The sequence below is a fragment of the Anabrus simplex genome, chromosome 11 (genome assembly GCF_040414725.1).
Source record: "Anabrus simplex isolate iqAnaSimp1 chromosome 11, ASM4041472v1, whole genome shotgun sequence".
NCBI classification, from domain to species: domain Eukaryota; kingdom Metazoa; phylum Arthropoda; class Insecta; order Orthoptera; family Tettigoniidae; genus Anabrus; species Anabrus simplex.
The window spans coordinates 65,871,573-66,015,751 of NC_090275.1; the positions used below are offsets into that span (position 1 = coordinate 65,871,573).

At 38.5% G+C, this 144,179-nt stretch overlaps 1 protein-coding gene across 1 annotated transcript; it reads left to right on the forward strand.

Annotated features, from left to right (window-relative positions):
- Positions 1–4,942: 4,942 nt before the first annotated feature.
- Dop2R (dopamine D2-like receptor) lies at positions 4,943–117,348 on the forward strand. The gene is made up of 8 exons (XM_067155380.2): positions 4,943–5,051; positions 25,643–25,895; positions 83,948–84,139; positions 88,051–88,169; positions 95,074–95,239; positions 98,484–98,733; positions 105,108–105,427; positions 116,503–117,348. The coding sequence occupies exons 1-7, from the start codon at positions 4,993–4,995 to the stop codon at positions 105,320–105,322; spliced, it is 1,254 nt and encodes a 417-aa protein (XP_067011481.2). The 5' UTR covers positions 4,943–4,992; the 3' UTR covers positions 105,323–105,427; positions 116,503–117,348.
- The last annotated feature ends 26,831 nt before the right edge of the window (positions 117,349–144,179 follow it).

Genomic DNA, 144,179 nt, shown 5'->3' on the forward strand with positions numbered 1-144,179 from the left:
TGAGTTGATGGTTATGGAACTCTTTCTGCCATTACATTCTGTACGTTAAAACAAGTAAAATAAAGTAAGAATTTTGCAAATAAACTGCAATAAGTATGCATTCAAGATAACCAATATTACGGAAATTGTAGATATCGTCAAGTGGTGACATGGCTAAAACGGTAATGATGATCAGCTTCTCGACTGTACGATTTCATAGCCTTCTTGACTTGAACAGTTTGTAGACTAGAGAGTACAAAGCGTAACGTGCGGGTTTATTAGAAGGAATTCGTCCAATCCTCGAATATCTTTCACGCAGAGTACGCCTTCCGCTTCGTTCATGTACTGTGCCCCGCCCAGAATTTCTAGTCACATGGGAATATACAGTATGTTCGGCTTCATTATTTTACCGCTAAGAGTGATATCTAAATGGTTATTACACGGTTAGAAATTTGAGGATGAAAATATTTTTGGAATTAGTTTCAGTTATTGGTGACGTCATGGTCAGAGTTGGGAGCGCCTCTTATTTTGTGTTGAAGTCTAGATGATCGCGACTGAGCTCGATAACCGCACTCTCTTAAGTGCGGCCGGTATCCAGCATTCGCTAGATAGTGGGTTCGAACCCCACTGTCGTCAGCCGATATTATTGTTTTCCGTTGTTTCCCAGTTTCAGACTAGGCAAATGCTGGGGCTGCACGGCTACATTCTTCCCACTCCTACCCCTTCCCTATCCCATCGTTGCCATGAAACCTACCTGTGCCGGTGTGACGTAGAGCAACAGGTAAAACAAAATTACAAATTTTACTTCGTGCTTAGGTTTGTTTGTTTTCTTGTTTTGTTGGTCGTTCGGTTGGTTCTCTGTTTTCAATTGTTAGTTTCTCTCTCTCTCTCTCTTCCAATGAGCAAGTGGTTGTATGGATAGGGTCGCGCAGATTTAAGCTTGCATTCGGGAGATAGCGGGCTCGAACCCCGTTGTCGGCGGTCGAGAAGATGGTTTTACGTAGTTTCCCTATTAAGGCCACGGCCGTTTCCTTCCAACTCCTAACCCTTTCCTATCCCATCATCACCATAAGACCTATCTGTGTCGGTGCGACGTAAAGTATATTGTTGTTTCTTTCTTCCTTTCTTTTTGTTTATTTGTTAAATGTCTATGTTTACTACTTGCTTGTCTATTTTCATTTATTTATTTCTTCCCTCCTTTTCTCTTTCTTTCCTTCTTTCTTTTTCTTTACTCTCCGATTTGAATTATTAGTTGTCTTTATACGCCATATCAGTAGTCGAAGCAAATAAAAGATAAAAATCAGTTGTAAGCAGTAACAGATAGACCTAACACTAGCAACCCACATTATTAGTAAACTAGGGGACCCGTGCGAGAAATCTCGCAGGTTCATAAAGTATGTAGTGGAGTAGCCCCCTGGTGAACTAAGGAACACACAAATAAGTACAATATTAGGCAGTCTTACTTACCACTTAATGTAATCTTTGATATTTTTTTTTTACATTAATGGTATCCACTTGAACGGAAGCAAATACAAGTGTATTATTATACTGACGAATGTTCCGAATAATTACAGCACATTATAATGACATAAAACAGGCGTTCCAGCAGCTACAATGTTAAGTGGACGGCAATGATGGCGCGTATTTTCCTACAGCAACAGTATTTGCAAATCGCACACTTCGTACAAATATTTAAACCCACTTTTTAAAAAAAAATTGTCGATATTTATGAAATGAGAGTGCAGTTCGTCACTGCTAATGTCTATTCTCTTTCTTTTCAATGCTCATTTGTCACGATCCATTACTGGTGAGCGCCGCAAGGGGGATCTATACTACTGAAATAATATATATGATGATATATTCTTCATCCACGTCTATTCTGTCGACTGCTCTGTTTAACTCATTAGTACTGGACAGGTAAATCGTAGTACAATTCGGCGAGCAGTAATTTAAGAGATGCTACACAGTCGTGATGAAAAGAGATGAGCGGTATGGGTATCAGAAACTGTAAGGGGTAGTCAAATGAAAACCGAACACACGCCATAACACACATTACGCGCGAAATCAATCAATCAATCAATCAATACTGATCTGCATTTAGGGCAGTCGCCCAAGTGGCAGATTTCCTATATGTTGTTTTCCTAGCCTTTTCTTAAATGATTTCAAAGAAATTGTAAATTTATTAAACATCTCCCTTGGTAAGTTATTCCAATCCCTAACTTCCCTTCCGATAAATGAATATTTGCAATATTGGCAACATTGTTGTTACGTATCGATACTGCCATCACTGTGGTAGGAGAACTGCATAGTGACAACTCGCAGGTGCACGCAGTTGTTGGGTTATGTCTTTGATGGTGCGTGGACTGGTCTAGTGTGTTCTTCCAGCTGTAGAAATGGAGTCAAGCAAAGAAGAGCAGAAAAGTGTGGTTCGTTTTCTGGTGGCTGGGGATGACGGAGTACGCGAAACTCATCGTCACATGTCGGATGTGTATGGCGAACACTGCATGTCCATGACGAGTGTGCAAGAGTGGCATTCCGAGAAGGGCGCACATCACTGCAAGACGATGCGCGCCCACATCGAGCCATTACTTCTGATGTGATAGGGTGGATCGATGGTCTTATCCAGTAAAACCAACGAATCACAGAGGAAGAAAGACATTCGTGAACGTCGGCTTCATTCCACTGAGGGAGTGGAAGAGTGGGCGCAGTTGTGGATCCTCAGAAATCACCTCTACAAAACTGGGATTAACGCTTTTTGGTTATTCCTTTTGAATAAAACCATTTCATGGCAGGTAGCAGGTAGGGACCCTCTTCGGAGGCAGCCCTGCCCAGGGATTGCCGCCCCTGCCTATGTGAGTCCCAGAGCACACTGACCCGGTATGTAACATCTGGTAAGGGTCCCAGCTCAGGGTTACGAGCGAATACCTCAACGGAATCTACAGCGGAGAAGATGGACTTCGGAACGGTGGAGATTGCGGAAGAGGCAGCCCAGTACTCAGGGAATAGTATGAGTACACTATCCAACAGCAGTGTCTGTTTCCCAGGTGAGGGGCGGCTGCAAGGGCGTCTGTTCCCCATGTAAGGGGCGGCCTAGAACAAACTCTGGGGCTTACAACCTCAGTTTTAACTCTGAGGAGCAGGCTGTTCCTGCCCTCCCACCTAACTTTAACTTAAACCATGATGGAAAAGTCTTCAGGAAAAACTACTCCAGGTGGTACCCAGAAATGGAAATCTCCCACTGCCAAGAGCAGTGCAACCAGGCCGTCGGATTTTGGAGAGCCTGGAACATCATGTAGGGAAGGAAGAAGGCTGACCAGAAAGCATTAAGTTTCACGCGGTCCACAGTTGGCCAAATTCGGAAGCAAGAAGAAAGAAGAAAACCATTTCATGATCACGTTGTAGTGTATATTCGGTTTTCATTCGACTGCCCCTCACATTTTACACCCAATGTTAGCATAACCATATTATTCAATGTTTTATAAATAAATAATAGACCATCTACAAAAATAAAGAAAAGTGTTCATTAAGGAACATCGCAAGTAGTGTGGATTCATTATTGCAAGATATTGTTCAGTAAAGAGTGAATACAATACTTTATTCTTCAGTAGAGTGAAAAGCGAATTTATCTTCCCCGCTGGTATATCTCATTTGAATAATAAAACAATTCACATTAGCATACGCTCTCAAGACAGCATTTGTCTCCCACTGCTCTCCGCCGGACTCTCGCAGCCCTTGAAACGTAGTGGGAAGTTTGGAGCTGGGCACTTGGGTACAATTAAATGAGAATTTCCCCGGAGATAGCTCCTGTCTCGAATAGTGAATTATTTTCTTTGCCTCCAGTCTCGAGCGGAGGACCATTACAGGGTTTCAATTAATTTTCAGGAACATGCAAGCGACTTCGGTTATATAAAATGCAGGATAATTTTGAACGAGTAGAGAACGGCTCCAGATTGCTGATGGAACCCAGTCCAACGCACGAAGACCATTCAGAAGTTCAGTTTACCTGTTATTATAAAAATAGACAACATAGTTACATGAAAAACTTTCTTGGAACCCTATACATCAATGTTGGAGCTACCTTTCAACATAATCACCACCAGAACTGAGACACTTGACATATCGTGGGATCAAAATTTTGTATGTCGGCGCCGTAGAAGTCTGCCGCCTGGGAATGGAACCAGCGTGTGACATTCGTCACCAGCTCTTCGTCCGTGCGAAAATGAATTGGTTATTTATGACCAATAGATTCGTAGATACTAATTTATTTATTTATTTATTTATTTATTTATTTATTTATTTATTTATTTATTTATTTATTTATTTATTTATTTATTTATTTATTTATTTATTTATTTATTTATTTATTTATTTATTTATTTATTTATTTATTTATTTATTTATTTATTTATTTATTTATTTATTTATTTATTTATTTATTTATTTATTTATTTATTTATTTATTTATTTATTTATTTATTTATTTATTTATTTATTTATTTATTTATTTATTTATTTATTTATTTATTTATTTATTTATTTATTTATTTATTTATTTATTTATTTATTTATTTATTTATTTATTTATTTATTTATTTATTTATTTATTTATTTATTTATTTATTTATTTATTTATTTATTTATTTATTTATTTATTTATTTATTTATTTATTTATTTATTTATTTATTTATTTATTTATTTATTTATTTATTTATTTATTTATTTATTTATTTATTTATTTATTTATTTATTTATTTATTTATTTATTTATTTATTTATTTATTTATTTATTTATTTATTTATGAAACAGCGAGGTGCCGATTTACAGAATTGCAGGTAAAGTTCCAAGTAAAAAATAATCTGCAAAAGTATTCCTTAAAATTAATTCGATTACTTCCCAACTCTGTACTTAAGGATACTAAAATAGTACTACATATTATTGAAATTAAACCATTCTGTTTCAGGTGAATGGTACGTGGAGCCTGCCGAGTTTTGTGTGTGACTTCTACATCGCCATGGACGTTACATGCAGCACCTCATCCATCTTTAACTTAGTGGCCATCAGTATAGACAGGTAAGTCAAGAATGAAAAAGATGAATAACTAAAACTAGAAAGGAAGCTTGTAATTTTACGTGTATTTTGATATCGCGACTGATGCCCATCCACCACGACCTTCCACTCTTGATTAGCTTCCAATATATTGTTACACGTTTGAAAGAGTATAGTTTGAAATATTGGTTTTATCCCAAAATATCATTGAGCGTTTAGACCAAATTCTTCTCCTTCTTAGTGGCATGACTCATGTCTGACTCATGATCTCATACTTACTTAACTACTCGACGGTGTCCACCAGCAGTCGCCATTATGTTACGGCTTCTGCTTTCCGGATTGTCTCTCGAAGAAGTGCGTGGGTTGCGTCTTTGGTCTATCCATCTTCTGGGAGATCATCCACGCGGCCTGATACTGCTGGGGTTTATTTCCTGCATAACTAGTTTTTGAAGGCTATTTTCGTTTCTTGATATACAGTCGAAACCGGTTATAACGACTCAGAAGGGATCGCCAATTAGCGGTCGTTGTAGGCGAGAGTCGCACAATCCGGGCTTTTTTTAATTGCTAAAAGTGTCATATCTGCAAGTTATAGGCAGCACACCTACACGGCTAATTAACAGAGTAAGGTTAAAATTTTAAAAAACGTACGTGAGATAAGTATTGTATTTGCAATACAGTTTTTGAATAAAGTTTGAAAAACATAAGTGAAATAAGTATTGTGTTTGCAATACAGTTTTTGAATAAAGTTTGAAAAACATAAGTGAAATAAGTATTGTGTTTGCAATACAGTTTTTGAATAAAGTTAAAATTTTAAAGAACACAAGTGAAATAAGTATTGTATTTGCAATACAGTTTTTGAATAAAGTTAAAATTTTAAAGAACACAAGTGAAATAAGTATTGTGTTTGCAATACAGTTTTTGAATAAAGTTTGAAAAACATAAGTGAAATAAGTATTGTATTTACAATACAGTTTTTTGAAGTGGGACTGAGAGGAACTTTTCTTCTAATATTTACACAGTACGGTCAACAATAATATGTCAACAAAATATGAAATAATAAGTGAGGAAATAAGTAGCAACAGTGTATACTGATCAATAATATCGCCCAAGGTCTTGGCTAATAACAGTCTAGCTTAAGCCAGTAAGGAGGACGGACGTATCGTGTGGCGTGCACCTGCTGAGTGGAGTGGAGTAGGAGTGGGGAAGCGGTAGGATCAAGCGGTCGGCAAGGAGATAGATAGGATGAGTCGGGTAGACGTAGAGGCTATGAGGAAAGTAGTAAAAGAAGTAATACAGGAGGTATGTCCGTTTGAGCAATTAAAGAAGATGCTTCAAGAACAAGTCCAGGAGCAAGAAAAGACGAGACAGTGGATCCAGGATTATATGAAAAATACGAAGGCGATGATAGAAGGCAGCGAGAAAGAACTGGTGTCACTAAGAGAGAAAATAAAAAATATGGAAGAAGAGATGGTAAAACCTGAAGAAAGAAATTGAAGTCTGCAGACAGGAGCGTAAGAAGAAATCCATATTTGTTTACGGGGTGGAGGAAGAAAAGGCAGAATCTAAAGTGGACATTATTTACAAAGTGGTAGATGTCATACAAAAGAAAATGAAAATAAATTTCAGTGAGGTAGATATAGACAATGTGGAGAGAGTTGGCAAAGTGGGAGGGAACAGGCCCATAAAAGTGTCGCTGCTATCTTCATTGATGGCAGATATAGTGACAAGGAACGCTGGTAATCTACAGTGTGAGAACATTAGAATCAGGAGAGATTTCGGAAGAGAAGAGAGTAGGAATTTTAAAATTCTCAAGAAACATTTTGTGAAAGCAAAAATTCAGGGATTGAAAGCGTATATTAGTGGTCAGATGCTTGTGGTGAGCGACAGGAATTGGACCCGAAAGTGGACAACATCGAAACTGAAATTAATGGATGAGAGTTTGAGGCAAGAAGAAACTAGCAGGACTGAGAGTTCGAGGCAAAAGAGTTTGAGGCAAGAAGAAAAAAGTAGGGCTGAGAGCTCGAGACAAGAAGAAACTACCAGGGATGATGTGAGGCAAGAAGAAAAAAGCAGGGCTGAGAGTTCGAGGCAAGAAGAAACTACCAGGGCTGATGTACATACTGTAAAGGGAGGAACACTGAGTAGATGGGGTTCCTGGGAAGCGATCGTAAAAAGAGCTGAAGAAAAAGGAAATGCAAGGAGGATGGAAGTAGCCAGGAAATTAATGGACGAACTAGTTTCGGAGGTCTGCGCGAGGGAAGAAAGCAGGATGCAGGAAGAGATGATGGAAAAAGAATCACAGGGGAAGACAAGTGGACAGAATCGGAGCGAGAATAATGGTTTGAGGGAGGAAGCAGAAGTAAGAAGTGCCGTGATTAAAGGGAGAAGCTTGAGTTTGAAGGAGCTATGGGACAAAAAGGGAAAAATGGAAGAAGGAGTAAATACGAGAAGTAAAAAGTCAAGTAACAGTAGTAAGTAACATGGTTTGCCTATGGATGGATGATAAGAGAGGTAGCGTAGTTTATGGTGGTGTCTGTATGTGTATTGTAATTGTTGAAGTAAATGTGGCCTAGAAGGAGAGAGGTAGCGAAGTTCAGATGGTATTTACACAAGTAATGGTGCCTGTATGTGTAGTATAATTGTAATTGAAGTGATGGTGTCTTTAGGTAAAAGATGGATGGATTATGGATGGATGATAAGAGAGGTAGCGAAATTTGAGTTCGATGGATGGAAATGAGGAGAGGTAACGAAGTTTAAATGGTATTTATTCAAATGGTGGTGTGTATATATGTATATTGTAATTGTTGAAGTAAGTGTGGGCAGGAATAAGATGGATGGATTGTGGAGTTCGAGGGATGGATGATAAGAGAAGTAGCGAAGTTTAGATGATTGTAATGGTAAAATAAACGAGGACTGGAATTGAAGTGTTAAGTATGAATAGGTGATGATGATGATGGATCGATGTTAAGAAAGGTAGCGAAGTTTAAACGATGGCATTTATTGAAGTGAAAGTATCTTAATATGTATTATAAATGTAAAGTAATTGAAGACTGGAATTGAGTGTTAAGTATGAAATGTGATGATGGATGGTTGATAAGAGAGGCAGCGAAGTTTAAATGGTATTGGTAAGTGATTTATTAGTTAATGGTAGATCGGTAAGCAAAGTTGGTTGTACATGATTATTTGTGTTTTTAGATATAAGATGGCTAGACTGTGGAGTTAGATGGATGGATGATAGCGTATTGTATGATGGATGAAGGAGAAAGAGAGATAGCGAGGCGATAAGGTATTTTTTTAAAGTGTACTGTAATTGTATGGTATTTATTCAAGTTATGATATGACGACTGGATTTGAATGTGTTAAGAATGGAAGGTGATGATGAGGAATGGATGATAAGAGAGGTAGCGAAGTTTAAATGATATCGATGATAAGAGAGGTAGCGAAGTTTAGATGGTATTTATTCAAGTGATGGTGTCTGTATATATGGATGAAGGATAAGAGAGGTAACGAGGTGATAATGTGTTTTTAAGTGTATTGTAATTGTATGGTATTTATTCAAGTGTCTTTAGGTATAAGATGGATGAATTGTGGAGTTCGATAGATGGATGATAAGAGAGGTAGCGAAGTTTAGATGATGGATGGAAAGGAGGAGAGGTAACGAAGTTTAGATGGTATTTATCCAAGTGATGGTGTCTGTATGTGTATTCTAATTGTTGAAGTAAATGTGGCCTGGAATAAGATGGATGGTTTGTGGAGTTCGATAGATGGATGATAAGAGAAGTAGTGAAGTTTAGATGGAGAACTGGAATTGAAGTGTTAAGTATGAAAGGTGATGATGGATGGTTGATAAGAGAGGCAGCACAGTTTAAATGGTATTGGTAAGTGATTCATTAATTAATGGTAGATCGGTAAGCAAAGTTGGTTGTATATGATTATTTAAATTAGATTAAGCATGGTTGAATAAGACGAGCAGGAACAGATAAGTATTGCAGTGATAAAGTTGCAACGTGAGCAGAGTACGTAGTTGCAGAATGTGTGTGCAACGGAAGTATGGAATCAGCAACTCAGAGGGAGTCAAGTAGAGGAAATGTAGGAGGAATGGAATGTGCAAAGGTTTGCGTGTTTACTCAGCAGGGGCACGAAGGTCTGTGACATTCATAATACAGCTTAAATTGCATATTCTGGGAAAACAATAGAAATATTCAGGAGAGAAGTTGGACGTGACATAAAGAGGCCGAGGATGACTACCGTGGTGACCTTCATTTGGGGCGTCACGTTTCCGGAGTATCCTGGGGGATTCATACCATGTCCAAGAAGTATCATTATTTTACTAAATTGTTCTATTCATTTTCTGTTCATTCCGTACATTATTTTCTTTTCTTTTTCTGTACAGCACATAGAGTGTGAATTTTGGCTTAAGCTGGACATTGTTATTTTTTCTCTTTTAACGGATCATTGGGTATTGTTACTGTAGATCTGGAGAAAAATAATTAATCAATAAAAAAATCTTGGCTAAAAATGAGATGTTCTCTCTGGCCTTCCAAATTGTACCGTGGCTCAGATGGTTTAGGCGCTGGCCTTCTGACCCCAACTTGGCAGGTTCGATCCCGGGTCAGTTCGGTGGTATTTGAAGGTGCTCATATACGTCAGCCTTGTGTCGGTATATTTACTGCCACGTAAAATAACTCCTGCAGGACAAAATTCCGGCACATCAGCGTCTCCAAAGACCGTAAAAGTAGTTAGTGCGACGTAAAGCAATTAACATTATTATTATTATCATCGCTGATTGTGATACACTCTATTTCTTCGAGATGCCGACGTTTGTTTCACCATCCTCTAATCGCCATATTATATGTCTTTTTTTAATATTAAACACTTTTCCTATCTTGTGCTTCTTCACAGCAATGCTTGCCTTGACTATTTAACAGACAGACTGATTTGAAATCTACTGAAAACAAGAGCTTAAAAATAATCTTTACATTGTTGTCAGCAATCTCCAAATATTTCTTCTTCTTTCCGAACGTTTAGTCCCGCATTGGTGCAGGGTCCGCTTTTAAACATACCATCCTCCACTTCCTGCGACCAAGGGCGTTAGCTTCATTGATGCCCAGAAGACGCATGTCTTCCTTGAAGTAATCGAGCCATCGTTTCTTGAGACGACCTCGGGATCGGGAACTTCCAGGATCAAATTGGAGGGCTGTATGTATCATTGAGTCCGCAAGGCTTCGGGCGACATGAACATACCATCTAAGTCGTGCTTCCCGCATCTTCTCTGAGATAGTTGCCACTCCCAGTCGCCTTCCGACATCTTCATTTTTTGATGTGATCCAGTCTGGAAAGAACCAATGACCAATGTAACATTTCCAACTCCATACCATGTAGATCCTGCTCATGCTTCTTAGTTGTAGGATCTTCAAATACTTAACAAACAAACAAACAAACAAAAATATAAACATCGGACGTTTTATTAGATACTTTTCTCCGACAATGTGATGAAAATGCGTTGTTTTATCCGATATATCGTAATAAGCCATGCCGTTCTAAGCGATTTGTAAATTTACTGTCTATATTGGATTTAGACTGGACCTTTAGATTTTGTCGTTATAGCCAATACGTCATTAAAAGCGATCTCGCAATAAACGATTTCGACTGTATGTCCAAAGAAATGCAGGGTTTTCCGTCTAACAAAAGTGGAAAATCGATTTGAGATACCAAACTCTTCCATTATGGAGAATTTATATCTTTTCTCCATCCAAGATATGCGTAGCAACCTCCGCCAGCACCACATTTCAAATGCGTCAATGTGCTTTATTTTGTCCTTGGCCTTCACTGTCCATGATTCACAGCCATAGAAGAAGACTGATAAAACTAAGACACAAACCAGGCGTTTGTTTGTGTTTTTACCGATAGCTCGGTCACGCCGGATCGTTAGGAGCTTATCCACAGCAATTCTTCTTCTGATCTCTTTGTCAATGCTGCCAGTCTTGCTCAAATATCAAAATAATCAAATAATCAATACTGATCTCCGCTTAGGCCAGTCACACAGGGGGCATATTCCCTATCTGTTGTTTTCCTAGCCTTTTCTTAAATGATTTCAAAGAAATTAGAAGTTTACTGAACATCTCCCTTTCATTTTCTACCCGCTGCAACATTTCTGCAAGTGCTGCACTGCTTGTCAGTAGAATAGTATCATCACCAAAACTCAGACTCTGTACCATCCTTCCTACAACTAACACTTCACCAAGCCAGCTGCCCAGAGCCCCTCGCATGATGTATCCCCAGTATGTGTTGAACAACAAAATGGGCGACAGAATGCAATCTTCTCTCACTCCTTTTGACACTCTGAAGGTCTCTGATAAGCCACAGCCCAGTTTGACTTGAGCGGTGTTGTTTAAGCTTTTTGTGTTGTGTTTGAGTCATCAGTCCATAGACTGGTTTGATGCAGCTCTCCATGCCACCCTATCCTGTGCTAACCTTTTAATTTCTACGTAACTATTGCATCCTGCATCTGCTCTAATCTGCTTGTCATATTCATACCTTGGTCTACCCCTACCGTTCTTACCACCTACACTTCCTTCAAAAACCAACGGAACATGCTCTGGGTGTCTTAAGATGTGTCCTATCATTCTATCTCTTCTTCTCGTCAAATTTATCCAAATCGATCTCCTCTCACCAATTCGATTCAGTATTTCTTCATTCGTGATTCGATCTATCCATCTCACCTTCAGCATTCTTCTGTAACACCACATTTCAAAAGCTCCTATTCTCTTTCTTTCTGAGCTATTTATCGTCCATGTTTCACTTCCATACGATGCCACGCTCCACACGAAAGTCTTCAAAAACATCTTTCTAATTCCGATATCAATGTTTGAAATGAGCAAATTTCTTTTCTTAAGAAAGCTCTTCCTTGTTGTGCTGGTCTGCATTTTATGTCCTCCTTACTTCTGCCATCGTTAGTTATTTTACTACCCAAGTAACAATATTCATCTACTTCCTTTAAGGCTTCATTTCCTAATCTAATATTTCCTACATCACCTGCCTTCGTTCAACTGCACTCCATTACTTTTGTTTTGGACTTATTTATTTTCATCTTGTACTCCTTACCCAAGACTTCATCCATACCATTCAGCAACTTCTCGAGATCTTCTGCAGTCTCAGATAAAATAACAATATCATCGGAAAATCTCAAGGTTTTGATTTCCTCTGCTTGGACTGTGATTTCCTTTCCAAATTTCTCTTTGATTTCCTTTACTGCCTGTTCTATGTAAACATTGAAAAGGAGAGGGGACAAACTGCAGCCTTGCCTCACTCCTTTCTGAATTGCTGCTTCTTTTTCAAAGCCCTCGATTCTTATCACTGCAGACTGATTTTTATACAGATTGTAGATAATTCTCCGTTCTCAGTATCTGATCCCTATCATCTTCAGAATCATAAATAGCTTGGTCCAATCTACATTATCGAATGCCTTTTCTACATCTACGAATGCCATGTACGTGGGCTTGTCCTTCTTGATTCGACCCTCTAAGATCAGACGTAAAGTCAGGATTGCTTCACGTGTTTCTACATTTCTTCTGAAGCCAAATTGATCTTCTCCCAACTCAGCTTCAACTTGTTTTTCCATTCTTCTTTTTATCAAAGCGGAAAGATGAGGAGGAACGCACATTTTATGCAATACTCTGCTGAATTTTCTTGCTGTAATGCAGCTGTATTGATGGATAAAATCTGCATGGTTCCAATTAAACGATGTTGGTATCGATACTTCAGTTATTAGGAATCCCATGCAGATGGGAATGATATTGCTTTATCAGCACATTAATGTAATTTAACCCTCAAATTGACTTCTTTGTGTCATAAATACTATCGTGAGATCTAAAATGATACCACTTTGATACGGTCGTGAAAAATGCCTCGTTATAATTACCACAAATGTTTGCCCATTACCTCTTAATTTGCATGTTTTTCTATATAAAATAAAGGCAAATGTAATTCAAAACAGACCGACATAAAAATGAACTGAAATGTGATACAAAAATTATACAAATATACGATCACATGCCTCTCTCCATCACCAGGGATAAAATGTATTTAGAATTAATAATGGATCAACACTTGGGACAACCATATCGTCTTGTTGTGTAAGAAATTTGCTATTGTCGTTGGATTATCACATAGACTCAACCTGCTGCATCTGTCAGAGGAAAAATTACATTTTCTTAGTGGACACTAATATCATATATAATTAGTTACAACTACATTGAAAGATTCGATATCGTTAATGCTGAACCATTTATTCTGGCATTAGTGACGAATTACCATGATAAATAACGCTGAAATATGTACTTTCAACATTTATGTAATGTATTATCATACTCTGTCAATTGCCGAAATTTCCGTATAGTTATCCGTTTCTTTTGTAATAACGATAATATGAATATTTTTTAGCGTTGGTGTCTGTTTTTCTCTTTGTTTGTCTGTTTGTCTATAACTTGGAAACTACTGGATATATTTCTACCAAACTCCATATTTGGAATCCACCTGTCCTTGGGTAGGTTTTAGGGCCAATATTGTTTCTGAATCACTGAATTAATGAAGTTTCTTCCTCCCTCCCCCTTATGCACTTGCCAGTTCCCACCTGACTTACCTTACTACTGTTCTCATAAAAGCGAAGGTGGTACTCGAGCTATAGAAGTGCTGCAATATAGAAGCCATTCCGTAGAATGTATTTCTTACATCAATGAACACTAATATAACTCGTGTATGAAGTGACACATATTCTACCGCTTCCGGCAAGTGCCAAATCTTCTGCTCGTGTCTGTATGCGTAGAATTTTAAATAATCTCTCCCGACATAATTTAAGCGTCATTTATCCTGCAGTCGAAAATTCCCCCAATACTCATTACTATCCTGCCACAATATATCATACTCAAATTCCAAAAAATATGGCCTAACTGGAGTAGAAAATTTAAAATAACTTACGTGATGAAATTAAATCACTCAGAACATTATTTTCCTTTTCAAAGTCTGCTAAAGATTTACTATGGTTCGGAACAAATGCCATAAAACTAATCAAAATTTTTGTATTGATTATATTTTATCCTATATGTGTGTTCGATGAATATTGTACCATTCAAAGTGAATATCTCCATGTTATATGTGCACTGCTTTTTCATCTTAATTGTGAGTTAAGCAACATTGGGCGTGGTCAAGAGGTGGATGGGTTGCCATGGGTAAGGGAATGGAGGGAATGGAGGAGCGGAAAGGAACTGGCCACCCTACCGCACGTAAACTCCGGCTCAGGAACACCTCTGCGGAGGTTCGGACCTGCCTTCGGGCAGAATAACCCTTACCTTGCCCTTAATTTCAGCATTTGTTCGTCGGGGCCTATCATATAAATAAATAAATAGTCCGCCTCTGTGGTGTAGTGGTTAGCGTGATTAGCTGCCACCCCCGGAGGCCCGGGTTCGATTCCCGGCTCTGCCACGAAATTTGAAAAGTGGTATGAGGGCTGGAACGGGGTCCACTCAGCCTCGGGAGGTCAACTGAGTAGAGGTGGGTTCGATTCCCACCTCAGCCATCCTGGAAGTGGTTTTCCGTGGTTTCCCACTTCTCCTCCAGGCAAATGCCGGGATGGTACCTGACATAAGGCCACGGCCGCTTCCTTCCCTCTTCCTTGCCTTTCCCTTCCAATCTTCCCATCCCTCCACAATGCCCCTGTTCAGCATAGCAGGTGAGGCCGCCTGGGCGAGGTACTGGTAATTCTCCCCAGTTGTATCCCCGACCAAGAGTCTGAAGCTCCGGGGCACTGCTCTTGAGGCGGTAGAGGTGGGATCCCTCGCTGTGTCCGAGGGAAAAGCCGACCCTGGAGGGTAACAGATGATGATGATGATGATGATGATGATGATGATGTTGATGAATAAATAAATAAATAATGACAATAAAATTTAGAATATTCTGGATTTGGCTAATATACAGATAGATTTCGTAAATGTTCAACATTTATCCTCTTCTAATTCATGAACGATTTTGTCCTCAAAGTCTAGAAAGCTAGGAGCAAGCACTAAAGCTATGACTTATAGTCACACTAAAAATAAATACTAAATAAACCTCCACAGAAACTTAATTTCTAAATAAATTTCGGTACAAAAATCAAAATATAAACACGGCGTCGATGGGTCACAAAGTGTACCGCCCGAAATTTCCGGCTATATACGATAAAAACAGACAACTCTGCAGTGCGTTAACTTTTCGCATGCGTTGATCTTGAAATGCCAGAAAGGTACAGAGAATAGCCAACAACAGGGCGACACATAGAGGAAATGGTAGAGGTTCACAATTAGACTGGTATCGAAAAAGACCCCACAACTCCGTTCGAGGGTAAAGAATATGAATGTAAACTGTCGATATCTTTAACGGATCTGTAGGTATTTCAGGTAGACGTTCTTATTGGCTCATCTTGTATAACAGAGGCTTATATACATACATACATACATACATACATAATTAAATGTCCCATCAAATAATACCCGCGTTATGGGTACAATATATATAAATTATCAAAAGGATTAACAATCGTGTGCCACTACAATATGATATCTATAGAACTACAGTTAGTTCACTTTGTGAACTAGAGCCCTGAAGCAATCTCTACACGTAGCAGCCCCAATAGACGCCGCCTTAGATGTTTTAAGTCACGTGCACGCTCACCCCACTTTACATTGCTCAAGTTAAGAACTGCCTTACAAAAGAGAAACGCCCTGGGCAGATATTTTAAGAAGAGAACTGAAGATGACACGCTGAATTCCAGACGCTTCCTTACTCTGACCCCACTTCTCTCCTTCTCATCGTTCCTTTTCTCCATCTTGTCTACTCTGACAAAAAGGAATTCGATAAATTCCAATAATTTCCCTGACGGGCTTGCTCAACTATGTGCGTCGTAAGAATATTCAAGAGCGATATGTTGTAACCATGCTCCAGTCACTCCTTTGCTGCACAAAAGATGGTTTTATGTGGTTTTTGTAAGACTCCTTCTCAACGAACGTGGAACAGAAAACTTAAAGAATATCACCACATTCGTGAGTCAGAAAGTTATTCAAGTCCAACAACATTCTTTTGACTCTACCTTCGGCGAACAAATTATGCCTGCTAATAAATAAATCTCAGTGTTGGTATGTGGGTTTGTCTTTCTTTCACGTACGCATTATTTGCCCGATCGAGCTCAAATTTAGTAAACTTGTAGCTGATACCTTTGGTCAGCAAATAGTCTACTTAATACTTCGCTGTCTCTTAAGGGGATCATCCAGTGAAAGAAAATGTAAAGAAAGTCAAAGGAAAATGTACGCCTAGGACTTCTAAAAGTGAATACGTTGTCTAAACAGTTAATCCTATCAAAGAAAAAAGCATTCCAATTCCAATTGCGTGGTAAAATGGTATATACAATTTCTTCCTTAATTTTACAGTATTCCCAGAATAAAAATAGTTTCAAAATTCCCTTTGGGAAAATCAAATGATCATAAATATGCTTTTCAATAAAAGAAACTCAGATTGATAACGATTTATTCATATACACTTTGTATCGCTAATTTCATGACGCAAATGTCGCCTATATAGATATACTCCCTTACGTCGCTTTTAGGCTCCCTTACGTCGTCGATATACTTTCTTACGTCGTCTCTATGCTCCTACGTCTTCTATATGCTCTCTTACGTCGCCTTTTCTTCTCTATGCTCGTTGTATGTATGCTCTCCTACCTCGTCTATATAATTTCCTTCATCTTCTATATACTTTCTTACGTCATCTTTTGGCTCTCTTACGTTGTCTGTAGGCTCTCTTACGTCACATATATACTCTCTTACGTCGTCCGTAGGTTCTCTTACGTTGTCTGTAGGCTCTCTTACGTCACATATATACTCTCTTACGTCGTCTGTAGGCTCTCTTACGTTATCTATGTGCTATCTTACGTCGTCTGTAGGCTATTATTACGTCCTCTGTAGGCTCTCTTACGTCGTCTGTAGGCTCTCTTACGTCATGTACACACATATTCTCTTACGTTGTCTGTAGGTTCTCTTACGTCATCTATATACTCCCTTACGTCATCTATAGCTCTCTTACGTCGTATATATACTGTCTTACGACGTCAGTAGGCTATATTGCGTGCTCGACGTGCTGCCGAATAGTACACATGAAGTGTCAACATCTACAATACAATATACGTCCTACAACACAAAGTGAAAGAAGAAGCTTTCACGCTAAACAAAAACACAAAAATATGTTGAAATCAAGTATTATAATACATATTGACATTTGACGAAATCAAATACAGTAACATAAAACTAAAGGAAGCACGTCGCTAAAACAACAACTTGTCTACATTTATATACCGTATTTTATGGTAAATTCAGTCTTAGCATAAACTATAATCTTTGTGTATATATCGACGAAGTCCCGCAGTAAACACCGGACAACTACCTGATTTCTACATAAGTGTTCATATTACATCAAGAAATTCATACTATTATATACCACCAGTAGACGAACACAGCTGATCGTATAACATAGTCGCATATACAACACGCCGCAAGAATTAATCTGTACTTCAAAATGTTTTATTCATCTAGACATAAGTTTTAATGTGGAACAGCGGACACTTCACAATTCAAGAATATTGTATATTCAGCATATATCACCTGTGCACATAGTATTAGTGCAAAGTTTTAACTCTCATACCGATTAACGTAGACGAAGATAAGACGAAAAACATTTGATAATGTTTTTATCCATACTATGTGACACCTTTATAATTTAAGAAAACGTATTTTAACATGCATCATTCATGTACATATAGTAATGTTAACTTTTGAATTATTATATCAGTTATTGTAGACGATTATTTAAAGTAGAACAATTGTAATGACTATGTTTTCACCCATACCATGTGACATTCTTATTGTGATGTTTTAATTGTATGTTATGATTGTCAGCTGAAGATGACCTTCACAAGGTCGAAACCGGTACTGTAGAACAATAATATATAAATATATGTATTGATTAGGTGGAAGCTTCAAATCTTCATATTTGTGAATATAATCAATGCGGAAATGAAACTTACAGATTATCATATATTACTTCGTCTATAAGCTCTCTTACGTCGGTCGTCTATAGGCTCCCTTATGACTTCTATATGCTTTCTTACGCTCAGCTTCGTACATTTTAGACTTGTTTGAGTCTCCTTTAACCATCTTTATACATATTTCCCTTTGCAGTAGGTTTCGACTCCTTTAAAAAAGATCTATGTTTAAAATTCACATCTTCATATATAATTCGATTACCGAGTTTTTAATCGCAAATCAAATCATAACCTCAAATTTGTCATTTTTTACAGCCTTCTCTCTCCAGCACATCCATGTCAGTTATTCACTCATTAAATGTTACCTCAACCATTCGGATCAGACCTTTAGTTCCAAAATTATAATCCCAAAAAAGAGCGCATGATTTCGTAATATTAAGGTCGAATGTGAGTAGCCAAATTTTATAGATGCTTTTTTCACGTCAATAATGGAGGAACTTGCTGTTTAACTTGCCTCGTACATCTCTTCTGTGGGTCGCCTTTAACCAGTGCAGTATTCTAAACTTCCCGGTCAGATTTCCTTTTCCACACTCACAGTTTCGATAATTACCCCACCAGGCTGACACATGGCAACGGCTATTGGCTGAGCCCCACCACGGGATAGCCAATTAACCTCCTGGAGCAGTGATCTGTAACCAATTAAAAAAGTTTTAAACCAGCCAAGCGTAATAAACGAGCATGAAATGGTCTCTTTGAAGCAGCACAACGTATGATTCTACCGTCAATATTGTACAGCATTAAATAAATGGACGTAATTGGGTCCCTTAATGCAAAATGTCGATCTCTTTTCGTAACCAACGAAAGTAACATCACTGCAAATCTCTTGTGTATTTTCTAAAACGGAATATCTGTAAGGGGAATGGCTTTAATAAACAGATAACTTTATCTAATGCAGAATAAATTGCCCTAAATATAACGCACATAGTTTTTAGTAACTATACCTATGTTGTAAAAGAAGGAGACCAACCACAGAAATTCAGAGAATCGTAAAGAGTAGGAAAATACATTAGGTGGGGGTATTCAAATTTCTCTTCCCACTAACTTTGCCTGCCGAACTGAGTGGCAGAGATGGTTGACCCTTCTGACCCCACTTGGCAGGGTCGATCCTGGCTCAGTCCGGTGGTATTTGAAGGTGCTCAAATACCGTCAGCCTCATGTCGGTAGATTTACTGGCACGTAAAAACTTCTTCGGGACTAAATTCCGGCACCTCGGCGTCTCCGAAAACCGTAAAAGTAGATAGTGGGACGTAAAGCAAATAACATTATTACTGACTTGGCCCTGGCAAGCCGACCTAACTACTTGTGCTTCACTCAGGTATGACAAGTCTAATTGTTTGTTTTATTTTCTTCTACCAAGCCTTGTCATCCTTAATTACCTGACTTACAACTTAATCTTAGTCAAATGAATATTATGACACGATTTCCACAAGAAATAATTACCAAATATCTACACCTGGTGCCAAGAAATAGACACTGCCTTCCATTACACGGATGTAAGCACGCCTATCAAAAATTAAACATTACAGCTCTCTGTAAACTGCTACGTACCAGATAGTATGTCAAAATTCTTCTGAATAGAGAACACAGTAAATATCATTTGACAGAACAGTAAGCATGGATCCTGCACGACCTCGAACTTTAGATTAATTAACTGATTAATTATTTTATTTTAGGCATGGCATTTTTCGAATGCCTTCTCGAAGAGAGAGAATAAGAAACGTAAAAAAAGTTAAAATTCATTTTTTCAACATTTCCTGCCATCATCTCCCCTTAACTCCATTGCTTAATCTGCATTGCACCGTTTGATTATATTAAGTGGAACTGGAAAAATTGTCATGTTTATATCTCTGTATTTCTGAAATTGTTCCATATAGAACGTCGAAATTCTTAGAGATGATATTAACAATTGTTTAAAGTTTACTCTAATCTTTCTTATTCAGAACTATGCAGCAGAAACTTGGACGATAGCGGAGAATTGACGCTCTAGAAATATGGTTCTGTAGGAAATTACTCCAAATACACTGAACGAATGGATCAATCCTGAAATGGCTAGGCGTTACAACAACACTGTCAACCCTCATCAGCCAAAGACACCTCGGATACTTTGGTCATATTACTATGAGACCGGAGAAAATGGAAATAGAAATGGAAAAGTTCATTTTTGAAGTTAAAGTCGACATTCGAAGTTCCGGAATCGTGCAGTATTAATTTGGAGGGACCATATCAAGACACTGACCAAGAAGAGCCTACAGAAAGCCGGTCACTATGCTCAAAATATAGACTCTTGGAGGCAGACCATCAACAGAATTACAGCATGATTCCACTACACCGTTAAGTAGGGTTGGACGAAGGGAGAGAAGACGGAACCTAGGCTGAGTTCCCAGGGTTGCGGCATGAGTCATAGCAACTATTGTTTTTCCTAACCTTTGTACAGTGCTATCATACAATGGCCATAGTCCTGGAAAGCATGACACTCATAGTACGTGGATACAGCACGAGATGGCGGTGTATTAGACAGGCACCACGCACAGGGCGATGGGACTGTAGTATTGTGTCGGGCTTTGTACAGAATGGAGGTGCCAAGGCAAGAACAGTGTGTATACACCAAACTGACCGTTCGTCGGAAACGCAATGCCAAAGAATGCCATAGAGAGCTTGTGCAAACTGTGGGGAATAATGCCTTTCCGTACTGATCCATTGCGAAACGGGCGGCAGCATTTGAGCACAGATGTGAAACAAGCAGCGATGTGCAACGGTCTAGATGGTCCGAGCTGATGTGCCATATGCAGTAATTATCCAGTGCATGGATTTGGACAGAAAATGAACACTACAAGCCAAAACAATGTAATCCCTAGAGTCCGGACTTTCATGCATTAATGGGTTAGAATGCAAAGTTATTGAAGCGAGCAGCAAGAATAGTCTACCTTCACAACGATGATGCTATGGGGATTACATAAACATAGGGGTTCGGCCCGTCGGAACCCCTATAATTTATGTTACCCTTGCTGCATTATGAAAGAGCGGGTGGCCGACACTTTCTACTAACCAAATTAGTTTGCAATCTAACCTGTTACTGCATAAAAATCCGGGCTTTATATTCTTCATGATGACGTCAGACTGCATGCAGCGGTGGTTGTATGGAGGCTACTTCGGCACTGGGAGTGGGGAGTGCTGGAACACCCGTCATACTCAAGGGACTTGTCTCCGTGCGATTTTGACCTCATCTCCAAAGTGAAAAAGAGCATTGCGTGGGAGACATGAGACTGCAAAATTCACACATGGTGAGGCGACTGGTATCCGACATCTCCAGCATCATTGGCAACGTGTTATGGACAATCTAGGAGACCACATTGAGGGTTTACAATAAAGGTTACCGTACTGTACTCTCTGATAATAAACATTAGGTAGCACAAGGGTATCATGGTTGACATATTCCTCGCCTTGTATCTAACACCTGGTAAACCTTCTCGGCATTATTCATACATTCCACAGCGCCTTACACCGCCACTCCCATCTGTATATTTCCGTTTGTCTGGTAGATCCAGCACCGAGCTCGATAGCTGCAGTCGCTTGAGTGCGGCCAGTATCCAGTAATCGGGAGATAGTGGGTTTGAACCTCATTGTCGACAGCCCTGAAGATCGCTTTCCGTGGTTTCCCATTTTCACACCATAAAAATGCTGAGGCTGTACCTTAATGACACGGCCGCTTCCTTCCCATTCCTAGGCATTTCCTATCCCATCGTCGCCATAAGAATTATCTGTGTCGGTGCGACGTAAAGCAAATAGCAAAAAAGAGGTAGATCCAGCATTGATGCAGGAAAAAATAGATGCAATGACGTACGCCCCAACCCTCTGAAAAGAATAATCTGGGATCATCTGACAGCGTCAGACCTCAAATCTCTAGAACAGGGCCTCTCAGGGTGCATGCGCCTGGTGCATGCACTGTGCACGGTGCAAAAGACGACTCCGTGGCGCTCCAAATCCGAGCCGAGTTGAGCCGAGCATAGCCGAGTAGCGCAGAGACGAAGCGTTGGTCGGAGCCGAGTGGAACCGATGCACTGTGCACAGGAACTCTGCGCCACTGTTTGCACGCGTGAGATTTTAGGCGTTTGAGAGGCCCTGCTCTAGAATGTGTGATACCACTCGCCTTCAAGACTTGTCTATGAGCTGTAAAGAGAAACGTTCTCAATAGAAGACCTCCGACTGAAAAGACCCCTACCACGCCCCCCCCCCCCCCCCGGCCACATGAGGTGGAACCCCGCAGACAGAGACGGGAAAGAATTCAGAAATACCCTTAGAATTTTACTCTACTGAAGAAATGATAGACGATAACTGGACCGAACCAAACAAAAACATACGGAGTGCCCTAGCTCGGGTAGCAGTTATGGATTCCATCATAAGATGTGCACAAAAGCTAGCTTTCAATGAGACTTGTTCAAAATGCGCATGTAAACTCTGCTATAGTTGCTGCGAGCGATATCACTTCACAACCTGCCCAGAAAGGACGAATCCTTTGATGGATTCAGACAAAAAGAAATTAAAAACAAACATTTCATACACACTTGTGTGTTTTACCTTAATAAATAAATATATATCACGAAGATTTCATACTGATTAATATTTAGTAATATATTGGCTTCCATTTTTAACGATACAGAAATATGGAATCTCTAATAGTTTGATATATTCATATGCTGTACGTGTTAGTAAAATACGTTTGCTAAGCGCGAAATTCTGTTTGTATTGTCAAAATCAAAATTTCGGTATAAAGTATAATATGTAATTTTAAAATAGAACTGTTGATACATTTCTACAGTGCATACACAAGGATATTCTATGTCATCATCAGCTGTTACGAGACGCCCAGCTATTTTTCAGCAATTAATTATAACGCCATGGTTAATTTGGTGGCAAAAAGGTTATAATCATTAACTTTAGGACGTGGTCATTGATCATTCACTCTAGTTTCATTGAAACCTGTCTGGTCTAACATAAACAGTACCCTAGTAAGTACTCCCCATAGTCCTAAATGGCCTTATTCGCAATTAATAATAATTAGCCCCCAGATTTTTAGGCAATAATAGTTTAAAATGCAACCTGATTTGTTAAGTAGGAAGTGACATCCATCCCGCTGTTCCTTAATGTAGCGAGAGTAAAATAAGTTCTAGGGGTTCTGATATACCGTGCCTCTAACGTTCATGCAAATCTCATAGCATAACTGTTGTGCAGAATAGAGTATACTTTTTACTCGTTTCAGTAAGTTTGCGTTCTAACCTATTGTTGCCTAAAAATTTGGGCTCTAATAATAGTAATAATAATACAGATTCGTACATAATAAATACAATAAAAGAACAATATCTTACAGAACAAAGATCAGACACTATACCACGGTTATAAAATCAGAAGGACTTTACAGTTCAGAATGTCTGATACTGAATAAGAAAGGGGGAGTGGATGAGTTAGAGAAAAAAGAAAGAAAAGTCTTGAGAAAGATCTTAGGACCAGAAAAAGGTACGGATGTTACCTGGAGGAATAGGAGAAATGAAGACCTATGCAGACAAACACAGAAGATCACAGACACCATACGTAAGAGGAGACGGGAGTTTTATGGGCACCTCAAAAGAATGAATGAGAATCGACTAACAAAGAGAATCTTTAACTACATCATCAAATTAAAAGCAACTACCTACTAAATGGGTAGAAGAAACAAGAAAAGATACGGAGAAAGTTAGCATCAATCCAAAAGAAATCTTCATTGAAAAACGAAGTTAAAAGTCCAAGAACATGTGCTGAGAAGAGAGGAAGAGGAACCACAGCGAATTGATGAAGAAGTTCTGGGAGAAGAAGAAATGACTAGCCAGCAAGTCAGTTGTTTACCGTGGTCCAATGTAGGCCAAAATTGAAGAAATAATAATAGGAATAAATGCACTGTCTGTTATATCGATCTAATTTAATTCAAAATGGCCCAGATAATACATACACATTCACCCTCAATTATATTCAACCATTGCTGTATATTTACAAGACTCTTACAGAAGGACTCCAGCTGGGCAGTCTTTACCTGGACTAGCGACCTTCCGTAAATCTCGATTGGCAGCTCGCCTTACTTTCGCTTCCTCTTGCAAGTCCAATCACCCGCGCTCAGCAGCTGCATGCAGACAGACACGAACACCGCAACACATTACGACTGTTCCTTGGCTCGACACCAGAGAAAATCCACCTGTCACACAGTCGATACAGTAAATTCACGACGTCGCTCCACACAGTGAACTACTTAACACAAACAACTAAAAACAGCTGTCACATAACAGCAACAACCCAACAGTGTTAACCAGCACTACAATATTCCTCACAACAACGACAATTAACTTTGCTCCAGCTTTACTCACACCAATGTCCCACACTTAGTACTCCAATGCAGTACTCCGGTTAGTACACATCGATACCTTGACTCCGGAGGGCAACCAGCACTACTGCCGTCCAGCTCCCTTTAATAAACTGACTGTTCGCGGCTTGTCTCGTTTTCATATCCTGATGATGGAGTACTAGAATCTTCAGTGCTCGGCTACAGACGGAACATTCTCATTGCACCTTCGAGGAGAGAATAAGAGAACAATAAAAGACTGACCGTGGCTTGTACTCAGGCCGGCTGGGAGGTCCCGGGTCTATCTTAGTCATCCCTTCCAGAAAACACGGAAAGGGAATACAACAGGGCTAGCACATAAGAAGAAGAAGATTTCGAGGACAATCCAGAAATTAAGTCACCCTACTTTTTAAGAAAAACAACATAGTTAAATGAAAACCTTCATTGGCACTCGATACACCAATGTTGGAGAACTCTTTCGACATAATCACCGACAATTCAGACGCTTGTCATTTCGTGAGATCAACATTTGTATTCCGGTGTCGTTGAGGTCTGCTGCCTGGGAACGGAACGAGTGTGTGACATTCATCTTCACCTCTCCGTCCTTCTGAAAAAGCTGATAGGAGGACAGGAATTTCTTGAGGTGCAAGAAAAGATTAAAATCACTGGGAGAAAGATCAGGACTGTACGGTGGATGATCAAAACACCTCCCAGCCGAACTCCTGCAGAACAGTTGCTTAGCGCCGAGCATTGCCATGGATCAGCACAACACATGCACCGAGCATCCCACGCCTCTTGTTTTGAATGGCCCGTCGCGATTTCCGTAGAAACTTTATCACAGACCGAATCTCGCAGGCGGCGGGAGAAAGAATGCGAACCGCGATTTTGAGCCACTGCTATTGCGCTACTGACACCAGGCGGAACTTGTCTGGCCGGTATATGATTGCTATGTCATAGATCTGTCAGGCTTGCTCATATTTCCTGGGTAAATACGTTTACTTTGCAAGAACGGAAATAGGAAAATGTAATTGCTGGATGGCCTACATTATAATAATAATAATGAACTGAGTAGTTTAAGTGCAATCCAGTGTACATGACACGGTAATGAATGTATGCCCTATGTTCCAGGTATATCGCGGTAACGCAGCCCATCAAATACGCCAAACACAAGAATAACAGACGAGTGTGGCTTACTATAGCTCTGGTGTGGGTCATCTCGGCTGCTATCGGTAGCCCTATCGTGTTAGGCCTCAACAACACTCCAGATCGCCTGCCAGACCTCTGTCTCTTCTACAACAGTGATTTCATCATCTATTCGTCTCTCTCCTCTTTCTACATACCCTGTATCATCATGGTGTTCCTCTACTACAACATCTTCAAGGTAAGAATAACGTTGCTAACCGATTTCATATCCATTTAGCTCTTTCACGCCCAGGACGTTAAGAAGTAAAAATATCATTGAAAGACCATACTTGAATATTTTTTAATTTGTTTTATTATTAAAAGCAAATAACATTCAGCTATCCCTAGCTAGAGGTTGCCCAGCAGACAAGCATTCCGAACATCAATTATAATATATCTTAAAGTCAGATGGTAAATGCTATTTCTATGTCATCCTATTCATAAAGGTTCGAACCCCACTGCTGTCAGCCCTGAAGATGGTTTTCCGTTGTTTCCAATTTACACACCAGGCAAATGCTGGGGCTGTACCTTAATTAAGGCTACGGCCACTTCCTTCCCACTCCTAGCCCTTTCCTATCCCATGGTCGCCATAAGACCTATCTGTGTCGGTGCGACGTAAAACAAATTGAGAAAATCCACAGGCTGTTTTCAGTCATTTGACCGGGTCAGGAATGGAATGAATGAAGCCCCTTCTAGCGGCAAGGATGGGAATTGTGCCGGCTGCCGAGGCCTGTCACACTCCTCTGGGGTAATGATTAATGAAATGAAATGATATTGGAGAGTGTTGCTGGAATGAAAGATGACACGTAAAACCGGACTGCCCGGAGAAAAACCTGTCCCGCCTCCGCTTGGTCCAGCACAAATGTCACATTGAGTGACCGGAATTTCAACCACGGAACCCAGCAGTGAGAGGCCGGCGCGCTGCCGCCTGAGCCACGGAGGCAACGTAAAACAAATTGTACTTTTTTTTAAATATTTCTTATAACAGCAACCGAACAATTATCAGTTACCAAAGCCGCCACGTTCGTAAGTTGATTGTCTATCGTGAACAGCTTACAGAACTCCGTCTCGATTATTCGAAATCATTTGTATGGAGTTCATGTCATTTAATATGGTTAATTATAACCTATATTATTTTTAAGATTAACCTGATTTATCATATTTCATTTTTTTAATTTGCTATGTGTTATTCTGTGTAAGTTGGCAATCCTAGAATGTCCTAGGTCAGATTAAATAAATAAATAAATAAATTCCTCCAGCTCCAACTACTGTACTTCAGTAGATATTAACTTATATTTGGTTTTGTATTATACAATTGTGGGTACGTAGCCGTCGCATTGTTCTTTATGAACATCCTCTGGTTGAGTTTCGGAGCTCTCGGTTCTAACTGTAGGGTCAATTAAGAAACCATTAGTAGAGCCAGCTAGAATGGCCGTCATATCTATCTGCTTATAGGATCCACCGACCTAGTAGCAGCGTCTGCCCCATCGCCCCCCCCCCCCACCCCCTAACTTTTTGGAGAAAACATTACATTTCTATTCCGTTTTAGCCGGCTGAAACTGGGAATTATAGGAATGATTAAAAGAAAGCAAAATCGGGCGAGTTGGCCGTGCGGTTAGGGGCGCGCAGCTGTGAGCTTGCATCTGTGTCGGTGCGACGTAAAGCAAATAGCAAAAAGTAAAGAAAAAAGGAAGCAATTTGTGCAAGCCCTTTCGTCTTACCAGCGAATAGTTTCCTTCATTTTCTTTAATTATCAACTAAATTATTAACGGAAATACGCACAAAATAAATCGTTCGTCGCGGCTAGCCGATCTGTACAATGCTACAGCAAGTAGTGAAGACTTTGTATGTGCTTTGAGGAAGGGTAGCAATTAGTGTCGTGCAAAACACGCTTTATGCTCGGTTCATATTTGGCGAGTATGGCTATGACCGAGCCTCGCTTCTCACAGGCGAGGCGAGCTATGTTCGTTCGAACTTGCCCCTTTATACTCGCTTCTTCACGCGCTGTCTCAGGCACAAGGTGGACGTGCTGGCTTCCCCTCGTTCTTGTTTAGCCGTACTCTGTTGTTTGTCTCGCGCACCTTTATCTATGGAAACATTCGCTTTTGCCTCAATGGTGGACGTATGACTGAGCATGTAACTGTCAATAATTAAACTCGTATTTTTAGACTGTGATTCTACAATATACTGAACTCGGGCGGCCTCTTATATATATAGGTAAGCATTACTGGAAAATAATGTAGTAAATATAGCTCCTGTCGGAGAAATGGTTAATGAATTTCACATGCTACCACGTGTATTCCTCCTGCTTAAAAGCAGACTGCAACATCGTATAGAGGCTATTCCACGTCGTCGTTACTTCTTACTGTACCGTTGTTTGAAGCTGGGCAGCAAGACCGCTTTTTTCAGGCACCTCACTACTGCCTTTGTGGCGTTTATTGTGTTCGCAGATACTGGAGCATCTTTCATAAGAAATTTCGTTTCATCGAATACGTGCGCAAGTGCTGTATTTATGCAGTGAGCAGCACAAGGCACACGTCTATGTTTTTCGAAAGCTGTCTTTATGTTTGAACCCTGATCTGTAACAAAAGACATGTCTTCATAATCACACTGAGGAACGTTTAACTCGGACATTCTTTCGTGAGCTTCCTCAATTATACTTGCGCTTGTTTTCTTTGTATTTGGAAATTTTGTAGTAAAAACCACATTACTGATCAGCTTCCACTCTCTGTATATATATTGCGTAGTCAGCGCCAGATAATGGATATGGTTGTATTGGTCAGTCCACATATCAAGAGTAGCCGAGCAACATTTGTCGTGCACAGCAGAAATAATCAGCAGCATTATTTCGCTTCGTATATCATCTGCCTTTGTTTGGACGTTTCTACTGATGGTGGAAGGATGCGGTAACACATCAACAATATCTACTTTTCCAAAATTAGTACCGATATTAATCAGTTCTTGCCCTAATTCTTTAATGCCTTCTCCGGCAACAGTGTTAAACTGTCAGAAATCTTTGGCACACATGAAATCACACGCGCTAGTTATGGTTTGCTTTGTAATGCCGGGAAATACTTGGCGAGAAATGGTTAATGAATTTCACGTGCTACCACGTGAAATTTGCAAACATGTTTTTTAAATGAGTTGTACCGGGTTTATATGTTAACAGTGCATTGCACATTTCACATGAAACATACCCTGTCTGCTGACTATCTACAGTGACCACAAGCAGGAACTTCTTCCAAACATCAGAACTGAGCCCATCTCTCTTGATTAGTTTATATTCACTGCTTTGAATTTTAGTCATAACGCAGTCCGTCGATTCACGTGCCATGGTGTTCAGCTCAAAACAAAAGGGTAACTCAACCATTCCTTCGCCCTTTTATAGCTCCGAATTCCCGGGCTTTGCTGTATGTAAACAAGGGATTCCCTATATCTGGAAAAAACTACATTGCTTGCAACGTCAGTAAGGCAAGCAAGGACATCCTGCCTAGTCAGCAAGCTTCGCTCCAGACATGACCTGTCGAACGAATTGGAGCAAACTCGGGCATTTTAGCTTACATGCTCCACTCATGCGTGATACTGGTTGCATATGCAGCTAGGCACATGATGTTCTGTCTTGGTTACCCGTCTCAAGTTCGAACAATGCACGACACTAGTAGTAATGTCATGGACATTGAGGTATGATATGTCTGGCAGTCTCTTTAGTGTCTGTTATTTTATAGTGTGTAGGCAAATACTAAATTATTTTAATTGTATAATCACACCGTACTTCTTTTAATTGTAATACATGTGTAATATTGTTCCTTTGGTGAAAGTATAGTATAGTATTAAATTAAAATCTCAAAAAAAATTAGTATTATCGCATTTAAGTGGGTAAACTGTCAACCTTTACCTCCCTGCAGAAATGCTGAGAGAGCATCAAAAACTTACCATTTTGTAGGGGTTTTTTTAGTTTGGGTGTATATCCCCTCCCGGGATGTTGGGGTCTGCCCTTTGGGCCCCACGGGTAGGGCCGGGCGTGTCATCACTGGGAGGGCGGCTCCTTTTCTCACCAGGGATGATGACATGGCCGGACGGTAGTAGTAGGTCATTTCATTATTATTATTATTATTATTATTATTATTATTATTATTATTATTATTATTATTATTATTATTTATTTATTTATTTATTTATTTATTTTTGTGCATGTAATCTGGCATTGTGAACATATATCTGTGCTAAATGCCTGTAATGTTCAATAAATTACTATACTTTATCCCCACCCCCGACCCCATCCCTCCTCTGTCGGCTATATCCCACAAACCCAGGTCTTTACATCTTTACCCCCTCCCTGCCCCCTTCTAATTCCCAATCGCCGCTACTGCACGGACCGCAGATCCATGTTCTTCTTCGTGTACTTCATATTGACGATCCCTATAAGGCATCAGCAATTAAGATGCGAATACGGTGATGGCAGGCATTTGTAAGGACTTAACCATGTTTCAGAAATATAACCATTAATAGTTTGTAATGTTATTCTGTCCAGATTGAGCAAATGTGGGTGGTGTTTCTTCTATACTACCACACTTCAAGTGATGTGTCTCTCCACATAGGAGATGCATTCTGTACGAACTTGATTCTTATTAGTGCTGCAAGCTGCACATCTCCTTGTGGACCTTGTGGCTGGTGGGTGAAACTCTCGAAGCATGTCGCTTTTTGGAGCGTGAGGCTTCATTTCCTCAAATCTCACAGCAACTACAAGATCTTCGTCTCTTATTCCTATATAACGAGGCAAGACTAGTGCTGGGGATGTACCTTAATTAAGGCCACGGCCACCTCCTTCCCACTCCTAGGCCTTCCCCTATCCCATCGTCGCCATAAGACCTGTGTCAGTGCGACGTAAAGCAAGTTGCAAACAAATTGCATAATCCTTTGGCATATCCCTTCTGAAGTCTTTCAGGTTCATTTCGGGGGTTAAGAGACATTATTTCCCTTAACACGCCTCCCAGCCACATATGGATGTGTAGTCCTTTTGTAGAAGTGTACATTTGCATGACCTATTTACGTACTCCTAAAGTATATAAAGTATTTAAGGTGCATTTTAATTTACACTTCAGCATGGGAAAATGAACACAACGAACACAGGTGCGACCAGTCTTAAAGAAAGTAATGGATATGAAAAGCGTTGTGACATACGAGGTTTTGACTCTTAACCCACGATTTTAGAAAGTCTCTTTTCCACTTAACGTTCTTTCCAATTCATGGTACAAATATAAATCATTAAATAAGATTGACTGTCTATTTTTAGCAAGAATGCATGCGCTTAACTCATCTGTCTGCAGCCTCATAGAAATTAGGTCTAATTTTATTATGAAGTTAACAAGCAGATATCATGTATGAAATAATGCTCAACAGACTCACACTGAAACAAAGAATAAGAGATAATGAAGATATTAAATTAAAGCTATACTGTCCTCTACTACCACCCGTTGGTGGCTTAAAAATATACTACGAACAGGACTGAGAAATGGTTCAAATCACAAACTACAACGCTTCAATTGTAAGAGATACTCAAACAGTGGTGCATATTTTGTACCACCACACACTAAACCATTAGTAACCAAAAATCATTAAAGAGTTAAGATATTGATCCAGTTCCAAAAACACGTACTCTCATTTGCATGCAGAACTTGCTTGACCAACTGTGCTTCATCAGTGAGGTGAACGAAGAATCTCTGGTGTGTGCAGCGCTGTTTTAACGCCCCCCTGCCCAGCTATTGTGTGCACCAAGAAGTAATTAATATCCCATCAGGCGAGATAATGAGTTATTATGACGCTATCGATGGCATCACTGCTGTTGTAGCGGGCCCTGTACGGGCTGCCAAGGTCAGGACTTCACCATTGCGTTTTTTTTTTTAAGCACGCTGATGGAACATTAAGTCATAAAGTGTTTAAAATATTCGTTCAAATTCCTGCTTTCGACAAGTGAAACTAGTCAGAGATGAAACAGTTTAACAGGCCAATCGTCCCTCCTGGACTGCAGCTATAGCAATAAAAATCTAGAAAAAGAATGTGGAAGACAGTACTAGGTACACATGTAGGAGTTAATCATGTGAAATGTCTGTTATGTATTGTAATTAAAAATAATTAAATAATTATTTTATTCTTTCAAAATCCGCTTACCCACCAGGGTTGGTCTTTCCCTCGGACTCAGCGTGGGATCCCACCTCTACCACCTCAAGGGCAGTGTCTTGGAGCGTGACACTTTGGGTCGGGGATATAAATGGAGAGGAGGACCAATGCCGCGCCCAGGCGGCCTCACCTTCTATGCTGAACATGGGCCTTGTGGAGGGATGAGAAGATTGGAAGGGATAGGAAGGGAAGTGGGAAGGACGCGTCCGTGGCCTTAAGTTAGGTACCATCCCGCCAATTGCCTGGAGGAGAAGTGGGAAATCCGCGGAAAACCCCCGTCGTGGATGGCTCAGTTGACATCCCAAGGCTGAGTGAACCCAGTTCCTGTAGTCGTACCACATTTCAAATTTCGTGGCACAGCCTGGTATCGAACTCGGGCCTTCGGAGGTGGCAGCTAATCACACAAACCACTACGCCACAGAGAGGGACACATTGTTTTATTAATTAATTTAAATTGTCATTTGAATGAAAATCAAAATCCACAGCCTGTTTCCAGTCATTTAACCGGGTCAGGAATGGAATGAATGAAGCCCCAATCTAGCGACGAGGATAGGAATTGTACCGGCTGCCGAAGTCTGTCGCACTCCTGCAATTATTAATGGCTGACAGATGAACTTAAATGATATTAGAGTGTGTTGCTGGAATGAAAGATGACAGGGAAAAACGGAGTACCTGGAGGAAAACCTGTCCCACCTCCGCTTGGTCCAGCACAAATCTCACAAGAAGTGACCGGGATTTGAACCACAGTATCCAGCAGTGAGAGGCCGGCGCGCTGCCGCCTGAGCCATGGAGGCTCCCATAATAATATAATTTACGTGCCAGTAAATCTACCGACATGCGCCTGACGTATGTGAGCACCTTCAAATACCAGCAGACAGATTATATTATATATTATTATTATTATTATTATTATTATTATTATTATTATTATTATTATTATTATTATTATTATTATTATTATTATTATTATTTGCTATTTGCTTTACGTCGCACCGACATAGATAGGTCTTATGCGACGATGGGACAGGAAAGGTATAGGAATGGGAAGGAAGCGGCCGTGGCCTTAATTAAGGTACAGTCCCAGCATTTGCCTGATATGAAAATGGGAAACCACGGAAAACCATCTTCAGGGCTGCCGACAGTTGGGTTCGAACCCACTATCTTCCAGATGCGAGATCACAAATGCGCGCCGCTAACCGCACGGCCAACTCGCCCGGTATTATTGTTGTTGTTGTTGTCGTCTTCTAATCCCAAATTTATATCCATGATATATGCCTTTTCATGTAGTGGAGAAAATGTACTAGCAGTTGTTCAGCCACAAAACCTTCAATTTATATTATTTGTTTTGTATTCAATACATATCTTTATGATGTTTCCTGATAGGTCTCGTTGAAAAGAATCAAATTCTACCCCACTCGACATCTACACGTCAAGCTACAACCCACGATACCTGACTTTCGACCGGTAAATCATTTAAATTAATTGTCAACTTGCGATGACGTCAGAGTAGTTCATTGTCATGTCTTATCGGAGTGGCTTTGAAAGTGATGTTTTTTAGGTATATGATTTAGTTTGTGATAAATAACTCCAAAACAAAAATGTAGTTGGTTACGGTCACGAATATAAAAATATAAGGGAAGGGTCCAAAATGTAAGTCCGAATTCCTATGAACAATTTGCTATTTCATTTAATTCCTTTTAAATGTAAAATTAATTTTTTATCCGTAAAATATCAAGTGAATTAGCGTGGAACTATCTTATTTCATTTAAACATCATTTAATTAAATGTAAAATCTTTCTTTATTGCATTTTTAGTGAAGTTTTGGGTCCAATAAACCTGACAGGAAAAGTTGATATCTATCTGTAACAATGAATTGAATAATTCTGTTGTTGTTTGAATCATTAATCCATAGACTGGTTTGATGCAGCTCTCTATGGCAACATATGCTGTGCTAACCTTTTCATTTCTACATAACTGCTGCATCTTGCATCTGCTCTAATCTGCTTGTCATATTCATACCTTGGTTTTTCTCCTACCTTTCTTACTCCCTAAACTTCCCTCAAAAAGCATTTAATAAGTAGTCCTGGGTGTCTTAAAATGTGTCCCTCATTCTGTCTCTTCTTCCTGTAAAATTTAGCCACAACGATCTACTTCTCACCAATTCGATTCAGTATCTCTTCATTCATGATTCTATCTAGCCATCTCAACTTCATCATTCTTCTTTAACACCACATTTCAAAAGCTTCTATTCTCTTATTTTCGAAGAGAGTTATTGTCCATGTTTCACTTCCATACAATGCCACGCTCCACACGAAAGTCTTCAAAAACATTTTTCTGATTCCTGTATCAGTGTTCGAATTGAGCATTTTTTTAAGAAAGGCCTTCTTTGCTTGTGCTAGTCTGCATTTTATGTCCTCTTACTTCTTCCATCATTAGTCATTGCCTGCATCACATGCCTTCGTACGATTGCACTCCATTACTTTTGTTTTGGACTTATTTATTTTCATCTTGTACTCCTCACCCAAGACTCCATCCATACCATTCAGCAGTTTCTTCAGATCTCCTGCAGTCTCAGATAAATAACAGTATCATCGTCAAATCTCAGGTTTTTGATTTCTTCCCTTGGATTTTGATTCCCTTTCCAAATTCCTCTTTGATTTCCCATACCGCCTGTTCTATATAAACATTGAAAAGAAGGGAGACATACTGCAGCCTTGGCTCACTCCTTCCTGGATTGCTGCTTCTTTTTCATAGCCCTCGATTCTTATCACTGTGGACTGATTTGTATATAGATTGTAGATAATTATTCGTTCTCGGTACCTGATCCCAATCACCTTCAAAATCTCTTTCTTCAGAATAATCCTAGAACCCCTTAATTCCCCGTCCCGAACTCAGTAGTGTCGTTTAAAAATTAAAAGAGAAAACAAAAACAAAATTCCTTTATCTCCCCTGATAGTTTGTTCATGTTTGTTACTAATTTCAGAGATAGAGCACGCCTCTGTATAACACTCCTTTTCATGGATTTCCACAAAGTAAGGTCGTTCTTCTCCACAGAGGACGAATGCAATAAAAAAGAACTGTAATGTCATACCACTCCGCAGTGTCCCTGGCAGGAGTCAAGAAGTCCGTTGCCATCATTGCAATGAGGGTGAAACCCCTCTCTCACATTCTTGGCTATTGTCGTAAAGGGGAACTGCCTAGAAATAAATGGACATCATGGGGTCAGAAGTACTATAACCGAGCGTCTGAAGAAATGTGTTTAGATTTGAAGTATGTGAAATAAATACCCTGTTCGTCATCTGAAGACTTACCAAGCGTGTGGAGATAATAGCTATCGATATAAAACGGAACAGTGACTTAAGAATCGTCCCCAGAATAAAATTTAAAGAAATGGCTCTCAAGGCAAAGAAATTGATGCTGAAAAGGAAAAGGCACCTATGAACGTTGCTTCTAATTCTTGAAAGAAAAATACAAGATGAAAAGCTGGGAAGTTGTAAGACTCTTTCATGGTGGCCGCAAGAATGTTTCAAATTCATATACCTCTTTATGATCGCGGATTCGATCCCGATTGAGTTTGTCCATTTTTGAAGGACCGTCAAAAATCGCATCACGCCATGTCATTGCTTTTGGCATGTTTATGATCAGTGGTGGCAGGCTCAGTGTTATCTGACAAAATTAAATTAATTCAGCCATAGTAACCGTTCGATTAGAATCTCATTTTTCTTGCTAGATAGCAACACAATCCGAATGTGGAAAGTGGTAGGCAGGCCACCTTAATATCACCACACTTCAGAGGTTTTGCACCTGGATATATTAGATTATTAGTATCATCATTGAAGTCGACTTTCAACCAATTAGGTCGTGTTACGTACACGTAGCACGTGTTGAAAATATGTTAAGTACAGAACAAAAATGGTCAACCGGATACCAGTGGGATCCGAACCTACACCCTCCTGATTTCGCGTCGGTTGTTCTAGCAGTTGAGCTGTGGTGGCCTCGATCACCTCTGTTCTGCTGGAAAGGATCTAAGCTACAGGTTTAGCACTACTACCGTGCGGTTAGAGGAGCGCAGCCTTGAGCTTGCATTCGGGAGATAGAGGGCTCGTACCCCACTGTTGGCAGCCCTGAAGATCGTTTTCTGTGATTTTCGATTTTCACACCAAGGGCTGTACCTTAATATTAAGGCCACGCACGGCTGCTTCCTTCTTACTCCTAGCCCTTTCCTATCCCATCGTCGCCACAAGACCTGTCTGTGTCGATGCGATGTAAAACAGATTCTGTAAAAAATATTATTATTTATTTATTTATTTATTTATTTATTTATTTATTTATTTATTTATTTATTTATTTATTTATTTATTTATTTATTTATTTATTTTCCACTCAAAAAGCGCGTTAGTACTTGTTAGTCGGCTTGGCTTGATGGTTTTCACCTTCTTATTCTCCCACAATCTCATGAATTAGCTACGGTATTTTTCTGGCCATTTCTTAGCAGTTTCCTATTTTTTAGTCTTCTCCGTAAATTTGCACTTCATTACCAATATTTTGTAGGCAACGCGATTTCTTAGGATGTATTCTGTGATGTTCATGTATATGTGTGTGTCCTACCTTTGACCTGTTTTTCTACAGGGGCGGGAAAGAAGCGAGATGAAACTGTGTAGCGAATTTTTTCGGCCGAATGCCCTTCTTGACGCCAATCTCATCAAGAGGAGTTAATGAGATGAAATGAATGACGTGATATCGGTATTAGGAAGGGAAAGGGTGAAACCACTTGCCTAATATGCCATTTTTCAATTAATCATCACTTTGGATTCCAAGCTGCCGCATGTACTTAAAAAAATCCCAAATTAAAAGTAAATAAAATTGTTATAAAAGGATAAATTATTCAAGCCATCAAAGCTAAAAACAATCTGAAAATAAGAGAAAAATAATATATCAAATAATTTGACGCTAGGGCAACCGAGCTATTTAATTGGTGATGACCAAATTTATAATGTAATCGTTACTGCCCACGCATTTGTACTGCACATAGCCTACTCCTGTCGAATAGCACCAAGGGATCTGCTCAAGGCTTTACGTCTCCATCCGACGGACGAATCACCATCAATAGAGTCATATGACCTCACTCTATATGAATACAGCGGATGGGTTTGTACTTGAATCCAGGCTCTTGGCACACAATCTAGTGGTTAGAGATTCTATTCCACCACCTCTCCTACCCTCCGTCCAACATTCTGATGGTGAAAATATTTTCAACCAACGAGACTTGAACCGGCTAATGACGGTGTCAGAACAAAGAGAATAGGTGCCTTAAGGATCCTGGCCAGCAGACGGGCTAATTGTTCATTTCCTGTACATCATCGTATATTTCTTGTAGGCCAGTTTATCTTCGAGATCTGCGAGTTTATTATATGAAATAATCCTTTGGTAAGTCTGTTGTCCATCCTGTGGAATATGTCCATATTATTAGTAGTAGTAGTAACGGTACTTATTCATCAACAGCACAAAAAACTGTCCTGAGTGTGTTAAGAGTGTTATTACTTCACAGATCACCGCTAGCGGTGTTCGCCGTGATGTACATTGTGTAGGCAACCCTTTTCACACTCAAAGTCAACGGGTAAACTATCAATGAATTTCCCGCCGTTAATCGGTAAATCAATGTTTGTGTTAACCAGTGACTCAGGCGTTCATATCGACTACTTCTCATGTTTCTGATTAACTGGATACATGAGAGGGGTCCAGAAGAAGCTTTCTGGGTGCTGGACAAACCGTCTCCGTATCACTTCCATAAGGCTTAAAACTGGACTAAAGGATGTACGAAAGAAGGTATGGTTCAACGAGTGGATTTGGGCTGAGCAAGCAGCAAGATCAGTCCGAAGAAATGAACGAAGTGAGTAATTAAGTGGCATATGAGAAACGAACATCGGAAAGAAGGTCGTCATTGTCTACGTCACTGTTTCCCAAGCTGTTGTAAACGTACCCCTGTGATATTGTTGATAACACAAGGAAATGAGATTAGATAGTACAGAAAATTCACTAGAAAATGACTTTGTATTGGTAACGAACTAGAGTACCAATTTAATTGTTTGTTTACAGTTCTTATTTTACTGCAAACTCTGTTTTTAACCTTTGAACTATTTTCTTCCTATATGTTGTATGTTCTAATCTGTTTTCTAGCTTTAAATTTACGTGCATGATTTTATTTGTAATAACTAAAGCCCGGATTTTTATGCAGTAACAGGTTAGACTGCAAACTAATTTGGTTAGTAGGAAGTGTCAGCCACCCGCTCTTCCATAATGTAGTAAGAGTAACATAAATTATAGGAGTTCTGATGGGCCGTACCCCTAATGTTTATTAAACCCCATAGCATAGACGTTGTGAAGGTAGACTATACTTGCTACTCGCTTCAGTAAGTTTGCATTCTAACCTATTAATGCACAAAAATCCGGGCTCTAGTAACAGTGCCTTATTTTTGTTACATTTTATCAAAACAAGGCTTTGTGAATTAGATAGACTGATGATTTTAAATTCATAATAATCATCATTATCATTTTCATCCTGATCAGTGGGTAAATTTTAAATATTAAATTACCTTTCCTTATCTCATACCATTAGGGCCGGTGACGTAGATGTTGGGCCCCTTTAAACCGAAATCATAACCTCCATTTCCCAAAATTAAATTCAATCATTCAATTGAAGAGATCAAAGTAAAATTGCAGGCGGAACTGCGTGCGATTTCGCAGACTGCTTACCAGCACTGCTACCATAAGTGGAAATATCGTTGGGAGCGTTGTATTAATAGAGGGGGAGAGTACCTTTAAAGAGACTAAGAAAACTAAGCTGCAGGTGAACCAACTGAAGAATTATTTTCAAAGTTAGGAAATTCTTCGAACAGGCTTCGTAGAAGATGATCTAACAGAGAGAAATCGGAAACACGTTAAGTGGAAATAGTATTAGATTCCCGTAAGGGTCCCACACTACTTTTAAAATTTCCTATCCCTTGGGAAGGAAAGGCAGTCCTGAATTACAGGGGTAGTGTGCCCGGCTCTTAGTTTATCCTTCATAGAACCTATCTGATCTGAGAGGCAATGGACCCGATCAGGATAGCTAAGCAATACGGATGAGATAGTCCTTGAGCTGACCATGTGCTACTCTAACATCTCCAAGCCACCTGGATGGACAGCAATCATCTCGGCATCGAAGACTCTTTTAAGGAAAGTCGTAAAGATACAAATCTGAAAATTTTGACATTTTTCACTTTTTTTACATTTTATTGACGTGTGAAACATTCTGTTTAATGTGTAATTTGTTTCATTCAAATATTCGAATATTTTAAATAATTTATATAATATATACTGCGCCGTTCCCGCGTCCAGGCAAGGACACAAGAGATCCAGACTAGCTCTAACTTCAATAAATCAGGTGACTGAGTTATACGGGTGTGAGTTCCGCAACGGAAAAACGACCAGGTCAAACAACGGTATTCCCTAACTAACGCAGAAAGACGTCTCTTACTCGTATTTAGCTAGGTACCATTCTCATTAATTCTTAAGAAAATCGTCGTCGATCGTTACTACTACAATCTTATAACTAAGCCTTATGCTAAGAACACAGAGAAAGAGTTTTTAGGTTTCACCATACAAAATTTATTTAAATATTAAATCAGATATTCAAGCAATTAGTTCAAAATTTTACTAATGAAGTAGCCTTAGTATTGACTGACTCATCGTCGACCTAGTAATCCATATCCGTCGATAACTTTGGAAAAAAATCACGTCTTTTCACTTCACCCTAAGTGATTGAATGTCTTCTCGGCTTAAATAGCTTCCTCTCTTAGTACTCATTCTTCTCCGAAATCATCAATTAATATTGTAAACGACATGACACATGTGGGAAGATTCTTAAAAATAAACTGCCCTATCCTTCTCTTTCAATTCACCTAGCGAGTTGGGTGATGATTAAATAAATTAAATTGGATACAGCTACTAGTATTTACAAGTGCCTTCTTGGCAAGAAAATAAAACATGAAAATTATTTACATTAAAAATATAGGATGCATCCACAGAAAAGAAACGAAAACTCCTATCAACTATTATTTATAGTCCTTCTAGTTGTATTATTTTGAGAAATAAAGAAACACATGTGGACTTTCTGAGCCATTCTTCAGTCAAGAAATGGAGTTCTATTTGTTTAAATCAACCGTCCTTGGACATCGCATCAGATTATGTTAACTAACACTTGATATTTATTCTAAAAACTATCACAGTACTTAAAATTCAACTGACTGATTGACTGTCCGTAGCTTTAAGACTATCTATGAAGATATTCTAAACTCTTCTTGCGTTGTTCTGACAAGTACACACATATACGTTTTACGTCTTAAATATTGCTCTCTGCCTATTTTGTTGCTTTTTTTTTAGACACTCATATTTCCTTATGTTACACATCATGAGCTAAGCTACGTCCATTGTAAGTCGTAATCATCCAATAAGTAACATCTTCGCAAGATTTAATTCATGAATTTAAGGTAATATGACCTTATCTTATTGACATAGACTAGGTGCGTACGAAATGGCAAGAAACGTCATCACTCTGGTTCTACAAGGTTATAATAACACATGCTACCAACGGAAAATCTACTTAATCGGATGACAATATCTCCAGCTAAAAGAAAATGATTCACCTTCGAAACCCTAGGTCACCAGTGATCGGCCTATAGATTGAAATTCATACAGAAATGTAATCATTCAGTGAGTTCTCGAGATCTTCCTAAGCGAATCAGTGAAGGCTCCAAACTATCCAGAGTAAACATTTGCTGCTCCAAGTAACTTAATATGGATAAAAGAAACATTGCACTCGACGTCCTGAGATCATGTCCTGAGCTAGATAAAATGCGTAGGCTAAAAATCATTGCGTGGAATTGGCGAGAAATCAGTGATCTTCTCAATTATAACATTTGAAATCACGAGACCTTATTTCATGCAACTATGACTCTCTCTCGAAGAAACAATAACTACAACCATTATACATCATCAACAACTCTATATCATATTCATGACGCGATAATTATTACTCTTATTTCATATAACCACACTATCACTTTATCATGTAATTCATTACCTTGGCTTGCACATGAACGTGCCGCGACATTACAAAAATGCCTACTTTATTTGCCACAGTCATAGTACCAAATTTAACGTAACTTGGAATAGTCTATTGCCATTCCCTCATAACACAAATCCTATGCATGATCTCGTACAATTTGACGTTGCTTAAGTTTATGACACGCAGATATAAATGCCTACTTCATTCTTACACATCACTGGTAATAATAATAATAATAATCTTAGCGATCTCTTCACGCATGTCTCTAGAAAACATTACGAACGAACATCACTTGGTGACCACGCCTACAAATGGAATTGACGTTTCGTACGGATGAGTACCTACTTCCAATCAATTTAGCTAGATGTTTGTTTACGCACTGTGTTCGCACCAATAAATATTACTAAGCAAAATAAAGAAAACAATATCTTCTTACTTACGAAAACGACTTGGATATTGGACTTAACTTTGCTCAAGATGGTCTCGGCGATTCCTCCTCTCCGGTCATCTGAGACTATGAACTGGTCATTTGGTTCCTCCACAAGTGGTTGGGTACATCGTGGCTTCTCATCATCGCTCACTGGTCATCCGGGATAGCCAACATCGTCTCGCCTCGTCAGGATCCAAGCAGCATCGCCTTGCTTCCTTACAGACCCATGATGAAGACTCGTGCGTATGGAACAGAACAATGATAGAATGTTTGACTCATTGCTGACATTTTTCAAGTACTATAGCTCTTGCGTTGCTCAGATTGTACAGGTTTTTACTGGAAAACAGTTAGATCAATAAATAGTCCAGAATTGTCTAAGACTTATATTCAGTATATTGTGATTCGAAAATAAATTTCTTTTCGCCGTCTTTTATCAGCTTAAATGCATTTAATTTACTGGTCCGTAAGTGTCTTTCAATGTTAACCGGTGTCGGGCAAATTTCATCAAGGGCTTGCGTCACTGCGTGACGTAGTTCCACAGTAGTATATCTTATCTTATCTCTTATTGTTTCTCGTATTAAATCTCTCGCGCGGCGTTTAAATCTTGATCTCTGCCAAATAGAGTGTAGTCGGGAACTAATCTTCGTTTCCAAATCTCCAATATATCGCTCCGCTGAATAATTCCTTTAAAATGAGTTTTGCGTCTTGTTAATACACCGAAGTCAGTTTTGATAGTCAAAGATGAGCATCTTTTTTCTTGAATAATGGTTTCAAATAATGTCCATCTGTCATTTTTTTCTGCGCCTTCTAAACGCGGCTATTACTGTAACCGACTGACGAAAAGACTTATAATTTGGCCTGTACTGACGTTAAATGTATTTTATTCGAGATTTTGACCGCAGAGACTCCATCTTTGTTGCTCTAGCTCTTATAAAGAATTGTGAAACGGCACATTAACTTCCCCTACGTTGAAAGAAATATATGGCTTGCTATATATTTATTATATTCGTCTTCCTTTTTATAATGGGACTTTTCACTATTCTTTATGAGTTCTTTTCTTGCATTATTACTCCTTTCTTCGGAACAATTTGTTTATTCATGCTGTAAGTGACTTCAATCTGTACTTCTTTGACTCGTCATCACTTGAGATGGTTTGCCCCTTTCCTATTCTTTGAAATATAACTTGATGTTTGCACTGTTATGTACTCCTTTACTGTTTCCATTTAAGTCGTGAATTTCGTATGCATTATTTCTGAATGAACGGTTAATCCTAAATGGTCCTTCAAATAAATGTAGGAATTTCGCAAAGACTTTGTTCGTTACACTGGAAATTGCGGGTTTCTTTATTAATACCAGGTCGCCTTTCTTCAATTCAGGTTTGAATTTCTTATGCTGTACCCTCCTTAACCTTCTCTGTGCTTGTCTGTACAGCCTCTCGCGAACCAGTTTGTTAATTTCGTCGATATCTAAGTCAGGTTCAGCAGGTAGGTGAACAACTGCGTCCCAAGGTCTTTCAGGTTTAATACTATGATGAATGATTTTAGGTATCTGTCCGCTGGATTCATGTATTGTGTTATTCATGCTGTCTTCTATTATTCCTATTACCTCTAACCACTTCCAGTGTTGGTTTGGACAATAGATTCGACAAAATTTCGCTATTTCTTTCATGCATCTTTCAACAGGATTGGACGCTGGATGTCTCACCGAGCAAAGAATGTGTTTAATTCCTAACTCTTCCATGGTTTCTCTGAATTGAAGTGACGTAAATTGTGTCCCTCTGTCTGACAGTAATTTCTCAGGCTTTCCCATGTTAGGTAAGGTGTTTTTGATTAGACGTTGTAATACCTGCTTTGTGTTGGCGCGTTGAATTGGTTGCAACGACACATATTTAGAGAACACATCCATCACTACAACTATGTACTTGTGTCCCCTTCTGGCAGTTGGGAGTCTACCAAAGATATCTATAGCATATAGTTCTCGAGCTTTATGAGGCAATATAGCTCTGGGTTCGTGTCTTACTGTACCACTGCCATGTTTAACCTTTTGGCATATGTCGCATGTTCTCACGGTATTCCTCACCGTTCTTCGAATACCTTTCCAAGTAAATTTTTCGAGTATTACTTGTGTTACCTTTTCCACGCCACCGTGACCTGTAATTCTGTGTATGTGCCAGATTACTTCCTTGTATAACATCGAAGGTAGTACTATACGTATCCTCTTATGACCTTTACCTGATCTAGCCATTAGTATGCCTTGCTCTAAGCTGTAGATTTTCGTAATTCTCAATTTTGTTTCACTTTCACAGTTTTCATCTTCCAATTTATCTATGATTTGTTTCAACCTTTCGTCTAGACGCTGCAAGTGTACTAGGTTCTGTAGTTTCTCTAATGTTTCTTCATCGTCCGGGACCAATTCAATTCTATGAATTACTTCCTCTTTCTCCACAGGGTTACGACTTAGGGCGTCAGCAAGGATGTTTTCCTTTCCCTTACAATACTCTATTTTTATCTGGAACTGCTGCGTGAACAACATCCACCTTGTTATCCGCTCATTGGTCATTGCAGCTTTCAGTCCAAATGTTAATGCCTTATGGTCTGATCTGACCGTTATTGGGTATCCATAAATAGTTTTTCTCCATTGCTGTAAGGCGTAAATGATTGCTAATAGCTCCTGTTCTGTCGTAGTATAGTTAACCTCGTGGCTCCTTAATTTTCGGCTAGTGAATGCTAGATATATCCTTTTGGGAGGTGTTCCTTCTTCTTCTTGGTATAAACAAGCTCCGATGCCAACATTAGATGCGTCTGACTGTATTATAAATTCCTTTTCATAGTTAGGATAGCCTAATTTAATGCTTTTTGTTAACAAGGTCTTTAGTTCTTGGAATGCTCTTTCTGCCTTTTCGTCCCATTTCCACCTGTTGTTGATCTTTAACAAATCCTGCAAAGGCGCGGCGGTCTGGGTATATCCTTGACAATGGTTAGAGAAAAACTGCGCCATCCCAAGAAACTGTCTGACGTGCTTTATACGCTTCGGTCGGGGAAAATCGCATATGGCTTGGATCTTAACTGGGTTAGGCCGTACTCCTGTACCGTCTATCATGTGACCGACGAATAGGACCTCTTCTTGACAGAATTTCGATTTCGAAAGGTTGATCTTAAATCCCGTGGCTCTTAAGTTTCGAAACAACTTCTCGAGCTTGTCACAATGCTCCGTAAATGTTTTAGTTGCGAGAATTAGATCGTCCACATAGTAAGTTAAAAACTCCTTTACCTCCGGCGTTAAATTTCTGTCTAATGCTCTCACCAAAACAGCACAACTATTTCTTAGTCCGAATGGGAGACGACAGTAGATATATGTCTGATTATCAAACATAAATCCTGTTAATAATCGGGATTTTTCCTCCAGAACGATGTGATGATATGAGGATGTAAAATCCATGGTTGAAAAATACCTCATGTCACGGAATTTCTGAATAATATCCTTTATTTTTGGAGTTTGATTATACTCTGGAATCAATCGACCGTTCAAAAAACGAGCGTCAAGGCACAAACGGAGTTTCCCGTTGCTTTTTACGACAATTACCAAGGGATTCAAATACGGACTTGATGTCTTCATTATAATGCCATCGTCTTCCATTTTCTTTATGATCTTCTTCACTTCTGGGAAGTGTTTCTCCGGAATTCCATAGAGTTTGCCTTTATAGGGCGTCCAATCGTTCACTATTAATTTATATTTAAAATTTGGAATCTGTCCTGGTTTATTCTTAAATAAATCCGAGTATTCCTGTAAGATTCCATGAAGTTTTGATTTTTCGCTCGTGGAAATTTTAGCATTCGCCACTGCTTCCGCTATGTTCGGCATGTCTTCTTCCTCCTCCATAGCCATTACCCTTTCTATGCTCGCAACAATGTTTTCGTCCGCCAGAGACATCTCTCCTTCCTCTAAGTGAAAGTTCGGATGTTCTTCGGATGGTACGTTTTCTTCTTCCGATACCTCCTTGTTACCTATGATCCTAATGTTGTCATTGATCTTAATCCGTTCTTGGTTTTCCCTGGTGTGTTCGTCAGATATAGGGAACCTTATTTCTTGTTTCTCCATATCGATCGTCATTCCAGTTACCGTCATGAAGTCTATCCCTAGTATAATATTATATTTAATCTTGTTCATGACTATGAATGGATGCTCAAAGTGCCGGTTTCCAATATTTATTTCCAAATATGTTTGTATATTGCATTCCACTGTTTTATCTGGAATTATCCCTCTTATTTTAATTTTCGAAACTGGGATGGTTAATAATTTCATTCTTCTACTCATATCTTGGAATAATTCCTTCGAAAGCACACTGATGCTAGCCCCAGAATCAACTAAACAACGTACTTTCATCTCTCCAACTCTTGCTACGATAATAGGCAATTCATACTTTCTCTTTATGTGATGTACTGTCAAATCCTTCATCAGTTCTTCCGAATCGATTTCCCACGAATCCACCTGTGTTATGAAATAACTATAAATTTTGGAATCCAATGCGTTCTTTATATTCTCAACCTCACCTTCTAATTCAAAATCGGCGTTTTTTTTTTTTGCTTGTTATCTTTTCACTTTCTCTTCTACATTCGAATTCTCTCACGTTCGGATCGAGGATCTGTTCTTCCTGTTTCTTCCTTTTGTACCTTTGCAACTCCAGACTCTCCGCTCCCTCTACATCAGCGTTGACGTCCTGTTCTCTAATTGCTTTTTCCCACTTGACCTTTTCGTTTCGGTCCTCATTTACATCGCGTGTAGGTCTCCGATTATAAGTTTCCCTTCCTTGGTCAGCTCTCGTATTTCTTCTTCCGTAACCATATCTTCCTCTAAAATTATTTCTTCCTCTGTTTTCTCTGTACGGGTTCCTGTACCGCATGTTGGGTCTATATGCTCTATTTTCCCTATATGCTTCTTGGTTGTAGGACCCTTTCCTGCAATAGCATTTTTCTTCATCTCTCCTTCCATTCTCCTGGTTTCCCCATTGTCTCTTCCTGTTCATTTTTACTCTTTCTTCAGGGGTATTTCCATCGACGTTTTCCTGTGTGAGCACATTAACCGTTTCTTCACTGTAAGCGTTCCTAATCATTCTTTGAGGGTGTGGTGCTGTAGTCATATCGATCTGTCTGAGTGTCGTTTCCATTTGTACTGCTGTAGTTGGGTTAGCAGTAGCCAGCAACCTTTGTATATCGGAAGGAAATTGTCGTTGTATCGTCTTGATCGCTTCAAGCTCACTGGGTGGCGAATCAAGGTCTTGAAAACGATGAAACTGGAAAGCGAAATAATCACTAAACCCTGTTTGACCGTTCGTAGCATACTTGCGAGAGTACAACTCTAAGCGTAAATTCTGCTGCAATTCCGGACTCCAAAATTTCTGTAAGAACGCCGTTTTAAAGTCACTATACTCATGGAAAGTATATTTAAATGCTTGGAACCATAAGCTTGGATTAGCATCTAAATGCTTTTCCACTATTTTCAATTTCTTCTCCTCAGCGATGCCATGTTCCTTGAAATAATCCTCCATTTCCCTAAGGAAACGTTTGGGCGAAATACTGGTGGAATTATTAAAGTGCTTCGGTCTATCATCGAAGGTCTTTATGACATTAATAATCGTAGGATAACCACTGTTTCCGTTATCCACATTTGTCTCCCCCATACTGTGGTTAGAACGTGTGGCTGGTATGGGTGTCACTTCTCTTTCATTTATTTGAAACTCCACTCCTCTGTTCCGCTCGCTACTAGACATCATAACAGTCTTTCCTGTTCCTTCCTCCCGAATTTCTTGTAACTGAGCTTGCATTTGTCTAAGCCCTTCTTCAGATTTCGTTATTCTTTGGTTTAATTCATCCTTATGTTGTTCTATTTCCTCTCTTATCTCCGTTATTCTGCTTCCAATTTGGTTTGCAGCCTGGTCGTACTTCTTTTCCAGACTTGTACTCGTGGTTAGCACGTCCTCACCTAGTTTTCCTATACTTTCCTCACATAATCTCCATTTTTCTTGGGAATCTAGGCTTAACTTTTCCATATTATCCGATAAATCCTTTATTACATTCTCCTTCAAAGATTGGAGATAGTTATTGTTTCCTGTCATCTCTCTCCTAATTTCGTTTATTTCTTCTCGCATCTCTCGGTTTTTCTCTTCCATATTTCCTCTGATTTCGGCTTTCCATTCATCTATATTGTTCTTCATCTCCTCCATCATTTCTCTATGTTTTGCTTCTTGTATCTCCCCCATTTTTCTCTCCAAATTTTCCATGAATCTCTGATATCGTTCCTCGTGTTCTTGCTTCTCTCTCTTCCTCTCTTCTTCCTGCTTCTTAACCATTTCTGCCATCTGCTTCTTATTCATTTCTTCCATCATCTTCTTCAACGTTTCTTCCTGCTTTCTCATCTCTTCCTGCCTCTCTTTCTTAGCTTCCTCGTCGCGTCTTCTAGCTTCTTCCTCGCGTTTTTCATCACGCATTCTAGCTTCTTCATCGCGCTTCCTGTTCTCTTCCAACCTCTCCTTTTTAGCTTCTTCATCGCGCTTTCTAGCTTCTTCATCGCGCTTTCTGTTCTCTTCCAACCTCTCCTTTCTAGCTTCTTCATCGCGCTTTCTAGCTTCTTCATCGCGCTTTCTGTTCTCTTCTAATCTCTCCTTTTTAGCTTCTTCATCGCGCTTTCTAGCTTCTTCATCACGCTTTCTATTCTCTTCTAATCTCTCTTTTTTAGCTTCTTCATCGCGCTTTCTATTTTCTTCCATCATTTCCTTTATAGCCTGCAACAATCCCTGGCGCTCTTCTTTCTGTCTTCTTTCTTTCTCTTCCTGCTCTTTTTGATATTTCTCTTGTTTCTCTTCTTGGTCTTTCCGATACTGTTCTTGTTCTTCTCGTTGTTCCCTTTGATACTCCTCAAATTGAGCTTTCAAATGGCTTAACGTCGTCATATCGATATTCAATTAGTATTCTAAATTCTAAAAATCCTAATAAACTCTATGGTTTTACCTAAATTCTCCACAACTCAAGTTTTCCGACAATGTCTCTCCCACTACTCCAATCAACAATATATATATTCAGCAAATACACAGGCAGGCTTCACTACTTGGATCCGATTCAGCTCACGATGTTGACCCAATCACACTAGGAAATATGAGGTACTTGTTCATGTACTTATGACTCCAATTCTTAACTGAAAATAACTCAAACAACCTCTTACAATCTATCTCTTACATCTAAGTTACATCTAAATAAATTGACATATTAGCAATAATCTATCCTTCTTTCCTATTTCTGACTGCTATCAGCCATTTGCTGCTATCCTCTTCAGAGCAACCATCCATTTCTTCTTTCTCCTGTTCCATTATCTATACTGGGCATCTACTTGTTCTCACAGTCTAATATCTTGCTGTGTCCACTTCGATCCCATAAGATAATAACGCCTAACAGTCCAGTAAAGAAATTACCGTACAACATCTTCATTTCCATGCAATCAATCTGCTGTTACCATCAACAATTCCTCATCCATAAGTTTCTAAAATATCTCCTTCGTCTTACCCACTTCTCTTGAGTAAATTCTCCCATTTTACTCTAATATTGCACCGAAGACCCGTTATTCGACTATCATCTCTGTCATCTTCTTACTAGGTTTCCCGATGTTTTCCTCATTCTTATTGTTACATATGGGAATCGACCTCTTCACAGTTCTGTGCCGTATTCTTTCTCTTGACTTCCCACGACGACTTTCTCTTGAATTTCCACATACATGAGTATCTCAAAAAGAAATTCTGTTTGGTTTGCAACCAACAGTTCCCATGGCGTTTTCCTCCATTCGCATCACGTTGAGGCGCCATTTTCTATGGCGACCAACGGTTCTTGACCACGGTGTCTTTCTCGATTTGCCACACGTATGGGCGACATTTTCTACTTGCGCCGTTCCCGCGTCCAGGCAAGGACACAAGAGATCCAGACTAGCTCTAACTTCAATAAATCAGGTGACTGAGTTCTACGGGTGTGAGTTCCGCAACGGAAAAACGACCAGGTCAAACAACGGTATTCCCTAACTAACGCAGAAAGACGTCTCTTACTCGTATTTAGCTAGGTACCATTCTCATTAATTCTTAAGAAAATCGTCGTCGATCGTTACTACTACAATCTTATAACTAAGCCTTATGCTAAGAACACAGAGAAAGAGTTTTTAGGTTTCACCATACAAAATTTATTTAAATATTAAATCAGATATTCAAGCAATTAGTTCAAAATTTTACTAATGAAGTAGCCTTAGTATTGACTGACTCATCGTCGACCTAGTAATCCATATCCGTCGATAACTTTGGAAAAAAATCACGTCTTTTCACTTCACCCTAAGTGATTGAATGTCTTCTCGGCTTAAATAGCTTCCTCTCTTAGTACTCATTCTTCTCCGAAATCATCAATTAATATTGTAAACGACATGACACATGTGGGAAGATTCTTAAAAATAAACTGCCCTATCCTTCTCTTTCAATTCACCTAGCGAGTTGGGTGATGATTAAATAAATTAAATTGGATACAGCTACTAGTATTTACAAGTGCCTTCTTGGCAAGAAAATAAAACATGAAAATTATTTACATTAAAAATATAGGATGCATCCACAGAAAAGAAACGAAAACTCCTATCAACTATTATTTATAGTCCTTCTAGTTGTATTATTTTGAGAAATAAAGAAACACATGTGGACTTTCTGAGCCATTCTTCAGTCAAGAAATGGAGTTCTATTTGTTTAAATCAACCGTCCTTGGACATCGCATCAGATTATGTTAACTAACACTTGATATTTATTCTAAAAACTATCACAGTACTTAAAATTCAACTGACTGATTGACTGTCCGTAGCTTTAAGACTATCTATGAAGATATTCTAAACTCTTCTTGCGTTGTTCTGACAAGTACACACATATACGTTTTACGTCTTAAATATTGCTCTCTGCCTATTTTGTTGCTTTTTTTTTAGACACTCATATTTCCTTATGTTACACATCATGAGCTAAGCTACGTCCATTGTAAGTCGTAATCATCCAATAAGTAACATCTTCGCAAGATTTAATTCATGAATTTAAGGTAATATGACCTTATCTTATTGACATAGACTAGGTGCGTACGAAATGGCAAGAAACGTCATCACTCTGGTTCTACAAGGTTATAATAACACATGCTACCAACGGAAAATCTACTTAATCGGATGACAATATCTCCAGCTAAAAGAAAATGATTCACCTTCGAAACCCTAGGTCACCAGTGATCGGCCTATAGATTGAAATTCATACAGAAATGTAATCATTCAGTGAGTTCTCGAGATCTTCCTAAGCGAATCAGTGAAGGCTCCAAACTATCCAGAGTAAACATTTGCTGCTCCAAGTAACTTAATATGGATAAAAGAAACATTGCACTCGACGTCCTGAGATCATGTCCTGAGCTAGATAAAATGCGTAGGCTAAAAATCATTGCGTGGAATTGGCGAGAAATCAGTGATCTTCTCAATTATAACATTTGAAATCACGAGACCTTATTTCATGCAACTATGACTCTCTCTCGAAGAAACAATAACTACAACCATTATACATCATCAACAACTCTATATCATATTCATGACGCGATAATTATTACTCTTATTTCATATAACCACACTATCACTTTATCATGTAATTCATTACCTTGGCTTGCACATGAACGTGCCGCGACATTACAAAAATGCCTACTTTATTTGCCACAGTCATAGTACCAAATTTAACGTAACTTGGAATAGTCTATTGCCATTCCCTCATAACACAAATCCTATGCATGATCTCGTACAATTTGACGTTGCTTAAGTTTATGACACGCAGATATAAATGCCTACTTCATTCTTACACATCACTGGTAATAATAATAATAATAATCTTAGCGATCTCTTCACGCATGTCTCTAGAAAACATTACGAACGAACATCACTTGGTGACCACGCCTACAAATGGAATTGACGTTTCGTACGGATGAGTACCTACTTCCAATCAATTTAGCTAGATGTTTGTTTACGCACTGTGTTCGCACCAATAAATATTACTAAGCAAAATAAAGAAAACAATATCTTCTTACTTACGAAAACGACTTGGATATTGGACTTAACTTTGCTCAAGATGGTCTCGGCGATTCCTCCTCTCCGGTCATCTGAGACTATGAACTGGTCATTTGGTTCCTCCACAAGTGGTTGGGTACATCGTGGCTTCTCATCATCGCTCACTGGTCATCCGGGATAGCCAACATCGTCTCGCCTCGTCAGGATCCAAGCAGCATCGCCTTGCTTCCTTACAGACCCATGATGAAGACTCGTGCGTATGGAACAGAACAATGATAGAATGTTTGACTCATTGCTGACATTTTTCAAGTACTATAGCTCTTGCGTTGCTCAGATTGTACAGGTTTTTACTGGAAAACAGTTAGATCAATAAATAGTCCAGAATTGTCTAAGACTTATATTCAGTATATTGTGATTCGAAAATAAATTTCTTTTCGCCGTCTTTTATCAGCTTAAATGCATTTAATTTACTGGTCCGTAAGTGTCTTTCAATGTTAACCGGTGTCGGGCAAATTTCATCAAGGGCTTGCGTCACTGCGTGACGTAGTTCCACAGTAGTATATCTTATCTTATCTCTTATTGTTTCTCGTATTAAATCTCTCGCGCGGCGTTTAAATCTTGATCTCTGCCAAATAGAGTGTAGTCGGGAACTAATCTTCGTTTCCAAATCTCCAATATATCGCTCCGCTGAATAATTCCTTTAAAATGAGTTTTGCGTCTTGTTAATACACCGAAGTCAGTTTTGATAGTCAAAGATGAGCATCTTTTTTCTTGAATAATGGTTTCAAATAATGTCCATCTGTCATTTTTTTCTGCGCCTTCTAAACGCGGCTATTACTGTAACCGACTGACGAAAAGACTTATAATTTGGCCTGTACTGACGTTAAATGTATTTTATTCGAGATTTTGACCGCAGAGACTCCATCTTTGTTGCTCTAGCTCTTATAAAGAATTGTGAAACGGCACAATATGGTGCACGTCTATTTCAAGACACGTTTTGAGCAACGTATCACTGATTTACACATATCTCAGGGACTATTCACGCTAGAAGGCTATAGTTTGGCTGTTTTGAAGAGGAAGATGCAGTGTTGCTTTGGTGGAGGATTTTAAATCTTCTATTCTGCAGTAGGTGAGCTCTACCGAAACTTTTAAATGCAATTTACTCAAAATCACTTTTTCTGAAACAAATGATCCCTTTTCTCAGAAATTACCGGGTAAATTTCCATGAAATATGTACCAAATGTTTTTTATACTATTTCGGTAGTATGGATCTACTTTGGTTGACATTTATTGAATAGTTTATTTTTTATAATAAAATATCTGCAGAAAAAATTAAATTGGGGAATATATTTTAAAAAGCATAACTTTTTCCGTAGCACACATTGTAATGCCATTCTCGATCACTGTATGAAAAAGACATAAGTTAACATCATATTAAAAAATAATCTTTCTACATTTAATGGATACTGAGAGAAAGGTTAGTTTATTCAGCTATTTTAACACTGACGAGACGAAACTCCAGGAATATCGGCCTTGTAACCTTAGTTTTTGATCATCCCTCGCGTGTGTGTCATTTTTCAAGGATTGCAGTGTTCTTATTGCGCCGTTCCCGCGTCCAGGCAAGGACACAAGAGATCCAGACTAGCTCTAACTTCAATAAATCAGGTGACTGAGTTCTACGGGTGTGAGTTCCGCAACGGAAAAACGACCAGGTCAAACAACGGTATTCCCTAACTAACGCAGAAAGACGTCTCTTACTCGTATTTAGCTAGGTACCATTCTCCTTAATTCTTAAGAAAATCGTCGTCGATCGTTACTACTACAATCTTATAACTAAGCCTTATGCTAAGAACACAGAGAAAGAGTTTTTAGGTTTCACCATACAAAATTTATTTAAACATTAAATCAGATATTCAAGAAATTAGTTCAAAATTTTACTAATGAAGTAGCCTTAGTATTGACTGATTCATCGTCGACCTAGTAATCCATATCCGTCGATAACTTTGGAAAAAAATCACGTCTTTTCACTTCACCCTAAGTGATTGAATGTCTTCTCGGCTTAAATAGCTTCCTCTCTTAGTACTCATTCTTCTCCGAAATCATCAATTAATATTGTAAACGACATGACACATGTGGGAAGATTCTTAAAAATAAACTGCCCTATCCTTCTTTTTCAATTCACCTAGCGAGTTGGGTGATGATTAAATAAATTAAATTGGATACAGCTACTAGTATTTACAAGTGCCTTCTTGGCAAGAAAATAAAACATGAAAATTATTTACATTAAAAATATAGGATGCATCCACAGAAAAGAAAAGAAAACTCCTATCAACTATTATTTATAGTCCTTCTAGTTGTATTATTTTGAGAAATAAAGAAACACATGTGGACTTTCTGAGCCATTCTTCAGTCAAGAAATGGAGTTCTATTTGTTTAAATCAACCGTCCTTGGACATCGCATCAGATTATGTTCACTAACACTTGATATTTATTCTAAAAACTATCACAGTACTTAAAATTCAACTGACTGATTGACTGTCCGTAGCTTTAAGACTATCTATGAAGATATTCTAAACTCTTCTTGCGTTGTTCTGACAAGTACACACATATACGTTTTACGTCTTAAATATTGCTCTCTGCCTATTTTGTTGCTTTTTTTTAGACACTCATATTTCCTTATGTTACACATCATGAGCTAAGCTACGTCCATTGTAAGTCGTAATCATCCAATAAGTAACATCTTCGCAAGATTTAATTCATGAATTTAAGGTAATATGACCTTATCTTATTGACATAGACTAGGTGCGTACGAAATGGCAAGAAACGTCATCACTCTGGTTCTACAAGGTTATAATAACACATGCTACCAACGGAAAATCTACTTAATCGGATGACAATATCTCCAGCTAAAAGAAAATGATTCACCTTCGAAACCCTAGGTCACCAGTGATCGGCCTATAGATTGAAATTCCTACAGAAATGTAATCATTCAGTGAGTTCTCGAGATCTTCCTAAGCGAATCAGTGAAGGCTCCAAACTATCCAGAATAAACATTTGCTGCTCCAAGTAACTTAATATGGATAAAAGAAACATTGCACTCGACGTCCTGAGATCATGTCCTGAGCTAGATAAAATGCGTAGGCTAAAAATCATTGCGTGGAATTGGCGAGAAATCAGTGATCTTCTCAATTATAACATTTGAAATCACGAGACCTTATTTCATGCAACTATGACTCTCTCTCGAAGAAACAATAACTACAACCATTATACATCATCAACAACTCTATATCATATTCATGACGAGATAATTATTACTCTTATTTCATATAACCACACTATCACTTTATCATGTAATTCATTACCTTGGCTTGCACGTGAACGTGCCGCGACATTACAAAAATGCCTACTTTATTTGCTACAGTCATAGTACCAAATTTAACGTAACTTGGAATAGTCTACTGCCATTCCCTCATAACACAAATCCTATGCATGATCTCGTACAATTTGACGTTGCTTAAGTTTATGACACGCAGATATAAATGCCTACTTCATTCTTACACATCACTGGTAATAATAATAATAATAATCTTAGCGATCTCTTCACGCATGTCTCTAGAAAACATTACGAACGAACATCACTTGGTGACCACGCCTACAAATGGAATTGACGTTTCGTACGGATGAGTACCTACTTCCAATCAATTTAGCTAGATGTTTGTTTACGCACTGTGTTCGCACCAATAAATATTACTAAGCAAAATAAAGAAAACAATATCTTCTTACTTACGAAAACGACTTGGATATTGGACTTAACTTTGCTCAAGATGGTCTCGGCGTTTCCTCCTCTCCGGTCATCTGAGACTATGAACTGGTCATTTGGTTCCTCCACAAGTGGTTGGGTACATCGTGGCTTCTCATCATCGCTCACTGGTCATCCGGGATAGCCAACATCGTCTCGCCTCGTCAGGATCCAAGCAGCATCGCCTTGCTTCCTTACAGACCCATGATGAAGACTCGTGCGTATGGAACAGAACAATGATAGAATGTTTGACTCATTGCTGACATTTTTCAAGTACTATAGCTCTTGCGTTGCTCAGATTGTACAGGTTTTTACTGGAAAACAGTTAGATCAATAAATAGTCCAGAATTGTCTAAGACTTATATTCAGTATATTGTGATTCGAAAATAAATTTCTTTTCGCCGTCTTTTATCAGCTTAAATGCATTTAATTTACTGGTCCGTAAGTGTCTTTCAATGTTAACCGGTGTCGGGCAAATTTCATCAAGGGCTTGCGTCACTGCGTGACGTAGTTCCACAGTAGTATATCTTATCTTATCTCTTATTGTTTCTCGTATTAAATCTCTCGCGCGGCGTTTAAATCTTGATCTCTGCCAAATAGAGTGTAGTCGGGAACTAATCTTCGTTTCCAAATCTCCAATATATCGCTCCGCTGAATAATTCCTTTAAAATGAGTTTTGCGTCCTGTTAATACACCGAAGTCAGTTTTGATAGTCAAAGATGAGCATCTTTTTTCTTGAATAATGGTTTCAAATAATGTCCATCTGTCATTTTTTTCTGCGCCTTCTAAACGCGGCTATTACTGTAACCGACTGACGAAAAGACTTATAATTTGGCCTGTACTGACGTTAAATGTATTTTATTCGAGATTTTGACCGCAGAGACTCCATCTTTGTTGCTCTAGCTCTTATAAAGAATTGTGAAACGGCACATTAACTTCCCCTACGTTGAAAGAAATATATGGCTTGCTATATATTTATTATATTCGTCTTCCTTTTTATAATGGGACTTTTCACTATTCTTTATGAGTTCTTTTCTTGCATTATTACTCCTTTCTTCGGAACAATTTGTTTATTCATGCTGTAAGTGACTTCAATCTGTACTTCTTTGACTCGTCATCACTTGAGATGGTTTGCCCCTTTCCTATTCTTTGAAATATAACTTGATGTTTGCACTGTTATGTACTCCTTTACTGTTTCCATTTAAGTCGTGAATTTCGTATGCATTATTTCTGAATGAACGGTTAATCCTAAATGGTCCTTCAAATAAATGTAGGAATTTCGCAAAGACTTTGTTCGTTACACTGGAAATTGCGGGTTTCTTTATTAATACCAGGTCGCCTTTCTTCAATTCAGGTTTGAATTTCTTATGCTGTACCCTCCTTAACCTTCTCTGTGCTTGTCTGTACAGCCTCTCGCGAACCAGTTTGTTAATTTCGTCGATATCTAAGTCAGGTTCAGCAGGTAGGTGAACAACTGCGTCCCAAGGTCTTTCAGGTTTAATACTATGATGAATGATTTTAGGTATCTGTCCGCTGGATTCATGTATTGTGTTATTCATGCTGTCTTCTATTATTCCTATTACCTCTAACCACTTCCAGTGTTGGTTTGGACAATAGATTCGACAAAATTTCGCTATTTCTTTCATGCATCTTTCAACAGGATTGGACGCTGGATGTCTCACCGAGCAAAGAATGTGTTTAATTCCTAACTCTTCCATGGTTTCTCTGAATTGAAGTGACGTAAATTGTGTCCCTCTGTCTGACAGTAATTTCTCAGGCTTTCCCATGTTAGGTAAGGTGTTTTTGATTAGACGTTGTAATACCTGCTTTGTGTTGGCGCGTTGAATTGGTTGCAACGACACATATTTAGAGAACACATCCATCACTACAACTATGTACTTGTGTCCCCTTCTGGCAGTTGGGAGTCTACCAAAGATATCTATAGCATATAGTTCTCGAGCTTTATGAGGCAATATAGCTCTGGGTTCGTGTCTTACTGTACCACTGCCATGTTTAACCTTTTGGCATATGTCGCATGTTCTCACGGTATTCCTCACCGTTCTTCGAATACCTTTCCAAGTAAATTTTTCGAGTATTACTTGTGTTACCTTTTCCACGCCACCGTGACCTGTAATTCTGTGTATGTGCCAGATTACTTCCTTGTATAACATCGAAGGTAGTACTATACGTATCCTCTTATGACCTTTACCTGATCTAGCCATTAGTATGCCTTGCTCTAAGCTGTAGATTTTCGTAATTCTCAATTTTGTTTCACTTTCACAGTTTTCATCTTCCAATTTATCTATGATTTGTTTCAACCTTTCGTCTAGACGCTGCAAGTGTACTAGGTTCTGTAGTTTCTCTAATGTTTCTTCATCGTCCGGGACCAATTCAATTCTATGAATTACTTCCTCTTTCTCCACAGGGTTACGACTTAGGGCGTCAGCAAGGATGTTTTCCTTTCCCTTACAATACTCTATTTTTATCTGGAACTGCTGCGTGAACAACATCCACCTTGTTATCCGCTCATTGGTCATTGCAGCTTTCAGTCCAAATGTTAATGCCTTATGGTCTGATCTGACCGTTATTGGGTATCCATAAATAGTTTTTCTCCATTGCTGTAAGGCGTAAATGATTGCTAATAGCTCCTGTTCTGTCGTAGTATAGTTAACCTCGTGGCTCCTTAATTTTCGGCTAGTGAATGCTAGATATATCCTTTTGGGAGGTGTTCCTTCTTCTTCTTGGTATAAACAAGCTCCGATGCCAACATTAGATGCGTCTGACTGTATTATAAATTCCTTTTCATAGTTAGGATAGCCTAATTTAATGCTTTTTGTTAACAAGGTCTTTAGTTCTTGGAATGCTCTTTCTGCCTTTTCGTCCCATTTCCACCTGTTGTTGATCTTTAACAAATCCTGCAAAGGCGCGGCGGTCTGGGTATATCCTTGACAATGGTTAGAGAAAAACTGCGCCATCCCAAGAAACTGTCTGACGTGCTTTATACGCTTCGGTCGGGGAAAATCGCATATGGCTTGGATCTTAACTGGGTTAGGCCGTACTCCTGTACCGTCTATCATGTGACCGACGAATAGGACCTCTTCTTGACAGAATTTCGATTTCGAAAGGTTGATCTTAAATCCCGTGGCTCTTAAGTTTCGAAACAACTTCTCGAGCTTGTCACAATGCTCCGTAAATGTTTTAGTTGCGAGAATTAGATCGTCCACATAGTAAGTTAAAAACTCCTTTACCTCCGGCGTTAAATTTCTGTCTAATGCTCTCACCAAAACAGCACAACTATTTCTTAGTCCGAATGGGAGACGACAGTAGATATATGTCTGATTATCAAACATAAATCCTGTTAATAATCGGGATTTTTCCTCCAGAACGATGTGATGATATGAGGATGTAAAATCCATGGTTGAAAAATACCTCATGTCACGGAATTTCTGAATAATATCCTTTATTTTTGGAGTTTGATTATACTCTGGAATCAATCGACCGTTCAAAAAACGAGCGTCAAGGCACAAACGGAGTTTCCCGTTGCTTTTTACGACAATTACCAAGGGATTCAAATACGGACTTGATGTCTTCATTATAATGCCATCGTCTTCCATTTTCTTTATGATCTTCTTCACTTCTGGGAAGTGTTTCTCCGGAATTCCATAGAGTTTGCCTTTATAGGGCGTCCAATCGTTCACTATTAATTTATATTTAAAATTTGGAATCTGTCCTGGTTTATTCTTAAATAAATCCGAGTATTCCTGTAAGATTCCATGAAGTTTTGATTTTTCGCTCGTGGAAATTTTAGCATTCGCCACTGCTTCCGCTATGTTCGGCATGTCTTCTTCCTCCTCCATAGCCATTACCCTTTCTATGCTCGCAACAATGTTTTCGTCCGCCAGAGACATCTCTCCTTCCTCTAAGTGAAAGTTCGGATGTTCTTCGGATGGTACGTTTTCTTCTTCCGATACCTCCTTGTTACCTATGATCCTAATGTTGTCATTGATCTTAATCCGTTCTTGGTTTTCCCTGGTGTGTTCGTCAGATATAGGGAACCTTATTTCTTGTTTCTCCATATCGATCGTCATTCCAGTTACCGTCATGAAGTCTATCCCTAGTATAATATTATATTTAATCTTGTTCATGACTATGAATGGATGCTCAAAGTGCCGGTTTCCAATATTTATTTCCAAATATGTTTGTATATTGCATTCCACTGTTTTATCTGGAATTATCCCTCTTATTTTAATTTTCGAAACTGGTATGGTTAATAATTTCATTCTTCTACTCATATCTTGGAATAATTCCTTCGAAAGCACACTGATGCTAGCCCCAGAATCAACTAAACAACGTACTTTCATCTCTCCAACTCTTGCTACGATAATAGGCAATTCATACTTTCTCTTTATGTGATGTACTGTCAAATCCTTCATCAGTTCTTCCGAATCGATTTCCCACGAATCCACCTGTGTTATGAAATAACTATAAATTTTGGAATCCAATGCGTTCTTTATATTCTCAACCTCACCTTCTAATTCAAAATCGGCGTTTTTTTTTTGCTTGTTATCTTTTCACTTTCTCTTCTACATTCGAATTCTCTCACGTTCGGATCGAGGATCTGTTCTTCCTGTTTCTTCCTTTTGTACCTTTGCAACTCCAGACTCTCCGCTCCCTCTACATCAGCGTTGACGTCCTGTTCTCTAATTGCTTTTTCCCACTTGACCTTTTCGTTTCGGTCCTCATTTACATCGCGTGTAGGTCTCCGATTATAAGTTTCCCTTCCTTGGTCAGCTCTCGTATTTCTTCTTCCGTAACCATATCTTCCTCTAAAATTATTTCTTCCTCTGTTTTCTCTGTACGGGTTCCTGTACCGCATGTTGGGTCTATATGCTCTATTTTCCCTATATGCTTCTTGGTTGTAGGACCCTTTCCTGCAATAGCATTTTTCTTCATCTCTCCTTCCATTCTCCTGGTTTCCCCATTGTCTCTTCCTGTTCATTTTTACTCTTTCTTCAGGGGTATTTCCATCGACGTTTTCCTGTGTGAGCACATTAACCGTTTCTTCACTGTAAGCGTTCCTAATCATTCTTTGAGGGTGTGGTGCTGTAGTCATATCGATCTGTCTGAGTGTCGTTTCCATTTGTACTGCTGTAGTTGGGTTAGCAGTAGCCAGCAACCTTTGTATATCGGAAGGAAATTGTCGTTGTATCGTCTTGATCGCTTCAAGCTCACTGGGTGGCGAATCAAGGTCTTGAAAACGATGAAACTGGAAAGCGAAATAATCACTAAACCCTGTTTGACCGTTCGTAGCATACTTGCGAGAGTACAACTCTAAGCGTAAATTCTGCTGCAATTCCGGACTCCAAAATTTCTGTAAGAACGCCGTTTTAAAGTCACTATACTCATGGAAAGTATATTTAAATGCTTGGAACCATAAGCTTGGATTAGCATCTAAATGCTTTTCCACTATTTTCAATTTCTTCTCCTCAGCGATGCCATGTTCCTTGAAATAATCCTCCATTTCCCTAAGGAAACGTTTGGGCGAAATACTGGTGGAATTATTAAAGTGCTTCGGTCTATCATCGAAGGTCTTTATGACATTAATAATCGTAGGATAACCACTGTTTCCGTTATCCACATTTGTCTCCCCCATACTGTGGTTAGAACGTGTGGCTGGTATGGGTGTCACTTCTCTTTCATTTATTTGAAACTCCACTCCTCTGTTCCGCTCGCTACTAGACATCATAACAGTCTTTCCTGTTCCTTCCTCCCGAATTTCTTGTAACTGAGCTTGCATTTGTCTAAGCCCTTCTTCAGATTTCGTTATTCTTTGGTTTAATTCATCCTTATGTTGTTCTATTTCCTCTCTTATCTCCGTTATTCTGCTTCCAATTTGGTTTGCAGCCTGGTCGTACTTCTTTTCCAGACTTGTACTCGTGGTTAGCACGTCCTCACCTAGTTTTCCTATACTTTCCTCACATAATCTCCATTTTTCTTGGGAATCTAGGCTTAACTTTTCCATATTATCCGATAAATCCTTTATTACATTCTCCTTCAAAGATTGGAGATAGTTATTGTTTCCTGTCATCTCTCTCCTAATTTCGTTTATTTCTTCTCGCATCTCTCGGTTTTTCTCTTCCATATTTCCTCTGATTTCGGCTTTCCATTCATCTATATTGTTCTTCATCTCCTCCATCATTTCTCTATGTTTTGCTTCTTGTATCTCCCCCATTTTTCTCTCCAAATTTTCCATGAATCTCTGATATCGTTCCTCGTGTTCTTGCTTCTCTCTCTTCCTCTCTTCTTCCTGCTTCTTAACCATTTCTGCCATCTGCTTCTTATTCATTTCTTCCATCATCTTCTTCAACGTTTCTTCCTGCTTTCTCATCTCTTCCTGCCTCTCTTTCTTAGCTTCCTCGTCGCGTCTTCTAGCTTCTTCCTCGCGTTTTTCATCACGCATTCTAGCTTCTTCATCGCGCTTCCTGTTCTCTTCCAACCTCTCCTTTTTAGCTTCTTCATCGCGCTTTCTAGCTTCTTCATCGCGCTTTCTGTTCTCTTCCAACCTCTCCTTTCTAGCTTCTTCATCGCGCTTTCTAGCTTCTTCATCGCGCTTTCTGTTCTCTTCTAATCTCTCCTTTTTAGCTTCTTCATCGCGCTTTCTAGCTTCTTCATCACGCTTTCTATTCTCTTCTAATCTCTCTTTTTTAGCTTCTTCATCGCGCTTTCTATTTTCTTCCATCATTTCCTTTATAGCCTGCAACAATCCCTGGCGCTCTTCTTTCTGTCTTCTTTCTTTCTCTTCCTGCTCTTTTTGATATTTCTCTTGTTTCTCTTCTTGGTCTTTCCGATACTGTTCTTGTTCTTCTCGTTGTTCCCTTTGATACTCCTCAAATTGAGCTTTCAAATGGCTTAACGTCGTCATATCGATATTCAATTAGTATTCTAAATTCTAAAAATCCTAATAAACTCTATGGTTTTACCTAAATTCTCCACAACTCAAGTTTTCCGACAATGTCTCTCCCACTACTCCAATCAACAATATATATATTCAGCAAATACACAGGCAGGCTTCACTACTTGGATCCGATTCAGCTCACGATGTTGACCCAATCACACTAGGAAATATGAGGTACTTGTTCATGTACTTATGACTCCAATTCTTAACTGAAAATAACTCAAACAACCTCTTACAATCTATCTCTTACATCTAAGTTACATCTAAATAAATTGACATATTAGCAATAATCTATCCTTCTTTCCTATTTCTGACTGCTATCAGCCATTTGCTGCTATCCTCTTCAGAGCAACCATCCATTTCTTCTTTCTCCTGTTCCATTATCTATACTGGGCATCTACTTGTTCTCACAGTCTAATATCTTGCTGTGTCCACTTCGATCCCATAAGATAATAACGCCTAACAGTCCAGTAAAGAAATTACCGTACAACATCTTCATTTCCATGCAATCAATCTGCTGTTACCATCAACAATTCCTCATCCATAAGTTTCTAAAATATCTCCTTCGTCTTACCCACTTCTCTTGAGTAAATTCTCCCATTTTACTCTAATATTGCACCGAAGACCCGTTATTCGACTATCATCTCTGTCATCTTCTTACTAGGTTTCCCGATGTTTTCCTCATTCTTATTGTTACATATGGGAATCGACCTCTTCACAGTTCTGTGCCGTATTCTTTCTCTTGACTTCCCACGACGACTTTCTCTTGAATTTCCACATACATGAGTATCTCAAAAAGAAATTCTGTTTGGTTTGCAACCAACAGTTCCCATGGCGTTTTCCTCCATTCGCATCACGTTGAGGCGCCATTTTCTATGGCGACCAACGGTTCTTGACCACGGTGTCTTTCTCGATTTGCCACACGTATGGGCGACATTTTCTACTTGCGCCGTTCCCGCGTCCAGGCAAGGACACAAGAGATCCAGACTAGCTCTAACTTCAATAAATCAGGTGACTGAGTTCTACGGGTGTGAGTTCCGCAACGGAAAAACGACCAGGTCAAACAACGGTATTCCCTAACTAACGCAGAAAGACGTCTCTTACTCGTATTTAGCTAGGTACCATTCTCATTAATTCTTAAGAAAATCGTCGTCGATCGTTACTACTACAATCTTATAACTAAGCCTTATGCTAAGAACACAGAGAAAGAGTTTTTAGGTTTCACCATACAAAATTTATTTAAATATTAAATCAGATATTCAAGCAATTAGTTCAAAATTTTACTAATGAAGTAGCCTTAGTATTGACTGACTCATCGTCGACCTAGTAATCCATATCCGTCGATAACTTTGGAAAAAAATCACGTCTTTTCACTTCACCCTAAGTGATTGAATGTCTTCTCGGCTTAAATAGCTTCCTCTCTTAGTACTCATTCTTCTCCGAAATCATCAATTAATATTGTAAACGACATGACACATGTGGGAAGATTCTTAAAAATAAACTGCCCTATCCTTCTCTTTCAATTCACCTAGCGAGTTGGGTGATGATTAAATAAATTAAATTGGATACAGCTACTAGTATTTACAAGTGCCTTCTTGGCAAGAAAATAAAACATGAAAATTATTTACATTAAAAATATAGGATGCATCCACAGAAAAGAAACGAAAACTCCTATCAACTATTATTTATAGTCCTTCTAGTTGTATTATTTTGAGAAATAAAGAAACACATGTGGACTTTCTGAGCCATTCTTCAGTCAAGAAATGGAGTTCTATTTGTTTAAATCAACCGTCCTTGGACATCGCATCAGATTATGTTAACTAACACTTGATATTTATTCTAAAAACTATCACAGTACTTAAAATTCAACTGACTGATTGACTGTCCGTAGCTTTAAGACTATCTATGAAGATATTCTAAACTCTTCTTGCGTTGTTCTGACAAGTACACACATATACGTTTTACGTCTTAAATATTGCTCTCTGCCTATTTTGTTGCTTTTTTTTTAGACACTCATATTTCCTTATGTTACACATCATGAGCTAAGCTACGTCCATTGTAAGTCGTAATCATCCAATAAGTAACATCTTCGCAAGATTTAATTCATGAATTTAAGGTAATATGACCTTATCTTATTGACATAGACTAGGTGCGTACGAAATGGCAAGAAACGTCATCACTCTGGTTCTACAAGGTTATAATAACACATGCTACCAACGGAAAATCTACTTAATCGGATGACAATATCTCCAGCTAAAAGAAAATGATTCACCTTCGAAACCCTAGGTCACCAGTGATCGGCCTATAGATTGAAATTCATACAGAAATGTAATCATTCAGTGAGTTCTCGAGATCTTCCTAAGCGAATCAGTGAAGGCTCCAAACTATCCAGAGTAAACATTTGCTGCTCCAAGTAACTTAATATGGATAAAAGAAACATTGCACTCGACGTCCTGAGATCATGTCCTGAGCTAGATAAAATGCGTAGGCTAAAAATCATTGCGTGGAATTGGCGAGAAATCAGTGATCTTCTCAATTATAACATTTGAAATCACGAGACCTTATTTCATGCAACTATGACTCTCTCTCGAAGAAACAATAACTACAACCATTATACATCATCAACAACTCTATATCATATTCATGACGCGATAATTATTACTCTTATTTCATATAACCACACTATCACTTTATCATGTAATTCATTACCTTGGCTTGCACATGAACGTGCCGCGACATTACAAAAATGCCTACTTTATTTGCCACAGTCATAGTACCAAATTTAACGTAACTTGGAATAGTCTATTGCCATTCCCTCATAACACAAATCCTATGCATGATCTCGTACAATTTGACGTTGCTTAAGTTTATGACACGCAGATATAAATGCCTACTTCATTCTTACACATCACTGGTAATAATAATAATAATAATCTTAGCGATCTCTTCACGCATGTCTCTAGAAAACATTACGAACGAACATCACTTGGTGACCACGCCTACAAATGGAATTGACGTTTCGTACGGATGAGTACCTACTTCCAATCAATTTAGCTAGATGTTTGTTTACGCACTGTGTTCGCACCAATAAATATTACTAAGCAAAATAAAGAAAACAATATCTTCTTACTTACGAAAACGACTTGGATATTGGACTTAACTTTGCTCAAGATGGTCTCGGCGATTCCTCCTCTCCGGTCATCTGAGACTATGAACTGGTCATTTGGTTCCTCCACAAGTGGTTGGGTACATCGTGGCTTCTCATCATCGCTCACTGGTCATCCGGGATAGCCAACATCGTCTCGCCTCGTCAGGATCCAAGCAGCATCGCCTTGCTTCCTTACAGACCCATGATGAAGACTCGTGCGTATGGAACAGAACAATGATAGAATGTTTGACTCATTGCTGACATTTTTCAAGTACTATAGCTCTTGCGTTGCTCAGATTGTACAGGTTTTTACTGGAAAACAGTTAGATCAATAAATAGTCCAGAATTGTCTAAGACTTATATTCAGTATATTGTGATTCGAAAATAAATTTCTTTTCGCCGTCTTTTATCAGCTTAAATGCATTTAATTTACTGGTCCGTAAGTGTCTTTCAATGTTAACCGGTGTCGGGCAAATTTCATCAAGGGCTTGCGTCACTGCGTGACGTAGTTCCACAGTAGTATATCTTATCTTATCTCTTATTGTTTCTCGTATTAAATCTCTCGCGCGGCGTTTAAATCTTGATCTCTGCCAAATAGAGTGTAGTCGGGAACTAATCTTCGTTTCCAAATCTCCAATATATCGCTCCGCTGAATAATTCCTTTAAAATGAGTTTTGCGTCTTGTTAATACACCGAAGTCAGTTTTGATAGTCAAAGATGAGCATCTTTTTTCTTGAATAATGGTTTCAAATAATGTCCATCTGTCATTTTTTTCTGCGCCTTCTAAACGCGGCTATTACTGTAACCGACTGACGAAAAGACTTATAATTTGGCCTGTACTGACGTTAAATGTATTTTATTCGAGATTTTGACCGCAGAGACTCCATCTTTGTTGCTCTAGCTCTTATAAAGAATTGTGAAACGGCACAATATGGTGCACGTCTATTTCAAGACACGTTTTGAGCAACGTATCACTGATTTACACATATCTCAGGGACTATTCACGCTAGAAGGCTATAGTTTGGCTGTTTTGAAGAGGAAGATGCAGTGTTGCTTTGGTGGAGGATTTTAAATCTTCTATTCTGCAGTAGGTGAGCTCTACCGAAACTTTTAAATGCAATTTACTCAAAATCACTTTTTCTGAAACAAATGATCCCTTTTCTCAGAAATTACCGGGTAAATTTCCATGAAATATGTACCAAATGTTTTTTATACTATTTCGGTAGTATGGATCTACTTTGGTTGACATTTATTGAATAGTTTATTTTTTATAATAAAATATCTGCAGAAAAAATTAAATTGGGGAATATATTTTAAAAAGCATAACTTTTTCCGTAGCACACATTGTAATGCCATTCTCGATCACTGTATGAAAAAGACATAAGTTAACATCATATTAAAAAATAATCTTTCTACATTTAATGGATACTGAGAGAAAGGTTAGTTTATTCAGCTATTTTAACACTGACGAGACGAAACTCCAGGAATATCGGCCTTGTAACCTTAGTTTTTGATCATCCCTCGCGTGTGTGTCATTTTTCAAGGATTGCAGTGTTCTTATTGCGCCGTTCCCGCGTCCAGGCAAGGACACAAGAGATCCAGACTAGCTCTAACTTCAATAAATCAGGTGACTGAGTTCTACGGGTGTGAGTTCCGCAACGGAAAAACGACCAGGTCAAACAACGGTATTCCCTAACTAACGCAGAAAGACGTCTCTTACTCGTATTTAGCTAGGTACCATTCTCCTTAATTCTTAAGAAAATCGTCGTCGATCGTTACTACTACAATCTTATAACTAAGCCTTATGCTAAGAACACAGAGAAAGAGTTTTTAGGTTTCACCATACAAAATTTATTTAAACATTAAATCAGATATTCAAGAAATTAGTTCAAAATTTTACTAATGAAGTAGCCTTAGTATTGACTGATTCATCGTCGACCTAGTAATCCATATCCGTCGATAACTTTGGAAAAAAATCACGTCTTTTCACTTCACCCTAAGTGATTGAATGTCTTCTCGGCTTAAATAGCTTCCTCTCTTAGTACTCATTCTTCTCCGAAATCATCAATTAATATTGTAAACGACATGACACATGTGGGAAGATTCTTAAAAATAAACTGCCCTATCCTTCTTTTTCAATTCACCTAGCGAGTTGGGTGATGATTAAATAAATTAAATTGGATACAGCTACTAGTATTTACAAGTGCCTTCTTGGCAAGAAAATAAAACATGAAAATTATTTACATTAAAAATATAGGATGCATCCACAGAAAAGAAAAGAAAACTCCTATCAACTATTATTTATAGTCCTTCTAGTTGTATTATTTTGAGAAATAAAGAAACACATGTGGACTTTCTGAGCCATTCTTCAGTCAAGAAATGGAGTTCTATTTGTTTAAATCAACCGTCCTTGGACATCGCATCAGATTATGTTCACTAACACTTGATATTTATTCTAAAAACTATCACAGTACTTAAAATTCAACTGACTGATTGACTGTCCGTAGCTTTAAGACTATCTATGAAGATATTCTAAACTCTTCTTGCGTTGTTCTGACAAGTACACACATATACGTTTTACGTCTTAAATATTGCTCTCTGCCTATTTTGTTGCTTTTTTTTTAGACACTCATATTTCCTTATGTTACACATCATGAGCTAAGCTACGTCCATTGTAAGTCGTAATCATCCAATAAGTAACATCTTCGCAAGATTTAATTCATGAATTTAAGGTAATATGACCTTATCTTATTGACATAGACTAGGTGCGTACGAAATGGCAAGAAACGTCATCACTCTGGTTCTACAAGGTTATAATAACACATGCTACCAACGGAAAATCTACTTAATCGGATGACAATATCTCCAGCTAAAAGAAAATGATTCACCTTCGAAACCCTAGGTCACCAGTGATCGGCCTATAGATTGAAATTCCTACAGAAATGTAATCATTCAGTGAGTTCTCGAGATCTTCCTAAGCGAATCAGTGAAGGCTCCAAACTATCCAGAATAAACATTTGCTGCTCCAAGTAACTTAATATGGATAAAAGAAACATTGCACTCGACGTCCTGAGATCATGTCCTGAGCTAGATAAAATGCGTAGGCTAAAAATCATTGCGTGGAATTGGCGAGAAATCAGTGATCTTCTCAATTATAACATTTGAAATCACGAGACCTTATTTCATGCAACTATGACTCTCTCTCGAAGAAACAATAACTACAACCATTATACATCATCAACAACTCTATATCATATTCATGACGAGATAATTATTACTCTTATTTCATATAACCACACTATCACTTTATCATGTAATTCATTACCTTGGCTTGCACGTGAACGTGCCGCGACATTACAAAAATGCCTACTTTATTTGCTACAGTCATAGTACCAAATTTAACGTAACTTGGAATAGTCTACTGCCATTCCCTCATAACACAAATCCTATGCATGATCTCGTACAATTTGACGTTGCTTAAGTTTATGACACGCAGATATAAATGCCTACTTCATTCTTACACATCACTGGTAATAATAATAATAATAATCTTAGCGATCTCTTCACGCATGTCTCTAGAAAACATTACGAACGAACATCACTTGGTGACCACGCCTACAAATGGAATTGACGTTTCGTACGGATGAGTACCTACTTCCAATCAATTTAGCTAGATGTTTGTTTACGCACTGTGTTCGCACCAATAAATATTACTAAGCAAAATAAAGAAAACAATATCTTCTTACTTACGAAAACGACTTGGATATTGGACTTAACTTTGCTCAAGATGGTCTCGGCGTTTCCTCTCCGGTCATCTGAGACTATGAACTGGTCATTTGGTTCCTCCACAAGTGGTTGGGTACATCGTGGCTTCTCATCATCGCTCACTGGTCATCCGGGATAGCCAACATCGTCTCGCCTCGTCAGGATCCAAGCAGCATCGCCTTGCTTCCTTACAGACCCATGATGAAGACTCGTGCGTATGGAACAGAACAATGATAGAATGTTTGACTCATTGCTGACATTTTTCAAGTACTATAGCTCTTGCGTTGCTCAGATTGTACAGGTTTTTACTGGAAAACAGTTAGATCAATAAATAGTCCAGAATTGTCTAAGACTTATATTCAGTATATTGTGATTCGAAAATAAATTTCTTTTCGCCGTCTTTTATCAGCTTAAATGCATTTAATTTACTGGTCCGTAAGTGTCTTTCAATGTTAACCGGTGTCGGGCAAATTTCATCAAGGGCTTGCGTCACTGCGTGACGTAGTTCCACAGTAGTATATCTTATCTTATCTCTTATTGTTTCTCGTATTAAATCTCTCGCGCGGCGTTTAAATCTTGATCTCTGCCAAATAGAGTGTAGTCGGGAACTAATCTTCGTTTCCAAATCTCCAATATATCGCTCCGCTGAATAATTCCTTTAAAATGAGTTTTGCGTCCTGTTAATACACCGAAGTCAGTTTTGATAGTCAAAGATGAGCATCTTTTTTCTTGAATAATGGTTTCAAATAATGTCCATCTGTCATTTTTTTCTGCGCCTTCTAAACGCGGCTATTACTGTAACCGACTGACGAAAAGACTTATAATTTGGCCTGTACTGACGTTAAATGTATTTTATTCGAGATTTTGACCGCAGAGACTCCATCTTTGTTGCTCTAGCTCTTATAAAGAATTGTGAAACGGCACATTAAATTAACGCTCCAGCGATATACGATGATATCAATCGCAGAAACATTCGAAACAGAAATTTCACACACCATGATAGTTTATTTCGTTCTCTTGAACCTGCATCCTTCTTTTCCCTACATGTTCCAACTCGCAAAACCAGGATTAATGCACCCCTTCACATTCCGTATTCCCGCCTCTCTCTTGTTCAAAGAACTTCATTTATCCGCATACCAACCCCCTTCAACTCTTTATCCTCTGACAGGAACTTGGATGTTTTTCTTCGTATGCCTCGTTTAATCGATGCTTCCTTAACCTAGTTCATTTCCTACCTATTCCTTCTTTCTCTTCTCATTGCTGTCTCCTCTTTTGTGCATAATGTAATATTTATTTATTTATTTATTTATTTATTTATTTATTTATTTATTTATTTATTTATTTATTTATTTATTTATTTATTTATTTATTTATTTATTTATTTATTTATTTATTTATTTATTTATTTATTTATTTATTTTACTGTACTATGCCGTTACTTATATGTTATAATGTATCTGTATTTATCTTACTGTGTCTAGCTATAAGTCCTCTTCGTTTTACGTTCAATCTTTAATTTTTCTCGTTGTTTCTTTGCCTTTATGCTTTGTTGTTAATTGAAGTCTCTACAGTTGTTTGGCTAGTTTTTAATTTTATTCCGTATTCTTAATCATTAGATTTTTTTTCCTCATTGTTCTTCCATTTATATTTTATATTTGCATAGTGTTACTGCATTGTAAATATATTTTTCATTGTGGAACTCTGTAATTCGGTTTCTCGCTGTTTTGGTTTCGCAAATATATAAATAAAGAAATAAATAAAGAACATAAGACGAATAAGGATTACGATATTTTAAATTATATTGAACAAAACCATTCGTCTAGTAATCGTCAGGGGACAAAAGCAAATAAATGAAACAAAAAATTAAACAATTCATCAGTATCTGAACACGGGGTGCAAAAGATTGAAGCCGCGGCGAAAGCCACTGTGCCATCGAGTCAGTTTTAACTTGCTGCGCTCTAATGGGCACTCAAAGCACGTCGGGAACTTCGATCATCATTTTCTCGGTAACGGTCGAGTGTCTACGGATAAGCCGAAACATGTGTTACCTTATTTCGAACCCTCTTTCCGTGAGCGAAGTTTCTGGGAAATCGGGTTGTTACACTTGACCAGTTCCCCTCGTGAGTCTATAAATTGCTTAAAACTATCTCTCTTGGTAAATTTTCCGTCCCTTAAAGTATTAAAAATAGGTTTGCGAGACCTAGGAATTCCTTCACCTTCACACTCCTCGCACCTCCTAAACCCCCCACCCCTTTTACCTTCATCCTTAGAAGAATCAGCCCTTTTCCATTTTTCACTTCTGTGGCTAAGTGAGGGCATAGAGTGTAGGAAGTATTTCATTTTCATATACATCGTGGCCCTTCTCCTGTTTTGTCATCATTCTTCAAAGGACAGAAACACTTCCTCCTCTTATCAGAGCTAATAAAGTAACATTGTCTAGTTATACATTGCCTTAAATCAATAATAATCACCACCAACATCACACACTTCCTAACTCCTTGAAATGGTTCACGTCTTCCAATTTCGCATTCCCTACCTAGTTTTCAATTTTCTTGTGTTTCTCGGCAACCGATACGTCTATAATAATGGCATTTGACTTACGGACAGGTCTGATGACGGTCTTTTGAGTTGACACCCATGGATGACGTGCACGTCTACTGACAAGGTACTAGCATTAAGGCCTAGAGAAAAGGAACATACCCAGAGGGGAACCGAGATTAGGAAGTTTTCATCCGTAAATTCATCTGTCATTTATTCTAAGCAAAATATTTACAAAAACGAAATTCTGACGCACCTTAAATCAGTTACACACACCAAAAAACCTTTTTTGGCCTCGTATAATTCATGATTTACAACAGAACAGAACGTATTTTACCAAAAGTAAGTACCAAATGAATGTAGTACAAAATATATATACAAAATACTAAAAAGAAACGGCCTTCATCCGGCTCCTAGGTCTCTGGCTACTAGCCAGGAACATGCACACAGAAAGTACAACACTCACCCGATTACACAACCATTCGCTGCCACTCACGACTTAAACTCCAATGCTCGCAGCCCAGCAGCCTCGGGTTCGAAAGGAATCCCCAAGTTGACGCTCTGATCAAGCGAAAAATAATGATTAATCTCAACCTCTGGACACAACCAGCCACCTATACTACGCTTGAGAAAGGAAGGGGAAAGAGCAGGAGGGGTAACAACCAATGTCGAAACAGAAAATAACATACCAAGAAGATTACACTCAAGTCATAGCGCAGGCACACTTCAAGTGTCTGTAAGCGTCTTTGAGTCTTATAAAATAATTCGAAGATGCTTTCTTGTTGTATATGTTAATAATAATAAGAAGAAGAAGAAGAATGATGATAATAATAATAATAATAATAATAATAATAATAATAATAATAATAATAACCGTGTTCGATAGCTGCAGTCACTTAAGTGCGGCCAGTATCCAGTATTCGGGATATAGTGGGTTTGAAACCGACTGTCGGCAGCCCTGAAGATGTTTTTCCGTGGTTTCCCATTTTCACACAAACCAAATGCTGGGGCTGTACCTTAATTAAGGCCACGGATGCTTCCTTCCCACTCCTAGCCCTTTCCTGTCCCATCGTTGCCATAACACCTATTTGTATCTGTGCGACGTAAAGCAAAAATTGCAAAAATAATAATAAATAATAATAATAATAAAAATAATAATAATAATAATAATAATAATAATAATAATAATAATAATAATAATAATAATGAAAAACACGTCTGTGGCTCTACTAGGATGGGGCCCTACCTGGGATGAAATGTAATTTTGAAGACGGCAAACATACCCAGTCCCAGAAACTGAGAAATTAACCAGTGAAGTTTAAAATCCCCTCTCCGATAGGGAATCGATCCCTAGACCTTTCGGACCGATGGCCAGAATGCTAACCAGTTCGCTACAGGGCCGTATTGAGTGTAAATGAATATAAATATTTTTTAAAAATCATTTAAGTGGTCCGTCGTCTTGCCTGAATGTTCCTCATACTGGCCTTCGGTTCAGAGGGCCCTGAGTTCAATTTATGGTCGGGTCTGGGTCTTTTATCGGTGTAAGGTTAATTTCTCTGGTAATATTCTGGATAATAATTAATCTTCCTGGAGTGTAGTAACTTTGTGGAGTTCCTAAAGGTTCTGTGCTGGGCCCATTATTATATTCACTTTTTATCAACGATATTTCTATGGCGTTGACAACCTCCATTTACCACATTTATGTCAATAATCTGCAGATTTAGGGCACTTCTCTTCATATTTCTACAAAATACCACACTACCAATCATTCAGAAATACGTTATAGGGAATATATACCTCAATATAGGATTGGCGCCAGGATGGGCCACGGGATGTAAACCTAGCCCAAATCCCAATCCAGTGTCAATCCAAATAAATTGTAGAAAAGGCCAGGAAGAAGAATTCGTAAAGAACATTTTCATTTTTTTAATCTTACTTGATAGTTGCGAAGATAGAAATATTGAGTTCCTTGTTTTCTATAATTACAGTGATTTTTTATCTGAGTTTCGCTAATGAGGTGTGTTCTCCTCTGGGCTTCGTAACGAGGTGGATGCTGGTAATATGCGAGCTTGTTTCCTTTATTACACAGAAGCTTGTGATACGTAGTAGAGAAAATGAGTTTGAGTCCTTTCGTTTGTTTTTATAGCGAGAAGATATGATCTTTGAACGCGGCATGGTTCGTGGGATATTCATTAGAAACTGCATTCTTGTTGCTGGTCTTATCTCTGTAGTGTGTCAAACCGGAAAACACCTCATCATTATAAAACTCGAGAAGTAAAAGCACCACAATATCTAAGTTATCAAGTCCTTATTGTTAGTTTTAATAGCATTTTTCTAAACACCAACTACAAACACTCAAGAAAAACTTTTAAATTAATGTAATAAATACGAATAAAATATTGTTTTATCCTTCGTGACATACTGAGAGGAGCATTACCGCTCATATGTTTGTGAATAATAATAATAATAATAATAATAATAATAATAATAATAATAATAATAATAATAATAATAATAACTGCTTTGTGGTGAAAGGATCAAGAACAATGCCTACCCAAAGTAGGCCTACCTGAGAGTAATTCTTGATCGTTCTTTAACATATAAGACACGTCTCAAGATATCAAGAAGTTACATAAAAATTTTGATATAAAGGCCAAATGCAGACATTTATACAAGTGGAGGCACACGCCTCCCCTAGTGCACCGTCACTGCATTGTCCTACATAAGATGCTTGCAGTGTGTCTCAACGGCGCGGTAGCCACCTGCGTCTTCGAAAGGTGTAGCAATCCAACTGATGAGCCCACTGCTACACTGGAGCGAAACACTGGTAATTTCACGATTGGAAAAGCCTAAAGAGCTTGATTGTTTTTTAACGTCTCAAGATAGCTGGACCGGGCAAGTGGGCCGTGCGGTCAGGGGCGCGCAGCTGTGAGCTTCCATCCGGGAGATAGTGGATTCGAATCCCACTGTCGGCAGCCCTGAAGATGGTTTTACGTGGTTTACCATTTTAGACCAGGCAAATGCTGCGGCTGTGCCTTAATTAAGGCAACTGCCGCTTCCTTCCAACTCCTAGTCCTTTCCCATCCCATCGTCGATGTAAGACCTATCTGTGTCGGTTGCGGCGTAAAGCCACCAGCAAAAAAAAAAAAAAAAAATAGTTGGAGAAAAGCTGAAACCAGAAATAAGGTCATCCGAAAACTAGCAGAGACAACTTGAGGTAATAATAATAATAATGTTATTTGTTTTACGTCCCACTAACTACTTTTTAAGGTCTTCGGAGACGCCGAGGTGCCGGAATTTAGTCCCGCAGGAGTTCTTTTACGTGCCAGTAAATCTACCGACACGGGGCTGTCGTATTTGAGCACCTTCAAATACCACCGGACTGAGCCAGGATCGAACCTGCCAAGTTGGGGTTAGAAGGCCAGCGCCTTAACCGTCTGAGCCACTCAGCCCGGCCGACAACTTGAGGAACACAAGCAGAAGTTCTAAGGGCAGTTTCTCTGCCACTGGTATATTCTGCTGCAGAATGATACACAGCAGTGTGGCACCAAAGTATTCAGCTCAAGGAAACAATGAGGATCGTATCGGGTGTCTTAATATCTACCCCAACACTTTCGCTTCACGCCATAACGCCACAGCTTAGAGGCCATCAAGCAACAATAATTTATTAATTATGCTGTAACCTGAAGTTCCCGCAACCCTGTAAAAATGGGCCAGGTCCAAATGAGCTATTCAGATAGTTCCAGTGACACTACCAGCTATCGTTAAAAAGCTATAGCAAAATAAGTATACGTGTGACCCACGAAACACCGACAAGGCTTAATATGTTGTGCGGGATGGCGGACTGATCGATTTTCAAGAAAGGCCCTGTCTGGAAATACACGGTTTGGGCGCTGGAGTGCGTCGAAGTCTGAGAACGACTGTAACAATTTGTTCCAATTTGGTGTCTTAATACGGAAGATATACAACCCTTTAGCCATCTCTGTACTGCAGATGGACGACCTCAGCCTAACATCATTCCTGCGCATGGGCTACATTCCTCCACACAGTCCTTGGTGCGCATACTACTGTGTTACTTGTGTACTGTAGTCTGTCAGTGCAGTAATGTTGTTAACAGCAGTGCGACATGTACCAGTACACAGATGAAGAAATGACCGACATGGTGCTTGCATACAGCAAAGCGGATTGCAATGGTAGAGCTGCTGCAAGATTGTATGCGGAACGTTTTCCAAACGCACGTACCCCAGCTCATTCCACGTTCGCGGCTACCGAAAGATGGCTAAAAGAAGCCGGACAGTTCCACGTAGGTACTTTCTGGCTTAGGTCTACTGTGTGTCCTCTGTTAGGTGCCAAAATGTAATGCGGGTTGTCCATGCTCGGCTCGAACACTACAGTTTGAGGAGGACATGCTGACAATGTTCGTAGAGGACCATCCACCAGCTCTCGGCAACTGGCACAAGCGCTGCATGCAGGCAATAGTGGCGTGTTGTCTATGTATAGCAGCTCCATCCATACCATCTGCAGAAAGTCCTGGCATTACGGGAGGAGGACTACGCACTACGACTACAGTTTGCGCAATGGTACTTACAACAATGCATACTCCAGCCACAATTCCAAGCTTGGTGCTATTCACTTATGAATGCACTCTTACAAGAGACGGCGTATTAAACTTGCACAACATGCATGTTTGGGTGGACGAAAATCTGCGTGCGCAGGTGATTCGAAATCACCCACACAGGTTCGGTATTAACATCCGGCCTGGGATAATTGGTGAAGATATCATTGGGCTATATCTACTGCCAAACGCACTGACAGGACAGATCTACCTTACATTTAATAGAGATGTTTTTTCTTCCCTATTGGATGAAGTGCCACTAAATATTCGGCAGCTAACGTGGCTGCAACACGACGGAGCTCCGGCACACTTTGATTTAAGTGTGCGCGATCACCTCAACGTCGCATATTCAAATTGATGGATTTTTAGAGATGGACCAGTTCCATGGCCATCACGGTCGCCAGATTTAACCTATCTCGACTACTTTCTGTGGGGTAGTATGACGAGTATGGTTTATGACTCTCCCGTAATGTCGCGGAGGACCTTATTGCTCGAGTCCACGGAGCGATTGAAATTCTTCAAAGACAACCGCACGTATTGGGTCATGTGCGTGAGGCTTAGTACCGCCGATGTAGGCTCTACAATGACGTAGGAGGTACACAGGTCGAACCCCGTTTGTAATGAGCCCATGTTTATTATGTTGGAATTATTGACGACATGCGAAACGCACAATCATCTCACACTTTGATGCGCTACAGCGTCCAAGCCGTACGTTTCTGGATATGGGTCCCTACTTGAAAACCGATCAGTTTGCCTTCCCGCACAACATACTAAGCGTTGTCGGTGCTTTTTGGGACACCCTGCATAATGTTCATGCCTGGTTCAGGAGTTAACGTCGCTTTACCGAAAACGTAGGAATATTTTAAATATCATATACGCAGAAAGGAGCGAACTAATACACATAGAATCGGAAGGGTCTTGGAAAAAGGGTCCACTGAGATGAGAACGTACTTAAGGAGAGAAAGCAACTACTGTCGTCTACAACTTGACCAAGAGTATAAACCGAATAAAACAACCGGTTCAATTCTTACCTTAGAAATAGCTATCAGAGAATAATATTCTGGATATTAGTTCACCTCCCTGGAGTGTAGTAACTTTTGTGGAGTTCCTTAAGATTCTGTGTTGGAACTAAATTCTGAAGTGCCATCGCTTTGTAATTTGGCTACACAACATAAACTCATAAATCAACCCTGAAATCTCCCTCGAATGATCACAAAAGAACAGCAAAAAGCTTTAACTCATGCTAGAATTGGGAATCTACCTGGCGTTGCATAGTATAACACAGAAATTGTACCAAACAAAACAATAAAAATAAGTCATGGCGTTATGTTTGACGAAGGTCTTTCGTGGGTGGATCATGTAAAATGTACCTGTTCGAGGGTGTATCGGTCCCTCTAAAAAGCCAGGAAATTCCTACCTCCATCTACAAATATGAAACTAATGAATGCTTTCATAATTTCCCTATTTTACCTAACGTTGCTCACCACGTCCGTAACTCACAGTTAGCCTGTAGGCACTCGTTTAATTTTCTGTGTGCTCGATAGCTGCAGTCACTTAAGTGTGGCCAGTATCCAGTAATCGGGAGATAATGGGTTCGAGCCCCACTGTCGGCAGCCCTGAAGATGGTTTTCCGTGGTTTCCCATTTTCACACCAGGCAAATGCTGGGGCTGTACCTTAATTAAGGCCACGGCCGCTTCCTTCCACTTCCTAGGCCTTTCCTATCCCATCGTCGTCATAAGACTGTCTGTGTCGGTGCGCCGTAAAGCAAATTGAAAAAAAAAATCTGTGTGAAACCACGTCAAAATATCTCCCCATATCTTAACCAGCTGCCTATGCTAAACCTGCATATAACAAGGTAACTTTAAGCCCAATGTACACTGAGCAACACTGTAAATATCTCACATCTTAGCATCCAGGTTTACCGAGTTCTCAGAGACTCACCAACTAAACATCCGCTCTCAGTATTGAAATATCTTAACCATCCCAGTACACGTCATTAAACCGTACATCGACCCTATCATGGTAGGTGCTGCGCCGATCTGGAACTCCACGCAAGACGATTCACAAAGGCTTATGTCAAGCTGCTCATTCAAAAAGCAATATAAGAAATATTTTCTTTCTTTTTATATTAGTACTACTTTCTATTATGTGCTTTATGTCGCACCGACAGAGATAGGTCTTATGGCGACAATGGGATAGGGAAGGAAGCGGCCGTGGGTTTAATTAAGGTACAGCCCCAGCATTTGCCTGGAGTGAAAATGGGGAAACCGCGGAAAACCATCTTCAGGGCTGCTGACAGTGGGGTTCGAACCCACTATGTCCCATATGCAAGCTCAGAGCCGCGCTCCCCTAACTGCAAGGCCAACTTTCCCGGTGTTAAAATTATTATTATTATTATTATTATTATTATTATTATTATTATTATTATTACGGTTGTTGTTATAGGGGCTGCCCAGCTGAGGCGGTAATGGCGTGCTCAGTTCACGCAGAAGAGCGTGGGTTCGATTCCCCTTCAAGAAGCAGAAAATTTTAAGAAATGAGATTTCCACTTCCGGAGGTGCATATGGCCCTGAGGCTCACTCAGCCCACACCAAAAATGAGTACCAGGTTAATTCCAGGGGGCAAACAGTGCCGGAGTTAGGGATAGTGGAAGCCTTTACCATCCACACCTTCAAGGGCCTTCATGGCCTGTAGGAAGATGACTTTGCCTTTGATTTGCTTTTACGGTTATTGTTATAGTTAGTTTTTTATTATTAATAACGTTATTGTTGTTGATTTGTTATGCCCAACTAAGGAGCGCGGTTGAACTTATTTAGAAGAATATCTCTTCATTCGTTCCTTGAGTTACGTTTTGCATTCTTCTGTCCATCCTGTGTATTTTCTTTTAGGTTTCTGTGCAAATTTATATTTGCTTACTAAGCTTCTCAGTGTTCTGTTTTGAATGTTTTCCTCGGTATTATTATTATTATTATTATTATTATTATTATTATTATTATTATTATTATTATTATTATTATTATTATTATTATTAATTTCAGCCGTCTATGTAGCACTTTTGGCAATCTTTGCATTATTTTTAGCCGTCTCTGCCAGTATCTTTTCATCCTTTCTCCAACTCTCTTTTTCTGCTCTTTCGTACAGGACCTCCCTATCCTCACTAGCGTTTCCCCAGTCTCCTGGAAACCACGGAAAGTTTTGACGAGTTGCCTAAATTGATTTCTGTCCGTGATATAATCTCCAGGACCCCCATCTTCGTCAAGTCGAACCTCGCTTCTCTAAACCATTTGTCTTCCTCTTCCTGAAGAATTCAAAGATTCTCTTCGTCAATCTGTTACTGGCCATCCTACTTTGCTTTACGGGAGTGGAAGATGGGTGGACTCAGATTATCTTATTCATACGTTAGAAGCAACAGACATGAAACTGAAGATAATGATTGCTGGTGGGAACAATGGCAGGAGGGTGTTCGGATTATGACATAAAGGCTAAGTTAGGAATGAACTCGTTGGGTAAAGCTGTACGCATAAACCGGCTCCAGTAGTGAAGTAATGTGAGGTGAATGCAGAAGGATAGGTTTCCTGGAAGAATAATGGACTCTGTTATGGAGGGTAAGAGAAGTAGAGGGAGACCAAGACGCCGACGATGGTTAGACGAGGTATAAAACTAAACGAGGCCATAGAACTAGTTACAAATAGAGGATTGTGGCAGTGTTTAGTATATTCACAGAAGCTTGCAGACTGAATGCTGAAAGGCATAACGGGCTATAATATAAATGTACTGTATGTATGTGTGCATATTATTATTATTATTATTATTATTATTATTATTATTATTATTATTATTATTATGTATAAATGGTCCCTTTCGGAACACACGAAGCTTTATTTATGGTTTCATTTGCGGAGGATCCAGGATGCTTTCATCTTCCTTTCTTCCGTCCACTTGGTACCTGCTCTTTTTGGTACTTCATTCTCTGGAGTAACTTCCCACTTGTCAGTTTTCTTTATATATTTCGAATCAAAATTTCTTCAGGTTGAATTTTCGCATTCTTCACGTCCGCTTTTGTTTGTTGTATCCAAGGGAAATTCTGCCGTTTATCAACTCTTTCAAGAACTTTGTGGATTAGTCTGGTTTCTGGAAGCCTCTTAACATGTCCATAAAATTTTAGCCTTCTTTTTCTGAGGTCTGCCGCAATATTAGATTGTTATTATTGTGCCCGTTGCATTTTCTAGAAGTTTTCAAAAATGGCGCCGGAGGAAGGTATGGCCCAAGCAAGCTAAAAAGAATACACAATGAAGTCATGATAACAAGATATAATAAGAGGCCATGTCTAACTGGGAACGAATGTATTCCAAAGGCGGTGCAGAACAGTGAAAAGTCAAGTAGATTGTTTTAAAAAAAAAGAGAGAATATAAGAGATTATTATATAAAAAAACACTTGAAAAATTGAACTCGCAAAGACAAAACGTGGATTGCGATCGCACTATAAAAAAAGACGAAGTTTGACTAGATTTCAGCGGAAATTCATAAAGAAAAACTAGATTGATTAAGAAGAAAACGGGATAATCAACCCATATAAATACTGTGAATAGATAAAATACGTCCAGATAAGCGGAGTTTAAATCAAATACGCATATTGGGAACTTGAGGCGCAAGATCAACGATATTGCAGGGAAATATCGTACGAACTGCAAGACGAGAAAAGAATTAAGAAAAGTTATTCTATTGGTGGAGAAGCTGAGAAGGAAGAAATAATTCTGAAGAATAATTAAACTGAATTTAAATATTTTCTCGGAACGAGATAAAAAAATATGTTATACGTAATTATAAAGAGTTAGCCAAATATAACGCAGAAGAAGGTTAAGAAGAATAATCTGAGAGAAATATTATTCTGACAAGAATGTTAAAATGACTCTGTACTCTTCGGAAATGTTTAACTTTGTTGGCAGCCTTACGAAGATGATGATGATGAACTGCTAAGCATTCAAGATGGACCGACCTGGAGAGAGGTATCATCCGCATAGATGACCTACCCGAGATGAGAGATGGATATTGCCTACCTAGACCAATTCTGAATAAGAGAAGCAGTCCAGCCCAACCTCAGATCCAGACCGCAAAACTAGCCATGTGACGGGCCGAAGGAGAACAACTGACGTCGGAGTAACGAGAGACGAGCTAAGTGCTTACAATTAGTATCATGATTCTTAATTGATATTATTTTTGGCATATGCAGTGGAATTGAATATATGTTAGAAATGATAATATTTAAGTGTGCAAGTGATATTATGCAGTGAAGTGTGTGATATTTAAGATATTAATGCTATATTAAAGCAGTGTAGAATTATATGTATATCTCGCGCTTGGGTCACCGTGTTTGAGCAAATAATTCAATGAAGTAGTCGAGAATACGATTAGGAATTACACAACATAACAGCTGACTGGAAAGAATTGTCATAAGGTGAAGGATATCGATAAATCTTGCGATGTATGTATGTAAAGATTACGTCACAGATGGACCGCACGTCGGAAGAGAATATATTGAAATCAAGTACTCCTTGAAGAGCGATATTATTATTAGTAGCACTAGTAACATATGTAAGGTTATGCATCGTGATTTTATTGAAAGGAATTGAATATGGGAAACACGTATTGGCGTATTTAAGAAAGCTATATATCAGTAATTACAAGGTATGTGTTGAAGGTTATGTGAAGTAAGAATTGACATTGTGTAGTTAAGATGATAATAATTGATCTTCGGACAAGGTAATAAGAAGTTGTATGAAGTGATATGAAGTATTGTATTGCGTTTTGTGGTAATTACGAGAGATATATATATAGAAGGTAGACAAACGTTATATGTGGAAGGTATGGATCTAATGAAACGATGCGAATAATTAAGAGGAAGTACACCGCGGTATTGACCAGATATACGGTATGGATTGTGAATATTCATATTTAGCCGAGATTTAGAAGGTGATATAATGTCAAGATAGCTGTTATGATGGAAGTATGTGAGTTGTGTGACTTTTTCTCGAAACGTATGAAATACGAGATAAATGATATGTTATATATAAATGGTTAAGTAGACGCAAAGCATAGTATTGAGATATTCATACTGCAGATACGAATTAAATAACTTGCACAGTAGGATTTTGATTAGAACATGTCGTATGAATGCATATTGAGCCAAAAATATATGAATTAAGAATTATGTGGTTAGAATAGGAAGATTAATTATTTTAAATGTTGAATAGTTGAATTAGAATTTTATGAACGGTTACTAAATAGGAAGATGATAGATTAGGAGCCGAATTTAGCAGGCACAAGGGGTGTAAAGCTTTAGCACGTCAATCGTTACTGATTAATTTTCCAAAATGATATCCGTTTGATTGAGTTCAGATTTTATCGATTAGTGGTGATGTAATTTTGAGAAGAAACTTAGAATTTTCATAATGATGTAATGATTGCAGCTGGAGAACGTATACCAGTGATACACATAATGTCTCAAGAATAGTTATGGACAGTGATTCTGATTTTGATTTCGTTTCAGAAACAATTCAATTCATGTAATGCTATATCTTTGTTTATAATAAGCCAGCGCTGACTTTAACTTACGATTTTTGAATAACTTATTCCATGAAGTGATAATTGTAGCTCATTCCCAAAATAGTTCTCATTTCTTAAGGGCATTTTTCTAGTTAAATAAATGTGGCTCTTTATTTCTTTTTATATAATTCAGTGAGCGTTAATTTTTAGTGATAGTTAATTCTTAATCTTAGTTTGTAAGTTGATTCATTGATAGATTGCGTATATATAAATGCGAACAGCGGTGAAGTTTTCACATTAGCATTGGATGAAGGCGATCGTTCGAATACTACTGCGTATGGCTGAACCATTTTCTATCTGATCCCACGTAAAGCGAAACCATATGAAAAATTATGAGATTTTTCTGATTGAACGATATACCCTGGGATTACATAGAGCTGTCGGGAGTTATTTGCGACCCATTCGGACCCGAGTAGGGTGCATTATTATTATTATTATTATTATTATTATTATTATTATTATTATTATTATTATTATTATTATTATTATTATTATTATTATTATTATTATTATTATTATAATTATTATTAATGCGTCACCTACTCTAAGCTACTGGCATTTTCCACACCCCGGACGTACGCTGGCCAGGTAAGGAGGCGTTGGAGGTAGGAATGTAAAGTCCACGTGCTTCCGAATAAAATGTCACTGTGAAGGAGGGTCCATCGAACCATGGAAGTTCATGCGCAGTCATATCCACACAACGAGAAGGATCAGCGATTTCAGGGCTACCAACTAAACGAATTTGTACAGAAGCCAGATACAACTAAAGACAAGTAATTATAAGATCAGCTAAGACATTATGATCAAAATAACTGAGCCTCTAAATGTGAGAACTATAGCATCATACTGCTATCTGATAGACTTACTATCAGTCTTTCGGTCAAGTTGTTTGTTTGTTTGTTTGTTTGTTTGTTTGTTTGTTTGTTTGTTTGTTTGTTTGTTTGTTTGTTTGTTTGTTTGTTTGTTTGTTTGTTTGTTTGTTTGTTTGTTTGTTTCACCTGTTTTTCTCCCTTTCTCCTTTCCAGGCACTAAGAAACCGAGCGAGAAAGGCGAAGGCGGCGAGGAAACCGAACCTCGCGGAGATCAAGCCAGGTTCTGTGATAGAGAACATCGCCCAGACCAGGAGGTTAGCGGAGACCACCCTGGGAGGGCCCACCTTGTTAGCTCCTTCCAGCATGGAGGAAGAACGACCTACAAACACAGGAAGCGGCAGCCAGGTAACCTCCACAACATTTCAAGCTCTCTTTCTTGAATTTCGTTAAGGTATCTGGATGTGAAGTAATAAAAATTCAGATTTTGGTTTGCCTTTTCTGAATCCAAAAATATACAGGGTTATTCAGCTAAGTTGTCCACCTCAAATATCTTCTGATCCGTTAAAGATATCAACATTCTGCTTTAAGCTTCTTAAATTGGATTAAGGGCGTCATAAAGCACCGTGCAATATATCTGTATAATTTACTTAATTACAGAGATACCGTAGCCATTTTGTTATTTTTTACTAATTCCACCCAATAGATCAACTAAGAATCGAGCGATAAATTCAGTGATGTGCTTAGTTTACAAATCCAACCAATAATTTTGGAGTTATTAAAAGGTTTCTATGTGTAGGCATTAGACAGAAAGTGGTGCGCCACTCGCTGTGATGTAGAGGCATGTTGCGTGACTCACGCCTTATTGATAAACACACATATCTCGCCGTTATCTCCGGAAGAAACAACAGTAACCGAGCTCAATAGCTACAGTCGCTTAAGAGCGGCCAGTATCCAGTATTCGGGAGATAGTGGGTTCGAACACCACTGTCGACAGCCCTGAAGATGATTTTCTGTGGTTTCCCATGTTCACACCAGGAAAATGCTGGGGCTGTACCTTAATTAAGGCCACGGCCGCTTCCTTCCCACTCCTAGCGCTTCCCTCTCCCATCGTCGCCATAAAACCTATCTGTGTCGGTGCGACGTAAAGCAACTTGCAAAAAAAATGTATGTACAGCATTTCGGAGTTGCAAAACGTTTGTTTCGTTGACGTTGAATCGGAACGGGATGACATAACACAGTAAAATTACAATACTTCAAGTGCTTTATTATCCTTCTTATGAGAACACAGTACATGAAGTGAAATCAAAAACTTCGAAACTCATTGAATGACATGGTCATTGGAAAGAAAGCATGCAACAATAAAATGGAGAACATTATTGTTGGGCTCTTTCGTTCTCGTTAAAGTCAAGTAGCTATCAGCTTGTATTCGAGAGGAGTGGGTTCAAACCCCATTGGCCGCAGCCTTGAAAATAATTTTCCGTTGTTTCACATTTTCACACTAGTCAAATGCTGGGACTGTACCTTAGTTAAGGCTACGATCGCTTCATCCACACTCCTTGCACTTTCCTCCCCCATCGACGCCATAAGACCTATTCGTCTCGGTGCGACGTAAAGCAAACTGATGTAAAGTCAACATGTAACATCGATGTACGTTCGCAACAGGCAGTGGTCGAGTTGAGAAAAAAATTACCGCTGAAATGCTAACATACACTGCTGTTTAGACAAAATGCTTCAAGTATTTTTTTTCCCCCTTTTCAACCACTTTCATCGCTCAGGGAAATGTACAGTCGCTGAAAAAGTACTCGTCGGATTTGCAAAATAATCACATCACTGAACTTGTAACTCGATTCTTAGTTGTTCTATTGAGAGAAATTAGTATAGCCCTATTTTGAAAGAAGATGCTACCGGTTTCTCGGTATACGCACCTGACGGAGACGAATTGAATAGTATTTTATGAGTCCCTTAATAAAATTTAAGAATTTAAAAACAGGATGCCTATATTATTAACTTACCGGAAAATATTTGAGGGGGACAACTTAGCTGAATAACCCTCTATAATATGTGAATGCTTCTGCCACAAAACTGTATTTAAAGTGACCACATATCCAAAAGTGACAATTTGTAATTTTAGCTTCGCTCTTCTTTGGAACCATAACAACTAGAACAATCAAACCCATCAAATTTTTTTAACACTTGGCTGCCGCGTGACACGTACGTCATTGTATATGATTCAGTTTTCCTAGTCTTTACTGGTGTCACTGTGACAGGGCTTTGTTTTTCTGTAACGCCACTCAGATTGAGGTTCGAGTTACGTGTTCAGGTTATTGGTTCGTCGCCTGTTTGTGGTGTAATAACGTATTCAAGTGGCAGCGACAATTCTGCTGGTCCAAATTCCAATACCAAAAGTAAATACAAAAAGGCAAATCAGTGAGAAAACTATGTGAATTCTGCCATTCGTTTTTCAACCATCATATGTGATTTCAGCATTCCTCATCATGATTATTCTTATAAAACAGCATCATAGTTTATAATAAGAGCTCACCCTGATATGAAAAACTGTTTTTATCATAAACAGTCTAATGCAATCGAGCGTAGATATAATGGACAACGATTTTTAAGAACATCTAATCACTACATACAATTTTAACATTTTAAGTCATCCATTCCATTTTACATTTTAAGCAATTTTAATGATCATTTTTTGTTTTAATAGACACATATAATCTTATTGATTATTATTTTTAAAGTGTTAAATTCATATATTTTTATCAATGTATATTAGACATTCTTTTGTTATATACACCCCAGGATCAGGGCCCTGACCCACCAATGATTTATGTTATCTATGGCTGATGATGCTCACTAAGATTGAGCGAAACATGTCCAATTTGTAATTAAATGGTTTCATCCTAAATATAAGGATTCTGTGTATTGGAAAGGTGGTTTTTGAATATAATAATTTATTATTCTGCCATGAAAACAAGAAAAGAACGGACCTCATTTATTATTCTCCTCATTTCTTTAAATACCTGTACTTTGCTTTAGGATTTACCACTGAATGATTACAGTAAGTTAATATTCACTACTGTATCAAAAAAGTTACTGAAAGATATTCTTGGTAGGAATGATGAAATGAAATTTCGTATGGCTTTTAATACCGGGAGTGTCCGAGGACAAGTTCGGCTCGCCAGATGCAGGTCTTTTGATTTGACTCCCGTAGGCGACCTGCGCATCGTGATGATGAAATTATGATGAAGACGACATATACACCCATCCCCCGTACCAGCGAAATTAACCAATTATGGTTAAAATTCCCGACCCTGCCGGGAATCGAACCCGGGACCCCTGTGACCAAAGGCCAGCACTCTAACCATTTAGCCATGGAGCCGGACGGTATGCATGATTATTACATAAGAATTTAACATCATTTGTTCCAGTGCAGTGTAAATATTTATGTTATATTAATACCACGCATATCGATGGCACATACTTGCGTATACCGCCACCTAGGATATTATATCGTTCTTCAGTGCCGATGATGCGCACATGTGCGTGTAGAAACTTGTTAAATCTGCAATCTTCTAGCTTCTAACTAACAGAAGGAAAAGAAACACTTATCGGCTCCTTGGGCAATGTATAGGTTTAATTAAAGCGACAGTGAACGTGTTCATTGCCTAAAAGCTACAAGGAATACTTGCGATAAGCAAAGATTTCTCAAAAATATAAGCAGTATGGCATTAACCAACTCCAACATTTTAGAGAAAAATATTTTTATTTTTGTGAGTCTATTTTAATACGTTAAAAAGGACTGGATTCACTCGTAAGTCCTTAGTGTACGTACTAGTATTACTAATTTGCACTTCCGTGAAAACTGTACCTAAAGATGTGTCAGAAATAGGCATTTTAAACCTGATTTGTTGATATTTGAATACCAGTTGATGAAATAAGGGATATAGATAATAAGTAAGTATGTTTTCCTAGTTCAAGAACGTAAAATAAATTTGGTAGTCGTGGAAAAAAAATAGTTTCTTAGTAATGAACATACAAAGTTACCCTGACAACAGGCAGATTACATATCCAGGTATCTTTAATCGCAGAATGGACCTACTCAAGTGTTTCATTATAAAATGTAAACGAATCATCCGTAAACATTGCATATCTCCAGTTATTCCTTCCAGAATTACTTGGAATGAATTGATTTACAATGCGAGCAGAAGACTGGCACTATGTCTCGAGGGTGTTCACCTAATTTCCATTGTAATTTAAAATAATGTAAATTTAATCATTTGATTGATGAATGTTATTCTGTTTGCCAGGAAGAAGACGACGACATCGACAAAGACGGAGATGGAACTCCGGGCTCAGACGACTGTCATGTCATCCCGAACGACAAGTCAACAGAATTCATCTTGGCGACGGTTGTCGAGGAAGCTGCGTGAGTGATTACTTTATGTTTAGCGCACTCAATTGATGTCGCGTCGCGAAGATAAATTGTTCCATAAGTTCCTAACAGGTCCGAAGGCCGTAAACAATTCATGCTTCTCTCCCTGGAGGAAATTCTTTCTAGAATTAGATAATGTTTTTGATTCGTAAGAGGCGCCCGTATTTTTTACGCAGTAATAAATTATATTGCATAAGGCATATGACAGAGTACCCAGGGAAACGATGTTACCCGTACTGAGGGAATATGGTATTAAGGGTGATTATTAATAGCAATCGAAGGCATTTCTGTTGACAATTGGGCTGCGGTGGGAATTGATGGTAGAATGACTTCTTGTTTCAAGCTACCTACAGGGATCAGATAAGGCTGTAATCTTTCACTTTTGTTGTTCATAGTTTAATGGACCATCTATTAAAAGGTATTAAGTGGAAGGGAGGGATTCAGTTAGACAGAAATGTAGTAACGAAATTTTGCCTGGAGGAGTCATTTTAGTCTAACTTATAGTCTAAGTCCTAGCGAAATCCCGTATGAATTATTGTTAAAATGATATTCAGGGTGGTCGGACACAACGTGTTAGTGCGCTGGTCGGGCTTGAGAGTCATGTGGATCAAACACTAACACACGGTGGGCTTTAACCAATGACACCTTAGCGTGCTTGTTATGTGCCGAGCCTATCAGTAGGGAGGTCATTGCTCAAGTCCCTCCCCTGGAGAAGTTAATTTCATCTATTGGCACTCTCAAGCCAGTCATAAACAACGTACAGATTTAGCAACACTGCCTCGCAAAGCCCATATGAAGTCACCCGCGAAGCGATCTGATTGGCTAACTTCAGCAGCTGGTAAAATGACAAGATCGCGAGATATCTAATTATTTCTTTCCAATTATTTATCAGTATTACCAACCCTCTAATTCTCATATACTCTGTTCACGTTGTTTCCGACTTCCCTGTATATGTCCATATGGCTGCATTAAAGTTATTATTATTATTATTATTATTATTATTATTATTATTATTATTATTATTATTATTATTATTATTATTATTATTATTATTTTCTTTCTTTCTTTCTTTCTATCTTGCGAACCGGCCAAACTTAGGACCACGCCAATACTACTTCACTTCCTTCTTATCATCCCTTTTTCCTTCCTCTTTCTCCACAGTGCCTTCATTCTTTCAGAATGTTGTACTCTTCAGTCCATCTTCCCCCTTTGCGCTCTTTCTTTTCTTCCACAAGAACTTTTATGTTGGAAGGTCTTTTCCTGAATTGGTCTCTATCACGACATTCTTCATCTGCAGTTCCTAACCTCTTGAGTTCTTCCTTCATCTGCTTGGCATATCCCCCCTTGGCTCTTCAAGTAGTATACTTTATTAAAAATGTGTTTATTTAACCTTACTGGATCCATTCTGACCATGTGTCCATAGAATCGCAGCCTTCTTTTCCTTATTGTTGTTTCCAGGTCTTCTGTTCTTTTGTATATCTCTTTATTTGATCGTAATTTGTAGTTTACCTCTACCACCCTTGGGCCGTAAGTCCTCCTTAATATTCTCCTTTCAATCTTTAGTAGTTTTTCCAGGTTCGTTAGTGTTGTTGTTTCCACATCATAAAGAATCACTGGTTTTACCACATCATCATAATGTCCTAGTTTGGCATTAATGGAAAGATTATTTTTGTTGTAAATGGCTTTGATGGCAGTGTTTAGACTTTCCTACTTAGGTCTCCTATATTCCATGGCCTCTTTATCCATCCCGTTGCTGCTGATAATCTTTCCCAAGTATTTAAACTGCTTTGTGACCTTCACTTCACCATATTTCGTCTTCATTGTTCTCTTCACATAATTCCTGTCCGTGCTCATCATCTCTGTTATTATTATTAGCGTATTCTCCCAATAATGGAAGACGTTAAGCAAACAACTCAATCAAGCTTTCTTTGGGTTCTTCTTGTTCTTCCAATAGGCTTTCATTCTCTCTGAGAAGGCTTGTTTACGTTCTTCCGACCACTTCGGTCTGCACTGTTTTTGCTTTGGTTGCTCTGATGTAACTTCCCACTTGTTGACTTTGTGTCTGAAGGTGTCTCTTTCTAAAATGTCTGTTGCACATATGTTTGCGTTTTTTAGGTCCTTTCGAAGTTCGTCCAGCCAAGGTGTTGAACTCTCAAGTGAGCTAACATAATTTAATATTCTTTTTGACAGTCGATTTTCTGGTAATCTTGTGAGGTGTTCAAAGAATTTAATTCGTCTTTTCTTAATGTCAATTTCAATGTTTGAAACTTTTTCTGTTGTTTTGATTGATTGTAGCCTGTAATCATCTTGGGTATATCTTGCTCCTAGGATTTTCCTGATGATCTTCCTCTCTTGCTTTTTTATTTCTTATAATTCTTGTTTACTGTTAAGTGACAATGTTTCACTTGCGTAAAGGACTGTTTGTTTTATGACTGTGTTGTAATGCCGAATTTTTGTCTGTCTTGACATGCATTTTTTGTTGTAGATGTCTTGAACTAACCCTAATGCCTTCTTGACTTTTTGGAGACGGTTTTGCTGTGAGATCTTCTCAAGGCCTGTCGGTTCGATGAATTCTCCGAGGTATTTAAAGTACGATACCCGGTCGATTTTACCGTATTTTGTTCTCAGGCTCGTGGTATCTGTCTTTGAACAGAAGAATTTCGTTTTCTCAAATGAAATCTCTAGTCCCACTTTTTCTGCAGATTCCTTAAGTATCTCAAGCTGCTTGACGGCAGTCTCCTCATCCTCTGTTAAAATCGCCAGATCGTCCGCAAATGCGAGGTATGGTACGTAGAGGTTGTTTTTGGGAAAGCCCACTCGGATCGGTTTCCAAGATTCACGTTTCTTGAGTTCCTTCTCCCATTCTTCCATAACCTTGTCTAGGACGACGTTGAACAGAATAGGCGAGAGTCCATCACCTTGTCTCACACCTGTTTGAATGTCGAAGGGTTCTGAAATTTCTCCCATAAATTTCACTTTAGATTTTGTGCCCGTTAGTGTTTGTTTTATGAGTTCTAGGATTTTGTGATCTAGTCCTCTCTCTTCTAGAATTTGGAATAATGAGGGTCTGTCTATCGAATCATATGCCTTTTTGAAATCTACAAATGTCCATACTGTAGGCTTTTGTCTGAGGGCTTGTAGTTTAAGTATGGTTTTGAGGTTGAAAGTTTGTTCTGGACATGACCTGTTTGGTCTGAATCCTGCTTGAAATTCTGATCATTTGGGTTCTAATTGTTGTTGTGTTCTATGCAAGAGACAGGCTGATAGTATTTTGTATGTGACTGATACAAGTGAGATTCCTCTGTAATTGTTTACGTCTAACTTGCTGCCTTTTTTATGCAGTGGATGGATTAGAGCAATCTTCCAGTCATCCGGGAGCTTTTCGGTTTGCCAAATGTTTTGGATTATTTGTGTAATTTCTCTGAGTGAATTTGGGCCTAAATTTTTCAGAAGTTCAGCTACAATTCCGTCTTCCCCTGATGCTTTGTTGTTTTTAAGTTTCTTGATATGCGAATAAATTTCTTCTTGAGTTGGTGGTGACGAATTTTGCGGTACGATTTCTGGCTGTACTTTCGGGAATCTCTTCTTGGGTTCTGGACAATTTAAAAGCTGTGAAAAATATGTAGCTAATTCTTGGCAATTTTCCTTATTTGTCAAGGCTAGTTTACCATCTTGCTTCCGAAAGCAAAGGTTCTGTGGGGAATATCCTTTAATTTGGTTCGCAAAGGTCTTGTAGAAATCGTGTGTATTGTAATTTTCGAAGTTGTCTTCAATTGACTTCAGTTGGACATTGACGTATTTCCGTTTATTTTGTCTTAAAATCTTGGATACATGCTTGCGAACTTCGAAGAATTTCTTCTGTGTTTCTTCTGATTTGTTACAATCGTAGTTTTGAAATGCCTTTTTCCTTTCTTCTAGTGCGGTCTTACATTCTTGATTCCACTAATGATGTTTTGGTTTCTTGCGAAGAGGGATTAGGTCCTTCGCCGTTTCGATTATTTTAGTCTGGAAATTCTCCCAGCTCTCTGCAGGTCGTTTTTCCCATTCTTCTGAAATTTTGGAGTCCTTGATTTTGTGTAGATAAAATTTTGGAATCACCGATGTTTTCCTGTTGAATTTCCCTTTTGGTGTGAATTTAATTTTGATTCTGCTTAAATAATGATCCGAATCGATGTTAGCACCTCTGCGCACTTGCACATCATGAATTTCCTTTTGGTAATCATATGATATTGCCACATGATCAATCTGAAATTCTCCTAAATGATGGATGGGTGATCGCCAAGTTTTTTGCTTTTTGGGATTCTTCCGGAGTGATGTTGACATAATTTTGAGGTTATTTTGTTGGCATAACTCAATGAGGCGTGTGCCACTTTTATTGGTGAATCTGTGGGCTGGATAGTCTCCCACTGTCCTCCTGTATTTGTATTCCCTGCCAAGCTGTGCATTGAAATCACCGAGTAGAATTTTCACATCATTTTTAAGGATTTTGGCCATTTTTGTTTCAAGTTCTTTCCAGAATATCTCTGTTTTTTCAGGCTCCTTTTTATTGTCTCCATTTGTTGGTGCATGCACATTAATAAAGGTGTATTTTTAGTTTGTATGCCTAATTCTTAAGGTCATAAGCCTATTGTTGATGGGTTTCACCTCTATTACTGAATCCAAAACTTTTTTTTCTACACAGAAGGCCATTCCTAACAATGCTGCTCCTTTACAAATTTTCTTGTTTGTTCCACTTTTGAAGATCCTATAATTATTGTAATCTATCGTTTCTAAATCGGTGAAGCGTGTTTCTTGTAGGGCCAGAGTTTGGATTTTCTGCTTTGTAAGTTCTGTTGTGAGATTGTGCAGTTTTCCTGTTTGAATCAGTGTCTGAATGTTGAATGTGCCAATGAAAGTGTGAGTCTTTCGTGGAAGTTTATCAGAGCACTTCGACTTGCTCTCTCGTATTCGCCCAAGCTCCCCAGAATCCGAATGCTTGGTTGCCACTTTAGAGTGGGTGGATTGTCCACCTGGGGTAATTTTGTCTTTACTTGTACGAGTCATGTCTGCTTGTAAGCAATCTTCTAGCTTTCGCTAGTGGTGTAGAACCAGGGATTGTTAGTTCCTGGAGCATATTTACAGCCGCACCTCTGGTGATCAGACGCTGACCACTTGCCGCTTGCTACAAGTCAGACGCGAAGTGGATTTGATTCGGTTCTTCCGCCCTCTCTGCCATTGGGATATGTCCTCTTCTGCCGTCGAGGCCGTTGACCATTTCTCTGTTTACCTCAGTTGATCCGCGGGTGCTTATTTGGCTAAGCATTATTCACACCTGTCCTGCATATCTACAGGAGCTTCCCCTATCAGCCATATGGGACGCGCCGTGTCGGGGTTGAGGGCCCCCACCCCAGTGTCTTACGCAGGGTTATGCCTAGCTCCTACTCATTTCAGAACCAGACCCCCACGTAAGCTGACCGGGCACGGTTATTATTATTATTATTATTATTATTATTATTATTATTATTATTATTATTATTATTATTATTAAATGTGGAGCCTCCGTGGCTCAGGTGGCAGCACACCGGCCTGTCACCGCTGGGCTCCGTGGTTCAAATCCCGGTCACTCCATGTGAGATTTGTGCTGGACAAAGCGGAGGCGGGACAGGTTTTTCTCCGAGTACTCCGTGTTTTCCTGTCATTTTTCATTCCAGCAACACTCTCCAGTATCATTTCATTTCATCTGTCATTCATTAATCATTGCCCCAGAGGAGAGCGACAGGCTTCGGCAGCCGGCACAATTCCCGTCTTCGCCAGTAGATGGGGCTTCATTCATTCCATTCCTGACCCGGTCGCATGACTGTAAACAGGCTGTGGATTTTTTATTATTATTAAATGTAGTAAGTAGTTCGGCCTATGCTGACGACTTGATCTTAATGGTGTGCTGAAAGCCTGCAATCTAATATCTGGAACTTGAAAATAGGTGCATTGAATAATGATATGAAATTATCCGTTCCAAGCCATTTATTTTTTTGCTAGTGGCTTTACATCGCACCGACACAGACAGGTCTTATGGCGACGATGGGATAGGAAAGGGCTAGGAGTGGGAAGGAAGCGGCCGTGGCCTTAATTAAGGTACAGCCCCAGCATGTGCCTGGTGTGAAAATGGGAAACCACGAAAACCATCTTCAGGGCTGCCGACAGTGGAGTTCGACACCACTATCTCCCGGATGCAATCTCACAGCTGTGCGCCCCTAACCGCACGGCCAACTCTCCCGGTCTTTCCAAGATTAAGGTGATGTCAGTGAGAAAGAAACCTAGGTGAACTGAATGTCATGCTGGGAATACATATCGGGCGCAGGCAGATCATTTCAAGCAATTGGGATTGGAATTCTTCCAGGATGATACTATAGCAAGTGAGATTGAAGATGTAGCAAAGCTAATACAGTGAGCTTTTAGTTGCGATCAACAGTATTCTGTAAAAAGGAAATCAGCTCCCGGACAAAGGTATCTTTACACCGGCCTGTTTTCAGACCAACTTTCCCGTACGGGAGTGAAAACTGGATGAATTCCAGATATCTTATTCATAATTGGAAGTAACAGACATGAAAGTAACGAGATAATCGCTGGTGCAAAGAGGTGGGGAAAATGGTAGGAGGGTACTCGGAATGAGAAGATAAATAATTTAGGAATTAACTCGATTGATGAACCTCTGTGGCCTCTTACGTTTAAATCATTAGAAACTGAGTCTAACCGTCGTCGTCTTTCTCACCCTCTACTTTTCTTACCCTCTATGACCGAGTAGATTATTCCCGTAGAATATCTATCCTCCTCCATTCGCCTCATAAAACCCCACCACCGAAGCGTAGTTAGGGATCTCATATGAATGTACTGAATATATCTGAAAACTCTCTCTTTATAGGGTTGCAGCGACCCTGGCCTCACCAGCTCCGCCAGCAGATCCAAACGGTAATAATGACTCTGGTTACGCAGCGTCCAATGTGGAGGAGACCATCCTTCATGCTTCGTCCGTCCCCAACAGTCCTCACAGAAGATCGCTCTCTCATCAAGAGGATAGACAAGCCAAGGTAAAGGAGACAACACGCGCTGCTTTTTTAGTAGCTACGTTCTGTTTGTATAAGATCAGTCTCACTATAGTAACGTAAGAAAATTGGTTGCATCCGAGAGAAGGAAAGATCTTTACTTGGCTAATAACATAAGGAGGGTATAAATAAAGGCTACGGATCTCATATGTCAGCAGCATTATCATCATCATCATCTACTAAAGGCAATGCATTGTCGCCTTACAATCATCTGCTAGATTCTTCATGTTGCTATATGAACCACATGCCTGTTCACCAAAGGATTTCCTGATGTATGACATACTTGGTTGTCCCCTGGGTCTCTTTCCCAGTATTTTACCTTCAAATATGGTTTGGAGAAGAGAGTCATGTCCCAGTACATGTCCAAGGAACTTTGTTTTCCTCTTCTATATCGTATTTAATAAACATCGATTCTCTTTAACGTCTTTTAAAACAAGGTCATTTGCTTTATATCCATCTAACTTGTTTTCTAATTCTTCTCGAAAACCAACTTTCTGCAGCCTCATGTTTTGTTTCTTCTTGTTTCCCTAATGTCCAGGTTTCACATCCATTCAGTAGCCTCCGTGGCTCAGGCGGCAGCGCGTCGACCTCTCACTGCTGGGTTCCGTGGTTCAAATCCCGGTCACTCCATATGAGATTTGTGCTGGACCAAGCGGAGGCGGGACAGGTTTTTCTCCAGGTACTCCGCTTTTCTCCTGTCATCTTTCATTCCAGAAACACTCTCCAATTCATTAATCATCCATTAATCATTGCCCCTGAGGAGAGCGACAGGCTTCGGCAGCCGGCACAATTCCAATCCTCGCCGCTAGATGGGGCTTCATTCATTCCATTCTTGACCCGGTCGAATGACTGAAAACAGACTGTGGATTTTCACAGTAGCACACTCCAAACAAACGTCTTGAGAAATGATTTTCTGGTCCCCAAACTGAGATGGTTGTTTAGCAGTATTCTTTTTCTTATTTTGGAAGGCTTGTTTGCTATCACTATTCTTTTCTTGATTTCCGAAAAGGGCCTGTAATCAGAGGTAATTACACTACCCAAATAGGATAATTCTGTGACTTCTTCTATCGGTCTGTTATTTAATTTTAAGTGTTTTCTACCTGTAGGCTTCTTTTTTGTCTACCATCATGCAGTTTGTTTTCTTTATATTTATTTTTAGGTTTTTTTCTGCTAAGGATTTGTTTAATGTTCTTAGCATTTTACTAAAATCCTTTTCAGAATTAGCTAATATAACAATATCATTTACAAAGCGGATACCGTGCACCTGAATATCATTAAAACTGATTCCTTCAGCATGTTCTTTTATTTCTCTAACTGCATTTTCTATTATTAGGAGATTTAAGGGCAGCAATAAAGATGTAAACGAGAGGGCGTATAAGTCTCTGGTAAGACCCAAATTTGAGTATAGTTCCAGTATATGGGACCCTCATCAGGATTACTTATACGAGAAGTGGGAAAGATCCAAAGGATTAATTTATTCTGGGTGATTCCGACAAAACAATAGTGTTACAAAAATGTTCCTAATTTGGGGCTTGAAAGACTTGGGGGTAGGGAGATGAGCTGCTCGACTAAACGGGATGTTCCGAGCTGTCAGCGTAGAGATGGCGTGGAATGACATTAGTAGACGAATAAGCTAGAGTGGAGCTTTTAAAAGATAAAGCTGGAATTCATGAGAATGAATTGCGGTAAATATTTGTTTACAAGAAGAGAAATTGGGGAATGGAGGAATTTATAAATGGAAATGTTCGATTAATTCCTGAGTTCTTCGAAAACATTTAAGAAAAGACTAGGCAAACAACTAATAGGGAATCTGCCACCTTGGTGACAGCCCTAAATGCAGACGGACGGACGGACGGATGGATGGTCCAACGATTTCCACGTTATCGGATCTACAGCTTGAACAATTTCTCTCATTCGTAATTTCTTCTTAATAATGCTATTCGTAGCTACATCATTTACGATCTCAAAAATTCAAAAACAAAGATTTATTCAACAGTTGAAAGTGTATGTTTAGTCATCAGCCCGAAGGCTGGTTGGATCCTCAACAGTTCCGCCATGAGATGTCATAGATGGCCTAGGCATCACTGAAGAGGCGTACTAGGGAAATGAGGAGTGAGGTAGTTTCCCGTTGCTTTCCTCACCGAGCCAGAAGTTGCTATTACATATCAGTCTGCCAAGCCCACTGAAATGCATGCACCAACTGACCCTATGAGCAATATTTTCACACCATTCGTAGCAGGGACTGGCTGCGTAAGGAATGGCATTACTAGCATCGCTCATACCTCAGTCACTTTCATTTTGTCAAAGCCAAGGATAAGACAGAGACAGATCAATGAAAGTAACAAAATTGCTCTAGCCCATACCAGGAGACTTAGTGCACTGTAAACACTAGGTCCCGCCAGCAAAGGCATCAGTTGAAAGTAAAATCAGATATTGTTCTCCATTTCGGAATAAAATAAAGAAGTAACATTTTTAACATTAATAATATTGTACACAACCCACCTAAAGATATCTGAAGTGTGGAATTTGGAATTCATGAAAAATAACATAATGTGATAATTTAAATACTTTTTTCGGAATGAGGACACGAGTATACTTACTTTCTTCAATTATCGTCCAGGGTTGGTTTTCCCTCGGACTCAGCGAGGGATCCCACCTCCACCTCTTCAAGGGCAGTGTCCTAGAGCGTGAGACTTTTTGTGCCGGGGTACAACTGGGGAGGACGATTAGTACCTTTCCCAGGCGACCTCACTTGCTATGCGAAACAGAGGCCTTGTGGGGGGTGGGATGATTGGAAAGGATAGACAAGGAAGAGGGAAGGAAACGACTGTGGCCTCAAGTTAGATACCACCCCGGCATTTGCCTTGAGGAGAAGTTGGAAACCACGGAAAACCACTTCGAGGATGGCTGAGATGGGAATCGAACCCACCTCTACTTAGTTGACCTCCCGAGGCTCAGAGGACCCCGTTCCAGCCCTCGTATCACTTTTCAAATTTCGGGACAGAGCTGGTAATCGAATCCGGTCCTTCGGGGGTGGCAGCTAATCACACTAACCACTACACCACAGAGGCGGACGAGTGCTATTACAATTAGGACTATCTTGACCCTGGCGCTTTTCTACACCTATTTAAAAATATACAAAACGCCCAAGTCCATGTTTGAAGTTTTTGTCCGATTGGGCGTGGAATGTTGTGTATGTTATTTTTTAGTATTTGCTTTTAACTTCCAGGCGAGAAGAAATGGTGCCGCTACGGTGAGCGAGCCAACGGGACCTTCCACCATATCCAGTTCCAGGCTCGGGCCACATCCTGACGAGGAACCTGCAGCCGCTGGACTCACGGGGTCAAAGAAGGAGCGCAAGGCCACCACAGGCTCCCGGTTCACCATCTACAAGGTGAACAAGGCGAGCCGCAAGAAGAGGGAGAAGTCCTCAGCGAAGAAGGAGCGGAAGGCCACCAAAACCCTGGCCATAGTCTTAGGTAACATTCAGCTTAAATTGTTGTCGAGAGATTCTGTGACTGTATGTCTTACGGCTAGGGGTCAGAGTGCAGAAGTCATTGCCTTATAAAATAATTGCTATTTTATACTCCAACCGGGTGACTCAATCAAGGAGAATGCAGTGTAACATATTTGTACTTAAATATTGTATATGCTCCCGAACGTGGTCTTAAGGGCATCTGAACGTGAAAATTCATCGAGAATACGCTTTCCTGATTTCAAAAACCCTGCAATAAGAGTATATTTTAAATGCGTATTTAAATATGGTGGTACCATTACCACTCTCCGCCTGTAGTTAGCCAGAATTTAATTTCCGAAAGTGATTCCTTCTCTCAAGAACCCTGAGAGCTAGAACACTGAAACTCTGTTCATAGGGACTTTTTGTTTTGTTTTGTTTTGTTTTGTTTGTTTTGTTTTGGAATATAGTATCCACCCCAAATTACTTCCTAAATGTTTAGAAACACCCTGTAGTATTGCACTAACCCCCTCCAATTTGAGATAAAAATGTTTTCCTTTGGACAGCCCATGTCAATAGGACAAAATACTTTTTGGCTAAACATGTATGTCTTTATTGTAGGTATTATTATAATTTATTTGCACAAAAAATAGTTACGACTTGAGCCCGAAAGTTAGGCAAAATTTATTCTATATCTGGGTGGACATACCGAAGTGTCAAATATAGGTAGACCTGTTCCTGTACATTAGCGAAAGGTAAGACCAGATATTATGGTGCCCTTTTTTGCCTATTTCAGCTTCCGTTGAAACTTGAAAGTTCAATGCTCTTTTTTGTGTTTTATGAGTTATGCATATTTTCTGCTATTGTTTAGGCTACATATTAAAATTAATCATTACAAGAAATGAACTTCATAATGAATCAGTATTGTAAACCTTGAACAAGTTTTAAAGGCTATTTTGAGTGTAAACTCCACCTTTAAAATTTCAAAAAAAAAGTGTTGTAAAGGTGGAGTGTTGTATTTCTTTTAGATCAGCATCAAAGGGACATATTTCGTCGCAATGTAGGAGACATCTTCAGCCAGAAAACAATGTAGTAAAGATACCCGTAGAATTCCTAATAAACTGCCATATCTTGAATAACGTGTCTAAACTTCTTGAGTTATACATTAAGAGCTCAGTCAAATGCCACAATAAAAATATACACTTCAACAGACCTGCATAAGTTATAAAGCTTAGGCCCTATTTATAAATAAAATGTTAGGTTTTCAGTTTATGAGAAATTTAATATATATTTGTTCTTTGGCTGAAGATGTCTCCCACATAGAGACAAAATATGTCCCTTTTAATGCTGTTCTAAAAATGTTTTAAATAAGTGTTGTAAAGGTGTTTACCCTTAAAATATATTTAATACTTCTTTAAAATGAATCACCATAAATAAAATATAGTACTGTAGTTACTAAGAAGGGAACTTTTATATTTTTACCTTTCTATTTCTTTTTCGGAATAGGCTTCTTCACATTCTTGCGCCTACGGTCCGTTTCTTATTCGTGTGAGCTTGGTTGATCGTCTGATCTCGGAATTCTGTAATTTTGTTGATGATCAACCTATAATAATGTCTAATACATTCTGCATCCTGTGGTATGTTCTATTCCTCCAAGGCCTCCGTGACTCGTTTAAGCCAATTAATTTTGTGTTCTCCTGTCCTCAATATATTCCAGAATTCTCTTGGCTGTTCTCTCCGGTGGCATTTCTTTTTTGTGCCCGTATAAATAAAGTCTTCTCTTTTTAAATTATGATGTAATTTTCTCTGTCTTTTTTTTTGTATAATTCCATATTTGGTCACAGTCGAAATTCTTGTCCCACTTTCCTAGGCGCTAGTATGTTTCCGCATCCGGGAGATAGTAGGTTCGAATCCCACTATCGGCAGCCCTGAAAATGGTTTTCCGTGGTTTCCCATTTTCACACCAGGCAAATGCTGGGGCTGTACCTTAATTAAGGCCACGGCCGCTTCCTTCCAACTCCTAGCCCTTTCCTATCCCATCGTCGCCATAAGACCTATCTGTGTCGGTGTGACGTAAAGCCCCTAGCAAAAAAAAAAGTATGTTTCTAAAAAATGTTTTCTCAGTGTTTTTCTAGTAAGCCCTTCTTGTTCAGTGAAATGCATTCCATCGCATACAAACTTTCTGGCTTTATCACAGTTTTGTAATCTTTGAGTTTTGCAGTGATTGAGGTTGATTTTTTAACACTCGTATATACATTACGGCATAGCTGATATGGTGTTTCCACCTTTCTTGGCCATTCCTAAAACGCTATTCCTGATAACCCTGTAGGAATTATCTACACCCCTAGATATTTTAACTTCTGTACTCTGCTATTTGTTCCATACTTAATGACAATATTCTGTATTATGTCTTGTATGTCCTATATCATTAGTCCTGTCTTTCCGTACGATTAAAAAATAAGAGTTGCACAAATGATATACAGTATTTGTATTACACAAATCTCTACTAAAAATTTCACTCCACACGCCACACGAGAGTTGCCTGGTCCCCTACCTTCTATGTAAGATGAAGTACTAAATTGTGATTCAGATGTGTATTAACCCTCTGGCAGGCGCGCCTTTCTTTATTACGAAAGAGGGCGCGCATTGCACTTTGTGCCACATTTTCCTCCCGAATTCTAATAATGGTAAATGTAGTCAGAATATATTCTATTATCTCCAGAGGACACACAAAATCTCTTAGAAATAATTTACAAACAATTAACACAAGTTATGACACGATTCGAATCGAATTTTTCACGTGAAATGTCGGTAGATACACACAAACTCTTACAAATGATTCACAAACAACGAAATAAGTTGTGACACTATTTGAATGGTTTTTGAACGTGAAATGTCTATTTGGATACAAAAAAATCATTAACAGTCCATTATGCAACAAGCCTATTATGCCAATAATTAAGCGCGAGTTTTATCATTTCCATACGAGTGTCTTTATTACCATTATAGGCGAGTTGCATACGACTGTTCATGCTCGACGATAATTATAACTCTATTTTTTTAATATTCATAAATTTCTGTCGAGATGTCGCTTGACAGTTGAGTTTACTGAACAGAGCACAGATCGCATGCGCTGGGTTATTGGTTTTCAGTGAGTGGATCAAAGACCTTGAAAATGTTATATATTTTCAAAACTTTGATAGAAGGTTATCATAACCTAGTTTTATTTCAAATACAAATTGTTTATCGTACAGTTGGTGAAGTGAATTTGCGGGAATGTGCCGTGTGGTTGTGGAATATTGGAAGTAGAAGGTGCATTGTGTCCGACATGTTTGATTTTGCTATCCTTACCTAACTGGTCAAACAGTTGTATCATAATGAAAATCTCAACTCTGATTAGTGGAGAACGTGCATCATAATGAAACTTGAACTATAATGAGCCAAATTAAGATTCATGTTTCTGGTATATAATATTTATATTTCGGCCTCGTCGACCATAAAATGATTTACAAAACAATTCACGCAAGTTATGACACAATTTGAGTCTACGTCTCTGCTTGGACCCGACCCATTGGAAACAATACACGAACTATTGCAGAAAGTAATCTCAGTTATATCTGAATAATGATTAAAACAGTACCCAAACGTCTTTAACAGTAAACACTCTTACTATATTCACACTGAGCTATAAAAGCTGAACATCATGAAAGGAAGGTGAAACGTACATCACTCGCATGGCCAGGCGCGCGCCCGAACAGAGTACAACACACAGAGTACCGACTGGCACGATGAAGTTAATGAAACTATGGTCATCAGGTGGACGATCCCTTAACCTATACTTACTATGACGGAAACCGTTTCCCGCCAATTATAACAAGAGATATTATATAAATGGTTATACGGTTGCACTTAATACCCATGCGCCCCTGCCGGATGGTTAAGTACCTTGCACTAAACCATTTTTATTATTTTAGTGCCCATTTTTGTCCTTTTTTGGCCTATTTTCATTATTTAGTGCCTATTTTCTAAATTTTAAGTACTTATTTGTTTGCCTGTTTTAGCCAAAATAAATGAATATGATTATAAATAAATAAATAAATAAATGCGTGAACTTCTGGTCTCTAGTCGTGACTCATAAAGTAGTATCCTCTGTGAAAAGTTTACTTAAATTAGTGGCAGAAATTTTAATTTTTTAAGTGATTTGTTGATATTTGCATTCCTGTTGATGAGCTAAAGGAAACAGATAATTGATTTTTAAAATATGAGCAAATTTTAGTGATCTTGGAATAAATGCAGTCGAACCTCGATATCTCGAACCTCCATTATTCAAATTTTCAGTATCTCGAAGTAACTTAAATTTTCCAGCCCTTTGTCCTATTCTTCACGTGTATTTATTTCTCTATTACTCGAAATTCTTTTACACGAATTTCTCGAAGTAAACATTTCCTCCCTTGAAGCAAAAAATACTCTGTAACTCGAATTTTGTGCAACATTAACTGTGCAATACGGCATTTGTGGTTTGTAAGGAACAACTAACAAGTAAAGAAAGGGTTACAATGATGCTTGGAGCTAATATGAGGGGAACCGAAAAACTAAACTTCTAGTGATCGGAAAATTGGCGAAGCCTCGCTGTTTTTCCTGAGTGTGTATTCATTACCGGTCACGTACGAAAGCAACCCCGAAGTCACGGATGACAAGCTCTATTTAGAAAACTCGGCTGTGTGATATTGACGAGAAGTTTCAACGTGAAGTGAGGAAAGGTTAACCGTAACAAACAGAAGAGACTAACGGATCTTTTCCTTCACTATTGTATGTACCGGTACTGTATCCTGTCTTCTAAAAAGTTACTGTAATAACGGTTATAATGAAAGTGATCTGGTAAAATAGAGTTCGTTTGCGTATTTTAAAATACTGTAAAAAAATAATGTATTCAGTATAAGCACGTAGATACACATGATTCAATTATGTGCTATAGATGCTTAAAAACAGCATTCTCTATATCTAGAAATTTCGATAACTCGAAATAAATTTTAGTTCCCGAGCTGATTCGAGATATGGAGGTTTCACTGTAGCTTCTTAAATATTCACCCACAAAATAGGCCTTTAATGTTCTTGAACACTGGGACTGAAATTTTGGCGAAATATATGAAAAATATTGATTTTCGTTTTTTTTTTCCATATTAATACACCCCTAACCCCTGCGGATCAGATAGCAGTGTTTTTTATCCGAATTCCGCCATTTTTAAAGCTCTAGCGTAGCTTTTAAATGCCTGACGTGCAGTCCTTTAAACGCCCACTTTCATTCGACTCACGATCAGCGCACATTGGTGGTGTATTCAAGCAGATTTCTCGATGTCATTTCATAGGAATAATTCAAAAAGGCCTCCTACATCTGCCAGTCTGCATTGTGCTGCTTTCTAGTGGAGGAAGTAGGCACTTTTACAACGTAAACTATATAAGAAATACAAAAGTTTGAAAAAACTGAATGAAAATTACAGGTGGTGTGTGGCCTTGCATAATACATTGAGTATATTTTTATACCTATTTTCAAAGACAATGATTACTTATAGAAATATTTATTAGTTTCAACATTATTTATGACTATTTCCGTACATACCATGTGCAAATCCTGTTTGTTTACAAACAAGTTGTTTTCGAGTTTGATTGTGTTGAGGTGTGCGAGTATTTTCTACCATTGTTTGGTGCTGTTTTGTGGTAAAATGCATACAATAAGTTCTCGGTGGCGTAAGCCAAAATCCAAAAGTAGGAGAAAACAACAAATTTCTTTGAGATTATCAGATGCTCGGTGGAAATCAGCTGGCAATACAGGTTATGAGCATTGTCCATTATTTTAAAAAATTGCTTTTTTCTCTGTTTCACTTTTTCAGGCATTCAAAATGTTACACGCATCACAAATCTTATGACATTGCTTTCAAAATTTGCATGTATTATCTTCATTGCAATGACTATAAAGCTGCGGATCAAATTTTGGATTGCACTTTTGGTCTGGCTGCAAAAAAATTTCAAACTAAAAAAAATTGAAGATTTTTTGTAGAATAAAACTTGGATATGAATTTTTTTTTCTTCGTACTCATTAATGCAATTCAAAAAAGAATCCGTAGGTTTCTTCCAATTGTATTAGTGCAATAGAATATTACCTAAAAGTTACACTATCTTGATTGGTTTAATGCGGCAGTCCTTTATAAATCTTGAATAATTTGCACATGAAAATGTACAAAATAATTAATATCTCAAGAACTAATCAACTTGCAGTGCTCAAATTTCCCACGGTGGTTTATGTTATGACTATTCATAAGTATATAAAATTTCAAAGCTGTACCTCATTTTATATAGAATTTGGAAATTTCAGTCCCAGTATTATTTGTTTCTGTACATCAGGTGTATTCTTAATCTGCTGGGTGCCATTCTTCACGTGTAACATTATGGACGCCATGTGTACCAAACTGTCTGCGCAATGTTCACCTGGAGTTACGGCGTTCATCTTGACGACGTGGCTGGGCTACATGAACAGCTTTGTGAACCCGGTCATCTACACCATCTTCAACCCCGAGTTCCGTAAAGCCTTCAAGAAGCTGATGGCACTTGGTACGTAACAAAACGGACTTGCCCGGGGGACGTACGCCAACGTACTCCGGAGCCACATCACCAGCGCAGTCTCCCTTCTGCAGGTTGCAGCCGAAAGGAATCAGCAGCAGTAGGTAAGTTCACAGTCTGCATACTTCCAAAAATAAGAACCAATGATGAAGCGCGGGAATTTTCTTTGCGTAAGCTGCAAAAAGCACAAACATTCAAGAAATAATAATAATAATAATAATAATAATAATAATAATAATAATAATAATAATAATAACTGATCAGAATATCCGAGACTCTTCAGTCCATCAATCAATCAATCAATCAATCACTACTGATCTGCATTTAGGGCAGTCGCCCAGGTGGCAGATTCCCTATCTGTTGTTTTCCTAGCCTTTTATTAAACGATTGCAAAGAAATTGGAAATTTATTGAACATCTCCCTTGGTAAGTTATTCCAATCCCTAACTCCCCTTCCTATAAACGAATATTTGCCCCAATTTGTCCTCTTGAATTGTAACTTTATGTTCATATTGTTTTCTTTCCTACTTTTAAAGACACCACTCAAACGCATTCGTCTACTGATGTCCTCCCTCACCATCTCTCCACTGACAGCTCGGAACATATCACTTTAAAAAACAGATCAGATGTAAGGCTTTTCAGGCGTTTGCTCTATCAACCAGCGTTTCGCCTTAGGTCTGACACTAGACTCATCAGAGTGAGATGTGTCAGACCCTACCCACTGACGCTGGGTGGTGGAAAAATATCTAATTCCCTCCATGGGAACTTAGAATTTACATACCACTTAGTCGTGCAGCTCGTCTCCTTTCTCCCAAGTCTTCCCAGCCCAAACTTTGCAACATTTTTGTAACGCTACTCTTTTCTCGGAAATCGCCCAGAACAAATCGAGCTGCTTTTCTTTGGATTTTTTTCCAGTTCCTGAATCAAGTAATCCTGGTGAGGGTCCCATACACTTGAACCATACTCTAGTTGGGGTCTCACCAGAGACAAATATGCTCTCTCCTTCACATCCTTACTACAACCCCTAAATACCCTCATAACCATGTGCAGAGATCTGTACCCTTTACTTACAATCATATTTATGTGATTACCCCAATGAAGATCTTTCCTTATATTAATACCTAGGTATTTACAATGATCCCCAAAGGGTACTTTCACCCCCACCAACGCAGTAATTAAAACTGAGAGGACTTCTCCTATTTGTGAAACTCACAACCTGACTTTTATCCCCGTTTATCATCATACCATTGCCTACTGTCCATCTCACAACATTATTGAGGTCATTTTGCAGTTGCTCACAATCTTGTAACTTATTTATTACTTTGTTCAGAATAACATCATCTGAAAAAAGCCTTATCTCTGATTCCACTTCTTTACACATACCATTGATATACATAAGAAAACATAAAGGTCTAATAATACTGCCTTGAGGAATTTCCTTCTTAATTATTACAGGGACAGATAAAGCTTCACCTACTCTAATTCTCTGAGTTCTATTTTCCAGAAACAGAGCCACCCATTCAGTCACTCTTTTGTCAAGTCCAATTGCACTCATTTTTTCCAGTATTCTCCCATGATCCACCCTATCAAATGCCTTAGACAGGTCAATCGCGATATAGTCCAATTGACCTCCTGAATCCAGGATATCTGCTATATCTTGCTGGAATCCTACAAGTTGGGCTTCAGTGGAATAACCTTTCCTAAATCCAAACTGCCTTCCATCAAACCAGTTATTAATTTTGCAAACATGTCTTATATAATCAGAAAGAATATTTTCCCAAATCTTACATGCAATGCATGTCAAACTGACTGGCCTGTAATTTTCAGCTTTATGTCTATCACCCTTTCCTTTATATACAGGGGCTACTATAGCAACTCTCCATTCATTTGGTAAAGTTCCTTCGTGCAAACAATAATCAAACAAGTAATTCAGATATGGTACCATATCCCAACTCATTGTCTTTAGTATATCCCCCGAAACCTTAGAAATTCCGGCTGCTTTTCTAGTTTTCAAATTTGTATCTTACTGTAAGTGCCATTGCTTTCATAGGTAAATTTTAATACTTCTTTAGTATTAGTCGCCTCCTCTATCTGGGCATTATCCTTGTAACCAACAATCTTTACATACTGCTGACTGAATACTTCTGCCTTTTGAAGATCCTCGCATACACACACCCTTTGTTCATTAATGATTCCTGGAATGTCCTTCTTAGAACCTGTTTCTGCTTTAAAGTACCTATACATATTCTTCCATTCACTAAATTTGTATGTCCACCAATTATGTTTGCCATCATGTTATCCTTAGCTGACTTCTTTGCTAGATTCAATTTCCTAGTAAGTTCCTTCAATTTCTCCTTACTTCCACAGCCATTTCTAACTCTATTTCTTTCCAACCTGCACCTCCTTCTTAGTCTCTTTACTTCTCTGTTATAATATAGTGGATCTTTACTATTCCTTACACCTTTAAAGGTAGATGTCAGTCACTGTCAGCTAAAATACTGCATCCTGGAGTGGGTGTGAAGTGGATTCAAGAAAGGAAAGCAACCCACGGCACAAAGATGAAGGAATACTGGGCTAAGAAGAAAGCTCACCAGAGTTAGGAACCATGAGGTCCAAGGGACCTCAACGAAACAAGAATAATAATCTTTGATACCCTGAAGATGACCGACTAAGGATATCAAATTAAAAAGAAATAGCCGTAACCTTCATAAATTAAACTACCTTTTCTACATGGATGACATCAAATCATATGCAATAAATATATCCCAAATTACGGAAAACATTTCCATACACATGTGCATGGAGTTTGGTACGGGCAAGTACAAAATAAACAGCAGTAAAAAAAGAAAAAAAGGACAATGGTATAGGACAAAAGGAATAACCATTGCATCTGATCAACAAATGGAAAGCATGGGTAGAAATGAAGCATATAAGTACCGGTATCTATGCTTTGAACAATCAATCAAATTCAAAAATAAACTTCAGAAATAAAAACCCATGAAGATATTTACTCCGCCTCGTCTTAAAATCTAAGCTTAACGCTTCTAACCTATCAAAGGCAGTCAATACATATGCTGTAACTACTCTGGGACATTCATTTGGCAATATAAACTGGTTTCAGACAGATCTAGGAAACATCGATCGCACATAAGGACAATGCTTACTAAGTACAAAATAGTGTACCCTAATTTGTACATAGAGAGATTTGGTACAACGTCAAAAAGAGAGGGGGCAGAGGATTCTATATTTTATAGCTCTACACAATGAACAAGAAATAAACCTAAGGAAATACTTTCATTGCCGGACAGATGACAGCATTCTACAAAGAGCTGTAGTTGAAGTAGACCTAAACTACACCCCTTTGAAGTTACTGTACATGAACGCCACATAAATATTAAGAAATACGAACATCCTTCACAGGGAGAAGATCGAGAGATGGGCTAGTAAAAAACTTCATGGAAGGTACTGCAGCCAGAGCAGTGACGAGAACATTCACAAACAACTTTCAAAATCATGGCTGTCTAGGGAAAGTTATTTCCGGAAAGTGAAGGATTCAACCAGGCGATCCAAGATAAAGTGGTCTCAACAAAGAGTTATAGGAAACATATCCTTAATGCAACAGCAGCCCAGAAACCATTGAGCACATCATCAGCAACTGCAGATTACTAGCGCCAACATCGTACACTGAGAGACATAAGGAAGTAGCGAAAGTTATACACCAAGAAATTGCCCTGGCCCGATCTCTAGAACAGGGTGCCTTACTACAAATACTCCCTACAGAGTGTACAGGAAAATGAAAACTTGAAACTCTACTGGGATCGAACTAATAAAACAATTCCGCACAACAGACCAGACGTAACATTAACAAACAGAAGGAATCAACACACTTATTTCATTGATATAGCCGTCCCGAATGACCATAAAATGAAACAGAAATACAGGGATAAAATCAAAAAATATACTGCACGTCACTTGAACTTCTAGAGAAGATAACTGGAATAATAATTAGGAATATAGTTGAACTGTTATTGGAGGAAGAGCAACACGGGTTCGGGAAGAACCGAAGCACTATTGACCTGATATTTGCCGTCAGAATGTTAACAGAGAAGCACTGGGAACAAGGTAAGAACTTAATGATGGTTTTTATGGACATCGAGAAGGCCTACGACAGTGTGCCTAGGGAGATAATCTGGGAATGCCTAGAAGGTATAGGTGTGGCAAATTCCCTGACTGATAAAGTACAGATGTTGTATCAAAAGTTCTTAAGCTGTGTCCAAGTAGGGGAGGGAAAATCAGATTGGTTTGAAACCAAAAGAGGAGTCTATCAGGGAAGTGCCTTGTCACCACTCCTGTTCATCATTGTCATGGATCAGATCATAAAACCCATCAAAGAACATTCCAAAGAGCCTAACACTCTGATATTTGCAGATGATATTCTAATATGGGCAGAAAATGGAGCAGAAGTATAAGAGAAACTAAATCTCTGGAATTGATTATTTAAACCATGTCGGTTAATCCTGTCCGTATTTACTTATATTCAAATTTCTATAGAGCACTTTCCCTCCTTGTCAATACTTAACATATTTTCTTAGACTTAATTACCGTACATGTTTCGAGAGCTAACAACTCTCTTCTTCTTAATCTTTGGACTTGGTGCATTAGTACAAATATACTTATCAACAGAATATATAAATCTTGAGAAAGTTTTTTTGTTGCTATTTGCTTTACGTCGCACCGACACAGATAGGTCTTATAACGACAATGGGACAGGAAAGGCCTAGGAATGGGAAGGAAGCGGCCGTGTCCTTAATTAAGGTACAGCCCCAGTATTTGCCTGGTCTGAAAATGGGAAAACACGGAAAAACATCTTCAGGGCTACCGACAGTGGGGGTTCGAACCCACTATCTCCCGGACACAAACTCACAGCTGCGTGACCCTAACCGCACGGCCAACTCGCCCGGTTTGAGATTGTTAAGATATTTCTTTGTGTTTCAACTTTTACTTACTTACAATTTCATTTATTACAAACGTTAAAATAGAAATTTTCAAATCTTAAATGAATAAAATCTATTAAATTAGTCACTATATGCTAAAATTTTAAATCTGCTCTGCTCTTGGAACTTACGTCCTTATTTACCGGTACTTCTAGAAAAAGAAATAAAATGTTTCTTTGTGTCTAAATTTACCTTTACTTTGTAATTTAGTAAAAAGCATTAAATAGAATATTCAATTCGTAAAATAAATAAATAACACCTATTAAGTTAGTCACTATGTTGAACTTAAAATACTTTCTGCTCTCTTCTTAAAACTTTTTCCTTTCCTGAAGTCTGCTATATTTCTGAGATCTCTCACATAAATCGGAATTTCCTCCTCTTAATCCCGTCCGACCATTTTAACCGTCCTAATTCAATAGATTTCATTCATTTATGATTTGAAGATTTATATTTTAAAGCTTGTAATAAATCACATAGTAAGTAAGTAAAAGTTGAAACACAAAGAAATATTTCAACAATTCCAAGATAAGTATATTTGTACCAATGTACCGTGTCCAAAGATTGATATTTTGACACCGCTGATAGCTCTCGAAACATGTAGCCTACGGTAATTAAGTATAAGAAAATATGTCAAGCATTGACAAGGTGGGAAAGTGTTCTGTATAAATTTGAAATCTCTGATATAACAAGTTTAAAGAATATGGACTTAACATCAGTAAAACAAAAACTGTTGAAATGACTGTTGTGTGTGTCCTCCGCGCCTACAAACTCCGCAGCCCGCCCGACACATGGATGTTTCCAGAGACCACGAGGCAGACTGCAGTGCGCTGAAGTGATCATCTGTGACGTCAGCCAGCGCTATAAAAGGAGCAACATTTCTCACCTTTCCAGGACTACCACAGTGTCCAACGACCAGACTACACCGCAAGTGAGACACGGAGGCACCCTCTTAAAAATGTGTTCTGAATAGGTGGACTGATTCCTAGCCGTGAGGTTTCACCTCTGGACATTGCCTCATTCATCCTGCATCCCGTAGCCACGTCGAGCACCCATCCAAGCATTCTGCTACTCACTCAAGTCCCCTACAGTGCTCCGACTCCAATCATAACATTCTGCTATATATGAACATTGGACGCAAGTTCCTTGCAAGTTATATGCCTCCTGTTAGCACTCTGCTAATACGAACTCTCTCTACAAGTTCCACTTGTTATTATACATGACCGATAGTTTTTCGACTATCAAGAACATTCTCTCATTTGAACAGGCTGTCTCATCAAGACAAGATTGAATGTATATAGGAATCTCAAATGTAAATATTATTCAGGCCCTCAGCCTACTGCTTTATATTAACATTAAACGTGTGCAACTCAACAAGCTTCAAGAAAAGTTTCGTTCTATTTCATGTACATATTGTATAAATGTGTTGAAGCAATAAACTTTTATGTTGTGCCTTGTATACAACAATGACTATCAATAGGTAAGGCACAGATCCAAACTCTGTTACAGTCTGTTCCTAACTTCAAATACCTTGGAAGTATAATTTCAAAAGATAACACAGTAAACCAAGAAATACTTAATAAGACTCAAAAATCTTCTCAATTTTATTTTCAAGTGAGAAATCTACTCTGGGAATTTAAAATACCACAGAAAGCAAAATTGGCTATGTTTTATACCAACTTCATTACAATCCTTACGTATAGACTCCAAAAATTTGCCCTGCATAACAAGGGGAAAATAGTAAAATCCAGTTGACAGAAATGAAATTCGTCAGAACAATGAACCAAAAGATCAGGAAGGACAGGATTAGAACTGAAGCAAACATGAAGGAGGCTGGCATCAAAATACCTGTTACCGAGCTTTTAGAAAGAAGCATGCTACAATGGTTTTGACATGTTATGAGGATGGACAGAACGAGAATAGCAAGGAATCACTTTGACAGAGAAGTGAAAGGGGAGAGGCCAGTTGGGAGGTCAAGGAATCAATGGATAGACACAATGAAATCGGAGGTCGGCAAAAGGAATGCCAAGTGGTTGGACATAGAGGAACAGAAACTATACTTTGACATGAGGAAGTGGCAGGCATTTGTACACCACACCCAGGAAGCTGTAAGTTGATGATGATGATGATTATTATTATTATTATTATTATTATTATTATTATTATTATTATTATTATTATTGATACGGGGTTACCCGTGGAGCAGAAAGAGGTTAAAGAAGGTGCCGGGGTGAATAGGTCCAACTCCAATATCAAAATTAATTTAAAACTTAAACTGAAGGTTATATTTTCAGAACTTCAAACTTAACAATTTTTTTATGACAATATTACAGGTACAAGTAGCAATCATTAAACAAGATTGGGAAAATTCCAAGTTTCAGAACCTTAATACTTCAGGCCTTAAGCAACTAGTTTTACAATTCCGGAGATACCGGATTCAGTTTATACAAAACTGGGAACCATTAAGTCAAGGGCAGAAATCCCCCAAATCAAGAGCACTCGCTCCTAAAATTACAATATCTAGCCTTTCAAAGGCACTCTTTAATCTTACAAAAACTTTGAAAAAGAGCAAACAGGCTCTCAGTATCTTCTAGCCTAATCAACGCAATATCAGAAAATTACAATCACTTGCACAACTTACAAATTGAAAGATAATGTTATGCAGGGGTATCTAGTACCCAACCTACAGGGCCTTGACGAAAAAGAACAAGTTATATTAACGGCCTGAACACAAACTGAGTGGAGGCGTACATTGCCCTCCCAGATAATGAAACATTAAAACCTATAGGGCTCTCGGCCGATGAAGCAGGGGCTATTCCCAAACTACTTAAGGTGGCATGAATGGAAAAAACTTTAATACATTACAGGAACGAAAGGTTGTGAAAACGTAACCACCTCAAACCAAGATGAAAGGGGAGCTCGAGAGGGTACATCACTCTCTATCCCCGGTTTCCAGTTAAAGATTTTATGAAGGTTTTTACATTAGCCGGAAGAAAGTTACATTTTAGAAAAGCTTGTTACATCACTAAAGAGTCGGACCTTTCTCTCGGGTTAAACTGCGGAGGTAGCAAGAAAGAAAGAAGTTATGTGTCCATTACCTTGTAGATGTTCTGTTGACCGATGAAGGAGGCCGCCCGCCTCCCGCTTTGACACACACACTCAGTGAGATGACGATCAATTGGCCAAGAAACGAGAAAAACGGCAGTTTATAAACCCTCAGGGAAGGTTCTAGATCATTCAAGATTAAACTAGCCACACCCTCTCAATTTTATTGGATAAATTCAAAAGTTACACTTAGAATCGAACAAGAAGCCTGTGATAGGTTGGAGGTTAAATACAGAAATTAGGGATTGGCTAGATTCAAAACTGGCGGAAAGAAACAGGAAATATTGCCAACCCAAAAATAAATGAACATCATTCAGTTACAAAAACCTAGAAATACAAAACTTCTTTAAATTATAACTTCTTACACCTCGCACCAGGGTGTATGATCATAGTTTTTAGTAGTGTCATCTGTGGAAGACTGTCCAAACTTCTTGATGAATGTCAAACAAAACAAGTAGAAATTCACTCAGGTTAGGAAACTGCACAATAACAAAATTACTAAATATTTTAGTGGTGACATTTTCTGATTAAAGATCTAAGTTGGTGTAGTTTCAGTTTCACTGATTTACCAATAGAGGAGTTCATTTAGGCGCAAGTTTTGAATGCGCGGCGTTGAGGTGTACCTCCTGGTACAATTATTATTATTATTATTATTATTATTATTATTATTATTATTACTATTATTATTATTATTATTATTATACCGGGAGGTACAACTCTAAGCCACACATTTAAATCTTGCGCCTAAAAGAACTCCTCTTCTGGAGAAATCGTGAACTTGAAACTAGACCTACTTCATCTTTTACTCAGAACATGTCACTACAGAAATCTAATGAAATTTTGTTATTTTCAAGTTTCGTGTACTGTGTGAATTTCTACTTGTTTTGTTTGCCCTTCATCAAGTAGTTTGGACTTTTTCAACAGATGTCACTGCTAATAAACTATGATCATGCACCCTGGTGCGAAGTGGAAGAACTTTGATTTGAAGAAGTTTTGTATTAATAAGTTTGTTTGTTTTTTACTAAATTATGTTCACTCATTTTTTGGGTTGGCAATAGTGATCTTTTCTTTCCGCCAGTTTTGAATTTAGCCAATAATGAATTTCTGTAATTAATTTTCCGCCTATCACAGGCTTCTTCCTCGATTCTGAGTGTCACTTTTGATGTTAACCAATAAAAGCCTATGGGTGTGTCTTGATTATTCGTGAAAAGTCTCGAACTTTCCCCCAGGTTTATAAACTGCGGATTTTCTCGTCTCTTGGCCATTTGATCATCGTCTAACGCTGTGTGTGTGTGCGTGCGTGCGTGCGTGCGTGCGTGTGTGTGTGTGTGTGTGTGTGTGTGTGTGTGTGTGTGTGTGTGTGTGTGTGTGTGTGTGTGTGTGTGTGTGTGTGTGTGTGTCAAGCAGGAGGCGGGAGGCGCCTCTTTCATCAGGCAGCAGTTCTTCAGCAAGGTAATGGCCAATTAACATCTTTATTTCTTACTAGCTCTGCAGTTTAACCCGAAGGGTAGGTCCGAAATTTTAACTATATAACCTAATTTCCTGAAAATGTAATTTCTGCCGGCTTATGTAATAACTTCATACTATCTTTAACTGTGAGTCGGGGATAGAGAGTGATGTACCCTCTCGAGCTCCCCTTCATATTAGTTTGAGGTGACTAGGTTTTGTAACTGGTTTTCTTCCTTCCCGTAAAGTCTTAATTTATTCTTATACGAGTCACCTCCATAGTTTGGGAATAGCCCCTGTTTCATCAGCCTAGTGCCGCTTAGGTTTTAAGAATGCTTATTTAGGAGTGCAAGTACTCGCCTCCATTCAATTTGAGTTTCGGGCCATTTTCTTAACCTGTTATTTTCCGCAACGGCCCAATAGGTTGGGTACTAGGTACCCCTGTTTTAAATTTTGTAAGTTGTGCCTTGGTGGCAAGTGATGCTAATTTTCTAATATTGCCTTGAATAAGCTTGGAAAGCTGAGAATACGCAGCTCTTTTTCATGTGTTTTAAAAGTGCCTCTGGGAGGCTTAACATTGCCATTTTGGGAGCAAGTGCTCCAGGTATTAGGGAATTTCTGCCTTTTTGTCAATTTATGCTCCTCCGTAAAGTTTGAGCTGGAAGCTCAAAAAAATTGTAAAACTAGGGGCTTATCGCCCAAGTGTGTTAAAGTTTTGAAATCTGGATTTTTCTAAGTCTTATTTCTAAATTGCTATGTCATTGTTATATCACTAAAGTGGTTAATTTTGTTGTTTTTTTTAATATAACCTTCAGTTAAGTTTTTAAAATACTTTCTTTGACATTGTAGTTAGACCCATTCACCCCGGTACCTTCTTTCACCTCTGCGTTCCACGGGTAACCCCGTTATTATTATTATTATTATTATTATTATTATTATTATTATTATTATTATTATTATATCACCATCTAGGAGGCCTGACTCCCCTTTCAACTGTTAGAATATGTTCAATAGAATTATTCAACAAGATGCTCCTTGGGTTTATGCCATGAGAGATTGAGACAAAGTTAGAATTTTCTCAGTTCAATCGTCATATAATCAAAAGGTGGCTGGTATAGTCAAAGAATACATAAAACATTATTAATTAAATATTTATAAATGAGAGAAGCTGTTTTCTAAATTCATTTTAAAATTCAAAGTATATTTCTATTCAAAGTACGTTTGATTTGATGGTACCGGTAAGTTAAAGGAAATGTATTTGTTCATACTCGTATTGTTGAAAGCGCCACACAATATTTAATTTTTATGGAACAATAGCTTACACTTCAGCACTGTGTTGTTAACTATGTGCTTTTAACACTTACACTCAAAAATAGTCTTAAAAGCAGCACAAGCACTAAGTCACTGAATGCCAAACTCTCAGTACAATAGCATACATCTCACTGATTCTTACTGGTCATTGTGAATGATGTTACGAATTGATGTTAGTACATATTTCACATGAACCGTCGAGTTGCATGCCGATCACTTTAGACGTTGGTTTGCGCTTTCAACGATCTCACTAGCATTGTACATTCCAAGCCTTGATGTTCATTGTTAGTTTATCTAATTATGTTTCATATTGTATTTCTTTTTCAGGTTCAAGAGACACTTGAGCTTCCTGTAATTCCCCTGATCTGCTCTCCTGAAACAAAGATATGGACCAATTATTATCTCATCCATAGAGTGGTAATTTCAGCAATAACAAAGGATCATCAAGCTAAAATTCACTGTTGTGCAAATCGGTGTTCTTCAGCACTTAACTGGAAGTCTTAAGATGCAGTTTTCTCATTCTCGTAAGTTTAGGAAGAGAATAAAAGTGATCCGTATACAATGAAAGCGTGTTACCTAGAAATTCATGTATTCAGGAAACAGTGCACAAGAATGAGTTGAATAATTTTGTAATTTGTGATTTGTTTTGTGGTCTCGTGGTGTAAGAAAACTTACTCTAAAGACTGTCAGTTATGTTATGATTCCCAATCAAAATTCTCAGAAACACATCGCACTAGTACGTAAATTTCACTCGTTTTCAGAAGCACTGAATATACAAAAGACAACGTTTCACATATCATTGGCACTATCAGCTAAATTGCCCAGTGCTAAATCTATGGATAATCAAACTCGTTCAGTGAAAATAAACAACAAAATTCCTCTTCAGACTTGTGCTGTTTTAAAATTAATTTTTTTGCTTATCAACTTCAAGTAATTCTTCAGAACAGATCATTAAAATATTTCAAAAATTGTACTTCTGGTGCAGTTCCACAGATGAAATATTGCATAATGAAAATAATGCTTAAAACTGCTTAATGTAATGATATCTGTATTTTAAGCTTATGTAAATAAAAGTACATATAATGTGGATGTAAAATGTTATCAAAACAAATCGTACAACTAACGTACTCCTTGCAGTATTAACAGTGATCTAACTTCCATCAGTGTTTGTTAAAAAAATATTTGAACAGTAGAAGAAAAAGAAATAATATTCTGTACATATGGTATCAACAACAATAACGTTTCATATTGATGAAATATATATACTTACAGACTAGATAGGATCACTTAGTAACCTTTCAGTCTGTTGAAGCTCATCCTTCTTTATCTACTGGCAGAACAGACTTGTTTTGGCAAATCTATACATTGAAAAAATGATGAAAACTAAAGCGAGTCTGTCCGGCCATTCTATCCGGTTAATTTCCTTCATTTTTAAACTGAAAGGTATCCATGCACAGATTTGTCATCAGGTACTATAAATCACTTAATTTCCGCCTTCCTCAAAGTATTTGATTTTTCAATTTTGTGTCTCTTTGAATCAACTATATCTTTGGTTCTAATTAAGGTACGGAGTTAGTTTTGGCCTAAGAACACTCAGTGGATCAAGCTCTTTCATTTCAGCTCTTAAATATTCAAATTGGTTGATTATGAGTTATGAGTGCACATTCAATTTGACGTCTCATTTCTTCAACATTTTTTTCTCATTGAAGAAATCATATATTTCGTTCTAATTGAGGTACGGAGTTCGCTTTGATCTAAAAACGCTCAGTGGATCAAGCGCTTTCTTTTGAGGTAGTAACTACTTAAATTGGTAGATTCTGAGAAAAGTTATGAGTACATTTGTCTCCAAGACGAAGATCTTTGAATGACTTTCTATCAGTTCGGCGCGTAGTGTTGTTCAAAGGATCGTTTAATTCAATTTCTTTGTGTGATGTATTTTCAAGTGTTTTCTTGACATAATATTACATTCTATTACCACAGCATATCATGTGCTTTATTTCATTAACTCGAAACTTTGCAAATACATCCGTGAGGATAGTAACGAACACCATACTTCGTACATTGCGGGCGGAGCCAGCGGGAAATTGCTAGTAATTCTTATTAAATACCAGCTTCAGCACCCGCTTTTCACACGGGTTGTGTAAATGGATTAAGGTAGTTAACAAATTAGCTCATGTTTACGTTGACCTTAAGTGTGTAACTGGGAAACGCGAGTTCAAATATGAAAACCTATGAAAAATAAAAACAAAGAAATTCAATTGCACTAGCTGCAGTTCCCGATGTTGACGGGACATTCGTATAGAATATGCAAAGTTACTGTATAGAGATGAGAAGAATGCAAGAAAGAAGAATGTGGCCTGCAAGCACGAACTTCCTGTTCTGCCCAGACCAATCGGCTCTTATCTGCTACACGAAAACATTGACTCACACTTTGCAGTTTGCTGGATTACAACTGACAAGAGCGAAGAGCTGCCAGTAGAGTAGAAGATAATATGAAGTCGCCTGGGTAGTAGTGGAGTTGCTATGGTAAACATTGCGTCACTGGCTCTGCTGGTGAAAACACCTTCGCCCCGTGCCTCACTGGGCATGTGCATTCTTCTGATCTCCCAGCAATAACTAACTCCCTAGCTACTCGCCGCCAATATTCAGGCAAGATGTTTTACTTGGGATGCAGCATATACCCCATCTTTCGGAGATGAGTGGCAGCAGAGGAGACAAATCACATCACAACAATGGTCAATATAATGTTACTGTTGATCAGTTGTATGAGCTTTCGATATTGTAGGCCTTCACATTTAGTATTCCTCCGACTCTGGGATATTAGAGCATCTAATGTAAAGGCAGTCCTTCGTACTTTCTTGACTCCCTCTTGTCGTATTCTTCAAGAGATCACTCCTTTACGACCATTCCCCTTTTTCATAACCATTTTCACATATTTTCCTAGTCGATACGGACTGATCAAAACGCGGTTTTACACATGAAGACAATCGTGACAAAAACCATCGCCATTTAACACTATTAAACAATATTTCCAACAATGTTAACAATGCTTGTCGTTGATATGGACTAAGCAAGAAAAATATAAATTCATTATTCTATTATAATAGTCGGTATGGTAAAACTGTGTAAGTCATAAGTGATTGGAACTTGTATTCTCTATAACTTAGGTAATACTTTCCGATAGGTCCGATAACAGAGGTATTAAAAAATTAATTTTTATTACCTCCCCTAACTACCTTTTCATTCAGCGTGAATAAAAATTATTTATAACCTAGACTGTAGCACCTTATTTCCAGACTTAACATACATAATTTTATTAAATTCAGTTCACCCATTTTCTCGTGTTCCGGCGTTGATACGGACTTAGCAACAAAAATCGAAGTGCATGAATATCTCATGAATATTAGATGAATATCGCCAGTACGGTAAAATATATATAAGACATAAATGATTGTAAATGTAATTCTATATAACTGAATTCATATAGTATTTATCGATAGGACCATCAATAACATAAATAAATGAGTATTAAAATTTAGGGCTTCCCTAAACTACCATTTCACACAGCGTGAATAAAATTATTTTTATCCCAGATTGTAGTGCATCTTTTGTTTTCGTGGTAATTTTGAGTGTTCGATGATGTTTTTGACTCGTTACGCCGAAGAAGGTGACGACATGTTGAGTCAGATCGTAACGGGAGACGAAATATGGCTTTCGCATATCACGCCCGAATCGAAGCAACAGAGCTTGGAATGGAGACACACACATTCGCCTGTAAAGGTGAAAGCCAAACAGACGCTTTCCCAGCGCAAGATCAAGATCAAGAGCTCTCGGTTATCGGAGCAGGCGGCAAGTTTCTATGAAGAGGGTATTCAAAACTTAGTTGTAAGGTATGATAAGTGCTTAAACAAACTTGGCGGCTATGTTGAAAGATAAAGTATGTAGAATCTGCAAATAAATGTGGTGTTTGAAAATCGCCTTTCGTTGTGTACTTATTTTCAAACGGTCTTTACTTAAAAAAAAAACACGCCTCGTAGCAGGCTTGTGGAAAATGTGTTAACAGCATCTGATCTAAAACCTGATTCCAGTCAGATGAAAGTCAGTCAAAAATCATCAGTTATTCAAACGTACTGTTCAAACGTAATTAATTTTCCATTTCTAATTTGGATATCCGTTGCGGTGATGAGCATTTGGTAGCCATTGTGATTTTTCTCACATTTTAGGCAGCAGGAGATAAATAAATGCTCTTTGAGGGAATATAGAGACCAACTAAATTCCAATGGAGGTGATGATGCCTTTTAACCAAGATTGTTCAGATAATTCCAATCTCAAAAGTGAAAGAGGTTTCAGCATCGTAAAGAGAAATAGTATGTTGACTGCAAGATCAAGCAAAATCATTAGCAGAGTTAGACCTGCAGTGCATATGTTTAACCTACTGCCATGTGTAAAGTAATGGCTCCAAGAGAGAAGATGTTAAGCTGATGAAACAGCGTTTCGGAAACATTAGGACGCTGTTTTTGACACTCAGTACTGGTTCATTTGATGACTGCTAAATGAATAAGGTGAGTTCCTGTGAATATACTTCTCCAGCTATATCACCGACTGTTAATCAAGAGTTACTAACTCGTCTTCTTCCTTAAGTAATAACTAGGGCTCGGAAATTGAGAAACTATCTTTTTTTCTAGAGTGTCCGAAAAAGTGGGACCCAGCATACTATATGTTCATTCTGGGTCATTGTAGGCCAGAAAATAGTGAGTTTTAATTGTCCTTTTTTTGCTTTTTCGGCGTTTTTTGGCTTAGAAGTCTTTTTAGCCTCTGTTGTTTTTTTTGTTGTTGTTGTTAGTCGTTTAGTCGCTTTCGAGTCACCGTGACCCCATAGACCAAAGTGCACCATTTCTTCCTGTCGTGTACTATTTTCCGGAGTCTTTCAAAATTGAAAGCCGTGGCTTCCTTGATGCCATCAATCCACCTCATCCGTTGTCGCCCTCTTCTCCTGTTACCATCAGTCTTCCCCAGCATTAAGGTCTTTTCCAGTGAATCATGTTTTCTCATAATATGACCGAAGTACTTTAGTTTTTGTCTGAGTATTTGATCTTCCAATGAATAGCCTGGGTTGATTTCCTGTAATATGGACTTATTAGATCTCTTCGCAGTCCACGGAACTCTAAGGAGTTTTCTCCAACACCATAGTTCAAATGCGTCTATTCTTCGACGCTCAGCCTTTCTTAATGTCCAGGTCTCGCTTCCGTACATTGTTACTGGGAAGTCCATAGCCTTCACTATACGAATCTTCGTTCTTAAAGGTCCTAATGGCTTTTTTAATCTTCACCTTCTTTCGAGTAGATTATCATTAGTTCATCCATCACCTCTTAAGCATATTTTCTGTAATAATAAAGAAAATGAAATGAAATGAATAAAATAATGCTTAAAACCCAGGGGTATGAAATTATGTGCAAGATAAGTGAAATATTGAAGGATACATTTTGATGAGTGTGTTTTAAAGAGGAAGATCTCGCTTTCTCTAAGTGCTGTTTGAAAACCAACGATCATTCACACCTACGAACCTGGAGATTATTATTGTGATATACTGCAAATCCAACCGAGGTAAGGTTTCCGAATTTCAATTTCTGTAACCCTAGTGTGGTTAATCCAAATATGATTCCAGTTATACTAATTTCAATTTATTTCTGCGTTTTGTCCATTGCAGGGTTGCTGAATTCATTCTAGGTGGAAAAAACATTTCATTCTAAATTCTGCAAATACTTATTTCGACAAACACGGAATTCCCTGTTTAAATTATGTTAATCTAGAAAGTATAATGTCTGAAAGAAGTAGTATTTCACTCATATATTTTTGCAATGTACGTTGCATACCGCCAGAATTGTGCATTTTAAAATATTATATTCCTTCATTAAATATGTAATTAAAACTGAAATTTTAATGAATTTGGATCGCGTCTTACGTCCTTTTTGCCAGTTTTTAAATTTCTGGATATTTTAGGTCTCTTTACAGGTCTTTTTTAGGCAATGTATAGGTCTTCAATTTCCGAACTCTAGTAATAACTTATGAAAAACGATGTACTGGTACCGTATGAAAAGAAACTTGTTTCACAATAAACTAAATTAGCATTTCCATAAAAAATTAACCAGAAACAATGAGAGAAAGCAGGTAAAGTGGATTATAATTATAATTGATTTAGCCTGGACAGTTGCAGCTGCAGTTAGTAGGACTAACCTTCAACAAATCAGAAGTGAGCAAATGATCCAATCCAGTCTGTAAGCATAACTCTCTCATCTCTAATTCCAAGCTTGTAAAGGAAAAGTGTAAAAGAAAGAGTAGCACTTTTGGATTATTTTATACCAAACAGAAGTGCATTCTCTCTTTTATTTTTTGACTTAGTCTTTTGGCACAAAAGTTGTACTACTTATGTTTCTGTGGAGTGGGAATCTGTTCTTTTGTGTGTAAATCAATTACAGCGACTACCTATGCATTTCTTTTGTACATAACTTTGTATGTTACAAATTACAATATTGTGTAAAAATAATAATTGTATGTACATATGTAAATGTTATGGAAAACCATGCAATTATTAGGTTACCTAAATGACTCCAAGAAGTTGGAGAGCTGCCTCCAAATTTTTTCGTATCTGTGATAGAGTCACAATATTATCTGCAAGTAAGATAAGGAAAACTTTGTTACTGTTGAATGGGATATACAACCATTCTGAATAAGGGGTAACTTATACTGAAGACTGGTTCAAGGATTACAGTGTAAAACTATCCAGAAAGATTTTTCTTCCTGCCTTTGCCGTGAAGGCAGTCTGTGTGAAATTGGTTCTACCAAGACCGTCTTAACAAAAACGTTTTGTAATTATTTTCTTTTGTAATAATTTATTCTTTCATTTCCCTCTAACAAACCTTCGCTTCGCCAGAATATTGAACTTCTTTATATACTTTTAGCAGAATAGTGTAAATCTAATCTCTATGATTTTATCCGTGTTTTCACGTCTCCGTTCTATTGAATACTTGTATATAACCTTAGTTCAAGACCTGGGGCTTAGGCTTAAATAATTTCATTTATTCACGCCACCACAGACTTTTCATCAAACAGTTTCTACATATACAAAAATATGAGACCGAGTATTAAGAATACTCCAAACCTAATATGAATCAACAACAATGCTACAACTTTCCTTTGCATAATTTATCAAAATCAGGCTTACAATGTTATACTAACAAAGTGGATAGATATTTTCAAAAATTGAAAGTACAGGAAGAAGTTGAGAATTATATTCTGTATTTCCTACATCTTAAACCTGAAAGTTAACGTCTTAATTCTGTCCAGTCGCACTAGCGGCGATTTGGAATTAGAAGTGGGGGGGGGAATGAACAGACAACAGAAGGTACCCGGTTTTGTGGGATATATAAATCAAAACTGGGAGAAAAGGCTACAAAATGGTAATTTTTGATGCTCTCTGAACGAATTTTGACAGAGAGGTAACAGTTTATCAACTTAATTGGGGGATTAATATTTGTTTGAGTATTTTATTCAATACTGTAAAATAAACCTTTCACCAAAGGAACAATATTACAATTAAATAGAAGTAAGGTGTGATAATACAATTAAAAATCATTTAGTATTTGACTACAGACTAAGAAACTAACAGACACTAAAGAGACTGTGGCGCTTTAGACATCGGTTAGCCGCGACGAACGACATTTTGTACGCATTTCCGCCAATAATTTTGTTAATAATTTAAGAAAATAAAGGAAAAAGCTGATAAGACAACATGGCTTGTACAAATGGCTTTTTTCTCATAATTCCTAGTTTCAGCCGCTAAAATGGAATAAAAGTGCATTTTTTTTTCTCCACAAAGTGTGAGGGTGGGGGCAGCTGGCCTCCTCGACCCCACTAATCGCCGCTACTGGTTCAGTGTGAACAATAGTTTTCGAGCAAACCGTTGTGAGAATTGTGCAACCGCTGTTTAGTCCTATTTTCTTCTTTTTGAAATAATTTGATTAAGATGTTCTGGAATCCGTAATGCACATGCTCATTGCGCACTTTGTAATACAGAGTGGCGCCTGACAACCATCGCATCATGCACATCATCATCATCATTTTATAAAATATTCGGTACAACCTAACTCTTTAAAAAAAATTAGAATTCAAGTTTTTTAAATAGGGAACATAATATTAAGGTTTCGCCGTTATATGCAATGCATCGTTAAAAGCGATGTCGCAAGAAACGGTTTCGACTGTATTTAGCCCTACAGTCCACCGTATGTTATGACATAACCTGATACATACTTGTTATAGTTGTATAGTTCTAAACTGATAAAGTTCTAACAGAAATGTTACCATAAAGAACACAAACCGTGCCTTGCAAATATGTTTATCGCGAGCGGATGCAACAGAATTTTGTGAGTCATTATTTTTAAATATGTAACATTATTCAGTCATAATTTCATATTATTTTGGTCTTGTACAATCTACTATAACAGCTGAAGTACTTCCTCTAATTCCGTTTTGGACTTATTTTGAAGAACAAGAAATGAACAAAGAGAGAAATTGCCGACAGTAAAGCTAATAAACGGTATACTTCTGTAAACCACTTATTGTATTCTTAACATTTCGATTCAAAATGGATGTTATAATGTGTGATATTTCTGGGTTGACCGCTCACTCCCGTAGCAGACCAGTATGCCATGTATCATCGGAAAATGTAATTTCACAAAATTCAATGTTTTACTGTTATGATTATGGAAGGGTGGGACACTCCACATTGACCGTGGAGTACTCGTATGTAGCCCTGAACCAAGTAATTGAATATTTATATGGGTGCGGTATTACTATGCTTTGTTAACTAGTAACCCTGGACACCAACGAATTACAATTGGAATCATCATCATCATCACCATCATCATCATCATCATCATCATCATTTCCTAAAGGCTGCGTCTTGTTGCTGTGACCATTCGTTTCTTTTCTTGGCATCCTTCTTCGTGTCCCGTTATCTGCGGCACGTCTCGTTTGATTTTCTATCTCGTTCTTCCTTTCCTATTTCTTTAGGTTATTGACTTCGAAAATATTTATTGCAAAGTTATCATGTAATAGAACATGCACAACGATATATGTTTTGTCTCTTCTTAATCGTCTTCAGTAAGTTCCTGTTCTTATTAATTTCGCACTATAACTATTTTGTTTCGAAATATTATTGTGTAAATTTACTTTCAGAATTTTGATACTTTAATTTAAAAGATATATTGATATAGGGAAAATATGAATTATTCGTATTCCTATAGCATGCCGAGAGAAACATACCATAATTTCTTAAACATCCGACAATCCATTATCCGTCATTCAACTTTATTTAGAATTTACTCACGACGTGTTGTTTAAAAAGGTACAATGCACACAAAAATGTATAATTTTCCTCTGTGTTGTTTCTGTGATAGACGATCCTCTCCGTACTAGTGCGAGACGTCTTTCTCTTTTCCATACCTTGTTTGTGAGAAAACTGTGATATGCATATTATTTCTTACGGACATACGGTTTCCTCACACATCCCCAAGAATATTCGCAATACACTCATCCACTCTGCTTTGCCCACAATTGTTCATGCTGTTCCTTCATCTTGATATGAGAGGGGAAAGAAAGGAGGAAAGTAGGTTTCAATTAAACAGGACAAGAAAATAAGGATGGAAACGAAAATTAAATTACTACTTCCTTGTATTTCACACAATATATAACAAAATATTGTTAAAATACTGAGTTGTATTATTATAATCATACTATGCTTTTATTATAGCATAATTTATAGGTATTAATAAGATTTATTAAAAATATATCATCCGTCCTGAAGTGAAGGTGACTATAAAAGTCCGGAATACTTAACTTACAGTATGTAATTATAATAATTGAATAATATTTTTTCTGGAAAGTCCATCGTAAGGAGGTTACGATTTCAGGTATAAATGCAACTCTATAATTTCCAGAGAATCTCTTTTGATCTGTAATAAGATTTTCTATATGTCGTAAAAAGGAATTTTTAAATTTTGAAGGATAGTGGCTGTGTTCTTCGGCAGGGCACCTCTGGATCTTAACAGGAGACTTCCGACAACCCACTGACCAAGAGGAATATTGTATATGGCTGATAGATGTGGCAGACATGGCGTATAAATTGCTTGTTTTATTAGATTAACATCCTGAGCTTATTGAAGTTCCCTTTCAACTTATATAGGTTTTCATCTTAATAACTTAATTCCTCTAACTCCAGAGTTACAATTTCGGTCCAGTAAAATACGGTATCATGATTTCAACCCTAACATTAATAAATGCTTTAGTTTCTTAACAATTTCTATTGGACAGTATCAACCCATACAATAAGAAAGCTAGTCTCAAGACACTGGATTTTTTGTCCCATAATTGAAGGAACAAGAAAAATACTTATTTATTTTCCTTGAATCATTCACTCATTTTCAGATATCTTCTAAGTAGATTTTCAAAAATATATGGGAAAATTTTACACTGTGAAGCCATAATTGATCAGGAAACGCATTATAATATTGTGGTCATAATAAAAAAAATGTCTTAACACGGACGCAAATATTGAAAACGGTAGCTGAACCAAAATTATTGTAAATAACAAAATGCGAGGCTAATGATGGAAATAATTAATATTTCAAATTTTCTGTGATCCGTACATGTATAGAGATCCCCCTAAATGTACCTTACTGCAGTAAATGTTTTGTACAGTTCAAGTGTTTAAAACTCGAGTGGTGTACAAATTTTGTTCTAATTTTAAAGAAGAAACTGCGTATCCTTAAGAATACTAAAAGAAAAACCTTCAAATGCTTACCATATGTGTGCAAACTACTAAATTATGTTTATCATAATAGTGACTACTAAAAGAACATCGTCATTGTAAAACGTAAAAATAAATAGAAATCAAGAGAAATCATCATACAACGTAAACTGAACTCAAAATCACGGATTGATTATGGGAAATATGTAGAAAAACATTACTTTTCTTAATATTCCCTAAACCTCTGAGCCCCCTACCGTGATTTTGAGTCCAGATCTGAGTTTAAAAATGACAAACGTTCTTATTTCCCAAGTTGGAAAAGAAATTGTTTAATTGCTAGTTATTACGGAAGCATATTTTGCTAAACTTAGACTGACCCCGACTTGAGAAGCAGGAATGTCCTACAGTAATCTCGATTTCTTTTCTTGTCTTTGTACAACTATTTTCATTGCTTGAAAGAAGCATAGTTTTATAATGAGTTACGTGTACTGTGAATTCTGTCCCGGACATGATGTGTGTGTGTATATATTCTCTGTTACCTACTACAGTCTATGTCTTTATAAAAATGTAGTTACCACTTATTCTCTTGGTCCAATAAAAAGATCTTATGCAATGTCTAGTTTTGAATTATATTTATCCATACTTTCTGTTATTTATTTATTTATTTATTTATTTATTTATTTATTTATTTATTTATTTATTTATTTATTTATTTATTTATTTATTTATTTATTTATTTATTTATTTATTTATTTATTTATTTATTTATTTATTTATTTATTTATTTATTTATTTATTTATTTATTTATTTATTTATTTATTTATTTATTTATTTTCAGATATAGTTTTCTAGATAAAAGTGGCATTGATAAAATAGTACCCGAAAATGAATAATGCCTTAAAGAAACACCAAACCTCAACATATCTGTTCAGGTCATATATGTGTCAATGGCTTTCAGAAAAGGAGGCAAACCGGCAGCTAACGATGTTATAATTTATAAAAGTGACACACTATCGATCGTAACACATTACAAATACTTGGGAATCACATTACAGACTCACGGAAATGTATAGAGTATCTATGTCCGGGAGAGAGTTAGCGCTGCTTTATCAACTATGAAAAGTGTACTGAATTTACGGAAGTTATCATTAAATACTGCGTTAAAAACTTTTAAGTTAAAAATCACCCCAATAGTGGTATATGGTTTGACATTAATCTGGGACAAATACGGTATAGACAATACACGACACTTCCGGATTTAGCCTTGTTAAAATGGGAGACAATTCGAAAGTAGCGCTCCTAGTGGCGTGACCTGGAAGTTCGCGCTAAATTCAAATATCAATGGAAATTCATATACGGAAAAGGATAAATAAATAACGTCTAGAAATAAAGTGTTATTAAGATGTTAACTTCAAAGTTGCTAAAGCAATTCTGGATAAATGAAAGAAGAACTATTTAACAGGTTATATTTAAGGGCTGAAATTAGACACATAATCCAGGTGTGAAATGCACTGCTATGAAAGGGCTTTATCTGTCATTTATGCATTACTTTTTTGCTTTAGCAGTCCTGCCTGAACGTTTCCGGTTAAATTTGTCTATTCCGTCATTTAACAAACATTGTATCATCACATTAAGACACTTGTCAATAAACAGATCGGCACATTCCCGTCGTTTTCTCTTGGAAGGACCACCCCGTTTGGAAGAGTCTGTAGCATTTGATGTTTCATTTTTTGGTAAATTCTGTGTTGGTACAAATAACGGCTTTAATCTGAGGAGAGGGTTAAAATAAAGAAAAAGCATGACAACGCTATCAATAGTTATGTTTTGAGAAATATTTACGTACAATTAGAGTAAGAATTTAACATACCCTTCGCTGTATAGTCGGAGATTTGCAAAGTTGCTGACCTGAAAATGATCTGAACAGATCGTATAATTCTTATTAAAACGTATCGTCCTTCTTTCATATATATCTTATCGAAGTCACTTCTCTGAAATTTCAAAACCCATAGTTCACACCTACAACAACACATCGATATTGAAGGTTAACTACTGCACTAAACAATAAAATAAGCTTATTATATTTAAGCCAGTTAAAATATGGGTCGCGCAGGTCAGAAGTTTAGGAAGTACTATAAAAATATCTTTGTCACTGGAAGAATATATATACAAACGCAATATTTACATTTTCTTGTCACGAGTAAAACGTAGCAAATACCACGAATCCTTCCACACTTCAAAGTTATCGTAGGCAAATACAACTCATGCTGAGAGGAGATATAAAGGAATGACACGCGCTATTATTTACTTATGTTAACTTACTGCATACGCGTAAATAACCCCAAAAAATTCACAAACAAATACACGTGTTCTTACGACAGTAACTCCAGGTCACTCCGCTAGACAGAACTCTAATCGCTGTCTCTCGATATCTCTCAGAGTGTCATATATATCATCTCTACTGTATTTGTCTGGGCCCAAGTAAGAAAGAAGAACCTCAAGGAAATCGAAAAATTTAAGTCAAGATTCCTTACAAAGGTCTTGTGTATTTCAAAGTATACGCCCTCATGCCTGGCATTTCTTCTCGCCAGAGAATACTTCTACATTGAGGATTTGAGATACGACCTATTTCTGCCATCAACACAAGCATACCAGAGTCTACTCCGAGAAATGCAAGGAAAAAGAGAGGAAATATTTTCTGAATTTTACGCTACAGATGCTATGATCAACAGTGAATGGATAAAAGCCAATTATGCATTGAGACACGTCATGACTCGTTTTTCGGTTCATGGTTTTCACCACCGTATCTGCACGAGAGACATTTACCATATCTGGGCGAACTGTGTATTCAAACTTCGTAATAACTCATCTGACATATATCACGAAATTACATGTAAGCGCAGGTAAATATATCTGACGAAATTCTTTGCAAGTGCTCTACATTGTGCGAAATCAAATTAATATTCTCCGAGAATGGAAACACGATGGGACATCGAATTAAAGTGCAATAAAGCTAACGCAGGCTAATGAAGAATCATTCACAGAAATTGTATGATATTAATACGTTATCCTATTACTCTAGTTTATAGAACAATATATAATAACGGAGGAAAGAAAGCTGTCTCACAGCCAGAAAATGAAGAGTGCTAGAAGAGGAGTAAGCAAAAGGTCCAAACGACAAAGAAAGAAAGAAACTAATTTACTGTACTCGCGTCAGACGACTGCTCAACAAAATGCCAACATTATTATCAAAGACATTCACTCGCTGGCGAGTATAATAAGGTCTTCCGAGTGCACCGATCACCAATCAACAAAGAAATTTAAGAATTCAAGGCACGTCGTCGCTGCTGATGCCACGTCAAACGTTAAACATTGCATTACCGTCGGCTGGATAAAATGGTGTCATGGAGTCACGTGCAAAGGGAGGTGCCGGTGAAGTAAAAAAGCAAGACATAAATCCGTCTTTCTCTGCTGTGTGGTTCTAAATGTTGGACAAAGAAAAGTTATATGAGACAAATGCAAATGACGGAGAAAGATAGCTACGTTGTAATGGTCTGCTGGTGTCAAATTGGAGGATCGGCTCGGTATGAATACCCGCTTCAAGATAAGCAGTTTCGCGGGTATGATCATACAGCGAGAGAAGTTGAGTTCCGCCTCGTACATCACTCTTTGGACATCGAGAAACAGAGCAGAAGAAGAAGACGAAGACCAAAGGCGACTCGGAGATATATTAAATCCTACTTAGGCCTACAGAATGAGAGAATAAAATGTTCAATCCCAGGATTATAGTCGTAATATTAATAGAAACTTTCTGACAACTAGCGCTGGAGGGAGGGCTACTGTAGTGCCATTGCACGATATTGCCACAATCCTACATTCCTTTCTCCTTCTCGCTCTCTCATTCGCCCGTTCAGACCGCCACACAGCAAACACTGAAATAAAACATACACTGAACCAATTGCGACAAGATCTAGCAGAGAAAACAGAGACTTCGCAACTCCAAACAACTCCGGGCGGACAGCAAGAGACAGCTCTATTGTGACCTCAGTGGGTCCGCCTACGTTTCCATGGTGACCATACCCCTATTCCTCTCTCTTCAGCCAGGCAGGTAGTCAATGGACCCCTTCCCTGCGCTAGCTATTGGAACGCTTCTGTTAAGATTAGGACAACAGACATGTTGACCGCATGTCAGTTTGGAGTGCTTAAAAGTAAGGTGCAGACACTATCAGGAAGGAAGTAAAATGTGGTAGGGCTATGTGAGGTGAATAGAGACGGATGGGGTACCTAGGAGAATAATACACTCAGCCATGGAGAGCAAGGGAATCAAATATAGACCAAAGTAACGATCATTAGACCCCGTTTTTAGTTATTTAAGAAATAAAGGGGATAGATCAAATCCAGGAAACTATAGGGGAATTACCTTATTAGATACATTGGGGAAAGTATATACGGGTATACTAGCAAATAGACTAAGGAACTGGGCAGAGAGACATTCAATCCTGTCGAAATTTTAAAATACTTTCAGAAGAGGGAGAACAACTCTACATAATGTTTTCATTGTGAGAACTCTTATTGACAAATATGTAAAGAAAAAAGGTGGAAAGCTCTATATTACATCAATAGATTTAGAAAAAGCATTCGATACTGGGAACAGGGAGGCAGTAGTTACTAGACTGAGACAAATAGAAGTGTCATGTAAAATGATAAGGGCTATAGAAAATATATATGCTGAAGGAAAGTGTACTGTGAGAGTCAAAGAAGGAGTAGTAGTAGGAGAGATTATCTCTAAAATGGGTCTGAAACAGGGGTGTAAATTGTCACCGATTTTATTTCTATTGTTCATTAACGATATACTAGAATTTGAAGTTGAGGAAAGATTAGCACTGCCATGTTTAGAAAATCAGGATATTCCTGGTCTTGTCTTTGCTGACGACATACTTCTGTTCACACTAACGCCAGTTGCAATGCAAAAAGTATTTATGGTATCGAGAAGTACTGTAAAGAATGGAATATGAAAATTAACGCACAGAAAACTAGAGTAATGATGTGCAAAATCGGGAACAAATTAGCAAAAAAGGAAAAATGATATCTTGAAGGAGTAAATCTGGAAGTAGTTAACAAGTTAGAATATTTAGGAATTATCATATCAAGAAATGGAAATTGGTCTGAACACGTCAAGAGGGCAAAACTGATTGATGCAGCAGCCCTAGCTAGTATAAGAATATTAGACAACAGGATGCCTAACATTGATTTTAGGGTACATAGAAATGTATTCAACGCAGTGATTAAATCCAAAATGTTACACGGTTCAGAAGTATGGGGCACAGAAAAGGAAATAGTAATGCTTGATTCAGTCACTAGTAGATTTATTAAAATAATTACAGGCTTACCAATATGTACAGCGAATAGTGGAGCAAGATTAATGTGTACAGACATTAATATAAAAGTGGATATAATTAAGAGACTAATAAAATATTGGTTTAGGTTTAAAAGGGGAGGAGGGAGAGAAATTCTAGATATAGCTTATCGACACCAAATGAGGTATCAGGATGGGTACTGGGCGGGCAACTTAAAGAAAATACTAGAAGAAATTGGGATGGGGAACTATAGGGACATCGATTTAGAAGAAAGAAAAGTCTGTGGGAGAGTGGCACGGAGGGTAGCAGATATAGAAATACAAAGGCTAAGAGCTGAGGGTAATAATAGGAGAACTCTGGAGGAATTCATGAATATATACCCAGGTATGAAAATAATACATGATAAATTAACCAAAAGAGAATACAGGGGAATGATATGGTGGTTGATGGGAGTTTATAAAAATAAGGCATTTACAGAAGTTGCAAATACATGTTTGTTGTGTGAAAAGGAGTTAGGAAATGCACATTTCTTGAGACAGTGTGAAAGTACAAGAGCATTACGGGTTAAATACTTGGAAGCGGAAGAGATAAATAAAATGGAAAGAGAATCTGAGTACCGGTACTATACTCTTGTCAAATTAATAAACAGGGAATGGAGAAGGCCAGGGAAACTATCAAAATTATTGACAATTGTAAAAAGCTTGTGGGAGAAAAAAATGAAAGTGATGAATGAGGGAAGGGGCACATGCTGCTGAAAAAATGAAACAGCGAAATCAGCACGAGTACACATGCTTAAAAGGATATGATGGGACACTTAAACTGCACATACAGGAATGCATGCTAGTATTTCAGGATGAACCAAGTCTCGGCTCTCCTACCTCGGACGACCGAATTTGGAAGAGGGAGACTCCAAATCGATCAGTTACCCATACACTGAATAAGAAGTTTAAAATAGATTATAGTCAGTAAAAGAAAACATACGGAAAGTATTTATCTCTGAAGTATCATCTCTGTATAGGTTAATAATAACGAAGTTTTGTAACCATGTATGTACATAAACAACTTTGATTCACAGATATGGAACATTATAGGGTTTAACTCACTAATAAGTAAGGGCGACAATAATTATAAGTTTAGTATTATGTTTCGTTTTTTATATTTGTTCAGATTTGTTCCTTTGTTCCTTTGGTATTGTATATTTCTAAGTAGTAGATTCAGTTCATTGATATGTAAGCCGTACTGTATTCCTTCTAATGAGGTTGTTTGTTGTTTTGCTGTTTTATTTTACTTTGGTTTTGTTAGTTAGTTTGTTTTGGCTGCTGACGTACAATAGAGTTGGAAAAGGGGGAGATAGGCCTGACCTATCTCAAGCTAAAGTGTTGATTCGGTACGTCTGCACGTGTAGAGTAGGGTAAGGTAGTGAATAGTGTTAGGTTAGAGGAAGTAAGTTGTCAACGAGACAGTGAAAGATGAGCCGATTATGGAATCCGCCTCGACAGTGTAATACAGGCGTGACAGCCTGCATGTAGAGCTAGGCAACCCGCACACATGTGGGCTGTTACATGAAGGAGTGGTGAGGAAATAACATTGACAGCTTGAGGGGTCTATGAGGTATCGGTTTCCGAGCCTCGTGAGACATGTCTGGTCATGACATCCCAGGGAAGGGTGGTAGGAGTTCCTCACCAGGGGTGATGTCGCGGCCAGACAGATCTAGGATAGAGTTAGTATATATTTAATGTAGTAAAGTAGTTAGTTTAGTTATAAGTAGAAGTGGTGTGTTGTGTGTACAGCTGACGATCCGCCCATGTGCAGGATGCTACATAGTAGATTTAGTGATAGTTAAGTAGTAAGTAGTTAGTGCTTCGCTATAAATAGTCTGTAAGTGTTTATTTTGAATTGCATATTGGAACATTGTAACTTGGCGAAAGCCTGTTATGTTCAGTTCAATAAATACAAAAAATAGTTATTTAAGATAAAAGGTGTGGAACAACTTGAAGCCACAGACCGGGTAGCAAACAGAGGAATGTGGAGGTGCATAGTTGATTCACAGATAATTACAGCCTGATCGCTGAACTATGAAGTAATTGCCTTGTTTCCATACTCAAAAGAGTGCCGTACTGTTAATCACTTTCCGCACACTTTTATTAGAAATCGTCTCTGATTGCTTGAACTCCGCTTCACGGTGATGTAAACACGGGTAGTCAGAGACAACACTACACTTGTGGCATAGCTCCATCTTGAATGAATAACTTTTATTTTCTCCAGATCTGTACAACAAAAACCTCATGGATCTGTTCGTAGAAAAAATAAAACAAAATCACAAATAAGAGTTTTCTTACATTTAAGGGTACTTCATACTGAGCGTGTGGTTGCCTGTGTTTCCTACTCCCCTAGTCACGAATACCCTGTAGACAGAGAAAACGTTTTCCCTATCTCTACGGATGTCCAGTAGAGATATGTTGCCCACCCCTCCGCGGATTTCCAGCATCAGGGGCCGCCTGTTTTATCACTCCCAACCTACCTCAATCCCCTCACTAGTTAGGCCAGGTCACCTTGCCTCGGAAACACTTGCGCTCACACCTCTCTCACCCCCCCCCCCCAATGGATCATAGCTCCGACTTCAATCCTACGGTAAGTAGCAGTTGAAATTGTGAAACTCAAACAAAAGGTGGACAACCGTCATCCTATCTATGTTCATGATATAATTGTGCTCATAACTTGTAAATAATCTCATATGTGTTCCATGTTAATCAGGAAATTTTTGTTGTGTTGTGCTGACCCAAGAGGGCTCTGGAACATTGATGTACCAAGGACGTAGTAATGCTAGTTCTTTCTGGATATCTTGAGGTAATAAGCCATAATGATAAACTTCTAGATATGATGGTACAGTTTCAAATGAATTCTAGAACATGGACTTACAAAGGACTTCCGGGTGTTAATTGTAGAACATTCCAGTTATGTTCTACAAATACGATGTTGTGAGAAACCAGAATGATAAACTGTACAAGCTTAGCCAGAATTTATATAAATGTGATGATCATGTTGTGAGATAGTCCAGTATGTCAATTTGTGATGCTGGTGAGTGTTGTTATTTTGAGCGTAACGAAACGAGTTTAGGATCGATACCGCTCGACGTATCAATTGAGGTTTTCTGTGAATTTCGTATTTAATGCATATGTATGTTAGTGAAAATATATACTATAAGTCATCGGCAGTAGTGCTTTTTTTATTGCTTCATCGTTGTACCAACCTTAAACATCATACCATTGTGTGCGGTCAATCCCACAAAATTATCGAGACTCTTTTCCAGTCGTTCACAATCCAGTAACTTATTTATTACTCTGTACAATATAAAATCATACGCAAAAAACGCCTATCTCTTACTCCAGTTCATTACTCAAACCATTTATATAAACTGGTATAAGAAAATATAAAGGTATAGTAACCGTGCCTTGAGAAACTCCCTTCTTAATGATCACAGGATCAGATAATGCTTTATCTACTCTAACTCTCTGAGCTCCATTTTATAGAAAAGTAGCCATCCATTCAGTCACCATTTTGCCTAGTCCAGTTGCCCTCATTTTTGTCAGTAGTCTCCCATGACGTACCCTATCAAATGCCTTAGATATGTCAATCGCGATACAGTCCACTTGACCTTCTGAACCTAAGACTCCTGCTGCATATTGCTGGAATCCTCCAAGTTGAGGTTCAGGTAAATAACCTTTCCTAAACCAGAACTGCCTTCTATCTAATCATTTATTAATTTCGAAAACAGGTCTAATGTAATCAGAAAGAATGCTTTCTCAAAACTTACATGCAGCACATGTCAAACTGACCGACCTTTAAACTTCGACTTTACGTTTATCACATTTTCCGTTGCACACGTGGGCTACTATAGCAGCTCTCCATTAATTTATTATAGCCCCTTGATGCAAAAACAATCAGATAATTACTTCAGATATGGTACTATATCCAAACCCATTGTCTTTAGTATATCCACAGAAATCTTACCAATTCCAGCTGCTTTTCTAGTTTTCATCGTTTGTATCTTATTGGTGAATGTCTTTGTTATCGTAGGTAAATTTCAATACTTCGTTAGTATAAGTCACCTCTTCTATCTGGAGATTATCCTTGTAACCAACAATCTTTACATACTGCTGGCAGATTACTTCTGCCCCTGTAGATTCTCACACACACACACACACACACACACACACACACACACACCTTGTTCATTAATGATTCATGGAATGTCCTTCTCGGAACCTGTTTTTGTTTTAAAGTACCTACAAAGCGTTATATTTTTCACTGAAATGCGTATAACTGCCAATAATATACTTGACATCATGTTAACCTTAGCCAACTTCTTCGCTATATTCAATTTCCTTGTAAGTTCCTTCCATTTCTCCTTACTTCCACAACCATTCCTAGCTCTCATTACTCGCATTATTTATCTGTTAAAATAGAGCGGGTCCTTACCATTCCTTACCACCTTTTGAAGGCACATACTTGTTTTAAATCACTTAAAGTACATCTCATCGACTGTTTACATTGTTATTTACCACTTTCCACCGATCATAATCATTTTCTAAAATCGCTCTCATGCCTTTCTTATCAAACATATGATAATGCCTAATAATAATACTTTTACAGTCCTCCTTACTACCGCATTTCTTACTACGACGAAATTTGCTTCGTGATCACTTATACCTATATCCCTTCAGTTTCTCTGAAGAACTCACTTGTTTTCACCAGCACCATGTCCAGAACGTGCTTCCCTCTAGTTTTTCCCATCAGTTGTCCTCCCCAGATTAACTAATTTGTCATTTGTTCGTCATGTGGCTTTCATTCTCATTACCTTCCCAACTGACATTTGGTAAATTGAGATCACCCACTAAATCACGTTCCTTTCCGTGTCGTTTCCTACACAGCTGACTAACTTATCAAATAATAATTCCGCATTAGCGTCTGCAGCACAATCTCCAGGTCTGTACACCCCAAAAATATTCAGTTGCTTATCATCTGTAGAGATGAGCCTTACACCTACAGTATAATGTCATGTTTCTCATCCTTAACTTCTTCCTACCATCCCTATCCTGTCTACGTGATAAACACTTCAGTTCCGCGAGAAAATTCCCTCATCCTTAACACCTCTAACCTCTCAGCCATAATTCAACATTTATTAAAATGCCTGGTAAAAATATACACCGTCGATATAAAGTATCCAAACACCATGAAATAAGGAATGTAGAACAAGGAAATGTTGGCATTATATTTGTCGAGGTAACATAGTTAATTGATTAAAAGTACAACACTATTGGTTAATATCCACGCAAAAAAAGTCATCGCAATTGAGCCACGCCGGTTCATTAATAATCGGTGTAATCGCCTGACTGTTGAATTCAAGCATGTAAACGTGCATGCATTGTGTCGTACAGGTGCCAGATGTCAGCTTGTGGGATGGAGTTCCATACCTGTTTCACTTGGTCGGTCAATACAGGGACGGTTAATGCCGGTTGTGGATGACGCTGGAGTTGTCGTCCAATGATGCCCCCATACATGCTCGATTGGGGAGATATCGGGGATCGAGCAGGCCAAAGCAACATATTGATACTCTGTAGAGCACGTTGGGTTACAATAGCGGCATGGGGGCGCCATTATCCTGTTGGAAAACAGCACAATAGGTCGAATCACCAGACGGACGTACACATCTGCAGTCAGGGTGCGTTGGATAACCACGAGAGTGAACCTGCTGTCATAGGAAACTGCTCCCCAGGCCAGAACTCCCGGTGTAGATTGTGTCGACGCCGCAGACAGGTGTAATGCAGCCGCTCATCTGGCCTCCTTCTCACCAACATACGGCCATCACTGGCACCAAGGCAGAACCGGCTTCCAATGGAAAACACAACAGACCACCACTCCATCCTCCAATGAGCTCTCGCTTGACACCACTAAAGTCGCAGATGGTGGTGTTTTGGAGTATGTGGAATGCACGCCGCAGGGCATCTGGATCGGAACTGTCTTTTAAGTAACCGATTTCGAACAGTTCGTTGCGTCACTGTGGTGCTAACTGCCACTCGAATTGCTGCTGCAGACGCACTCCGCTGAGCCACAGCCATACGCCAAATACGGCAGTCCTCCCGCTTGGTGCCACGTGGACGTCCGGAGCGCGGTCTTCTTGCGAGCGTACCTTCTCGTGACCATTGCTGCCAACACGCATGCGCAGTGGAGACATTCCTGCCAAGTCGTTCTGCAATAGCGGTGTAGGAAAATCCTTCTTCACGTAGCCCTATTACACGGCCTCGTTGAAGCGCAGTGAGCTGTTGACACTGGCCTCTTTGTCGTCGTATAAGCATTCTTGACCCACTCACAGTCACTCCGTCCAATCTCACAGGAAACTAACGCTCTCGCATAGTACAGCCCTTATTTAAAGCAAAAGGGATGTGAAACGTTATGGGGCCGGTACTAACGCCACGCGAATGCGATTTGCGGGAAATTTGAATCAACGTCATCTTTCAGATATATAAACATGCCCACAAACGTTCGTTAATCATTAATCTAGCACAAGCCCATCTTAGTGTTTGGATATTTTTTTCCGTCCGTGTATAATTATTTAATTCTATTCATTTCTGTACAATACTTCTAGAGGTTAACACTAACATTTTTATGTCATCCATACTCGACTTCCAGCCCCTGTACTCTTATAACCACTCCCTAGTCCACCCCGCTTGCCTGAATGTACCTCCGTATAACCCTTATATACAAACCTCCTCACTTATACGTACCACGGCAGTTCAAGTGAAGGCCCATTGAACACAGATCCATATACCCTACCCACCCATTAGGATCTACAAATCTCAATCTCATTTTCCCACATACCCATTCTGTAGTCTCATTTAAATCCCCGATCACCTTTCAGCCAGAATCCCTCTTGCGCAGTATTCCATTGATAACAATCTCCTCTCCCTTAAACTTCCAGCATGCTGCATTAACAAGATTCTACATATCTCTAACTATGTTGATACCTACTGTACACCTACTTGCCTTCTTACTGAACTTCTTATTGAACTTTTTCGTTGACATGTGACTATTTGATGCAAATTGCTCTTTGTAGAATATCATTAGCTCCTTTATCTATATTTTTCTACCTTTGGATTATTTTTATCTAATAAAAGATCTTATAGACAAGACGAAACACTTACTGTATTACAAAAATGTTGCAACCGTGCAGGCTGTGGTGTGCATTTCCCAAGTTACTGTTGCTAGGTAACATCGTATCATACATTTTGTTACATGACACTAGTTCGTTACACACGTTTTTGGATGATCCCCAGCTCCAAGACATATTTATGTCAATAGAATCAGTCAGGCATTTCAAAATGAAAGTACTGTGGGTACGTGTGCAATTGAATAATTTCGCTTGTGGTAATCACTGAAACAGTCTGGGTATAAACATACATTCCATTTGGTGCAATGAGTTTTAAACCTAGCACAGCAAGTCTCTGACAAGCATCACCTTATTTTCCTTCCGGAATGATTAACAAAAAGCTAATGGTGCAGTCCGTCGTGCTGAAATTTCTGCTCTGCATTGTGTCCAAATGAGTGAGGTCCATCTGAAGATGTGCGAAAGTGTGAAGTAAGTTTGTACAACTACTGGTCGAAAATCAAGGGCAACTGATCTGCTATCAAGACCTCATATACGATAAAAGCGCTGACCGCGTGAGGCTGTCCGTTTTGATTATATCGTTGCAAAACATTAGTTTTCAGCAAAAAGGATTTAATCACCATTACCAACACCACAGCCGCCTTATTGTTATACTTCGTATTCAAATTGTTGTTATACGGTCGAGTAAAAATTAATAAACCAATTCTCGTATTCCGATTATGTATTTCATGTCTCCGGCATGGTTGTGAGAAAAGTTATTGAGAAATTATTCTTAGACATCTTCCGTTTTTCTTCATTTAAGGGTAGTTTTAATTTCCGTCGTGTGTAGTACGAAAAAATATGATAACAATCTGGTCAATATATTTTTAGTGCAGTTTAAAATTATAGGCAGTTATTTTATTAGATAGCGCTTGTTTTACCGTTGTGTAATTCTTGCGTAATCCCTTCGATATTCCGTGATTAACCGCAATTTTCATTTCTGTCAGCGCGTAGTAGAATAAAATAATAGTAATGATTATAATAAGCCTAACTAGTATTGCAGTTATTTTATCAGACAGAAGGTTCATGGTGTGGGTTACAGTAGTCACGCCCTAGTGCGTGAACCATGAGCAACGGCTGAGTGGCCTAGTAAGTAGTCCTGAGAGTCAGGATCCAATTGCTATGGAATGGGAGTGGGCATCTCGGACATATACTGAGTCATGCCACTCCTTGTGTTCAGGTGGCTACGCCTATACAATCCATAGATGGTCCCTAACCCGTTAGAGGAGAGATCCTCACTTGGACTAGTCGTATGTAGGGTAGCATCCTGCTTCATGAATTCACCGAGCTCAGAACATTTTAAGCAAGCCTCGGACCTATGGGAGTAACGGAGTCCCACGCCCATTTGACAGGAGTAGTATAAATGGATGGTTCGGCGGCCACCGCCATCGCCGGGCTCCCAGGGGCCTCCTCCACCGCCACCGCACTGGGGGGGGGGCCTCCTCCATCGCAGTCAGGGGCCTCTTCCAGTGCTGCCAACTTAACCTTACTAGCGCAAAATTTGAATTGGTAAACAAAGCCACCTGCTTTTTTGACAGCTATCATCGACAACAACGCATCGCTAACCTCAGTACTGCCATCTTGACGGGCCTAAACCTTAGTGGTACCAACTTAACCTAACTAGCGCGAGATTTGAATCGGTAAATAAATCCACGTGCTTTTTGACAGCCACGTGCTTTTTTGAAAGACAACAACGTATCGCAAACCTCAGTAGTGCTATTTTAACGGGCCTAAACCTTAGTGCTGCCAACTTAACCTTACTAGCGCGAGATTTGAATCGGTAAACAAATCCACGTGCTTTTTTGACAGCTGTCATCCGCTATCTTTAATGAAGAGAGCACCGTACTTCCCTCTTGCAGGTAATTTCGTCAGCTGTCATCCGCCATCTTTAATCTACAGAGCACCGTGCTGCCCTCTTTATGGCACGTAGTAGCGGGCAATTTGAAAAGTTCCGTTAGCTGTCATCCGCCATCTTTAATCAAGAGAGCACAGTGCTGCACTCTTTAGTTGAAATGTGGTGGTAGCAAATTCCACGTGGTCTTGTTTGGAAATAAACCCACGTGCTTTTTGACAGCTGTCATCCGCCATCTTTAAACCACAGAACACCGTGCTGCCATCTTTATGACTACTACTTTAAGCATGTAGTAGCGGGCAATTTGAAAATTTCTGTCAGCTCTCATCCGCCATCTTTAATGTACAGAGCACCGTGCTGCCCTCTTGCGAGCAATTTCATCAGCTGTCATCCGCCATCTTTAATCAAGAGAGAGCAGTGCTGCACTCTTTAGTTGAAATGTGGTGGCGGCAAATTCCACATCCGCCATCTTTCATCTACAGACAGAAATACATGGATATGATTAGTGAGAAGTTTCGAACAGTAGACAGTAAGCAGGTCCAGGATACAGAAAGAGAATGCGTGGCATACAGGGATGCTGTAGTAGAAACAGCAAGGGAATGCCTAGGAATAACTGTGTGTAAAGATGACAAAAGGCTAACATCTTGGTGAAATGATGAAGTGAGAGCAGCTTGTAAACGTAAAAAGAAGGCTTATCGGAAATGGCTCCAACCAAGGGCCGAGGCAGACAGGGATTTGTACGTAGATGAAAGAAACAGAACGAAACAAATAGTTGTTGAATCCAAAAGGAAGTCGTGGGAAGATTTTGGTAATAATCTGGAAAGGCTAGGTCAAGCAGCATGGAAACTTTTCTGGGTAGTAATAAAGAATCTCAGGAAGGGAGGGAAAAGGAAATGAACAGTGTTTTGAGTAATTCAGGTGAACTCATAATAGATCCCAGGGAATCACTGGAGAGGTGGAGGGAATATTTTCAACATCATCTCAGTGTAAAAGGAAATCTTCCTGGTGGTGTTGCGAACGGCCAAGCTCATGGCGAAGAGGAAATTATGTTGGTGAAATTTCGCTGGAGGAAGTGGGAAGGGTGGTAAACAAACTCCATTATCATAAAGCAGCAGGAATGGATGAAATTACACACTTAAGGTCAACGTAAACATGAGCTAATTTGTTAACTACCATAATCCATTTACACAACCCGTGTGAAAAGCGGGTGCTGAAGCTGGTATTTAATAAGAATTACTAGCAATTTCCCGCTGGCTCCGCCCGCAATGTACGAAGTATGGTGTTCGTTACTATCCTCACGGATGTATTTGCAAAGTTTCGAGTTAATGAAATAAAGCACATGATATGCTGTGGTAATAGAATGTAATATTATGTCAAGAAAACACTTGAAAATACATCACACAAAGAAATTGAATTAAACGATCCTTTGAACAACACTACGCGCCGAAATGTTAAAAAGTCCTTGAAAGATTTTCATCATGGAGACAAATGTACTCATAACTTTTCTCAGAATCTACCAATTTATGTAGTTATAATCGCAAAAGAAAGCGCTTGATCCACTGAGTGTTTTAGACCACAACGAACTGCGTATCACAATTAGAACGAAAGATATGATTGCTTCAATGAGAAAAAATGTTGAAGAAATGAGACGTCAAATTGAACGTGCACTCATAACTTTCCTCAGAATCAGAATCAACCAATTTGAATAGTTAAGAGCTGAAATTAAAGACATTGATCCACTGAGTGTTCTTATGCCAAAACGAACTCCATACCTTAATTATAACCAGAGATATAGTTGCTTCAAAGAGACAAAGAATTGAAAAATCAAATAATTTGAGGAAGGCGGAAGTTAAGTGATTTATAGTACCTGATGACAAATCTGTACATGAATACCTTTCAGTTAAAAAAGAATGAAGGAAATCGACTGGATAGAATGGCCGGACTGACTGACTTTAGTTTTCATTAAAATTAAAAAATTCATATATAGATTAATCTCTATTTGGTATGTGCTACATTATGACAGCAGATGATGTGCTTCGCTGAACGCTCCGCTAGATGGCGAAAGCAGATAACTTGTTCTGACAGAGAGGCAGCTGTAACTTGTCTCATACAGGACTTTTTGCTTTGTTTCCCTTCCTTTGGCTTGAGGATTGGAGTGGGGCAGTGGAGGAAAGATAGGTTACCGCCCACGTTCTTCTCTCCGCAAGGTCTGGACCCCAGCGAGGAATGCCTCCTCTGCTATTTGATAGTGCAGAAACTCTCCGCACGAAGATCACAATGAAGTACCGTGTTGTTAATTGTGTGTTACTATTTTGAATTAGTAGGCAGTCAGTGCATTATTGGCTTTATTTGTGACAATTCACATATGGGCTGTTAGTTGTGTAAAACAAGACTGACATCATCCAGTTGAAACTCGCACTCGTATGTCAGACATATGATGAATGCTCCACAATGGCAGGAAAGCATGGGGGTGTTCAGCATTACGTTAAAAGAGTTTGCCCAAGGGCAAAATTTCTACACTGTTATACCCAGAAGTTAAACCTCGTTCTTCTCCATTGCTCCAAAACAATAAAATCAGCCAGGCTCTCCATTCATAATCTGACAGCGTTTCATTCATTTTATTAGATCCTCAAAAAGAGCTCATCTTCTGGAATATAAAGGATTCAGACTTCCACAAGCATGCACTACCCGTTGGATCTTTCATTCCAGAGCAGTCCACACAATATTTTCACACTATGATGATCTACGACAGGTTTTTTAAGACATTGCAGAGAATGATGAGGGTTGGG

What these genes read in the sequence shown, in the direction of transcription:
- Dop2R (XM_067155380.2), top strand. Translation starts at nt 4,993, where the DNA reads ATGGACGTTACATGCAGCACCTCATCCATCTTTAACTTAGTGGCCATC. An exon ending in GTGGCCATCAGTATAGACAG is followed by an intron (nt 5,052 to 25,642) that starts GTAAGTCAAGAA and finishes CCTATGTTCCAG; the next exon opens with GTATATCGCGGTAACGCAGC. An exon ending in AAGAGGATAGACAAGCCAAG is followed by an intron (nt 95,240 to 98,483) that starts GTAAAGGAGACA and finishes TTTAACTTCCAG; the next exon opens with GCGAGAAGAAATGGTGCCGC.